This window comes from Bombina bombina, chromosome 6, assembly GCF_027579735.1.
Source record: "Bombina bombina isolate aBomBom1 chromosome 6, aBomBom1.pri, whole genome shotgun sequence".
NCBI lineage: Eukaryota > Metazoa > Chordata > Amphibia > Anura > Bombinatoridae > Bombina > Bombina bombina.
Genome location: NC_069504.1, coordinates 991,522,748 through 991,666,926, shown reverse-complemented (window position 1 = coordinate 991,666,926; position 144,179 = coordinate 991,522,748). Strand labels below are relative to the sequence as shown.

At 38.3% G+C, this 144,179-nt stretch overlaps 2 protein-coding genes across 3 annotated transcripts; one reads left to right on the top strand and one right to left on the bottom strand.

The window, feature by feature from the left end:
* Positions 1-32,642: 32,642 nt before the first annotated feature.
* Positions 32,643-133,867, bottom strand: LOC128662407 (platelet-derived growth factor receptor-like protein). 2 transcript variants are annotated; one of them, XM_053716196.1, is made up of 6 exons: positions 133,799-133,867; positions 80,496-80,805; positions 52,658-52,809; positions 50,375-50,668; positions 50,138-50,277; positions 32,643-33,273 (listed from the first exon to the last, which is right to left on the bottom strand). In XM_053716196.1, exons 2-6 carry the CDS (start codon positions 80,768-80,770, stop codon positions 33,058-33,060), a joined length of 1,077 nt encoding a protein of 358 aa, XP_053572171.1. In that variant the 5' UTR covers positions 80,771-80,805; positions 133,799-133,867; the 3' UTR covers positions 32,643-33,057. The 2 variants fall into 2 exon arrangements, with proteins under 2 accessions (XP_053572171.1, XP_053572170.1); XM_053716195.1 differs by lacking the exon at positions 133,799-133,867 and adding an exon at positions 93,025-93,163.
* LOC128664847 (zona pellucida sperm-binding protein 4-like) lies at positions 105,041-122,440 on the top strand. The gene is made up of 12 exons (XM_053719649.1): positions 105,041-105,167; positions 117,806-117,927; positions 118,777-118,870; positions 118,965-119,120; positions 119,646-119,836; positions 120,739-120,836; positions 120,915-121,042; positions 121,375-121,564; positions 121,661-121,811; positions 121,929-122,007; positions 122,122-122,229; positions 122,298-122,440. Exons 1-12 carry the CDS (start codon positions 105,041-105,043, stop codon positions 122,438-122,440), a joined length of 1,587 nt encoding a protein of 528 aa, XP_053575624.1.
* Positions 133,868-144,179: the final 10,312 nt, after the last annotated feature.

The following is a 144,179-nucleotide window of genomic DNA, read 5'->3' as shown; positions in this document are numbered from 1 at the left end:
ACACTAATTATCCTATATATATCACCAGAATGCTCTCAGTTTCCAAGAAGTGTGTGATTTAACCACTTTGGAAGATCTTTACAGTGCACATGATGAGGAACATGAATCTGTTACCAATTGCATCCCTAAATTTAAGCCTCAGTCCCATACAAAGTCGGGGGAAAACTTTGGAACTTTTCCACAGGAAAGTGATTCAGGAACTTAAACTTTTGGATGAGTCAAGGACGGCCACTAACCATAGCCTATCCTTGAAGGAAAAAGAAGTAATAAATTCCTTAAAAAACAATTCCTCCATAGTAGTAAGACAATCTGATAAGGGAGGGAGCGTGGTTGTCTTGGATAAAAATTATTTCATAGGAGAAGCCATCCACCAACTATCTGACACTAACACTTATATCACTTTGTCACGGAATCCAGCCAAAGATTTTGAAAAATCATTGCATCATATTTTAGATGATGGACTGCAACTTTGAAATATTTGAGCGTGGAAAATCACATCACGCCGATATTCCATCACCTACAAAAGGTACATAAGAGCTTACACAATGTGGTCGGACGTCCGATTGTGTAGGGAATTGTCTTCCTTTTGGAGCCACTTTCAGAGTGGCTGGATGCAGTCATTTAGCCTATGGTACTTACTCTTCCTAGTTACCTTAAAGACACCACTCATGTTTTACAACTGGTTGAGAATTTCCCTTGGACTGCCAGTTGTAGTTGGCTTACAATTGACGTTATGTCACTTTATTCTATGGCATCAAAGCTCTAAAATATTTCTTGAAGCAGCAGGATGTTCTCAATGCCCAAACTGTGGAATACATTATTAGGTCACTTGGTTTTTGTTACAGTACAATTATTTTTCCTTTGAGGGTGCTTACTATCTGCAGAGACAGGGGACCACCATGGGTGCTAAATTCTCCCCATCCTATGCTAACATTTTCATGGGATGGATGGAGCGGTCCTTTGTCTATGCAAATAGTAATCCCTTTTCACAATATATCCTCTTTTATCGTCGGTTCATAGACGACTTGTTGCTAATTTGGAATTCTGAAAGGAAAAATGCTCAGGATTTTGTTAGTTATTTAAATGATGGTGACAACGGAGTCAAATTCACTTATGAGTGGAACCAGATTGAAATACATTTTCTAGACATCACATTGATTGGCCAAACTAATTCTAAAAGTATCCAGACTAAATTATATCGGAAAAAAAATGACAGGTAATACATTGCTTCATAAAGAGTGCCCATCACATGTCTTCAAAGGCATCACCAAAGGACAGTTCCTTGGGGCCAAAGACTCTGCAGTTCGAAAACAGATTTTCTTAAAGAAAGCTCAGCCATTAAGGACGAGAGGTTATCCTCCACAAATGCTGGATAGAATAGCCAGAGAGGTTGTTGACCTATAAAGGAAGGATACACTACAGCCCAAAAACAAAGCTACCAGTGAAGATAATCGTATGCTGTTCATTACTCAATATTCTTCAGATTTCTATTTGCCATATTTTGAAGAAATACTTCCCATTGTTACATGGGGATCTGAAGAAAATTGTTGAACAAGGTTTCAAATGTGTCTACTCAAGAAATGTTACACTAGGGAATATCCTCTCTCCCAGCCAGCTACTACGCAAGGAACCCACCACTACGTTGTTAAGTGTTAATGGCACATATAAGTGTGGGGTTTCCAGATGTAAGGCTTGTGAGTATTTGAAAGAGATCAGAGAGTTTATGTCCCACGTCACCCAACAGTCGTTTCCAATCAAAGGTTGTATTAAATGCTCAACCTCATATGTCATCTATCTAATTGAATGCACTTTACATCATCACCATATGCCCATATCATATGTGGGCATGACTAACAAGGATGTCCAAAGCCGAATACGGGAACATTTAGGGTACATAAAGAATGAGAGACCATGTTCAGCCCTATCATGCCACTTTCTGGAGGCCCACAACAAGGATGTTAGTGCATTCAAATGCAGAGCTATAGAAGCCATCAGACAACCTCCTAGAGGGCCTTTTTGGCTAAGCAAGAAACTAAGCCTTTTTGGCTAAGCAAGTTTCCTAGTGGATACAATTCCGAATTTGACATTATTAATCATTGGTATTAATTAACCAATGAGTTTCTTATTTACCCATTATGTCATCCTTTTGCATTGGCACAGTATTGCAATATTTATATTATGTATTGGGTATTTTTGGGATTTCATTTATCAAAAGCATGGGTCTTTTACAATTGCAGGTTATGTCTAAACTACAAATAGCTGGTTATTTACCTTTAGTTAATGACATGACAGACTTAAAGAATTATCTTTTTTGCTCCTTTATCGACTTACCCATAGTGTCTCATTTACTCTGAAACAGAAGAGTGAGGAGCACTGATCCGGGTAGAGTTTAAAAGTTCAATACCTTTATTACCAAAAAATTAAAAACATATAGGTTACAACCTCCAATGTGGGATACAAAAAGATAAAGTGAACATGGGCTGACATGTTTCAGCTTGTAGCCGTACTCGTAGCTCGTACTCGTAGAGTATAATACCCACAAGGACCAAGGAATCTAACACAGGGGAAGGTGTATTTGATCTCCTTAAATATGAATGGACCGGCTTTTTGAGTGCAGCATGTTTATGTATTTATCTATCTCACTCTACTGTCTCATAACCCTGAGTGCAAACTATTTTGAATACAGTTATTGAACCGACAGGGTTGATAAAAAGTTTTTGATAAGTGGAGTGATTACGCCATTCATGCCTATGCACATTATAAAGGACTTGTGAACGAGAGAGGTGTGTGTTCTTATTCCCATAAGTTTTCTCATTTACTCTGCCCATATACTCATACTCTGTGACTGAGTTTGTAACCATATTGCACTGCACACTTGACCATTATTCCATTGTTTGCGATCCATCCACATAATATTATCATTATTTCTCCATCGTGGAGGTTTATTGAATGTCCTCAGTTTTATGATACCTTGATTACTATACCATATATTAAATTATTTGTATTTTTCACCTGCCATGTGAACCAAAAATAAGAGTTTTCATTGGATGCTAATTATTTTATAATTGTACCTCTATGTGTATATTCAGATAGCGTCATATTCAGTAAGGTATATCTTCAATCTGTATCCATTTTCGCATGTCATGGTTGTATAATTTGTACTAGTTATCTATTTTTCACTTATTCCCACTGTCTATGCCTTTAAAGTATGAAGGGTTAATGTGGGAGTGTTTTTATTTACATTTTCCGCCAATAGCTGTGAAGGGGTTCCATTTTAAATCAGCACTGCACTGTGTCTAATCAGATCTATGAATCCAGCATCTGCCGAAACGTGTAGGATCTTTTAGTCCTATGATTTATGTTTCCTGTATTGTCAATTTTTAGCCTATCGTGTTAAATAAAGTTTGGAGTATTTTTTTGACTTTCCGGTCCCAAGGCTTTTCTTTTTTTCAGTGTTATTATGAGTGTAACTGTACTTTTAAGGGTATTTTTTATATTTTTTGTCCAACTTTTCTGTTTCAAATTACAGTTAAGCAGAGCTCTAAAGTTGTGCTAACTCAACGTGCGTTCAATTTGATTGTGCTCAAGCAAACTCATTTACTTTAAATTTGTAATAACATAGTAACATAGCAACATAGTTGATGAGGTTGAAAAAAGACCGAAGGCCATCAAGTTCAACCTTTACAAATCTAAAATACTTACAAGCCCCAGTTAAGCTTACATAATCCCACTAAAAGGTGACCCATTTAATACTAGTAATCATAGCTATGAATTTTTTTTATAGACAGAAATGTATCCAACATTTTTTAAATGCCTCTAGGATATTGGCATTCACTACCTCCTTTCGTAATGAGTTCCATAATGTTTTTGCTCTTACAGTGAGAAAACGTTTCCATTGCAGGAGATTAAATCTCCTTTCCTCCAACCTTAAATTGTGACCTCTTGTCACAAACAATTTTCTTGGACTAAGAAGAGCTTCTGCCATCTCTGTTTATGGGCCTTGAATATATTTATATAAAGTAATCATGTCACCTCTCAAGCGCCTCTTTTCTAAAGAAAACAGACCAAGTTTGGCTAGCCTCTCCTCATAGCTTAAATTCTCCAATCCCCTTATTAGCTTTGTGGCCCTTTTCTGAACTTTTTCTAGTTCTACAATATCTTTTTTTGTGAATGGTCCCAAGAACTGCAATCCATACTCAAGGTGAAGTCTTACCAGGGCTTTATATAGTGACATAATTATGCTTTCCTCCCTTGAATCAATGCCTCTTTTAATACATGCTAGTATCTTATTAGCCTTTGAAGCCGCTGCCCTGCATTGTGCACCCATCTTTAGCTTGTTATCTATTACTACTTCCAAATCCCTTTCCTCCTCTGTTTGGCTAAGTCTTGTCCCATTTTAATAATACGCTGACTGCTTATTTTTACTTCCAAAATGTTGAACCTTGCATTTTCCCGTATTAAATCTAATTTTCCATTTACCTGCCCATACTTCTAATTTTTGCAGGTCCCTTTGCAACGAAAGTTCATCCTGCTCTGACCTTATGACCTTACTTAACTTTGTATCATCGGCAAAAATAGAGATGTCGCTATTTAATCCTTGCTCCAAGCAATTTATAAAAATATTAAAAAGAACAGGGCCCAGTACTCAGGGTCGGCTCCAAGGGGGGGCATTGGGGGGCAATGCCCACCCAAATGGAATGCTGTGCCCCCTCAAAAAATATTGATATGATCATACACTTTAAAAATAATAAATAAAATAATGAATTGTTATGTAAAGGCTGTGACACACTGCAAGCGAGGCGAAGCAGCTGCTTTGCACCACATCGCATCTCTTCTGAAGTTCAATTATTTCATCTCTGAGAGCTTAGCTACGCGACCTGACGCAACAGAGTGCTTAGAGATGAAAAGGAATTACACACTGAGTGTGCACAGCTGCATCCACACGCTGCGCACCGCTCCGCTTGCAGTGTGTCACAGCCTTAATGCTGCATGCTGGGGGAAGAGTTAGCTGCCGAACCGTGAGGTCGCATCATGCATCTGCAAGGAGCTCCGTGTCTTAACCTCTTATTTGGAAGTTAATTTAAGACTTTTTGGACTTGTCTTTAACCCTATTAATTTTACCTAACTATCGTCATTTTCTTAAACAATAGACCATGATAAGAATATGATTGTATCATTTAAATATAAGTCTATAAATGGATTTAGACTTCATTCTTTTACCTAGTGATTTAGCGCATATTCTCCAAATGTTATTAGTGGGGGATAAGCCAGCCAGAAGCTACACTTTCCTGCAGAATATGTAGGTCTGCTCTTATTTTGACTCTCATACATGCTTTGTAAATGCGTCCCCCCTCGTGAAAAAAAAATGCCCCCCCATTTCATTTGTTCTGGAGCCGACCCTGCCAGTACTGATCCCTGGGGGACCCCACTGATTACCTTTGTCCAATCTGAGTATGATCCATTTACTACTACTTGCTGCTCCCTATCTTTTATCCAGTTATTTATCCATGAGCTAACATTTTCAGCTATTCCCAGTCCCTTAATTTTGTGAATTAATCTCTCATGTGGCACAGTATCAAACGCCTTTGCAAAATCTAAGTATATCACATCAACTGCTTCCCCTTTATCTATATTTTTACTTCCTTCCTCATAGAATCTAATTAGTTTGACATGATCTATTTCTCATAAACCATGCTGATTAGAACTCATAGGCCTCTAGTTATGAAGCCATCTACTTACCTGCATTTGCCGGCCCAATACGCTCGCCTAAGCTCGCCTCATATCGTCACCGCGGACCTGAATACGCTCGCCAAAGTTATCAATAAATGTGTCAAAAAGCCGTGCACCAAGTACGGGGCGATGAGCAGTGGACTGTGATAGTTATCACTCATCAATCTCGCTGCTCTTCGGCTTTTTTACAGCTTTATTGATACCCTTGTCACTAAGCACTCACACTATACTATACTGTTCTACCCCCTATACCGGCGCCCCCGGAGCCCCTACAACTAAATAAAGTTATTAACCCCTAAACCGCTGCTCCTAGATCCCGCCACAACTCTAATAAATATATTAACCCCTAAACCGCCGCTCCCGGACCCCGCCGCCACCTACATTATACATATTAACCCCTAATCTGATGCTCCCTATACCGCCGCCACCTACATTAACTTTTTAACCCCTATACTGCCGATCCTGGACCCTGCCGCAACTAAATAAATTGTTTTAACCCCTAAACCGCCGCTCCCGGACCCCGCTGCCACCTACATAATACCTATTAACCCCTACCCTGCCCCCCCTATACCGCCGCCACCTATAATAAATTTATTAACCCCTATCCTGCCCCCACTACACCGCCGCCACTATAATAAAATTATTAACCCCTAAACCTAAGTCTAACACTAACCCTAACACCCCCCTAACTTAAATATTAATTAAATAAATCTAAATAATATTACTCTTATTAACTAAATTAATCCTATTTAAAACTAAATACTTACCTATAAAATAAACCCTAATATAGCTACGATATAACTAATAGTTACATTGTAGCTATTTTAGGATTTATATTTATTTTACAGGTAAATTTGTATTTATTTTAACTAGGTACAATAGCTATTAAATAGTTAATAACTATTTAATAGCTACCTAGTTAAAATAATTACCAAATTACCTGCAAAATAAATCCTAACCTAAGTTACAATTACACCTAACACTACACTATAATTAAATCAATTATTCCTATTTAAAACTAAATATTTACCTGTAAAATAAACCCTAAGATAGCTACAATGTAATTAATAATTACATTGTAGCTATTTTAGGATATATTTTTATTTTACAGGTAACTTTGCATTTATTTTAACTAGGTACAATAGTTATTAAATAGTTATTAACTATTTAATAACTACCTAGCTAAAAGAAATACAAAATTACCTGTAAAATAAATCCTAACCTAAGTTACAATTAAACCTAACACTACACTATCATTAAATTAATTATCAGGGGTGTGTGCATTGGCAACGGGGCTGTGTACTTTTTAACAATAGCATATGTTCACATTTTCAAAGTGAACATTTTATAAGCGAGGCATTAATTTTTAAGAATTATACAAGAATTACACTCAATACTCTCCACACTGCTGGTTACTAACTATCAAACTGCCTACTGACATCTGCTAAGGAATGCTGAGTTAACCTACTGTCTCTTCTGCTTTCAGGTACGTGAACTAAGGCCCTGCACTGAAATCTTGCTATTCCCTGCTTTTCTGTTATTTTACAACAAATCCCTCTTTTTGGTACGTGAACTAAGGCCCTGCACTGAAATCTTGCTATTCCCTGCTTTTCTGTCATTTTACAACAAATCCCTCTTTTTGGTACGTGAACTAAGGCCCTGCACTGAAATCTTGCTATTCCCTGCTTTTCTGTTATTGTACAACAAATCCCTCTTTTTGGTACGTAAACTAAGGCCCTGCACTGAAATCTTGCTATTCCCTGCTTTTCTGTCATTTTACAACAAATCCCTCTTTTTGGTACGTGAACTAAGGCCCTGCACTGAAATCTTGCTATTCCCTGCTTTTCTGTCATTTTACAACAAATCCCTCTTTTTGGTACGTGGACTAAGGCCCTGCACTGAAATCTTGCTATTCCCTGCTTTTCTGTCATTTTACAACAAATCCCTCTTTTTGGTACGTGAACTAAGGCCCTGCACTGAAATCTTGCTATTCCCTGCTTTTCTGTCATTTTACAACAAATCCCTCTTTTTGGTACGTGAACTAAGGCCCTGCACTGAAATCTTGCTATTCCCTGCTTTTCTGTCATTTTACAACAAATCCCTCTTTTTGGTACGTGAACTAAGGCCCTGCACTGAAATCTTGCTATTCCCTGCTTTTCTGTCATTTTACAACAAATCCCTCTTTTTGGTACGTGAACTAAGGCCCTGCACTGAAATCTTGCTATTCCCTGCTTTTCTGTCATTTTACAACAAATCCCTCTGTGTCTGTGTGTATATATATATATATATATATATATATATATATATATATATATATATATATATATATATATATATATATATATATATATATATATATATATTGAGCAATTGAATTTAGTCTGTTCAAATTAAGTCCTGCTTTTTTTGTAATGATTTTTCCCAATGTCTCAATTCTAATGTCTAGTTAATTGCCATGTGATGCTCACTCCTTATCAATACTTGCTATAACTCTAAAATTTATAGTTTTCTTATGTCACAGTTTTAACCCCCTCCAAATTTTATTGTCTGTTTACTTAACTCATCTCACCCTGACCAGATTCTAACATTCCAATTGGAATTCCAATCCTTACCAACTGTCTTTGATTAGCAATTAAGAAAATTTAGTGGACTCAGCGGACTGCCCTACCTGTATATATTTCAGACTAGCTTGGGGAAGTGCATTGCACAGGGGTGTGTGCATTGGTAACGGGGCTGTGTACTTTTTAACAATAGCATATGTTCACATTTTCCAAGTGAACATTTTATAAGTGAGGCATTAATTTTTAAGAATTATACAAGAATTCAACAAGGATTGGGCAAGGGGCAAGACACAAGGCAAGTACTCTTGTATTACTATGTTTTATGTATATCATTGTATCCTTTTGCAAGTGCTGCTGTTACACTGTGTCTTATGTGTTTACTTGGTTCCCACTTTCAGAATAATGCTCAATACCTTCATATTCCTTTTTTCTACCTCTTGTCTCTACAACAAACTACATTACTCAGTTACTCCTTCTCCCTCTCCACCTGCATTGTTCATTAGTCCATCTCTCTTATACTCACCTTACTTTTGTACTCATGAACTCTACTTATTCCTAAATACTCTCTCTCCCCCCTGCACTTCAGTTAAACAACAGTCTCATTACTGCAAATCTGCTTCTCATTTCATGTCACTCTCCCTCTTGCTCATACTAGCTGCTGGCGACATCTCCCCTAATCCTGGTACCTCACAACCTCCTAACCTTTCACATCCTTGTGTGCCTTTCAATAGACTTCATAAACTAAACTCTGGTAACCTTAATCACATTCCACTTACATCTAAAAACCCCTCCCCCTGCACTCTGGAACTCTCGCTCTGTTTGCAACAAGCTAACTTCTATCCATGATCTCTTTATCTCCCACTCTCTTAACCTTCTGGCTCTTACAGAAACCTGGCTCTCTACTTCAGACACAGCATCCACTGCTGCACTGTCACATGGGGGTCTCCATTTCAGCCACACTCCTAGGTCTGGCAATAGACAAGGAGGTGGTGTCGGTATTTTACTTTCCTCTCGTTGCACCTTCCAACAAATACAGCCCTTCTCTTCACTCACATTTTCTTCATTTGAAGCACACATGATTCGGCTATTCTCTCCCCTCTCTATACATGTTGCAGTCATATACCGCCCCCCTGGCTCCCCAACTCAATTTTTAGATCACTTTGCTGCCTGGCTTCCTTATTTCCTTTCCTCAGACACCCCTGCCCTCATTCTTGGCGACTTCAACATCCCCCTTAACAATCCCACTGCCTCATCTGCTAAACAACTTCTGCAACTCACTTTCTCTTTTGGTCTGTCACAATGGACTGATTCTCCCACTCACAAAGACAGTCACTCCCTTGACCTGATCTTTAGCTATCGATGCACTCTCTCAAACTTCTCAAACTCCCCTTTTCCTCTTTCTGACCACCATCTCCTTACCTGCAACATATCATCCCTTCCTACAACTCTCCCACCTTCTACTCCTCACACCAAACTTCACAGAAGCATTAGGTCTTTAGATCAGCAACAACTTGCTAATTCCCTTCAACCGCTCCTCTCATCCTTCTCCTCCTTTTCCTGCCCTGAACAATCTATCCGCCACTATAATTCCACCCTTATATCCGTCCTTGACTATCTCGCCCCTCTTACCACTGCTAGGAAATCACACACTCATCCCCAGCCCTGGCATACTCCTCTGACACGGTACCTATGCAGATGTTCCCGTACTGCTGAACGGCATTGGAGAAAATCACGGAGTTCAGCTGATTTTCTTCATTACAAATTCAAGTGAACTCCTACTACTCTGCCCTTAATCTCTACAAGCAACACTACTTCTCTACTCTTATCTCTAATCTTTCTTCAAACCCAAAACATCTGTTCTCCACTTTAAATACTCTCCTCCGCCCTCCTCTACTTCCTAATACAACTTCTCTGTCAGCTCAAGACTTTGCCAGTCACTTCATTAACAAAATTCATTCCATCAGACATGAAATCAGCTCTCAACACAATTCCATTCTCTCCCCCCTCAAATACTCTCACTCAACCACAACCCTCATAACCTGAAACTTAGTTCATTCTCCCCTGTTACTGAGGACGAAGTATCAGCACTGCGCTCTCACCTCACTACCTGTCCCCTTGACCCTATCCCCTCACAGCTGCTCCCCTCTCTCTCTGCTACCCTTACCCCTATACTAACACACATTTTCAACCTCTCCCTCAGCACTGGTACATTTCCCTCATCAATGAAACATGCACTGGTCACACCTATCCTCAAAAAACCTTCCCTTGATCCTACCTCCCCATCCAACTACCACCCAATTTCCCTCCTCCCTCTTGCTTCAAAGCTTCTTGAAAAACTAGTATATGCACGCCTATCCCATTTCCTTACGTTAAACTCCCTTCTTGACCCGCTGCAATCTGGATTTCGTCCCTATCACTCCACAGAGACAGCTATTGTTAAGGTCACCAATGACCTACTTACAGCTAAATCAAAAGGCCACTTCTCTCTGCTTATCCTCCTTGATCTGTCCGCAGCCTTTGACACTGTCGACCACCCTCTTTTGCTCCAAACCCTCCAATCCTTCGGCATCTGTGACAAAGCCCTTTCGTGGCTCTCTTCCTACCTGTCAAACCGTACCTTCAGTGTAGCCTTCTCTGGGGCCTCCTCTGCCCGTCACCACTTTCTGTCGGAGTACCGCAAGGCTCTGTCCTCGGTCCCCTTCTCTTCTCAATCTATACGTCATCACTAGGTTCCCTAATTAAGTCCCACAGTTTCCAATATCATTTGTATGCCGATGACACCCAAATCTACTTCTCTGCACCAGAACTATCTCCTTCCTTGCTAACCCGTGTCACTAACTGTCTTTCTCACATCTCTTCCTTTTCCTCTTTTACCAGCCCTTAAAAGGGCTTTTTGCTGGGCATTGCCCCAAAGTAATCAACTCTTTTACCTGTAAAAAAAAATACAACCCCCTCAACATTAAAACCCACCACCCACATACCCCTACTCTAACCCACCCAAACCCCCCTTAAATAAACCTAACACTAACCCCCTGAAGATCTCCCTACCTTGAGTCGTCTTCACCCAGCTGGGCCGAAGTCTTCATCCGATGGGGCAGAAGAGGACATCCAGACCGGCAGAAGTCTTCATCCTATCCGGGCAGAAGAGGACATCCGGACCGGCAGACATCTTTATCCAAGAGGCATTTTCTATCTTCATCCATTCGATGAGGAGTGGTTCCATCTTCAAGACCTCTGGCGCGGAGCATCCTTCCTGGTCGATTGACAAACGACGAATGACGGTTCCTTTAAATGACGTCATCCAAGATGGCGTCCCTCGAATTCCGATTGGCTGATAGGATTCTATCAGCCAATCGGAATTAAGGTAGGAAAAATCTGAAGTTCAATCTGATTGGCTGATCCACTTCAGCCCGGCTGGGTGAAGACGACTCAAGGTAGGGAAATATTCAAGGGTTAGTGTTAGGTTTATTTAAGGGGGTTTGTTTGGGTGGGTTAGAGTAGGGGTATGTGGGTTTTAATGTTGGGGGGGTTGTATTTTTTTTTACAGGTAAAAGAGCTGATTACTTTGGGGCAATGCCCCGCAAAAAGCCCTTTTAAGGGCTAGTAAAAGAGCTGATTACTTTGTAATGTAGAATAGGGTAGGGACTTTTATTATTTTTTTTAATTTTATTTTATTTTATTAGGGGGCTTAGATTAGGTGTAATTGGTTTAAAATTCTTGTAATACTTTTTTATTTTTTGTAATTTAGTTTAGTTTATTTAATTGTATTTAATTGTAGGTATTTGTAGCTAATTTATTTAATTAATTTAATGATAGTGTAGTGTTAGGTTTAATTGTAACTTAGGTTAGGATTTATTTTACAGGTAATTTTGTATTTCTTTTAGCTAGGTAGTTATTAAATAGTTAATAACTATTTAATAACTATTGTACCTAGTTAAAATAAATGCAAAGTTACCTGTAAAATAAAAATATATCCTAAAATAGCTACAATGTAATTATTAATTACATTGTAGCTATCTTAGTGTTTATTTTACAGGTAAGTATTTAGTTTAAAATAGGAATAATTTATTTAATTATAGTGTTAGTTGCGGCAGGGTAGGGGGGGCAGATTAGGGGTGTTTAGACTCGGGGTACATGTTAGTGTGTTAGGTGTAGACATTTCCCATAGGAATCAATAGGATATCGGGCAGCAGCGAACATGAGCTTTCGCTGCTGTCAGACTCCCATTGATTCCTATGGGATCCGCCACCTCCAGGGCGGCGGATTGAAATCCAGGTACGCTGGCCCGGAATAGTGGCGAGCGTACCTGGTAGTAGTTTAATAACTATCAAAGGTAGTCAGATTGTGCCGAACGTAAGCATCGATCTGTGCCGGACTGAGTCAGGCGGATCGAAGCTTACGTTACTAGATTCTACTTTTGACGGGCAGTAGGGCTTGATAACTAAGGCGAATCAGCCTTGCCACAGATACGCTGCGGTTGTCGGCTTGATAACTAGAGGCCATAATCTTGTTTACACTAATCTGCTCATCAATATAATCCCTTATAATCCCTTCAAATATCTTTCCCACTATTGATGTCAGACTAACTGGTCCATAGCTTCCTGGATCATCGCTGCTTCCCTTTTTGAAGAGTGGCACCACATCAGCTTTACACCAATCCTGGGGTACCATGCCTGAGGATAATGAGTCTTGAAAAATTAAGAGTAGAGGTTTGTCTATAACAGTGCTAAATTCCCTTAACACCCTTGGGTGTATTCCATCTGGGCCTGGAGTTGTATTTACCTTAATATTATCCAATGTTTTCCTGATATCCTCAATACATAACCCAGTTAATGGTATGGGCTGCCATGTTCTATTTTGTTCTGAAGTATCATCCAATGGTTCCTCTCTTGTGTATACTGAAGAAAAAAAATGGTTTAGTACCTCAGCCTTCTCCCTGTCACTGTTAATCATACTACCCTCGCATTTTAATGTACCTATATTGTCTTTCTTAGATTTTTGCTATTTATGTACTTAAAGAACCTTTTAGGAATAGACTTAGAATCCTTTGAAATTAATGTTTCATTTTTAATTTTGGCAAATTTGATTGCTTTTTTGCATGCTTTGTTACATTCCTTATAAATATGGAATGTTGAGTCTGTACTATTATCTTTGAATAATTTAAATGCCCTACATTTTTTCCTAATTTCTCTTAACACATTATTATTGAGCCACATTGGCTTGGATTTTTTTATTTTTATAACCATATGGTATTTGTTGATATGTATATTTATTTAACAAAGTTTTAAATGTTATCCATTTATCCTCTGTATTTTTATTAGAGAATACTTTGTCCAAATTTATGTTATTTAATGATTTCCTTAAATCGTTGAATTTTGCTTTCTTAAAATTAAAAGTCTTGCTAAAACCTTTAAGACACTGCTTATGAAAAGAGATTTCAAATGTGACCATGTTATGATCACTGTTACCCAAATGTTCTTTGACTTCTATGTTTGATATTATATCTGTATTATTTGATAGCACTAAATCCAATATAGTGTTACTCCTAGTTGGCTCCTCTATTAATTGTGACAAGAAGTTATCCCTGAGAACATTTAAAAATCTACCCCCCTTAGCTGAATTACTAGTTTTATTAGCCCAGTTTATATCAGGGTAGTTAAAATCTCCCATAATTACAGCACTATTATTAGCAGACTTACCTATTTGCATTAGGTAAACTATTTATTTCCACCCACAGGGTCTCTATATTGTCGCCTGTAATACATGCGCAAAGAGCTGTGATATACCCCTTTATGCTTGTGTGCTACACTTAGCCCTCCACTCGTAATTTAGAGCTTAGCAGGCTAATAAAAAGAAGCATATATATGCAGCAACTAATCAGCAACTTGCTCCCAGTGGTGCATTGCTGCTCCTAAGTCTAACTATGTATGCTTTTCATCACAGGATACCAAGAGAATGAATTAAATTATATACTAGAAATAACGTGTAAAGTTGTTTAAAACGGCATGTTCTATCCAAATCATTGAAGTTTAATTTTGAATTTACTTTCCCTTTTTATAAATGTTACAAGTGTATTAAACTTAAACATTTTGAATTGAAGACTATTATTCTGTATAATTATGCAAAAAAAAACTCTAAAAGTGGTTTGCGTATACAAAAAAAGGAAGGGGTTAATAATTATAATTTCCGGTCATGGAAAAGTTTCTTCCAAAATATTAGCAGTGCTTAAAAACAATGGAAAAGTCATGACTTTTGTCAAACAAAGAGAGGGCTAAATATTATCTTTATTAGGGCTAAGCAAACCATTAAAACTAGAGACAGTGCCAAGCCAAATAAACCTTCTTTGTTCTTAATAATATTCCAAGCCAATATACTTTTTAAGATACTATTCTTCTATATGAAGGACACAATTTACTTTTTTCTTATAATGCATTTAAGAGACTTTGTAAAATTAAAATGTTTAAATTCAATACTTAAAGGGACATGAAACCCAAAATTTGTCTTTCATGATTCAGATAAAGAATGTGATTTGAACCCCTTAAGGACCGGGCATTTCAGAGGAAAACTTCCCCAAAAGACCAGAGCATTTATAGCATTTTTGCCATCACTTCATTTAAACAAAATAGAGCCTTGTTTTTTATTTACCTATCAAAACTATATATATATATATATATATATATATATATATATATATATATATATTAGTAGACAATCCAAAGTATTGATCTAGGCCCATTTTGGTATAGTTCATGACACCATTTTACCGCCAAATGCGATCAAATAAAAAAAATTGTTAACTTTTTCACAAACTTTAGGTTTCTCACTGAATTTATTTACATACCGCTTGTGCAATCATGGCACAAATGGTTGTAAAAGCTGATGTCTATGATTAAGCGCCACTAGAGGGCGCAAAACGGATCAGGCATTCATTTGAAGATGCTATCCTTTTTATGCTTGTGTTATCTTTTTTACTGTGAAGAAATAAAGTAAGTTTTTTTTTAATTGTACACACCCTACAGTACTGTACTTTTCCATTTTTGCTTTGTTGTAAAAGCTTCTCTGAGATCCCCTTTGTTCATAAATAGCAGAAATATATGGCTTTGCCATTGCTTTGTGGTAATTATAATGCTGCTAATTGCAGCTGCGCACCACACTTCTATTATTCCTGGCAGTGAAGGGGTTAATCAGGTGTAGAGATTACCCTCCCAACTGACAATTCCTACCCCCTGATCCTTTGTTCTCTTGGTATACCTTGTTGAAAATGAATACCAACATATCCTGCACTAGTGGGAGCTAGTTGCTGATAGGTGCCTGCACACATTTGTCTCTTGTGATTGGCTAACTAGATATATTCTGCTAGCTGCCAGTGATGCAATGCTGCCCCTTCAGCAAAGGATAATAAGATAATGAAGTAAATAAGATAATAGACGTAAATTGGAAAGTTTTTTTAATTGTTTGTTCTATCTAAATCATGAAAGAAAACTTTGGGGTTTCCTGTCCCTTTAAGTATCTAAACAAACATGAAAAATCATATTTATGATATATTAATATTTAATAAAGTGTTATACTGTGTATTTACTGTAAATATTTTGCATTCAAATGTTCTGCACATAGCAGAATATATTCTATGTATTTATAAATAGATATTCCTGTTTATAGTTGTATATATCTATACCTATATATCATCATCTATATATATAGATATATATTTTAGAGAAATGCCATCAGATATATGTAGAAATATGTATTTATGAATAAATAGAACATGTTCTGCTATGTGAAGAACATTGGAATGTGAAATATTCATATTTTAATGTTGGGTTAGCGCACTTGAGAATATGTGATTGGGTTTTGCTCAATTTACTTCTATGGTGGAATTTGTTTATGCGCTTGTTACATTCTAACTTTGGCTTTTTGCGCGCATTGGGTTATCGAGTAAAACTTGTAATATGAATGCTACCAGACGAGCGCAAAAAACCTACTTCCATCGGAGTACGTGCGAGTGGGAGCGTTTAATACTGCTCCACTAGCAATCTGACCCAACGATGGGTATACTTTATTACAGTTTCAGATCAGGAATCTATTTGCTAAAACAGTAACATGCCTGCACTGGGGAAAAAAAACTATCAACTAGATTACGAGTTTTGCGTTAGAGGCTATGCGGTGCTAACGAGCAGTTTTCCCTCACCGCTCACTTACCTATAGCGTTGGTATTACGAGTTTTCATAAACCCTTCGTTAAAAGACAAGAAGTGAGTGTTAAGCAAAATTTTGCTCATTACTGCACTCCAATACCAGCGCTGCTTAAGTCAGCGGTGAGCTGGTGTAACGTACTCATGCACAATTTCCCCATAGGGATCAACGGGGAGAGCCGGCAGAAAAAAAGTCTAACACCTGTAAAAAAGCAGCGTAAAACTCAGTAACGCAGCCCCATTGATTCCTACGGGGAAATACATTTTATGTCTACACCTAACACCCTAACATGAACCCAGAATCTAAACACCCGTAATCTTACACTTATTAACCCCTAATCTGCCGCCCCCAACATCGCCGACACCTATATTATACTTATTAACCCCTAATCTGCCGCTCCGGACACCGCCGCCACCTACATTATACTTATGAACCCCTAATCTGCTGCCCCCAACATTGCCGCCACCTACATTATATTTATTAACCCCTAATCTGCCGCCTCAATGTCGCCACCACCTACCTACACTTATTAACCCCTAATCTGCCGCCCCCAACGTCGTAACCACTATAATAAACCTATTAACCACTAAACCGCCGCACTCCCGCCTCTCATACATTAGTTAAATATTATTAACCCCTAATCTGCCGGCCCTAACATCGCCGCCACCTACCTACATTTATTAACCCCTAATCTGACGCTCCCAACGTCGCCGCCACTATATTAAAGTTATTAACCCCTAATCCTAAGTCTAACCCTAAACCTAACACCCACTAACTTAAATATAATTTAAATAAATCTAAATAAATATTCCTATCATTAACTAAATAATTCCTATTTAAACCTAAATACTTACCTGTAAAATAAGCCCTAAGCTAGCTTCAAAATAACAAATAGTTACATTGTATCTAGTTTAGGATTTATTTTTATTTTACAGGCAAGTTTGTATTTATCTTAGCTAGGAAAAATAGTTATTAAATAGTTATTAACTATTTAATAACTACCTAGCTAAAATAAATACAAATTTACCTGTAAAATGAAACCTAACCTAAGTTACACTAACACCTAACACTACACTATAATTAAATAAATTAACTAAATTAAATACAATTACCTAAATTAAATTAAATTAGCTAAAGTACAAAAAACCCCAAAAACACTAAATTACAGGAAATAATAAACAAATTACAGAAATTTAAACTAATTACACCTAATCTAATAGCCCTATTAAAATAAAAAGCACCCCCCCCCCCCAAACCTAAGCTAAACTACCAATAGCCCTTAAAAGGGCCTTTTGCGGGGCATTGCCCCAAAGTAATCAGCTCTTTTACCTGTAAAAAAAACACAAACAACCCCCCCAGCAGTAAAACCCACCACCCACACAACCAACCCCCCAAATAAAATACTATCTAAAAAAACCTAAGCTCCCCATTGCCATGAAAAGGGCATTTGGATGGGCATTGCCCTTAAAAGGGCAGTTAGCTCTTTTGCCGCCCAAACCCTAATCTAAAAATTAAAACCCACCCAATACACCCTTAAAAAAACCTAACACTAACCCCCCTGAAGATCGACTTACCGGGAGATGTCTTCATCCAAGCCGGGCGAAGTGGTCCTCCAGACGGGCAAAAGTCTTCATCCAAGCCGGACAGAAGTGGTCCTCCAGACGGGCAGAAGTCATCATCCAGAGGGCATCTTCTATCTTCATCCATCCGACGCAGAGCGGGTCCATCTTCAAGACATCCGACGTGGAGCATCCTCTTCTGGCGACGACTAAAACAGAATGAAGGTACCTTTACGTGACGTCATCCAAGATGGCGTCCCTTAGATTCCGATTGGCTGATAGAATTCTATCAGCCAATCGGAATTAAGGTAGAAAAAAATCCTATTGGCTGATCCAATCAGCAATAGGATTGAGCTTGCATTCTATTGGCTGATTGGAAAAGCCAATAGAATGCAAGCTCAATCCTATTGGCTGATTGGATCCGCCAATAGGATTGAAAGTCAATCCTATTGGCTGATTGCATCAGCCAATAGGATTTTTTCTACCTTAATTCCGATTGGCTGATAGAATTCTATCAGCCAATTGGAATCTAAGGGACGCCATCTTGGATGACGTCACTTAAAGGTACCTTCATTCTGTTTTAGTCGTCGGAAGAAGAGGATGCTCCGCGTCGGATGTCTTGAAGATGGAGCCGCTCCGTGCCGGATGGATGAAGATAGAAGATGCTGTCTGGATGAAGACTTCTGCCTGTCTGGAGGACCACTTCTGCCCAGCTTGGAGGAAGACTTCTGCCCGTCTGGAGGACCACTTCACCCTGCTTGGATGAAGACGTCTTCCGGTAAGTCGATCTTCAGGGGTTTAGTGTTAGGTTTTTTTAAGGGTGTATTGGGTGGGTTTATTTTTTAGATTAGGGGTTTGGGCTTGCAAAAGAGCTAAATGCCCTTTTAAGGGCAGTGCCCATCCAAATGCCCTTTTCAAGGCAATGGGGTGCTTATTTTTTTTTAGATAGTATTTTATTTGGGGGGTTGTGTGGGTGGTGGGTTTTACTGTTGGGGTTTTTTTTTGTATTTTTTTACAGGTAAAAGAGCTGATTACTTTGGGGCAATGCCCCGCTAAAGGCCCTTTTAAGGGCTATTGGTAGTTTAGTTTACGCTAGGGTTTTTTTTTTATTTGGGGGGGCTTTTTTATTTTAATAGGGCTATTAGATTAGGTGTAATTAGTTTAAATATCTGTAATTTGTTTATTATTTTCTGTAATTTAGTGGGTTTTTTTGTACTTTAGCTAATTTAATTTAATTTAGGTAATTGTATTTAATTTAGTTAATTTATTTAATTATAGTGTAGTGTTAGGTATTAGTGTAACTTAGGTTAGGTTTTATTTTACAGGTACTTTTGTATTTATTTTAGCTAGGTAGTTATTAAATAGTTAAGAACTATTTAATAACTATTCTACCTAGTTAAAATTAATACAAACTTGCCTGTAAAATAAAAATAAACCCTAAGCTAGCTACAATGTAACTATTAGTTATATTGTAGCTAGCTTAGGGTTTATTTTACAGGTAAGTATTTAGTTTTAAATATGAATAATTTAGTTAATGATAGGAATATTTATTAAGATTTATTTAAATTATATTTAGGTTAGTGGGTGTTAGGTTTAGGGTTAGATTTAGGTTTAGGGGTTAATAACTTTAATATAGTGGCGGTGACGTTGGGGCCGGCAGATTAGGGGTTAATAATATTTAACTAATGCTTGCGATGCGGGAGTGCGGCGGTTTAGGGGTTAATATGTTTATTATAGTGGCGGCGACGTTGGGGGCGGCAAATTAGGGGTTAATTAGTGTAGGTAGGTGGCGGGGACATTGGGGGCGGCAGATTAGAGGTTAATAAATATAATGTAGGTGTCGGCGATGTTGGGGTCAGCAGATTAGGGGTTCATACATATAATGTAGGTGGCGGCGGTGTCCGGAGCGGCAGATTAGGGGTTAAAATTTTTATTTTAGTATTTGCGATGCGGGAGGGCCTCTGTTTAGGGGTTAATAGGTAGTTTATGGGTGTTAGTGTAATTTTTAGCACTTTAGTTATGAGTTTTATGCTACATCGTTATACCTTAAAACTCATAACTACTGACTTTTAAATGCGTTAGGACTCTTGACAGGGTAGGGTGTACTGCTCACTTTTTGGCCTCCCAGGATAGACTCGTAATATCAGCGCTATGGAAGTCCCATAGAAAAAAGACTTTACGAAGTTTGCGGTGACCCTAAACCTTCAAGACTCGTAATACCAGCGGGCATAAAAAAGCAGCGTTAGGACCTCTTAACGCTGCATTTTTACCCTAACGCACAACTCGTAATCTAGCTGCACAAGAGCAAATCCTATAACATTAAAGGGGCATATTCATGTATATCTGCAAATGTGGTATACATGATACATTGCACTGCATGTGAAGTGGGATGTTATATTAGAGAAACAAGCCAAAAACTGCACCTTCGGATGAACTTACACAGACACTCAATCAAAAACCACTGTGAAACAAAATACTGTACCCCTGTTGGTCACCATTTCTCCCCACCTGACCATTCCATCCAAAACCTCAAAATCAAGATTCTCAGAGGCAACTTCAAAAACACCATGGAAAGAAAAACCTTTGAAATGAAAATGATAATGCACTTCAACTTGCTAAATTCTGGACTAAATGTGGACTCTGGTTTCTTAACTCATTATCAATTTTTTTTGTAATGTACTTTCATATACTATAGTCAATTACATTGTATATTCCTCACTCTCTATGCATAGGTACGCAGGTAAGCCTATGTCCACACTTTTGCCATTATTATTATTCCCCTTTTTTTCTTTCTTTCCTTTCTCCTTTTTTGACTATTTTATATATTACCCTGTATACCTAATTTCCCATCTTTATTCATATGGATTCTTTGTTGATATATAACTTTATGTCAGTATATGCTTTGTGTATTACCATATATATTTCCCCTGTAATCTTTTACTGACACTATCTGCCTGTCTCCTAAACCCCCATCATAATTTTTACGACACCCATCCTCGCCCTGCATTCAGACCTCTGTAACACTTTGTCTTTTTAGCTTGTGTTTTAAGATATAATCTGTAAATTCCATCAAATTGGTCAGTATTGCTTCAGACTTGAAAAAGGAAGACACTCCTCCGAAAGCTTGTCATCTTATAAATGTATAGTTAGTCCAATAAAAAAGTATCATTGCTCAATGCAATACTCTTGTTATTTTGATATCTAAATCTCTGGACTAACACAGCTACTCCAATCAACGTATATATATATATATATATATATATAAAATATATATATATATATATATATATATATATATATATATATATATATATATATATATGGACCTACATATCATTAACACCACAGTATCAACCAGAATTTGTGCAAAGCCAGATATCTAGATTCTTCTTCTGCACACTGTTGACATTGGAGGCTCCTCCATATGATCACAACCGCACGTGAGCCTCCTGGGGAAAAAAAAGAAAAAAGAAAGAAAATAATTTTTTTGGCTGAATAAATATCATTTCTCCAAAAGCCCATTATTGGAAAAAATATATTTATTCTGCCAAAAAAGGTTCCAGTCTACTGTCCAGTTTAATAAAACAAAAAAACAAAAATCTTTTTATATACCTTTATACTTCTCTACCGCATGTGCGGTAGAGAGGTATAGCCTGCTATATCCTTTTGCACATTTTTTCTATGTGCCTGGTGCTCCGCCCATAACAGAGCCTATACCTTTGCTAAAAGCACAATTTTCAGTGTGCGGTTGGGCCATTTCTATGGGCGGGCAGCAGGGGGAGCTCCCAAGGCTAGGAACTAACTTCAAGTCCCACAATGCATAGCCATTACTTAGCCAATGAGAGAGCGATCTGGTGGTCAGGGGAGGAGGGGCTGAAGAGTTGCGTGCGTGTGGAACAAATACTGGCACTGCTAATCAAGGTATGTCTCTATCCTACTTCATCATCATATCTACTTAGGCAAAAACTCACTCCAGATCTTATTACAGCATAAAGATAGAGTGTAGACTGCAACAGCAGGAAGTAGAGCAGTTCAGTGTAGCCGATCAGGGAGAATTACAGCAGTGAAGATTTCTAAGATGGAAAACGTTTTTACTACATTTGTGTTATGTATATTCTTTACTGATAAAAAACAACTTTTTTTTATTTTACATCTGTAGTCTTGGACTACAGATGTAAAAAAAAATAGTTTTTTATCAGGAAAGAATATACATAACACATGTAGTAAAAACGTTTTCCATCTTAGAAATCTTCACTGCTGTAATTCTTAAATGTTATGCACCACTGCCACCTGCTGGCTGCAAGTAATATAGCAAGCACTATAATATGATTGTGTGTGAGTTTAATATATATTTTATATATATATATATATATATATATATATATATATATATATATATATATATATATATATATATATATATATATATATATATATATATATATATGTGTGTGTGTGTGTGTGTGTGTGTGTGTGTGTGACTTGTGAAAAAAACTAGGCTGATATTTTACCACATAGGTATTTAATAAATTTTTGGTGTGATACATTTTGTAATATATATATATATATAATTTTTTAATATACAGTGTGTGTAATATATATATATATATAATATGTAATATATATATATTATTTTTTAATATACAGTGTGTGTGTAATATATCTATATATCTATATATATATATATCTATATCTATATATATCTATATATATATATATATATCTATTTTACATAACTGGTCCGTGAACCCCCATTTGAATAACCCACGAGCTGCCACTGACTGTTGATACAGTAGTACTGAACTACGGTTGTTTATATTGATGATTCATTACCAAAGCTCAGTATTTTTAAAATCATTGTATTTTTCTTATAATATTGTGTAATTCATTAATTTGTCCTACATCTATTGGAAATTTACAAACAATCAGGGCCCTCACTGATATAGTCTGGATGGTTGGTCACTCATTTAAACTATGCAGCAGCTATTCCAAGAGGGGGCAGAGTGTATGATAGCTAGACCACATGAGGGGTGAGGTGATAACAACTACCAGAAACATTGCAACACATAATTATAGCAATCGAAGATGGCTATTTACAATAAAGAAGCTAAATAGGTAGTTTGGACTATTCGTTAAGATCTTTATAGAAACAGGTGGTACAGTAGTGTAGATCACACTAACGCTTGGGCAGGAGCTATATCTGTATACAGGGCTGATTGTATACTCTTGTTTAATGTGTGTCAGGAGGAGCCGGGTCAGTTAGTTAACCTAAAGGGACTCCGCACTGCGGACCCAAGTACAGGAGACATCAATAGAACAAAGAGTGGGTTAATCTTACTCAGCAAAATTAGATGCATCAATATATAATAGTTGATACCCAAGATTTTGTCTATAATCACGATAATCGGCGGATTATCAATCCTTCCTTAGCAGCTGCAGGTATGGTCTTCTTACACGGCCACTTCTCGAACACGCCTCCCAATTTTTTTATTCATGTGTCTTACCATGGGTGAGTGTCTTTGTCATTACTGGGTAAATAAAAAGTTTTGCTGTTTCTTTCATTTTTTTAAAAACACGAAATTAACAATATAGCATAGGCTTTGCCGTTATGAGCTTGCAGAGCAACACACAATTTAAAATATTTTTAATTTATTTTTGTGTTTAGCATATACTGCCCCTTTAACAGCACACATAATAAATGAATATAAATAAATATATACTTGCCTGTCTGAGAACTAACAATACTAGGCTTGTTATAACAACACATCCTGTCTAATTACCTTTATTATTTCTGTTGTTATCTAAAAAGTACAACAGGTTTGTGTAAATTGCACTTGCAATTTCAAATTAAGGAGACTTCCATCCAGAAGCATTTATATCAAACCTTTAGTAGTGTCCCAAAAAGATAGAAGGGACAACTGCTTACAAGGATAATAGTAGTAGGATAGATAGTACAAGGCGTGAACAAGACTTATCTGGTGCAGAACTGAAATCAGTAACCAATAGCTTTGTATGGAACATCTTGTAGTCACATTCGGAAATCATAAATAAATGACAGCATGGTTGTTGTTGGGTATTGTATACCCTTCTAGAATCGGGTCAAACTATTGTGCTGTCTGGGTCCAAGTATGAAATGATGTTTCCCCCAGCTCTCTTTCAACTACAGTCTAAACTCAACTATAATAATCATTCTGTAAGATTAAAGTTTAGCAGAATGAAATAACATGCTGATATCCAGCTGATAAATATCTTTTGTTTAAAAGAAAAAATTATTTTTTATTTGTTGGCGATGTGGGTGGTGACGTCACACTCCCATTGACTTCTATGGGAGAGACATCACCACTCACCGACATTGCTTGGACTCCCCCCTTTTCTTAGAATATCTTGACAGACCGTCGGACTGCGAGGCCACTGAAGCAGTTTCCCGACAGTCTGTTGATGCCCGAGTGTCATCTCTGCCAAATGCAGCCAGTGTTCTGTAATCCCACCAGTTATAGAGCAGGCCTTGGTTTTACAGTGGATACTGTTTTGGCTTTTTTGGTTCCTTATGTAACAACATTGTTAGAAACTCTCACCGCTTTACAGTTCCGGTGAGGTATCAAACCCTGTTTCTAATGTGGTATTATGTTGCTATTGTTATCAATATTTGTGCCCTGAGTTACTTTTATTCTTTTAATATTGTGGAATAAATTTATATTTGACCGCCAGTTTCTGTTTTGTCAAAGTGTTTTATAAAGAAAGGGCTATTCTTTGAGCTAGTGTAGCTCATGACCACGTGAGTGTTTTTTAACATGTTCCTCTATTTGAAACTGTGGTTGTCTTTTTCTCTATTGGAGGTTAATTACAAGCAAGTTGCACCTATTGGATATACTTATTGTTTTACTGAAGAATTTTTGGAAGTTTTTCTACTTACATCAGATGCATTTAAACGTTTCTTTTTCTTCATTTAGACAAGGGGGTCCATTTATCATTGTGCGGACGAACATGATCCGCTATAGCGAACCATGTCCGCCGCACATCGATAAATGCGAACAACATACGCTGTCGGCATTTATCATTGCACCAGCAGTTCTTGTGCCCCCTGCAGATTCAAGGCCAATCAGCCGATAGCAGGGTGTGTCAATCAACCCGACCGTATTCGATCAGGTTGATTTCTGTCCTCCTCTTTAGACCGCTGCTTCATAACTTGTGTTTTATGTTAAAGGCTCGCAAGAAACATTGGGCATCAAGCTCCATTCAGAGCTTGATAAATAGACCCCAAGGACTTTAGGTTCCCCGTTTATTTTCACATTGTTCTTTTCCTTTTAATTATATAGTTTCTGTGAATATGCATTGATTGTGTTTGACTTATATCTTTTATAATTTACTTGGTACTTTAGGTACCTAGCTGGCACAAGTAGGCGACACAACAATTATGCTGTAACACGATACACACTACATGAGCTCACCTCTTTATTTTCATCTATTTCTCTCCAGAGCATGTTTCTTCCAAATTGTGCAACATATTCCCTTTATTAGGCACCTAGTGACTTATTGCTTATTGTTCTGCACATCCCTGACTTCATACTGTACCTGATTTCTGATTGCCCTTTGACTTTTGTCAGTTGTCTCTATTGGCTAAGCATTACTCACTTTTTACTTCCTGACACCTGATAACCTCATATTGCCATGTACACATTTTTTTTTTACTAGAAAAGTGTATTAAATAAGGATTTGATCTGAGAGTTATGCAAATTTCTGCTTTGTTCTATTATTTGGGTTCTATCATCTGTAATCTAGAAAATATATACTGTAGCTTAATAACCTCCTCACTCTACAGCTTTAGCTTTTTTTGTCATTTTCATTTTCAAGGCAAAAATAACCCTAAATAAATGCTACATAAAATGATGCATTTAAAGAAAAGACTAGTCTGAAAATGACATGTAGATGTAATGTTTAGAGTTTCATTAGTTGTTTAAATAGTGACAAAATAAGTGTACACTTTTATAAAGCATGAGAGCTGCCATGTTGTAACTTAGGTTACTTTATTTGCTGTGGCCTATTAGGGACAATTATAAATAGGTCACTGGAGTGTGCAGCCAATGGCTGTGTGGAATATAAAAGTGTTCAGCACTTCCATTTCTAACAGGAACTGAAAAGCTCACAATTTTAGAATGAAATTACAGAAAAAGGAGACAAAATAAATAATGAAAGTATATTGCAGAGGTTTTTTTTATATATACAATTTATAATTTTATATTACCATCAAAAAGTGTTTAATATCCCTTTAAAGGAAAAGTAAGTCAATATTAATATTTCATGATTCAGGTAGACCATGCAATTTTAAACAATGTTCCCATTTAGTTCAAATTTGCTTTATACTCTTTGTATCCTTTCTTAAAGAGTTGGCTTCGGGGTAGCATTAAATCAGGTGAGATAATGACAGGAGGCATATATGTGCAGCTAGCTCCCAGCTGTGCATTGCTGCTCCTAAACCTAACTCAGTATGCTCTTTAAAAAAGGATATTAGGAGAACTACACAAATTAGATAAAATAAGTTTAAAATCACGTTTTATCTGAATCATTAAATAAAATATTTTTTTTGTTTTAAGTACTTTTAACTATACTGGACATATAGCAAAAAATACTCGCCTATATTTCGAGTCTTGCGTTAGCCTTAAAAAGCAGCGTTGAGAGGTCCCAACGCTGCTTTTTAATGCCCGCTGGTATTACGAGTCTGGCAGGTACAGGTGTACCACTCACTTTTTTTCCGTGACTCGAACATACCGCAAATCCACTCACGTCAATTGCGTATCCTATCTTTTCAATGGGATTTTCCTAACGCCGGTATTACGAGTCTTGGAAAAAGTGAGCGGTATACCCTCTCCTGTCAAGACTGTTACCGCATTTCCTACAGAGCACCACAATTATGGAACGACCTCCCGCACACTTTAAAACCTTCCCCAAGTCTAAAATCCTTTAAGAGATCCCTCTCTGCATATCTCAAAACAGAATGCACCTGTCATGGTTGATTTTATATTTCCTACCTGTTCTATGTTAAATTCTGCATATGTTATGTTTTAATATTGCTTTTGTATTATTGTACCCTATTATATCAATGCAATGTTTTGTGGACCCAGGACATACTTGAAAACGAGAGAAATCTCAATGTATCCTTCCTGGTAAAATGTTTTATAAATAAATAAAGTTAAAAGTCAGTAGTTAAGAGTTTTATGGGCTAACGCCGTAACATAAAACTCTTAACTAAAGCGCTTAAAAGTACACTAACACCCATAAACTACCTATTAACCCCTAAACCGAGCACCCCCCCCACATCACAAACACTTAAATACATTTTTTAACCCCTAATCTGCCGACCAGACATCGCCGCCACTTTAATAAATATATTAACCCCTAAACCGCCGTACTCCCGCCCCACAAACACTAGTTAAATTTTATTAACCCCTAATCTGCTGTCCCTAACATCGCCAACACCTACCTACATTTATTAACCCTAACCTGCCACCCCCAACGTCGCCGACACTATATTAAATGTATTAACCCCTAAACCTAAGTCTAACCCTAACACCCCCTAACTTAAATATAATTTAAATACATCTAAATAAAATTACTACAATTAACTAAATTATTCCTATTTAAAACTAAATACTTACCTATAAAATAAACCCTAAGATAGCTACAATACAACTAATAGTTACATTGGGGATCAAATAAACAACGTGTAAAGCGCCAATAGGAAAATACAAAGGATTTAATATAAAATAAAATATAAAAACATGTGGTCTATCTGACCAACTGGGGATATATCCAAACACAGTCACAGTAAATAACGCATTAAACAGTATATGCAAAAATAAAACAAACCAGATAAGATAAAACAATAAAATTAGGTGCACCTAAAGATGTATAGAGTACCGTCTATAGGTAAAGGCGGAGACGTGTCCTACTCCGTATAATCCATAAACAAAGTCAAAGAATTACAATGTCAATTGTGTCCAAGAAGTGAATAAAGTGATGAGTGGCTCCGATGTGTGTTCGTGAGTAATCCAGTGGGTGTACAAAAAGTAAAAAATAAAAATCAAAAATGTGAAAATACAAAAATATAAAAATATATAAAACAATGTTGAACCTTCAAAATATGTGAAAAAATGAAAAAAGTGTACAGAAAAAATGTAAAAAACCAAATGGAGAACAAAAAAGTGTGGTTAGTTGTTCCTTTGGTGTATAGGATCTTCTAATCTTCTTCAAATACCTGTGGAAAATAATATAACATAGTGCAATATTGCTAGTGATCCAATAAAACAAATTGAAAAAAGGCTTACCAATACTATCGACACGTTTCGGCCTTCTGTCATAGGCCTTTATCAAGACTAGTGTATGGTAATGCCTCTAAGCCTTATATAGTGTTTGTCCTAGTATGTTAATTGGTCCTTCCTGTGTTATTTTGGCGCCAAAGACTTTTGGCGCCAAAATAACACAGGAAGGACCAATTAACATACTAGGACAAACACTATATAAGGCTTAGAGGCATTACCATACACTAGTCTTGATAAAGGCCTATGACAGAAGGCCGAAACGCGTCGATAGTATTGGTAAGCCTTATTTCAATTTGTTTTATTGGATCACTAGCAATATTGCACTATGTTATATTATTTTCCACAGGTATTTGAAGAAGATTAGAAGATCCTATACACCAAAGGAACAACTAACCACACTTTTTTGTTCTCCATTTGGTTTTTTACATTTTTTCTGTACACTTTTTTCATTTTTTCACATATTTTGAAGGTTCAACATTGTTTTATATATTTTTATATTTTTGTATTTTCACATTTTTGATTTTTATTTTTTACTTTTTGTACACCCACTGGATTACTCACGAACACACATCGGAGCCACTCATCACTTTATTCACTTCTTGGACACAATTGACATTGTAATTCTTTGACTTTGTTTATGGATTATACAGAGTAGGACACGTCTCCGCCTTTACCTATAGACGGTACTCTATACATCTTTAGGTGCACCTAATTTTATTGTTTTATCTTATCTGGTTTGTTTTATTTTTGCATATACTGTTTAATGCGTTATTTACTGTGACTGTGTTTGGATATATCCCCAGTTGGTCAGATAGACCACATGTTTTTATATTTTATTTTATATTAAATCCTTTGTATTTTCCTATTGGCGCTTTACACGTTGTTTATTTGATCCACATTACGACTTATAGGTGAGCTAGAACACCTCTGTGTAGAGCGACTTTAGGTATACCCCAAGCACTTGGTTTGATCGTCCCACAGCATAATAGTTACATTGTATCTATCTTAGGGTTTATTTTTATTTTACAGGCAAGTTTGTATTTATTTTAACTAGGTACAATAGTTATTAAATAGTTATTAACTATTTAATAGCTACCTAGTTAAAATAAGTACAAATTTACCTGTAAAATAAAACCTAACCTAATTTACAATTACACCTAACCCTACACTATAATTAAATTAATTTCCTAAATTAACTACAATTAATTACAATAAAATAAAATAATCTAAAGTACAAAAAACCCCACTAAATTACAGAAAATAATAAAATAATTACAAGTTTTTTTAAACTAATTACACCTAATCTAATCCCCCTAATAAAATAAAAAAGTCCCCCAAAATAAAAATCCCTACCCTATACTAAATTACAAAAAGGACTTTTTGAGGGGCATTGCCCCAAAGTAATCAGCTTTTATCTGAAAAAAAAAAAATACAATACCCCCCAACATTAAAACCCACCACCTACACAACCAACCCTATTCTAAAACCCACCAAATCCCCCCTTAATAAAACCTAACACTAACCCCTTGAAGATCACCCTACCTTGAGACGTCTTCACCCAGCCGGACCGAAGTCCTCCACGAAGCCGGTCAGAAGAGGTCCTCCAGATGGGCAGAAGTCTTCATCCAGGCAGCATCTTCTATCTTCATCCATCCGGAGCGGGTCCATCTTCAAGACATCTGACGCGTAGAATCCTCTTCCAACGAAGTCCAACTGAAGAATGAAGGTTCCTTTAAATGACGTCATCCAAGATGGCATACATTGAATTCCGATTGGCTGATAGAATTCTATCAGCCAATCGGAATTCAAGGGACGCCATCTTGTTCCTTGGTAGAATTAAGGTAGAAAAAAATCATATTGGCTGATGCAATCAGCCAATAGGACTGAGCTCACATTCTATTGGCTGATCCAATCAGCCAATAGACTGCAAGCTCAATCCTATTGGCTGATTGGATAAGCCAATAGGATTGAACTTCAATCCTATTGGCTGATTGCATCAGCCAATAGGATTTTTTCTACCTTAATTCTGATTGGCTGATAGAATTCTATCAGCCAATCGGAATTCAAGGGACTCCATCTTGGATGACGTCATTTAAAGGAACCTTCATTCTTCAGTTGGACTTCATTGGAAGAGGATGCTCCGCGTCGGAAGTCTTGAAGATGGACCCGCTCTGCTCCGGATGGATGAAGATAGAAAATGCCGCCTGGAGGACCTCTTCTGGCCAGCTTCGATGAAGACTTCTGCCCATCTGGAGGACCACTTCTGCCCGGCTTCATGGAGGACTTCGGCCCGGCTGGGTGAAGACGTCTCAAGGTAGGGTGATCTTCAAGGGGTTAGTGTTAGGTTTTATTAAAGGGGGATTGGGTGGGTTTTAGAGTAGGGTTGGTTGTGTGGGTGGTGGGTTTTAATGTTGGGGGGGTATTGTATATTTTTTTTACAGGTAAAAGAGCTGATTACTTTGGGGCAATGCCCCGCAAAAAGTCCTTTTAAGGGCTAATTTTAATTTAGTATAGGGTAGGGATTTTTATTATTTTGGGGGGCTTTTTTATTTTATTAGGGGGATTAGATTAGGTGTAATTAGTCTAAAAAACTTGTAATTATTTTATTATTTTCTGTAATTTAGTGTTTGTTTGTTTTTTACTTTAGTTTATTTAATTTAATTGTAATTAATTTAATTTAGATAATTAATTTATTTATAGTGTAGTGTTAGGTGTAATTGTAATTTAGCTAAGGTTTTATTTTACAGGTACTTTTGTATTTATTTTAGCTAGGTAGTTATTAAATAGTTAATAACTATTTAATAACTATTTTACCTAGTTAAAATAAATACAAACTTGCCTGTAAAATAAAAATAAAACCTAAGATAGATACAATGTAACTATTAGTTAAATTGTAGCTATCTTAGGGTTTATTTTATAGGTAAGTATTTAGTTTTAAATAGGATTAATTTAGTTAATTCTAGTAATTTTATTTAGATGTATTTAAATTATATTTAAGTTAGGGGGGTGTTAGAGTTAGACTTAGGTTTAGGGGTTAATACATTTAATATAGTGGCGGCGAGGTTGTGGGCGGCAGATTAGGGGTTAATAAATGTAGTTAGGTTGCGGCCATATTGGGGGAAGCAGATTAGGGGTTAATAAATATAATGTAGGTGTCGGCGATGTTGGGGGCATCAGATTAGGGGTTCGTAAGGATTATGTAGGTGGTGCCGGTGTCCGGAGCGGCAGATTAGGGGTTAATAATACAATGCAGGTGTCGGTGATGTCAGGGGCGGCAGATTAGGGGTTAATAATTGTAAGATTAGGGGTGTTTAGACTCGGGGTTCATGTTAGGGTGTTAGGTGTAGACATAAAAAGTATTTTCCCATAGGAATCAATGGGACTGCTTTAGGAGCTGAATGCTGCTTTTTTGCAGGTGTTAGGCTTTTTTTCAGCCAGCCCAGCCCCATTGAACCCTATGGGGAAATCATGCACGAGCACGTTTAGCTAGCTCACTGCTACCGTAAGCAGCGCTGGTATTGAGGTGAGATGTGGAGCTAAATTTGATCTCCGCTCACTTTTTTGCGGCTAACGCCGGGTTTGTAAAAACCCGTAATACCAGCGTTGTCTTAAGTGAGCGGTGAGAATAAAATGCTCGTTAGCACCGCAAGCCTTACCGACAAAAACTCGTAATCTAGCCGACTGTTTTTATATAGCACCATTGCTAAAGCTGGCTGGTTTAATTCAAATATAAATGCCTGAGCTGGGCAGGTAATGCAAAACATTAGAAAATATATCCTATGTCCTACTGCCTAAACAAAACCATTTTTTTTCTAACCAGTTATAAGTAAAAAAATTAATAAAAAAATATTTATTAAATGTAATGTAACTCAGAGACCTTTCTTGACTATAGTAATCTTTTTGCTTTGAATATTTAAAGTGATGGTAAACTTTACATGTTTTAAAATCAGGTCCGGAATCTAAGCGATAATTTACAGGAATTTTAATTGATCAATTCTAATGAAGATTCGCTGTAACTTACTTTTTAATCTAGCTGTTCCATTCTAATACCACACGCTCCGGCTGCCCACTTCAAAACTTATATTTTTTGTAACGGTTTGAACTGTTCTCCAGTCGGCACTCTGACTACAAATAAGTGCTGCACCGCTAGATTGCTGATTGGAGAACAGTTCAAACCATTAGCTCTCAAAAAATATGAATTTTGAAGTGCGCGGACGGAGCGCAGGGTATTAGAATGGCACAGTTAGATTAAAAAGTAAGTTACAGTGCACCTTTATTAGAATTGATAAATTAAAGTCCCTCTAAAATATCACTTAGATTCCGGACCTGATTTAAAAAAAATCTCAAGTTTACAATTACTGTAATCCAGGATGATACTTAATTAGCTCTAAATTAATTATGGGATATACATTTTAAAACATTGGCCTAGTTCCCATTGCTGTTGTAAACAGTGTAAACTAGCGATAAGATAAAACATCTGGATATACTTCTTGCTATTCCCAGTTTACAACAGTAAAGGAAACTAGGCCATGAAATATTGTTCTATTCTGAAACATTGCACATAGGATAATAAAATGACCTCCCTTCAAAAAAGGAGCAGAGGTGAAAAATACTGCCTAATAGGTAAATATGATGTCATCTTATAAGTCTCTTCATGGTTTGTCCAGAGATTACATTTGTGAATTCTGACCAATCACATTTAGTTCCTTCCACTGCTTGAAGAGGCTGTTGGGAGCACGGTGACCTTGGTGTTTACAGATGTACTACCCTGTAGGTTTTGTGCTGTGCACGTATATGTCCCATCATCAATAGCACGAGCCCCATCTACAGACAAGACACTACGTGACTCCTGCATCAGCTGCCCACCTCGCCTTATCTGCTCAGTGCTCTCACGTACGTAAGGAGGTCTTCCAAGCTGTAATATAGGACAACAATAAGAAGAAATTAGTAATAATATTCATTCCAATGGATAAAACAGATTTACTTATAAGCCTACAAATTCTGTAATATTAAGTACAATATTTATTGCAAAAATACTGATGTGAAAATGTACAAAGAAACCCCTGACACGAGCTTTATGTACATCTCATGTTTACAGGTTTCATTGCAAGCCCCTATGCTACAAATGCTTAGAGCGTTTAGATGACTGACAACATATGGCTGAATAAATTCCTGAAAGCACATGATACTACAAAACTACACATGATACTACAAAACTACACATGATACTACAAAACTACACATGATACTACAAAACTACACATGATACTACAAAACTACACATGATACTTCAAAACCTGAAGGAAGTATGTTTAGAATACCTGTACCATAACACATATGATGCACACTCATACTAATCTATCCTAAACCACAGAAACCTGCTCAGTTCAGCTAATGTAAAAGATAGTATTTAGCCTGTTTCAACAACACTGTCAAGTAATAGGAAATGAGAGTCAAAATTCAACTTTTATGGTTCATATAGAGCAGCCATTTCAAGAGACTTTTCAGTTTACTTCAGGGGTGTAACCAGTCCTCTCTGGGCCTATGGGCAAAGACTGAGCCCCCCTCACTAGGGTTTGTGTCACCCGGTGCGGTAACTCATGGTGTCACCCCCTCTGAGTATGACACTCGGGTGCGGTCCATAGCCCCCGCAGCAGTGACCCCACTGTATACACACACACACACACATATATATACACACACACACTATACATTTTATGTTTTTTAGTATTAATTTAGATTATTACAACTTTTAGTGACTACCTCACAAAAACTCACAGACTGAACTGAAAAGGTTAAGGATCAATGTTTATGACTGGAAAACCTAATCCTTGCATGTGAGCTAAATTGTGAGCCTTGTGAGTTAGTACAGTAAGGTTAGGCACATTAGACTTTTTAAAAGTAATAGTAATTGACTTACACTACGGTACGGTACAATATTAGTTGTTACCCTATAATTTAGCAGTGTAAGGGTCTCTATCTATTAAACATCAGTATGAGATTAAATAATTATCTATCTTAATATAATCTTATTCATTAGTAGTTTAACTAACAGGGACTATCTCTTTAAATACGTATATAAGGCTTGTAGCAAAGAGAAGTATCACTGTGGGCACAATGTTACTAAGTAGTAACAGGGAGATATCACCATGGGTACAATGTTTTTCAGTAATAGCAAAATTAAGCCGCTTGCAATTAGAAGCAGTATTGCTAATTAACTGCAACGTATAACGGGTAATAGACACTTATTGTGTTTTCTATTTTTACTTATACCTTGATACACTCATTGGTTGTACAGTTAAATTATTCTTTAGCACAGTGTGGTCTCTTGAGTATTTTTATATACGGATAAGTGGGTTGCTTATTTATTGCTTTCTCAGTGCAATATGATGGACATTTTTTGTCCCGTTAAGCCGATTGTTATTGCTTACGAGTAAGGCTTGGTTTGATTGGGTTTTAAAATGCATTATGTACCAGTTTCAATGATTTGGTAATGCTTGTACAAGTTTTTGAGATTGTTTTTCCCCCACAATTATATAGTTTATAGTAATACAGTATGGTGTCAAGTACTTAGATTTCTAAAATATTCAAGTATATTAGTCAATCAATGCCATATAGTTAGATCCGCAAAGTATAGTGTAACTGTATGGCTTGTATTTTTCGTTCCTGAATATATTTTTACAAGTGGTTAAATATCTTAATAGTGTTTACTCAAAAAACATGGTTAAAATTTTGCTTCGATTGTATTTTGTATTCACTATAAATAGCTAAAATCAGCTTAAAGGAACACGCCACCCACATTTTTTCTTTTATGATTTAGAAAGAGAATGCAATTTTAAACATCTTTCTAATTTACTTATATTATCTAATTTGTTTTATTCTCTTGAAATTCTTTGATTAAAAGCATATCTAGATATGCTCACTAGCTGCTGATTGGTTGCTGCACATAGAAGCCTTGTGTGATTGGCTCACCATGTGCATTGCTTTTTCTTCAACTAAGGATATTTAAAAAATGAAGCAAAATAAATAATGGAAGTAAATTGTAATGTTGTTTAAATTTCTATTCTCTATCTGAATCATGAAAGAAAGATTTTGGGTTTAGTGGCCCTTTAAGATAGTGTAACTGGATCATAGTATGACTTGTATTTGCCGTTCCTGAATATTTACAAGTGGTTAGATATCTTAATAGTGTTTACGCAAAACACATGGTTAAACTTTTGCTTTGATTATATTTTGTAATCACTCTAAATAACTCAAATCGGCTTGAATCAGCATTATCTTAAAGTGTTATTGCTCTATATATAACTATAATAGTTGTCACAATATTTTAACTCAGCTATTTGGTTAGTAACTGATTTGTATGTCTCATAGGACCCCCATTGATATTATTCAAGTCTCCTACAGCTCTACTGTAGGCAGGGTGGCTGTTAAAACACAGGAGTTCCCATTGACTCCTCACCAAGTCCCTAACATGTTTTGCCGTCTAGCGCAGCTTTTTCAAAGGGTATCGTGAGTGTCACGTTCTTGGACTCTATTTATGACGCTCAGTTTGTTTGTTCCGCCCACTTTTAGATTAGATAGAATTGGTATGTACCATTATTCTTGGCACGAAGGGTTTATGGAGCAATCTAAGGCTCTAGTTTGAAATGATTATGTATATGGCATTGACTACATCTATAAATATTGTGACACACAGGCCTAGATTTGGAGTTTGGCGGTAGCCGTGAAAACCAGCGTTAGAGGCTCCTAACACTGGTTTTAGGCTAACTCCGGTATTTGGAGTCACTCAAAATAGGGTGTAGCGCTCACTTTTCAGCCGCGACTTTTCCATACCGCAGATCCCCTTACGTAAATTGCGTATCCTATCTTTTCAATGGGATCTTTCTAACTCCGGAATTTAGAGTCGTGTCTGAAGTGAGCGTTAGAAATCTAACGACAAAACTCCAGCCGCAGGAAAAAAGTCAGTAGTTAAGAGCTTTCTGGGCTAACGCCGGTTTATAAAGCTCTTAACTACTGTGCTCTAAAGTACACTAACACCCATAAACTACCTATGTACCCCTAAACCGAGGTCCCCCCACATCGCCGCCACTCGATTAAATTTTTTTAACCCCTAATCTGCCGACCGCCACCTACGTTATACTTATGTACCCCTAATCTGCTGCCCCTAACACCGCCGACCCCTGTATTATATTTATTAACCCCTAACCTGCCCCCCACAACGTCGCCTCCACCTACCTACACTTATTAACCCCTAATCTGCCGACCGCAAAGCGCCGCCACCTACGTTATCCTTATGTACCCCTAATCTGCTGCCCCTAACACCGCCGACCCCTATATTATATTTATTAACCCCTAATCTGCCCCCCACAACGTCGCAGCCAGCTACCTACAATAATTAACCCCTAATCTGCCGACCGCAAAGCGCCGCCACCTACGTTATCCTTATGTACCCCTAATCTGCTGCCCCTAACACCGCTGACCCCTATATTATATTTATTAACCCCTAATCTGCCCCCAACGTCGCCTCCACCTACCTACACTTATTAACCCCTAATCTGCCGACCGCAAAGCGCCGCCACCTACGTTATCCTTATGTACCCCTAATCTGCTGCCCCTAACACTGCCGACCCCTATATTATATTTATTAACCCCTAATCTGCCCCCCACAACGTCGCAGCCAGCTACCTACAATAATTAACCCCTAATCTGCCGACCGCAAAGCGCCGCCACCTACGTTATCCTTATGTACCCCTAATCTGCTGCCCCTAACACCGCCGACCCCTATATTATATTTATTAACCCCTAATCTGCCCCCCACAACGTCGCCTCCACCTGCCTACACTTATTAACCCCTAATCTGCCGACCGGAGCTCACCGCTATTCTAATAAATGTATTAACCCCTAAAGCTAAGTCTAACCCTAACACTAACACCCCCCTAAGTTAAATATAATTTAAATCTAACGAAATTAATTAACTCTTATTAAATAAATTATTCCTATTTAAATCTAAATACTTACCTGTAAAATAAATCCTAATATAGCTACAATATAAATTATAATTATATTATAGCTATTTTAGGATTTATAGTTATTTTACAGGTAACTTTGTACTTATTTTAACCAGGTACAATAGCTATTAAATAGTTAAGAACTATTTAATAGCTAAAATAGTTAAAATAATTACAAAATTACCTGTAAAATTACAATTAAACCTAACACTACACTATCAATAAATTAATTAAATACAATTCCTACAAATAAATACAATTAAATAAACTAGCTAAAGTACAAAAAATAAAAAAGAACTAAGTTACAAAAAAATATTTACAAACATAAGAAAAATATTACAACAATTTTAAACTAATTACACCTACTCTAAGCCCCCTAATAAAATAACAAAGCCCTCCAAAATAAAAAAATGCCCTACCCTATTCTAAATTACTAAAGTTCAAAGCTCTTTTACCTTACCAGCCCTGAACAGGGCCCTTTGCGGGGCATGCCCCAAAGAATTCAGCTCTTTTGCCTGTAAAAAAAAACCATACAATATCCCCCCAACATTACAACCCACCACCCACATACCCCTAATCTAACCCAAACCCCCCTTAAATAAACCTAACACTAAGCCCCTGAAGATCTTCCTACCTTATCTTCACCATACCAGGTTCACCGATCCGTCCTGAAGAGCTCCTCCGATGTCCTGATCCAAGCCCAAGCGGGGGGCTGAAGAGGTCCATAATCCGGCTGAAGTCTTCATCCAAGCGGGAGCTGAAGAGGTCCATGATCCGGATGAAGTCTTCATCCAAGCGGGAGCTGAAGAGGTCCATGATCCGGATGAAGTCTTCTATCAACGGCATCTTCAATCTTCTTTCTTCGGGAGCCATCATCTTCCATCCGACGCGGAACATCCTCTTCTCCCGACGCCTACTAGCCGAATGACGGTTCCTTTAAGGGACGTCATCCAAGATGGCGTCCCTCGAATTCCGATTGGCTGATAGGATTCTATCAGCCAATCGGAATTAAGGTAGGAATATTCTGATTGGCTGATGGAATCAGCCAATCAGAACCAAGTTCAATCCGATTGGCTGATCCAATCAGCCAATCAGATTGAGCTCGCATTCTATTGGCTGATCGGAACAGCCAATAGAATGCGAGCTCAATCTGATTGGCTGATTGGATCAGCCAATCGGATTGAACTTGATTCTGATTGGCTGATTCCATCAGCTAATCAGAATATTCCTACCTTAATTCCGATTGGCTGATAGAATCCTATCAGCCAATCGGAATTCGAGGGACGCCATCTTGGATGACGTCCCTTAAAGGAACCTTGATTCTTCAGTTGGACGTCGCCGGATGAAGATGGGTCCGCGTCGGAGGTCTTCAGGATGGAGCTGGTCCTCATCGGATGAAGATAGAAGATGCCGCTTGGAAGATGATGGTTGCCGGTCCGGATCTACTCTTCTTCCCGGATAGGATGAAGACTTTGGAGCCTCTTCTGGACCTCTTCAGCCACCGGATGATGGATCGCCAACCCCGCTTGGGTTGGATGAAGATTTTGGAGCCAGGACGGATCGGTGATACCTGGTGAGGTGAAGATAAGGTAGGATGATCTTCAGGGGCTTAGTGTTAGGTTTATTTAAGGGGGGTTTGGGTTAGATTAGGGGTATGTGGGTGGTGGGTTGTAATGTTGGGGGGGGGGTATTGTATGTTTTTTTTACAGGCAAAAGAGCTGAACTTCTTGGGGCATGCCCCGCAAAGGGCCCTGTTCAGGGCTGGTAAGGTAAAAGAGCTTTGAACTTTAGTAATTTAGAATAGGGTAGGGCATTTTTTATTTTGGGGGTCTTTGTTATTTTATTAGGGGGCTTAGAGTAGGTGTAATTAGTTTAAAATTGTTGTAATATTTTTCTTATGTTTGTAAATATTTTTTTATTTTTTGTAACTTAGTTCTTTTTTATTTTTTGTACTTTAGTTAGTTTATTTCACTGTAGTTATTTGTAGGAATTGTATTTAATTTATTTATTGATAGTGTAGTGTTAGGTTTAATTGTAGGTAATTGTAGGTATTTTATTTAATTAATTTAATGATAGTATAGTGTTAGGTTTAATTGTAACTTAGGTTAGGATTTATTTTACAGGTAATTTTGTAATTATTTTAACTAGGTAACTATTAAATAGTTCTTAACTATTTAATAGCTATTGTACCTGGTTAAAATAATTACAAAGTTGCCTGTAAAATAAATATTAATCCTAAAATAGCTATAATATAATTATAATTTATATTGTAGCTATATTAGGATTTATTTTACAGGTAAGTATTTAGCTTTAAATAGGAATAATTTATTTAATAAGAGATAATTAATTTCGTTAGATGTAAATTATATTTAACTTAGGGGGGTGTTAGTGTTAGGGTTAGACTTAGCTTTAGGGGTTAATACATTTATTAGAATAGCGGTGAGCTCCAGTCGGCAGATTAGGGGTTAATAATTGAAGTTAGGTGTCGGCGATGTTAGGGAGGGCAGATTAGGGGTTAATACTATTTATTATAGGGTTAGTGAGGCGGATTAGGGGTTAATAACTTTATTATAGTAGCGGTGCGGTCCGCTCGGCAGATTATGGGTCAATAAGTGTAGGCAGGTGGAGGCGACGTTGAGGGGGGCAGATTAGGGGTTAATAAATATAATATAGGGGTCAGCGGTGTTAGGGGCAGCAGATTAGGGGTACATAAGGATAACGTAGGTGGCGGCGCTTTGCGGTCGGCAGATTAGGGGTTAATAAGTGTAGGTAGCTGGCGGCGACGTTGTGGGGGGCAGATTAGGGGTTAATAAATATAATATAGGGGTCAGCGGTGTTAGGGGCAGCAGATTAGGGGTACATAAGGATAATGTAAGTAGCGGCGGTTTACGGAGCGGCAGATTAGGGGTTAAAAATAAAATGCAGGTGTCATCGATAGCGGGGGCGGCAGATTAGGGGTTAATAAGTGTAAAGTTAGGGGTGTTTAGACTTGGGGTACATGTTAGGGTGTTAGGTGCAGACTTAGGAGGTGTTTCCGCATAGCAAACAATGGGGCTGTGTTAAGAGCGGAAAGCTGCTTTTTTGCAGGTGTTAGGTTTTTTTTCAGCTCAAACAGCCCCATTGTTTTCTATGGGGGAATCGTGCACGAGCACGTTTTTGAGGCTGGCCGCTTGCGTAAGCAACTCTGGTATCGAGAGTTGAAGCTGCGTTAAAAATGCTCTACGCTCCTTTTTTGGAGCCTAACGCAGCCTTTATGTGGACTCTCAATACCAGAGTTATTTTTATGGTGCGGCCAGAAAAAAGCCGGCGTTAGATTTTCGGGTCGTTACCGACAAAACTCCAAATCTAACCGTAAGATTGTAAAATATGAAATAACAAATCTAATAGAATTTTGTAGGTAGTGAAATTAAATACTTATATGAAGCTGTATCTATGAAGGATTATGACAATATGGTTGTAGAGTACAAAACAAACAGTATAATAATATATGAGAAGAATGGTCTGTAACAGAGTGAATTATACTCGTGCAGTTTAATGTGAAATTGATTATATTATCCAAATTGTCTTTTAGTATGTAATTGGATTATTTAAAGAAGTGTTGGAATAGTTTGCAGTGATTCTTGTGACACAATCTCATCTGTCATCTTGGGTGATTGTGGAGGAAGAATGTTATTATTATTATTGAAGTGTAGAAGCATAATTTAAATAAATCAATAATATGAAGTGTGTGAAACATATAGTGTGAGGATAGTGATTGTAAGATGGGGAAATGGAAATGTTAGGAAGGAAATAAATACAGTGCTAAAAGGAACTTGAATATAGTTTGTGTTAAATAAAAAATTACGATACGACATGTTTCTGAAAAACATGATTGGGAAAGAGTGCTGTGAAGTTAAATAAAGAGATATATTGAGTATTTTACATGAATGCGAAACCATCAGTTTGGTAAATCTAATTTTAATAAACACAAATGTTTTATTACTATTACAATATGAAGAATAATTATCTGATATATCGAATATATAGCCTCTTTGTTACATCCTATAAATATGAAATCAATTTTCATGTTGATGATATTGTAGATTTATGAGTCAAAAAGGAGAATGACATTCCTCATGTTGTGTAGATATATGCATAATGTTTGCTCATATAGCTTATTGTGCCTCTTCTTTAAAATAATGGGCCATCTTACTAATATTACAATTTCATCAATGTAACTAAATGAATGTTTAGTTATGATTTTGTTGTATGTTAGTAAATCATATTTTGTATAATGAATTGCATAAGTTGTGCTCTTCATTATCATTTATGTTGTCTTAAAGGAATGAGCCATAATTGTTTACCATGATATTAACACACAGTGATGCATAAGGATCATGAGGTTCTATATACTGATTGTAATCACTATATAATGAGGCTGAGGGGGCCTGACACTGATTATGAGCATGCTGCTCTGTAAAATGAGCTATTCTAAAGATTTGTACACTGATAGTGTGCATGTTGCATTGCATAATAATTAAGCAGGTACTCTACCCTGTATTAAGATGCACACTGTAGGACAACTGTATTAATATACTGTATTAATTGTGTGTATATATATATATATATATATATATATATATATATATATATATATATATATATATATATATTTTATATATATATATATATAGGAATAAACAATAAGAATATCAATTACATAATTATATTTGAATGACTCACTGGACTGAAGGGAAGGCAAGTATCTCTCTAGCAGCCAAGCAGAGAGTTAATGTAGCTTCCTTAGGACAGAGGTCTGGGTGAAGGAATGTTGCATAGCCTTGTGACCACCGGCACCATTTATATAGCACGCAGGGGGAACAAACTTGTTACTAACTACAGGGAGAGTGATACTGCCCAGCTGGACACACCGGTCAAAGAAGGGGGAGGGAAATCAGAAAAAGCAGGAGTTTTGTGGCCTGTCAGCTGCACGGAACTCTGCTTGCATTATTGTTGTTCAAAGTACTGTATGCTCGATTTATCAATGTTTTGTATCTAAGGTAAGAAACCTGCAAACTTCTTTGCAGTACAAATTTGCCACCCATAAAGAAATGGAGCCCCGGAGGAATGCCTATGAGAGGAGGGGCCAATGACCTCACTCTGCATAGGGGCGTGGTCACGTGAGCCGTTGCTCACTTGCTGTTTGGCTGAGCAGGAGAGAAGACCTGTGAAGAGAAGTGCTACTTACCATGGCGGATTTTCAGAAGATTCTTTCGATGTTCCAGGAGTTGCTATCTTGAAGGGTGAAGAATGGATCCGGAAGCGTCTGGTGGTGGAAGAAGATACCGGAACCGGAGGAGTTGTCACGGCGGGCGGTAAAGCATCCAGGCCTGCACAAAGATCCAGTCCGCTAGAGTGGTTGAGTCCATCTACCGGGAAGAGACAGGAATCCGGGAGTCGTAGGAGGAAGCCGGTGAGGTCGTCAGCAGGAGGAGCTGGTCAGCGGATGGCGTCGGTGAAGAAAGGCGGAGCTGCAGGAAGTCGGACAGGAGCAGGGATCATCAGCAGGACAGATGAGACGCGGTTTCTTCAAGGAGAAGCTGAAGCAGGTAATTCTTCTTCTTTTTCAGGAGCCGTTTTCGTGCGTAGTGAGGAAGTGGAGTCAGACGAAGCGGAGATGGCGGCAGGCGAAGAAGATTCGAGTGAGGCCCGTCACGTAAGTAATTTGGCGCCAAGACAGGAGATTACGGCAGCACCAGGCCAAATTATTTCATTGCCTCAGGAAATGTGCACGGCCGCTAGGCCTTTAGGGTTAAAGGCCTTACCAGGCCCAAGTACTGCAAGGCACTTTATTTATGGCCTCTAGGCCTTTAGGAGCAGCAAGCAGGGGTATGGAGTACCTTCAGGGGGCCAAAAATATAATGGCATACTCGGGTAGGGATGAAAATTTTGAGCTCAGGGGACAGGATTTGTTTACGGCCAGGGAGCCAAGCATGGCGCATGCCGAATTTCACGGGGGTCATTTTAGAACTACAAACCAGGATAAGTTTGTAATGGCCAATGAGCCTATGAAATTGAAGGAAATTTTTGTAAGTCATGCTAAAGCAGGGAACATTACGGCTAATAAGCCGATAGCTGATAAAGCTTCTGCTCTAACAGGAAAGAAAGCAGTTGCAAAAAGGAAGCACTGCTATGCAGGTTCAGGAGGTAAAAACGTTGAGAGGGATGCTAGGCCAGAGAGTTTAGAAAATTGGGAAAGTTTCAGTGTAGGTGAGAGTAGCAGAGAAGGGTTTTTGAGGGAAAATACATGTAGTGATAGAACAAATGATATGGTTGTTAGGGAGGCTGCCTCTAGGCAGGTTAACGTTTCTTTTTCCTCAGATTCTGTGCATTCTAGATTTATGCCAGCCGGCCGGAGCAGTGATACGCTTCCTTCTAGGATTCAGGAGGATGCAGATTCATTATGGATTGACAAACAGTATAGTGACTTCGGGGAAGAGGAGGAGCAAGCGGCGTTGTCTGGACCAGCAGTGACGGAACAGGTAAAAAGTTTAGAGTTTTTATCACAATTAATCAGGGCACTAGTTCCGGAGAGTGGTAATACTAAAGGTAACAGGTCAAGTAGCATTTCAGGGGATAATCCTATGGTTAGAAATGATTGTGAAAGGGTTTCATAGCAGGGGCTCTGGTGATAGTGGTGTTAGTCATTATGTTAGAGAGTTAGCTAAAAGGGAATACGCATCCTCTCAGCCTCAGGTAGTCCAAGGTGAAAGAAAAAGACAGGAAGAAAGTTCCAGGAGTCCAGTGTCACGGCGGCGGGAGAGATCCCGTTCGCCTATTACGTTCAGAAAAAATAAAGAACCAGGTGATGCTTCTTTATGGGGATCCCGGGATAAGCGGTCAAGGGAGAGAGGGAGACCCAGAAGGTCTAGGACTCCGGTTAAAAGGAGACAAAATGAAAGAGAGAAACAGAGAAAAGGCAGTGAATCAGCACGTCAGGAAACAAGGAGGGATACGGTCATTGCAAGGGAGAATCCTGTAATGTCCAATAATGCAGGTGAGAGTACAAGTACAGATGTGGTTCCTGATGTGAGTGCCTCTGATGCAAGGTGTGAGTTGATGTTAAAAGGCTTGAAAGAGTTAGTTTCCCAGTTGGAAAATAGTGGATCGGCGAGTGTTGTTGGCACTTCGGGCCCTGCAGGTGTTTGGGTTCCCCAAATTGTGCCCTCTGGGGGTGGTCCTCTGGAGCAGGCTGGTTCTGTAATTTTAAGTAGTGCAAGCATGGTTGGGCAATCTAAAGTATCTGATCAGGCTTTTAGATGCCCTTGTTTATGTTCTGTTGGGCCTCTGGGTATTCACTTAACTTTAGAGGTAAAAGAAAAGATTTGGAGGAGAGAGTTTATTGAAATCTTTTCCCTGCTCCCGGTGGATCAGGTGTTTGATATTAAAGATGATTCTAGAAGCGAGTCAGTTAAAAAAGAGGAGGAGGAATGCAAAAGAAAATTTAGGAAACTGCCAAAAACATTATCTAATTGGTCAACTGCTTTTTGTATTTTGGCAAGTGTAATTGGGAAAAAAGCCCTGAGCTTTGTTCTTCCCTTTTTTGTTATCTCAACAAAATTGCTAGTGCTTGTCGTACATATGGTGGTCTTGCATGGTGGAAGTATGATGAGCAGTGCCGTCAACGTTTGGCGGTTCGGCCATAGATGAGATGGGATGATAGGGATATGGGCATATGGTTGGAGCTTATGACACCATTAAGGTCCCAGTCCTTTCGTGGTTCGGGAGGAGGAAGCAATGCTTCCTCTTCAACATCATCAGCAGTGGCCCTCAGAAAAGGGCTTTGCTTCCAATTTAACGAAGGGGCCTGTAAATTCGGGACAGCTTGTAAATACAAGCATGAATGTTCCTTTTGTGGAGGAATCCACTCAAGTGCAAAGTGCTTCAAGAAAGGTAAATCTTTCACAAAAGGAGACAGTGCTATTCAAAGCCAGGACGCCAGTGAAAGTCGAAAAGATGGCGCGGTGGTTAGAATTGTATGGTAGGAAAAAATCTAAGCAATTGGATGCGAGCACTTTATTGAAGGGTTTTTCTGTAGGTTTTTATATCCCCTTTTCAGAGGGGATTGAGTCTGTTTTTGCTGGGAATTTGAAGTCTGCATTGGATTTTCCTGAAGTGGTGATGGCAAAGATTCAGAAAGAAATTTTGTTGGGTAGGATGGTGGGCCCTTTTGAGGCCCCTCCATTTAAGAACTTACGAGTTTCCCCTTTGGGAGTTATTCCCAAGAAGATTCCAAATCAATTTAGATTGATTCATCATTTGTCCTTCCCGAAAGGTTTTTCGGTCAATGATGGTATTGATCCAGAGTTATCTGCAGTCAGATACGCGTCTTTTGATAAGGCTTTAGATTTGGTTCGGGATGCTGGTCCTAACGCCTTGTTGGCGAAGGTGGACATCGAATCGGCATTCAGGCTTTTACCTGTTCACCCCTCGTGTCATCATTTATTAGGATGTTTTGTTGACGGGTTTTATTTTGTGGACTTATGCTTACCAATGGGCTGTTCCATTTCCTGTTCTTATTTTGAAAAATTTAGTTGTTTCTTAGAATGGGTGGTAAAGCAGATTTCTGGTTTGTCATCAGTTACTCATTATTTGGATGATTTTCTGTTTGTGGGCCCTGAAGGGCTTGAGTCATGCCAAATTCTGATGGATACTTTTATGCTGATAGCTCGGGATTTTGGGATCCCTGTTGCTAGTGAAAAAACCGAAGGCCCTTCTCCTGTGATTAATTTTTTGGGCATCTGTATTGATGCAGTTTCCATGGAATGTAGACTTCCTTTTGAAAAAGTTAGTGATCTTGTATCCTCAATTGACTTGGCTCTTTCAAGAAAGAAGCTTTCTTTAAAGGAAATTCAGTCGCTAGTGGGTAAACTTAATTTTGCATGTAAACTCATTCCGGTTGGAAGATTTTTTTGCAGAAGGTTATCCTTATCCACAGTGGGAGTTAAAATGCCCCACTTTTGGATTCGTTTATCGGCTCAGGTAAAGGAAGATTTGAAAGTCTGGAAAGCTTTCTTAAAGGAGTTTAATGGTAAATCCTTAATTCAAGCTCCGGAGATGTTATGTAGTGAACTTCATTTATTCACTGATGCTTCGGGGGCTCATGGTTTTGGGGCCCTATTTGGGAACAAATGGTGCGCTGGTGCGTGGCCTGAGTATTGGGCGGATGCGGGTTTAACAAAAAACCTTGTATTTCTGGAATTATTTCCGCTAGTGGTAGCTTTAAAAATTTGGGGTTCCGAATTTGAGAACAGAAAGGTGGTTTTTCATTCTGATAATATGGGGGTTGTTTTTGCGATCAACCGCCTATTATCCAGTTCAAAGCCAGTGATTGGGTTGCTCAGGATGTTCGTTTTTGAAGGTATGAAGCACAATGTTTATTTTAGAGCTATTCATGTTCCTGGAAAAGAGAATGTGGGGGCTGACGCTCTTTCTCGTTTTCAGTGGCGGAGATTCTGGGAGGCAGTGCCAGATGCGGAAGGAATCGGTTCTCCTTGCCCGGAGGAGATGTGGTATCTGAACTTCCTAGATTGTTGAGATCAGTGAGGGGAGCCTTAGCTCCTAGTACTTGGAAAGCGTACCTACCTGTGTGGGTTCAATGGTTAAATAAATTATCTGTTTTTGAAGGTGACAAGGAGGAATTTCTCTTATTAGATTGGATTGAAGAATGGAGAAAAAGGGATATGTCTAAATCTATGGTACAGAAGAACATGGCGGCATTATTCTTTTTGTTTAACCTCTTGGGTTGGGTCGATATGTCCAAAAAATGTTCTGTGAGGATGGGGGTTAGGAGTCTAATTAGGGGTAAAGTCTGGGTAGATAATAGAAGACCCTTGGTTTTTTCAGTGGTGGTCAGGATGGTTAATGTGCTGCCCGTTATTTGTTTTTCACAATTTGAAGTTTTGTTATTCAGAGTTGTATTTTTGTTAGCCTTTTTTGGGGCGTTTAGGATTTCAGAATTAGTATCTGCTAACCGGTGGAATTGCGGGGGTTTGTGTTATAAAGATGTAGTATTGAACCCGCATGAGGTGTTAATTTGGTTAAGAAAATCAAAGACTGATCAAATGGGAAAAGGCTGCTGGATTTGCTTGAGAGAAATTGGGGGTTTGTGCTGCCCGGTTACGGCAGTTAGGGAATTTTTAGCTGTCAGAAAATATATTGATGGTATTCCGTTATTGGTTCGTGAAGATGGGACCTTTTTATCTCGTTTTCAATTCGAATCAGTTTTAGAAGCAATTGGTTTGAATAGTAGTGAATTCAGTTGTCATTCTTTTAGAATCGGGGCAGCGACTGAAGCTAGTATTTCTGGATTGAATGTTGGTACAGTGAAAAAGATTGGGAGATGGAGATCTGAGTGTTTTAGGTTATATTTGAGACCTGAGCTTGTTAATAAGTTATAAGTTATAGTTTTTATTTTGACAGGTCCCAATCATTGTTGGATCGTGGGACACTCATACATATACTGGGCAAGGAAAGAGGCAGCAATAAGAGAATCAGGGTTGCAGCTTAGCTGTTCTTCTGAAGAAATATTAATCAAATGGTTCGGTATTAGGGGTATGAAGTGGGACCAGCTACTAGTTAAAGTTATTAGTTGGGCTAGACTTTTTCATCCACCTGACATTTTAATCATTCATGCAGGTGGTAATGATTTGGGGATTATGGCGCAAAAAGACTTTATAGATATGATAAAAAGGGATATTGTTAGGCTAAAGGAATTATTGTCTGACATAATGATTATATGGTCCGACATTGAGCGCAGATTAGCTTGGAGGTCTGCTTGGGACGTTAAAAGATTGGACTAATCGCGTAAAAAGATTAATCGGACTATTACAAGCTTTGTGGCAAAATTGGGTGGTTTTGGTATCAGGCATGTGGAGTTTGAAGGAGAATCTGGAAGCTGTTTCTTTTTGAAAGATGGTGTACATCTTAACAAAATCGGTTGCATCTTTTTAATTTCAGCATGAGCGAAGGGGTAAAAAAGGCCTTATCCCTGTGGGTTGGTGCTCGAAAGGCTTTCGAGCAGTGGCGGGGTGCTAGCCGCTAAGTTATATATAATTAATATGGGTACCTCCTCAGGTATGGGGAGAGGTTAAGGATGTGGGCGTGGCTGGCCGAGCACCAGTGGAAGGCACGTGATTTTAATTTGGCAAGCACCTTTTAATGTTAATGTTGTTTAATAAAGTTTTATCGCAATTAATTTAAATAATAAATGCGGGCTGTGGCCTTTTCCCCCCATTTGTTGTGTCAGTGTCTTTATTTATCTTAATATTGCCTAGATGTGTGGTCAATGGAGCCCCGGAGGAATGCCTATGAGAGGAGGGGCCAATGACCTCACTCTAGGCATAAGGGCGTGGTCACGTGAGCCGTTGCTCACTTGCTGTTTGGCTGAGCAGGAGAGAAGACCTGTGAAGAGAAGCACCCTCCCTCCCTCTCTTATTTGCTAAGTGGTTGTCGCAGCTATGGCGGGGTGCTAGCCGCTAAGTTATATATAATTATTATGAGTACCTCCTCAGGTATGGGGAGAGGTTAAGGATGTGGGCGTGCCTGGCCGAGTGCCAGTGGAAGGCACGTGATTTTAATTTGGCAAGCACCTTTTAATGTTAATATTGTTTAATAAAGTTTTATCACAATTAATTTAAATAATAAATGCGGGCTGCGGCCTTTTTCCCCCCTTTGTTGTGTCGGTGTCTTTATTTATCTTAATATTGCCTAGATGTGTGGTCAGTGGGATGTGGCACACGCCCCTTAGCAGCTTGCGGTAACTGTGACAGCCTGGATATTGTTGGTTACTTAACCTCATCTGTCACTGTTAGCAGCACTTAAAGTATGAGGTTTATGTAGGCATAGTTAAATGTGCCAGTTTTTTCTCTCTATCAGTTTGACTCCACAACAAGCCTGACAGCTCTCCCCTGCTTTATTGATCCCAACCTCTATGCACTCCATTTTACTGACTAGGGGCTGGTGTCACCCCTCCCCATGGTGTCACCCAATGCGGTCTGCACCCCCGCACCCCCTAGTGACGCCATTGCACAGAGCTTTTTCTGGCTGTTAGCAATCAGTAAAAGCTTAGCAGAAATCACATAAGAGATGCTTCTCTGTGACTGTGAGTCTTCCTCAGTTTGCCTGCACCTGAGTATATGCACTTCCTGTACAAATACAGTGGCAGTTTTTTTTCTGTACACACACAACACTGTGGTAGCCATCTTGGAAGTTCTGCCATATTTTTAAAGGCAAATCCAAGCACTTTCTTTACACTGTGAATCTGTTATTCAGGGGGCACACAAATGGGTCAAACATGAACAGGTAGAGCCTGAGCCCACTTTAGCAACACCATCACTGATTTCAGGACCAAATGGACCTCCTAGAGGTACAGTCCTGGTCTCAAATGAGACCTCTGATTTACTTATAAGATTACATTTGACTTTGTTCTCTTGATAACCTTTATTGAAAAGCATATTTGGGTAGGCTCAGGAGCAGCAATCCACTACTGGGATCTTACCAGATGTGTTCAGCAAGCTCTGGAGCTGACTTTAACTATGTGTTTAAGAGGGGTTAAGCATATAGTTATATGCAAACAATAGTGTAACAATAAAAACACAGAGCATTTTCTTTAGCGCTTTTATGTCAATTTAAAGTCTTCTGTACCACAGCAAACTCTAAAATGCAATTTGTGGCTGACATTTACATGTACAGAACTGCAGGAGGGCAACACTATAAAGCAAGTGTACCTACCTTCTGCCCAGGGTATTCCCAGGTAAACTCTACACTGATTTCCAGCTCCCCCAACACTGTACATATAACGACAAAACTGTCCCCAGCTCTAACTGAGCTCACAGAAGCTTCTATGGAGGGTTTAGGCGGAGCTGATGGATCTGTAACAAAAAAATCATGTTAAGTGAGAACAAAGCCAAATCACATTAAATGTATCACTATAGAGCATAAGTAACTGCGTAGACATAGAACTCTTACAGTGAACATATATCAGCATATACTTAGTAGACATTTGGCGAATGTTCCCCAGCTCTGCAATGCAGAACAGGGATCCTGCAAGAGATGGCTGAGGTTGGTAAATAATGAACCCCTTCTTCACATCAAAGGCAATCTTAACTCCATCCACAGCTATCTGCTCTGGTGGGAACTCGCGATGTAATGTCACTTTGGCTTGAGGGTTTGTGACCTGGCATGGCAGCAGCGCAGGCTGCCTCGTACGCAGCTGGACCATCACATAATAATCTTCTGTTGGCACAAAAAGTTCCTGAGGATCTGTGTATAAAGAAAAAACAGGAATACTACTTAAATGTGTTTTAAATGTGTTGCCTTGAAAAGAGGGCTTTTCAAAATGTATTCTTATACTGATAAAAGAAAATGTTTATTGGATTTGAGGCGTTTAGTTGGAGCTAAACTTTTTGTTAAAATCAAACTAAACTGCAAGACCTATAACTTTATATGCACAATATACATTTTTACTAAAAACTAACCAGAGAGTTCCACCTAGTGGTCTAAATATGTGGTGAAAAATACTATTATTGAAAATTAACTTTCATAATGAAAATAGATAATAATGTAAGTAAAAAATGCATTTAAAATACTAGGGAAAAGAGCTGCTAAAACAGCACTAATTCTCAGTTATCATAACTCTTCTATATGAAGAATGAAACAAATCAAATAAAAATATTTATATATTTTGGGACTACAATATTACCAGTTGGAAGAAGATCTGCAGGTCAAACAAACATGCATAAAATGATAGAATCTATATCCATAAAAGCATAGAGTCTGCAGCAAATAATCTGACCATATACAATAACTAGTCTATATTAATAAACAGAATCCCAGAATGAATCATCACAACAAATAAAATGAACAAGTGGAAAGTTAAAAACACTTGCCTGGCCAAATAGGAACTGTTCCTGTCTGGTCAGGTAAGTGTTTGTTGTTCTATTTACTTGTACATTCTATTTGTTGTCATTATTCTGTTTATGTATATAGACTAGTCATTGTATATGGTCAGATTATTTTCCGGAGATTCTATGCTGTTATGCATGTAGGTTCTGTTGTTTTATGCATGTTTGTTTGACCTGCAGGTTAAACAAAGATCTTCTTCCAACTGTTAATATTGTTGTCCCAATTTATATATTTTTGATTTGTTTCATTCTTCATATAGAAGAGTTCTCAAAACTGAGAATTAGTGCTGTTTTTTTTCTTGTTCTACAATATACATTTTTAGTTGGAAGCATCACATAATCCCATTGAAAATGACTGACCTACCTTAGCATATGTGTGTAGCAAGGAAATATCTGTGTGCTAAATTTCTATAATCCTATCCTCTCGATTTACTAAGTTAGATGCTCGGGGGCCAAATTATCAAGCTCCAAATGGAGCTTGATAACCCTGTTGCCGCATGAGCCTTCAGCCTCGCTGGAAACCGCAGTTATGAAGCAGCGGTCTAAAGACCGCTGCTCCATAACTAGTCCGCTGCCTCTGAGGCTGTGGTCTGCAATCCGCCCGATCCTATGCAATCGGCAGATTGACACCCCTGCAAGCGGCCGATTGGCTGAGAATCTGCAGGGGCGGCATTGCACAAGCAGTGTTGTGCAGTGTTAAATGCTGACAGCCTATGCTGTCGGCATTCAGCGATGTCTGTCGGACATGATACACTAAAGCGTATCATGTAGGACAGACATTGATAAATCAGCCCCTAAATCAATAAAATTGCAATAAGTACTCCTGAACTGTAGGGAAGTTATAATATTTAAAGGGACGATAAAGTCAAAACTAAACTTAAATGAATTGTATAGAGCATGACATTTTAAACAATTTCCAAATGCACTTCTATTTTCAATTTAGCTTAGTTCTCTTGGTATCCTTTGTTAAATAATAATCCTAGGTGAGCTCAGGACTGTGCACGTGTCTTCACACATCTGGCAGCAGTTTTTGTAACAGTATTTATAGCAGTGTTATGCATAGTTACAAAAACTGCTGCTAAAGAATGCTAAAGACACGTGCATGCTCCTAATCTTGACAAATCTGTCCATTCGTGTCTGGTTTGGCAAAATCTCAAATAATAGTTAAAGGGATATGAAACACAATTTTTTTTCTTTCATGATTTACTCCTATTATTTTAAGCAACTTTCTAATTTACTCCTATTATCAATTTTTCTTCTTTCTCTTATTTTTGGTTCAGCCCCTGGGTAGTGCTTGCAGAATGGTAGCATCATCATCATCACATTTGAACACCCTCCAGGGACTCACCTGTGACAAAAACAAACGTCTTTCCAGTTTTCTCGCCACCAGCGTGACACCCTTCTCCCTCGCACTGGTATCCGCCACAGCTAAATTCTCCAGTATCTGCACCAGTAGTATTCACCAACAGGAGCTGGCTATATCTGGCAAAGTGTTTGAGTCTGGAATAATAAAAATATACTGAAGAGGTCAATATACATTGTAAAAATATGCTGAGATTTATGAGAAATGCTTCATGATGAGGAATATTTATAATGGAACCCTTAAAGGAGACAAATTGCAAGTAAATTCCAGGAAACAAATTAAGGAAAAAAAAAAAAAAAGGTTGTCCAAAACTGAAATACCAGGTAATTCTCAAAAGAAATACAGCTAACTAAGGGCTAGATTACTATTGGTGCTGTGCATGAGCGAAAAGGCATTTACCATGGCGCGTGACGTAAGTAGCACGATATTACGAGTTGAAAGTAAACACGTTCGGTTGATCGCAATTTAATTTAATGAGTGTCAGGATAGCACAACTTCAGAGCTCTGGTTAACAGTTATGTGAGTCAAAAAGTTGAACAAAACACATCAAAAATACATTTAAAAGTACAAGTACACTCATAATACCACTGTCTGGTAATAATTATTAACACTAATTTGCAATAAAAAGTTATTAGGGCTCAAAGAGATCTCTTAAAAACAAAAAGGGCTGCAAAGGGCTTTAATAAAGACATACATACATACAAATGTCTACAAATGTATATATTTGTGTGTATATATATATGTGTGTATTTACATATGTATTTATCTATGTATTTACAGACATATATACACATATAAACACATAAATACATATGTACACACATATAGACATATACAATTTATAATGTAATGGAGCCCTTTGCAGTCATGTAGCTGAAAACATGAAAAATCCTTTTTATGCAATATTCATATTTAATAAAGTGTTTAACTATGTATTTACTGTAAATATTTTACATTCTATTGTTCTTCACATAGGGGAATATGTTCTATTTTTAAATAGATATTCCTATATATATCTGTATATCTATACCTATCTATACCTATATATAATCATATCTATAGATAAGTATAGATATATGTTTTACTAAAAACAACAACATATATATACAGGGAGTGCAGAATTATTAGGCAAGTTGTATTTTTGAGGATTAATTTTATTATTGAACAACCACCATGTTCTCAATGAACCCAAAAAACTCATTAATATCAAAGCTGAATATTTTTGGAAGTAGTTTTTAGTTTGTTTTTAGTTATAGCTATTTTAGGGGGATATCTGTGTGTGCAGGTGACTATTACTGTGCATAATTATTAGGCAACTTAACAAAAAACAAATATATACCCATTTCAATTATTTATTTTTACCAGTGAAACCAATATAACATCTCAACATTCACAAATATACATTTCTGACATTCAAAAACAAAACAAAAACAAATCAGTGACCAATATAGCCACCTTTCTTTGCAAGGACACTCAAACGCCTGCCATCCATGGATTTTGTCAGTGTTTTGATCTGTTCACCATCAACATTGCGTGCAGCAGCAACCACAGCCTCCCAGACACTGTTCAGAGAGATGTAGTGTTTTCCCTCCTTGTAAATCTCACATTTGATGGACCACAGGTTCTCAATGGGGTTCAGATCAGGTGAACAAGGAGGCCATGTCATTAGATTTTCTTCTTTTATACCCTTTCTTGCCAGCCACGCTGTGGAGTACTTGGACGCGTGTGATGGAGCATTGTCCTGCATGAAAATCATGTTTTTCTTGAAGGATGCAGACTTCTTCCTGTACCACTGCTTGAAGAAGGTGTCTTCCAGAAACTGGCAGTAGGACTGGGAGTTGAGCTTGACTCCATCCTCAACCCGAAAAGGCCCCACAAGCTCATCTTTGATGATACCAGCCCAAACCAGTACTCCACCTCCACCTTGCTGGCGTCTGAGTCGGACTGGAGCTCTCTGCCCTTTACCAATCCAGCCACGGGCCCATCCATCTGGCCCATCAAGACTCACTCTCATTTCATCAGTCCATAAAACCGTAGAAAAATCAGTCTTGAGATATTTCTTGGCCCAGTCTTGACGTTTCAGCTTGTGTGTCTTGTTCAGTGGTGGTCGTCTTTCAGCCTTTCTTACCTTGGCCATGTCTCTGAGTATTGCACACCTTGTGCTTTTGGGCACTCCAGTGATGTTGCAGATCTGAAATATGGCCAAACTGGTGGCAAGTGGCATCTTGGCAGCTGCACTCTTGACTTTTCTCAGTTCATGGGCAGTTATTTTGTGCCTTGGTTTTTCCACACGCTTCTTGCGACCCTGTTTACTATTTTGAATGAAACGCTTGATTGTTCGATGATCACGCTTCAGAAGCTTTGCAATTTTAAGAGTGTTGCATCCCTCTGCAAGATATCTCACTATTTTTGACTTTTCTGAGCCTGTCAAGTCCTTCTTTTGACCCATTTTGCCAAAGGAAAGGAAGTTGCCTAATAATAATGCACACCTGATATAGGGTGTTGATGTCATTAGACCACACCCCTTCTCATTACAGAGATGCACATCACCTAATATGCTTAATTGGAAGTAGGCTTTCAAGCCTATACAGCTTGGAGTAAGACAACATGCATAAAGAGGATGATGTGGTCAAAATACTCATTTGCCTAATAATTCTGCACTCCCTGTACTGTATATATCTTTAAGAATAAAAAGAACATATTTATCTATGTAATGAACATTAGAATGTGAAATATTAATAATTCATGTCAGGTTAGCACACTTGAGAAAATAAAATCTAGTTTTAGAGACTTGTTGGGTGTTTTTCGTTTTTTTGTAGTTTACATCCTCCATTAAGGTCTATAGGGGAAAACTTTATCGCAGTCACGATATTCAAAGTAAGGCTTTTTGCGCGAGTGAAAACGTTTTACTTTCAACTTGTAATACGCACGCTACCTGAAGTGCGCAAAAAGCCATAGTCTAGCGAGATTAATGTGCGAGTGGGAGTGAATAAAGCTAAATAGCTTGTTCTGTGGGATGATAACCAGTCTTAAAGAGCCTCTTGTTCAGCACAGCACAGCAGTATATCAGACTGATCCCACCCAAAAGGGAATTGTTTCCCCAAAATATCAGGCAATTCTCCTCTGAACAATAGTTGTGTCCCTTTGTATGCCTTACCCTTATTGCAGTTTTATGTATTTAATTGCATATAACATACTCCAGAAAAAGGGTCTTGTGGGCAGTGGCCCTCTGGTTTTGGGGGTGGAACTGCAACAGAAAAGGCAAAGCCGCTGGGTGTGCTGTGGGAGAGACAGGTGTGGGAATGGTAGGTCAGCGTCAGTATGTGTTATGGGCGGAGCCAGGGCAGTCCCTAGAAATTGAGACAATTGCCCTGACTGTGGAAGCTGCAGGAGAAACAGCGGACGGACCTCTCAACGTCCTATGACAATCTAGCGAGATCCAAGATTGTTGGGAGTTCTGTTATAATACTTGCTGCCTGCTAATTATTTACCTGGCAATCTGCCATCATTATTATATTATGAATACATCAAGTTATGTTTGCTCTAATATAATTAGCAAACACAATATAAGCAAATAGCTGAGTGTAGGGAAAGAACTTCAGTAGTATATGTCTGGTAAAACATAAATGTATAAAATGTTTAAAGGGACATGAAGTCCAAATTTCTTTCTTTCATGATTCAGACAGGAAATAAAATTTTAAACAACTTTCTAATTTGCGTCTATTATCTAATTTACTTCATTCTCTTAGTATCCTTTGTTGAAGACGAAACAATGCACTCCTGGGAGTTAGTTAACATTTTGGGTGAGCCAATAACATTAAGCATATAATCCTTTCAACAAAGGATACTATGAGAAAAAAAAATTAGATAATTGAAGTAAATTGGAAAGCTGTTTAAAAATCACATGGTCTATCTGAATCATGAAAGGAAAAAAATCGGGCTTCATGTCCCTTTAATTATGTTAAAATGACATCAAACATTATTTGTGTAAACTTGTGCTTGTTCAATGCTCCCTAGTGAGGTCAAAAAGCAAATTCTCTAACCTGTAAATATTCCAAATTAAGTAGCTGGTTTAGCCAATTTGCATTATTTTGAAAACCTAGGTTACTGATTTTGCTTTTTTGGCCTCCCTAGGATGTCCTTTTAAATATAGACAAAACAGATTATACATTTTTGTACTATCTTGTGCAACTAATATTTTTCTTTATTACTTTACTAGGTGATAAGTCTGCCGAGAGCGCAGTCTATTTAAAAAAAACAAACTACAACCCCCAAAGCTAAAATTATAAAAAATAAAAAATGTAAAATTACAGAAAAAAATAAACATAGCTATCCAAAATAAAATTCTTAAATCTAAACTAATACCCCTATAAAAAAATCCCTCCCAAAATAAAAACACCCCCTCATCTAAATACTAAACTATCAATAGCCCTTAAAAGGGCTTTTGTATGGCATTGCCCTAAGTTAAACAGTTCTTTTACCTAAACAAATTACCAATTACCCCTAACAGTAAAAAAACCCCACCCACCAAACCCCCCAAAATAAAAAAAAACTAACACTAAAATGGCATTTGTATGGGCATTGCCCTTAAAAGGGCATTCAGCTCTTTTACTGCCCTTAAAATGGCAATCAGCTCTTTCCCAGCCCATTAAATGCCTATTCTTAAAAAAAAAACCCTCCCCAATAAAAAAAAAACCTGACACTAAGCCCCAAATAGGTACTCACCTTTCCTGAAGTCCTGCGGAGAAGGTCTTCTTCCAGGCGGCTCCATCATCTTCTATCTTCATCCGGAGCAAAGTTGGAGCAGAGTGAATGTGCGGAGCTGTGGATCCTCACGGCGGTCCTCACCGGCCGCACTGAGCGGAAGTGCGGAGCTGTCATCCCCGATGCGTTGATCCTCAGCGGCAGTCCTCAAAGGCAGCGGTCCTCTGCGGTCCTCGGCCGCATGGAGGTTCCTCTTCATCCGATGTCCGTCGTACACTAAAGATTAAATGCAAGGTACCGCAATCAATTTGGGGTACCTTGCATTCCTATTGGCTGACATTTTGAAATCAATTGGATTAGAGAAACTGAAATTCTATTGGCTGTTCAAATCAGCCAATAAGATTTCAGTAGCTCTTATCCTATTGGCTGATTTCAAAATTTCAGCCAATAGGAATGCAAGGTACCTGTCAGGGTGCCAGGAATCAGACTGAGATGAGAAGTGCAAAAATAATCACACCTTTATTAATAACAAAAAATAATAAAAAGTCAAACAACATGCCAGGAGTCAAAGCCAGAGCTGGTAGTCAGACGAGCTGAGTCAGGAGCCACAAAATAGTCAGACGAGCCGAGTAAGGAGCCAAAGCGAGTAGTCAGACGAGCCGGAATCAGGAACAAGGAGAACAGCAGAGCCAGGAACAAACCAGGGATCAGGAACCAGGAGGGACGTCAGACAGCCAGGTAATACACAGGAACTGGAACTCACAAACAGGTCTGAAACAACGCAAGGGCAAAGCATACTGAACAGAGGCCCTTTAAATAATAAGTGATGACATTACAATTCTGAGACTGCAACCTGTCTCACACGGATGATGTACACCAGTCTGGCCATAAGAGGGCATGCAGGAAATGAGCAGCATCACACACTCTGCACCAGACTTAGCAAGAGAGGTGAGTAAAATGGCTGCCAGCAGCACATGGCAAACAAAGCAGGGAAAAAACCCTGACAGTACCCCAATAAATATGGGGTACCTTGCATTCAATTTTCAGTGTGCGACGGACAATCGCATGAAGAGAAGCCTCCACACTGCTGAGGACCTCCGCCGAGGACCACAGCTGAGGATCCAGACATCGGGAAGACAGCTCCGCACCTCCGCTCTGATGATGATGAAGCCGCCTGGAAGAAGACCTTCTCCGCCGAACTTCAGGAACAGTGAGTACCTATTTGGGGCTTAGGTTTAGGCTTTTTTTTTTTTTTTTTTTTTAGATTAGGGTTTTTTAGGGCTTAAAAAAGAGCTGATTGCCCTTTTAAGGGCTATACCCATACAAATGCCCCTTGAGGGTCAAAGGATAGTTTAGTTTTTTTTAGTGTTAGTTTTTTTTATTTTGGGGGGTTTGGTGGGTGGGGTTGTTTTACTGTTAGCAGGGGAATTAGTATTTTTTAGAGGTAAAAGAGCTGTTTATCTTAGGGCAATGCCCTACAAAAGGCCCTTTTAAGGGCTATTGGTAGTTTAGATTAGGGGGTGTTTTTATTTTGGGGAGGCTTTATTATTTTCATAGGGATTATGTATACTTTTTAAAATTTTTGATAATTTTGTTTATTTTTTTTCTGTAATGTTAGACTTTTATTTTTTGTAATTTAATGTTAGTCTTTTTTTATTTTTTGTAATTTAGTAGTAATTGGGGGTAATTTAGGGGGTGTTAGGTTAGGGGACTTAGTAATTAAATTAGTTATTTGCGTTGTGAGGGGTTTGGCGGTTTAGAGGTTAATAGGTTAATTTGGTTGATTGCGATGTGGGTGTTTGGTATTTTAGGGGTTAATGCGTTAATTAGGTTAATTGTGATGTGGGGGGTTGGCAGTTTAAGAGTTAATAGGTTAATTTGGTTGATTGTTATGTGGGTGTTTGGTGGTTTAGGGGTTAATGGGTTAATAAAGTTTATTGAGATGTGGGGGGTTGGCGGTTTAAGAGTTAATAAGTTAAATAGATTTTTCCGATGTGGGGGGTTTGCGGTTTAGGGGTTAATAGGTTAATTAGGTTTATTGGGGTGTGGGTGGTTGACGGTTAAGGGGTTAATATTTTAATTATGTTATATGTGGATTAGGGGTTAATTACTTTATTGTTTTGTGATGTGGGGGTTGACGGTTTTGGTGTTTGTTAATACTTTGTGCGGGAGGTTATTTTTCTTGATTCAGATAGAGAATACAATTTTAAATAACATTCCAATTTACTTATATTAATTAATTTGATTCATTTTTCAGATATTCTTTGTTGAAGAAATAGCAATGCACATGGGTGAGCCAATTACACAAGGCATCTATGTGCAGCCACCATTCAGCAGCTACTGAGCCTATTTAGATATGCTTTTCAACAAATAATATAAAGAGAATGAAGTAGATTAGATAATTGAAGTAAATTGGAAAGGTGTTTCAAATTACACGTTCTTTCTAAATCATGAAATAAAAAAACAGAATTTATGTAAAAACTTACCTGATAAATTAATTTCTTTCATATTGGCAAGAGTCCATGAGCTAGTGACGCATGGGATATACAATCCTACCAGGAGGGGCAAAGTTTCCCAAACCTCAAAATGCCTATAAATACAAACCCGCACCACACCCACAATTCAGTTTTAACGAATAGCCAAGTAGTGGGGTGATAAAGAAAGGAGTAAAACAACAAAGGAATTTGGAAATAATTGTGTTTTATACAAAAAAATCATAACCACCATAAAAAGGGTGGGCCTCATGTACTCTTGCCAATATGAAAGAAATGAATTTATCAGGTAAGTTCTTACATAAATTATGTTTTCATTCATGTAATTGGCAAGAGTCCATGATAGCAATACCCAAGATGAGGAACTCCACACAGGAGTCACTAGAGAGGGAGGGATAAAAATAAAAACAGCCATTTTTCGCTGAAGAAAATTAATCCGCAACCCAAAATATAAGTTTATTCTCATAAATGAACGGAAAAAACTTAAAACATAAGCAGGAGTTAATCTTTCAGTAAGGGGAGACTTCCGGTGAGGGAGGTGCGGTGCAGACTACCTGCGCACAGGTGTTGTGAGAGAACGCCGTTCTATCGCTCCCCGCTCCTAGCCACCTATCCTGGAGTGCTTACCAGGTGTTTTCTGTGGCGCTCTGCGAGGCTTCGGCCCGCCCGAGTTAAGGAGTCTCTGATTAGCTGGAGCAGCAAGCGACCTGGTTCGCGAAGAAATCTTTTTTATTTCAAGGGACCCTCCCTGTAAGCGGCCCCCGGAGGGTAAAAGGCTACCTTGGTACATTGAAGCTGTTACCGGTAAAGCGGATCTGAACGGCTGAGCAGGGTAAATAGTGGCGGCGGTGTAGATCCTGGTCATCTACTGCAGCAAGCTCCCCGCTGACACCCCGAGGAGGAACAAGGGGGAATAGAGAAGGCGGTACCAGCTCCCGTCTACCCATTACAGCAGACCCGCTATAGACAGACGCTCGAAGCACACGGACACAGACAGTGATCAGCAGGGCACTAGCTTACCTGTGTGGCTGCACCAAGGAGAGGAGGTGTGCAGCTGAGAATAAACTGCAGGTGCTCCTCAGTGCCCTATGAAGATCGGAGAAGCGAGAACTGGGGTAAGACAGACTTGCACTGAGAGCGTAAATTGAGTGTGGAAATACATGCCATGACAAGACGCAGTGTTAAAAGCATAAGATAATTGATTACCCATATCGCAGAACTCAGCTTTCCTCTGTTCCCTTGCTGTACTTGACTTACCTAGATTGTATTCTCGCTTTGCCGGTGATCCCCTGGCCTACCCAGAAAAGGCTGGGAAAGAAAGTAACAATCCTACAGCTTGTAAGGATAAGTTGGATAAAGTAGAGCTCTAAGTTTATTACGGGACCTGCTGCTACAATTATCCCTCTAAATATCCCTTTAAGTCATGCTGAAAAGACCTGCCACTGAAATACGCTAATACTGGATATAAATGCTCCTATTTACGGCTGGCCCCTACATACCATGACTGCAACTAACTGCTACTAACCATCATCTATAACAGTGTAACTGATGTTCTTTAAGACATTTATTACTGGGCTTTAAAATTGACTGCCTGATACTCCACATCCTTTGGATTAATATATGGGACACTATTTAAAATATTATTCAGTGCTGTTATAGGCTTTTTTTTGTCTTGAAAAAGAGGAAAAAGGGGCTTAAGCCCTAAAATATAGGCATGCTTTGCTAGCATATGCTACTGATCTGGAAATATAATCGCTAGTTACAGCTGGTTACCTTTGCAATAATCTTTTCTGTTACAGGAATTTATGAAATTTTGTATTCTTGCTAGCATAAAATCTTTTTGATTAAGGCTGTGCTGCTATAGGTATTTACGTGTTTGCTGGTCTAAATTATCTATTTAAGATGTTGCTTATGTAAAGTATTGTAAACCACATAATTAAGTTAAAACTATCTCTTAGTATTGCTATATAACTTAATTATATGGTATCTTGAACTAACTAGTGTGTATCATTCAGATAAGACTCTGATACTTGTAGCAATTAATACCCGCCCGCGGAGGTGAAATTTAATTAAGGGATAAGGCTAAAGAAGAGTAAAGGGGTAAGGATTAGGAAGGTATAGGAAAGGGGAATTAGCATCGCTATAAGTGAGACTTAGCATTGATGATAATTGAATGCAGGCTTGATAAAACACTCAAAAACACACATACACGAGCACTATAGTCTAATCCCCTACAGGGATAGTAGTTCTTCACTATTCCCCACATTAAGGGGGAACACAACCCATTTTTTCTTTTTTCTCTCGCCCATCTACTGGTGGCTCCTGATCACTTCCTTTTTCCACCATCCTGTATAGCACATCCACACATTGTTTATCTTTTTTTTTCTTTTATGCACATAATTAAATGGAAAAATTTGTCACTCAGGTAAAATATCACTCTCCCACTATGCCTGCTAAAACTAAAGAAAAAAAAGCTAAGGTCACTGACACTAGTGTTGATTGCATTGAAACACCTCTACCCCCGTTTGATATGCAAACCCTAGTAATGCAGTTAAGTAACCTCTTCTCCCCACAATTTGACATGATCAAAAAAGAGTTATCGGGTATATCTTCTGAATTAATTGCATTAAATACTGAGGTAAAACAGTTTGCTACTAGGATAACGGAAGTGGAGAATAGAGTCTCCGACTTAGAGGACCTAGTGGGGTCACATGAATCAGCCCTAACTGTACAAGCAACTAAGATTCAAAATATGCAAGCCCGTCTGGAGGATCTGGAGGATCGCTCCAGACGCAATAATATAAGAATAATTGGTTTACCTGAAACCCAAGAATATACGGATTTAATGGAATTTACTAGTAAGACCCTGCCCCAAGCACTAGGATTTCCTGCGCATTGTCTCCCCCTTCCCATTGAAAGAGCACACAGAACAGGTATGAGTAGACACACAGAAAATAACCTAAGACCTAGAATGTGCATTTTTAAACTATTAAGATACCAAGACAAATTAGAACTCTTAAGACTGTTCAGGAAAATGGATACACTTATAATAGGGGGGAAAAAGATCTTGCTATTCCAGGACTTTTCTGTAGAGACATCTCAGAAAAGAAAGAATATGGCCCCTATTTGCTCGTTAATGATTGAAAAAGGCTTAAAAGCCCGAATGATATACCCAGCCAAAATCATAGTGGAAGAGAATGGTAGTAGACACACATTTAGTGACACTAATGAGGCTAAAGAATTTTTAAGATCTAGATAACTGCCTATTAAGATACAGAGTACTTACAAAAGGGTATAAATGTAGCAGAACTTGATGTTTAATAAGCTCTATTTTATTTACATATTTCTTGGCAATGTTATTATAAAAAACATATTCTTTTTGTTTTTTCTCCCCCGGGGGGAGGGGGGGTTCCAACTCTGTTCATTTTCTGTGGTGGTTTCTTTTTCTTGTCTGTTTTTTTTTTTTTTTTTTTTTTTTCTCTTTTCCCCCTGTCTCCCAGTTAAAAAAGAGAAAATAGGAGATGATGTTTGATGGCTTGAATGTGCTTTCATGGAACGTAGGGGGCATCACCTCACCAATCAAACGTAAACTTATAATTAAAGAACTAGGCAAACATAATCCAAGCATTGTCCTTTTACAGGAAACGCATTTAAAGGAGACTGAAATCTCTAAATTAAAAACCAAATGGGTTGGTGAGGTGTTGGCCACTCCTTGTGTTAACAGAAAGCTAGGTGTTGCTATATTGTTAAATAAAAACTTAACCTATGAAATCAGTAGGATTGAACTAGATAAAGAGGCAAGATATATGATTATACAGATTCAGGTTGATACAGTTAAACTGGTACTTTGCAATATTTATGCTCCAAACAAATTCTCAGAAGAATTCTGGGAAAAAATTAAGGTTAAATTATTCCCATTCACATCCGCCAATCTAATTGTTGGCGGTGATTTTAACATGTCCTTATTTCCAGAAGCAGAAAGATTCACTAAAAAAAATATGAAAATTCACAATAAACATGCCAAATACTTTAAGAGCCTTTGTTCCAAACTCAAGCTCCTCGATATATGGCGTATTAAAAATCCTAACTTACATACTTTCACATGTGAATCCAAATCATATAAATCTTTCTCGAGAATCGATTTTTTATTGGTCTCTGAATCTCTTTCATTAATGAGGATTGAACCCCTGATAAATGATATCCTGATATCGGACCATGCAATCATCTCATTGTCTCTCCAGTTAGGAAATAGGCTTAAAACTGATATTCAAAGTATTCCTTTTCCACGTCATCTATATAATAACACGAGATTTGCCTACTGGTTAAAACAGAAATGGAGAGATTATTGTACACATAACATTTCATACCTCAATAAAGTTCAAATTTTTTGGGAAGCATCTAAAGCCGTGTTAAGGGGAGAAATTAAGGCTTACGTGAATACCAGGAAAAAGAAAGCACTAGCCCGGGAAAGGCAGCTTTCTAATCAGGTTAAAAATGCGTATAAGAAATTATATAATAATCCATCAGATATAAATTGGGGGAATTATAATAAGGCGAGACAGGAAAGGGATATCGTCCTAAGACAAAAATCCCAGGAAGAAGAACAAAAGATTAGCACCAAGTTTAAAGGATTTCATGGATGCTCGGCTAAGTATCTAGCTAGCATAATTAAAAATAGAAAGAAGAAAAATATTATTCCAGTTATTAAAGATGCTGATCAGAGGCACACAGACTCTAGAGATATTAGCCAGGTATTTTTTAATTACTATCAGAAGTTATATACAAATACTAACGGGAATGAGATTAACCAAGAAAATTTCTGGTCACAAGTCACAATACCCAGAATTAACGAGGAACAGCTTACAGCCTTAAACTTACCGATCACTGTACAAGAGATAACTAAGGCAATCAATGAAGCTAATTTAAATAAAGCGGCAGGCCCAGATTGCCTGCCAGTTGAATATTTGAAAATTTTGGTAGAAGAGGTTAGCCCAATATTAGAAAAACTTTTTAATAGCTACTTTATTTATAACAACCCAATATCAGCCTATTTTTCAGCGGCAAACATTACATTAATATTAAAAAAAGGTAAAAACAGCGAAGATCTATCATCATATAGGCCGATATCGGTCTTAAATGCAGACTATAAAATTTTAACATCAATTGTGGCTGCTAGATTAATGAATTGTCTCGATGGAATCATTCATTCGGATCAAACGGGCTTCATGGCATCTAGAAAATCTTCAAAAAATATCCGTAAAGTAATAACCTTTATAGATTATATATGGAACATTAAAAACTCTAAAGGGAAACATTCAAAATATGATACAGCCTTGTTAACTCTCGATGCCGAGAAGGCCTTTGACTCGATTGAGTGGGACTATCTTTTTAAAGCATTGGAAAAATTTGGATTCAAAAATCATTTTGTTCATTTTATACATAACTTATATAGGAATCCAATATCCTTTCTACTGATTAATGGGATATTAACTAAGGCAATTTCATTAAAAAAAGGTACAAGGCAGGGCTGCCCACTTTCCCCCCTACTATTTAACATTGCCCTCGAACCCCTGGCCATCCGGTTAAGGCAGGTATGCATAGGGACCCCTCTAGTTACACCAACACTAAAAATTCTCCTGTATGCCGATGACATTATAATTTTTCTTTATAACACCTCTCAGGCAATACCCATAATCCTAACATGCTTAAACCTCTTCAGCTCGTTTTCAGGGTATAAAATAAACTATACTAAAAGTGAACTGATGTGGCTCCAGAAAACTAAATTTAGTACACGGGAACTTCCATTTAAAGTTGTCGACACGCTTACATATCTAGGTTTACATCTGCATAAAAATCCCCAAAACTGGTATAACTTAAATTACCAAAAGCTTATTCAAAAAATCAAGGTAAATCTAGAAATATGGACAGCGTTTCCCTTATCTATAACAGCTAGAGTCAGTTTACTAAAAACAATTATCTTTCCACAATTATTATACCCTCTCCAGAATCTGCCGTTACTTCTAAAGAAATCAGATATTAATGAAATAAATGCCATGTTTAACAAGTTCATATGGCATGGTAAGAAAGCGCGTTTGTCTCTTAACAAATTGACTCAAAAACGTGGCACAGCGGGCCTTGCACTACCAAATATTAGTCTTTATAATCTGGCCACTTTAGTCAAAATCGCATTCGATTGGCTAGCAGAAACCAATTGGTTTTCTGCAACTGATCTTGAGAGCTATATGATCTATCCTTATTCACTTAAAGCTATTTTACATAATTCTCCGGATGAAATCCCTCTGAGTATACGTTACCTAATATCTTTTAATAATATATTGATAGCTTGGCGTAAATTCTGTCATATAATTGGAGCAAACTATTTGTTCTCTGAATATCTCCCAATAAGAGGTAATGCGGGATTTTTACCTGGAAATTCCCAGGTAATATTTAAAACCTGGGAAGAAAAAGGTTTGAAATATGTCTACCAATTATTACTAGACTCTGGGCAGGTAACCTCATTTGAATCTCTGGTAACGCAATTTGGTCTTCCTAGAAACAGTTTCTTTGCCTATCTGCAAGCAAGGCACTTTATTGGTAGTAAAGATTGGATTCTAGATAGAAATGGTGCATGGTCCGATATTAGAATACATATACAAAAATCCTCAGGTGGAACATCGACAATATCATTAATATATAATATAATGCTGGCTAAGCAAAGTCAAATTCTTTTAGATAAAATATCCGATACGTGGATACCCTATTTCCCGGATATAAACCATGAAAAAATAAAGTTAAGTTTTCTAGCCCTGAGTAAATGTAAGATTTCAATGAATTGGAAAGAATCACACATGAAATTGCTAAATAACTATTATTATACTCCATCTAGATTAAGTAGAATGTTTACATCACGAACATTCCTCTGCCCACGTTGTAGATATATAGAAGCAGATATCCTACATATGTTTGGGCTTTGCCCTAAGATTAATCACTTTTGGAAAAAGATTATTTTTTGGCTTAACAAAACTTTTAGAGTTGAGATCACTATCGGGTTAGAAGAGATTATATTTCTTAAAAATCATACAAATAACCAAGCTCTTCATGAAAATGTACTTAATACAATAATACTACTAGCCAGACATTTAATACTGAAAACATGGAAAGGAAAAATAGCCCCTAGCTTCCCACTCTTTATTAAAGAAATACAAAATCAAATCATATTCGAATCTTTTCATACGCAATTAGCAGGTGAAAAAAAAATTAAAACATTTCTCATAAGATGGCTGCCCATAATTAAAACATATCCCTCCCAAGTTCAAAGGGGTATACTGAATCCCTTTTTGAGTTCGGATAGCTTTGCAGAACTAGTATTACATGGTGAATTTCCAGCATCTTGGATCTCGCTTTACAGAGAAGTTTATTAAGGGTCATCTAAGATCTGGAAGATCATTGTTCTTGATACAGGTCGTATGGACCTAGGATTCGGTCTATGGGAGACAGGGGGGAACCTGTGAGTTTATTCTTTTTTTTTTTTTTTTTTTTTTTTTTTATTATCCCTCTTTCCATTTTCTCTTTTATTCTTTCTTCAATTATTTTAGGTACAAAAAAGGTTGGCAATCCAAAAGATCATATTTAAAGACATATTTTGAATCTCTGAGGTTAAAGAGTTCATAGACAAAATATACAGATGTGTCTACTGTGTATCCTTTATTGTTTTTTTTCTCTCCTGTTATTTTGTCGTTATTATGTCTTACGTTGTACCTGTATATTGGATTGCAACTAATAAAAAAAAAGAATTAAAAAAAAAAAAAAACATAAGCAGAAGAATCAAACTGAAACAGCTGCCTGAAGAACTTTTCTACCAAAAACTGCATCCAAAGAAGCAAATACATCAAAACGGTAGAATTTAGAAAATGTATGCAAAGAGGACCAAGTTGCTGCTTTGCAAATCTGATCAACTTAAGCTTCATTCCTAAAAGCCCACGAAGTAGAGACTGATCTAGTAGAATGAGCTGTAATTCTCTGAGGCGGGGCTTGACCCGACTCCAAATAAGCTTGATGAATCAAAAGCTTTAACCACGATACCAAGGAAACGGCAGAAGCCTTCTGACCTTTCCTAGAACCAGAAAAGATAACAAATAGACTAGAAGTCTTCAACATAATATTTCAGAGCTCTCACCACATCCAAAGAATGTAAAGATCTTTCCAAAGAATTCTTAGTATTAGGACACAAAAAGGGACAACAATTTCTCTATTAATGTTGTTAGAATTCACAACCTTAGGTAAGTATTTAAATGAGGTCCGCAAAACTGCATTATCCTGATGAAAAATCAGAAAAGGAGATTCACAAGAGAGAGCATTTAAAAGTATTTTAATGTCCAAAGAATGCATAGGCTCAAATGGAGAAGCCTGTAAAGCCTTCAAAACCAAATTAAGACTCCAAGGAGGAGAAATTGATTTAATGACAGGCTTGATACGAACCAAAGCCTGAACAAAATAGTGAATATCAGGAAGCTTAGCAATGTTTCTGTGAAATAAAACAGGAAGAGCAGAGATTTGTCCCTTCAAGGAACTTGCAGACAAACCCTTATCCAAACCATCCTGAAGAAACTGTAAAATTCTAGGAATTCTAAAAGAATTCCAAGAGAGTTTATGAGAGGAACACCATGAAATGTAAGTCTTCCAAACTCGATAATAAATCTTTCTAGAAACAGATTTATGAGCCTGTAACATAGTATTAATCACAGAGTCAGAGAAACCTCTATGACTAAGCACTAAGCGTTCAATTTCCATACCTTCAAATTTAATGATTTGAGATCCTGATGGAAAAAATGGACCTTGAGACAGAAGGTCCAGCCTTAATGGAAGTGGCCAAGGTTGGCAACTGGACATTTGAACAAGATCTGCATACCAAAACCTGTGAGGCCATGCTGGAGCCACCAGCAGCACAAACAATTGCTCCATGATGATTTTGGAGATCACTCTTGGAAGAAGAACTAAAGGCGGGAAAATAAAAGCAGGTTGATAACACCAAGGTCAACGCATCCACTGCTTCCGCCTGAGGATCCCTGGACCTGGACAGGTACCTGGGAAGTTTCTTGTTTAGATGAGAAGCCATCAGATCTATTTCTGGAAGACCCCACATCTGAACAACCTGAGAAAACACATCTGGATGGAGAGACCACTCCCCCGGATGTAAAGTCTGATGGCTGAGATAATCCGCTTCCCAATTGTCTATACCTGGGATATGAACGGCAGAAATTAGACAGGAGATGGATTCCGCCCAAACAAGTATCCGGGATACTTCTTTCATAGCTTGGGGAATGTGAGTCCCACCCTGATGATTGACATATGCCACAGTTGTGATATTGTCTGTCTTAAAACAAATGAACGGTTCTCTCTTCAACAGAGGCCAAATCTGAAGATCCCTGAAGATCGCCCAGAGTTCCAAAATATTGATTGGTAATCTCTCCTCCTGAGATTTCCAAACCCCTTGTGCTGTCAGAGATCCCCAAACAGCTCCCCAACCTGAAAGACTTACCATCTGTTGTGATCACAGTTCAGGTTGGGCAAACAAAAGAGGCCCCTAGAACTATACGATGGTGATCTAACCATCAAGTCAGAGATAGTCGAACATTGGGATTTAAGGATATTAATTGTGATATCCTTGTATAATCCCTGCACCATTGATTCAGCATACAAAGCTGGAGAGGTCTCATATGAAAACAAGCAAAGGGGATCGCGTCCGATGCTGCAGTCATGAGACCTAAAACTTCCATGCACATAGCTACTGAAGGAAATTACTGAGACTGAAGGTTCTGACAGGCTGCAACCAATTTTAAATTGTTTGTATGCCTGATGAAAAGACCGGTGTAGGTCTAGAAACGCGTAGCAGTTTGTATGGAATAAAATTCATTTATTTTATATACGGAAGTTGTCCTCTGTTCTCTTTCGAGCCTTCCTGGTTAAGGTGTCAAAGTGTTCGATCTACTGCAGTGCTTCCTCTCTGACAAAGGTTTGAAATTGTCTGATCCACCACAGTGTCTGACACGCTAGCTGCATAGACGCACACCAATCAAGTGAACGCTGAGTACCAGCTGTGTACAACCTGCCGGAGGCCACCCAGTGTGCTAACCACTGAAAGTGTTAGCCTGCCTGTCAGCACCGGTTACAATACGGTGCATCGTTCTCCGGTAAGCGACGATAATAATTACCCATTTGGACTTTGAACCAACAATATCACGCTATGTGGCGCCCTCTTTTTTATTTCTAACCAATTTTAAATGTCTCTTGTCTGTTAGAGAGAGAGTCATGGACACTGAATCTATCTGGAAACCTAAAAAGTTGACCCTTGTCTGAGGAATCAAAGAACTTTTTGGTAAATTGATCCTCCAACCATGTTTTCAAAGAAACAACACTAGTTGATTTGTGTGAGATTCTGCAGAATGTAAAGACTGAGCTAGTACCAAGATATCATACAAATAAGGAAACACTGCAATACCCTGATCTCTAATTACAGAGAGTAGGGCACAGAGAACCTTTGAAAAGATTCTTGGAGCTGTCGCTAGGCCAAAAGGAAGAGCGACAAATTAGTAATGCTTGTCTAGAAAAGAGAATCTCAGAAACTGAAAATGATCTGGATGAATCGGAATATGACGATATGCATCCTGTAAGTCTACTGTATTGTGGACATATAATGCCCTTGCTGAACAAAAGGTAGAATAGTCCTTATAGTCACCATTTTGAAAGTTAGTACTCTTAAATAATGATTCAGAATTTTCAGATCCAGAACTGGTCTGAATGAATTTTCTTTCTTTGGGACAATGAATAGATTTGAATTAAACCCCAGACCCTGTTCCTGAAACGGAACTGGCATGATTACCCCTGAAAACTCCAGGTCTGAAACACACTTCAGGAAAGCCTGAGCCTTTACTGGATTTGCTGGGATGTGTGAGAGAAAATATCTTCTCACAGGAGGTCTTACTCTGAATCCTATTCGGTACCCCTGAGAGACAATACTCAGAATCCATTGATTTTGGACAGAATTTGTCCAAACATCCTTGAGAAATCTTAATCTGCCCCCTACCAGCTGAGCTGGAATGAGGGCCGCACCTTCATGCAGACTTGGGGGCTGGCTTTGGTTTCTTAAATGGAAAGAAATAGATAGCAATCTGGACTTAGAAGTCATGTCAGCATTCCAAGATTTAAGCCACAAAACTCTTCTAGCTAACATAGCTAAAGACATAGATTTAACATCAATTTTGAAGATATCAAAAATGGCATCACAAATAAAATGATTAGCATGCTGAAGGAAGCGAACAATGCTAGACAAATCAGAATCCAATTCTTGTTGCGCTAAATTTTCCAACCAAAAAGTTGATGCGCTGCAACATCAGCCAAAGAAATTGCAGGCCTGAGAAGATGACCCGAATATAAATAGGCTTTCCTTAGATAAGATTCAAGTTTCTTATCTAAAGGATCTTTAAAAGAAGTACTATTTTCCATAGGAATAGTAGTATATTTAGCAAGAATAGAGATAGCCCTATCAACTTTGGGGATCTTTTCCCAAAACTCCAATGTAACTGCTGGCAAAGGATACAATTTTTTAAACCTTGAAGAAGGAATAAAAGAAGTACCAGGCCTATTCCATTCCTTAGAAATCATATCAGAAATAGCATCGGGAACTGGAAAAACCTCTGGAGTAACCACAGGAGGTTTATAAACAGAATTTAAATGTTTACTAGTTTTAATATCAAGAGGACTATTTTCCTCAATATCCAATGTAATCAACACTTTTTTTTAACAAAGAATGAATATACTCCATTTTAAATAAATAAGTAGATTTGTCAGTGTCAATATCTGAGGAAGGATCTTCTGAATCAGATAGAGCCTCATCAGAGGAGGATAATCCAGTATGTTGTCGGTTATTTATTTGAAATTTCATCAACTTTATGAGAAGTTTTAAAAGACCTTTTACATTTATTAGAAGGCGGCATGGCAGACAAAGCCTTCTGAATAGAAACAGCAATAAATTCTTTTAGATTCACAGGTATATCTTGTACATTAGATGTTGAAGGAACAGCAACAGGGAATGTACTATTACTGATGGACACATTCTCTGCATGTAAAAGTTTATCATGACAACAATTACAAAACACAGCTGGAGATATAATCTCCACAAATTTACAACAAATGCACTTAGCTTTGGTAGAACTGTTATCATGCAGCAGGGATCCAACAGTGATTTCTGAGACAGGATCAGATTGAGACATCTTGCAAATGAAAGAGAAAAAAACAACATATAAAGCAAAATTATCAATTTCCTTATATGGCAGTTTCAGGAATGGGAAAAAATGCAAACAGCATAGCCCTCTGATAGAGATGAAAGGCAGGAGGCATATAGGAATGGGGTTTTAAATAATGAAAATATTTGGCGCCAAGTATGACGCACAACACAAACAGAATTTTTTTTTGGTGCTAACAACATCCGGAAATGAAACACTCGCGTCAATGAAGACGCAACCTTGTGAAAGGACTCAGCATCGACTAAAACGCCGGAAATGACGTAATTGAACGTAACCTTGAGCCAAAAAAATCTTGTGCCAAAAAATGACGCAATATACTTTGGCATTTTGCGAGCCTAATTCTGCCCGCAAAATTAAAATGACAGTCAACTGAAAAAAGACTAAACCCCAGGTAAGAAATACATTTTCCTAAAAAATGCATTTCCCAGATATGAAACTGACAGTCTGCAAAAGGAAATATACTGAAACCTGAATCATGGCAAATATAAGTACAATACATATATTTAGAACTTTATATCCTATTATATAAAAGGCCAAGTGTGTTTGTCCGAAGCTGTCATGCACAGTAGAGACAGCACGAGGACAAACACACCTGGTCTTTGAGTCCTACTCCCTAGCTGATCTGCAGCAGAAGTGGGCGTGGCCGGGCATGAAGGGGACATGACTGGCGTGAAGGGGGCGTGGCCAGACGTGAATGGCGGTGAAGGGGGCGTGGTCGGGTGTGAAGGGGTTGTGGCCGGGCGCGGTCGCGAGATAGAGAGATAGAGGGGGGAGAGATAGAGAGAGAGAGGAGTTGAGAGAGAGGAGGTGAGAGAGAGGAGGAGGGGAGAGAGAGGAGGAGGGGAGAGAGAGGAGGAGGGGAGAGAGAAGAGGAGAGAGGAGAGGAGAGGGGGAGAGAGGAGAAGGGGGGGGAGAGAGAGGAGAGGGTAGAGAGAGAGGGGGAGAGAGAGAGAGGAGGGGAGAGAGAGAGAGAGAGAGAGAGAGGAGGGGAGAGAGAGAGGAGAGGGGGGGAGAGGGGAGGAGAGGGGGGGAGAGAGGAGGGGGGGAGAGAGCTCAAAAGAGAAGGGGAGAGAGAGCGTAAAAGAGATGGGGGAGAGAGAGACCGCAAAAGAGATGGGGGAGAGAGAGAGCAAAAGAGAGGGGGGGAGATAGCGTGAAGAGAGGGGGGAGAGAGCGCAAAAGAGAGGGGGAGAGAGAGAGCGCAAAAGAGAGGGGGAGAGAGCGCAAAAGAGAGGGGCAGAGAAAGAGCACAAAAGAGAGGGGGGGAGAGAGAGAGCAAAAAAGGGGGGGGAGAGAGAGAGAGAGAGCACAAAAGAGAGGGGGGAGAGAGAGAGAGCACAAAAGAGAGGGGGGAGAGAGCGCAAAAGAGATGGGGGAGAGAGAGAGAGCAAAAGAGAGGGGGAGAGAGAGCGCAAAATAGATGGGGGAGAGAGAGAGCAAAAGAGAGGGGGAGAGAGAGCGCAAAAGATATGGGGGGAGAGAGAGAGCAAAAGAGAGGGGGAGAGAGAGCGCAAAAGAGAGGGGGGGGAGAGAGCGCAAAAGAGAGGGGGAGAGGGAGAGCGCAAAAGAGGGTGGAGAGAAGACAAAAGAGAGGGGGAGAGAGAGAGCGCAAAAGAGAGGGGGGGAGAGCACGCAAAAGAGAGGGGGAGAGAGAGAGCAAAAGAGAGGGGGGAGAGAGAGAGCGAAAGAGAGGGGGGAGAGAGAGAGAGCAAAAGAGGGGGGAGAGAGAGAGAGCGCAAAAGAGAGGGGGGAGAGAGAGAGCGCAAAAGAGAGAAGGGAGAGAGAGAGCGCAAAAGAGAGGGGAGAGAGAGAGCGCAAAAGAGATGGGGGAGAGAGAGCGCAAAAGAGATGGGGGAGAGAAATAGAGCAAAAGAGAGGGGGAGAGAGCGCGAAGAGAGGGGGGAGAGAGTGCAAAAGAGAGGGGGAGAGAGAGAGAGAGTGCAGAAGAGAGGGGGAGAGAGAGAGCGCAAAAGAGAGGGGGAGAGAGAGAGCAAAAGAGAGTGGGGGAGAGAGCGCAAAAGAGATGGGGGAGAGAGAGAGAGCAAAAGAGAGGGGGAGAGAGAGCGCAAAAGAGATGGGGGAGAGAGAGCGCAAAAGAGATAAGGGAAAGAGAGAGAGAAAAAGAGAGGGGGAGAGAGAGAGCACAAAAGAGAGGGGGGAGAGAGAACACAAAAGAGAGGGGGAGAGAGCGCAAAAGAAAGGGGGGAGAGAGAGCGCAAAAGAGGGGGGAGAGAGAGAGCGCAAAAGAGGGGGGAGAGAGCGCAAAAGAGAGGGGGGAGAGAGAGGGGGGAGAGATGGGGGAGTGAGAGAGCGCAAAAGAGATGGGGGAGAGAGAGAGCGCAAAAGAGATGAGGGAGAGAGAGAGCGCAAAAGAGATGGGGGAGAGAGAGTGCAAAAGAGAGGGGGAGAGAGAGCGCAAAAGAGGGGGAGAGAGAGAGCTCAAAAGAAAGGGGGGAGAGAGAGAGCGCAAAAGAGAGGGGGGAGAGAGAGAGCGCAAAAAAGAGGGGGAGAGAGAGAGCTCAAAAGAGAGGGGGGAGAGAGAGCTCAAAAGAGAGGGGGAGAGAGAGAGCAAAAGAGAGGGGGGGAGAGCGCAAGGGGTGGGACCGCTGTACTGCAAAAAATGGCCCGTGTGAACGGGCTTTAGGACTAGTAAATACATAAAGTGCCAAACCATAGCTGAGAGTGTCTTAAGTAATGAAAACAGACTTACCAAAAGACACCCATTGACATATAGCAGATAGCCAAACCAGTACTGAAACGTTTATCAGTAGAGGTAATGGAATATGAGAGTATATCGTTGATCTGAAAAGGGAGGTAGGAGATGAATCTCTACGACCGATAACAGAGAACCTATGAAATAGATCACCCGTGAGGAAAACCATTGCATTCAATAGGTGATACTAAGTTTGTGAAACTGAATTGTAGGTGTGGTGAGGGGTGTATTTATAGGCATTTTGAGGTTTGGGAAACTTTGCCCCTCCTGGTAGGATTGTATATCCCATACGTCACTAGCTCATGGACTCTTGCCAATTACGTGAAAGAAATTTGCTTAAAAGAAACAATCAAACAACCATACATCACTTTAAAGGGACATTGAACCCAATTTTTTTCTTTCGTGATTCAGATAGAGCATGCAATTTTAAGCAACTTTCTAATTTACTCCTATTATCAAATTGTCTTCATTGTCTTGGTATCTTTATTTGAAATGCAAGAATGCAAGTTTAGATGCCGGGCCCATTTTTAGTGAACAACCTGGGTTGTTCTTGCTGATTGGTGGATACGTTCACCCACCAATAAACAAGTGCTGTCCATGGTTCTCAACCAAAAAAATTGCTTAGCTGCCTTCTTTTTCAAATAAAGCTAGCAAGAGAACAAAGAAAATTTGATAATAGAAGTAAATTAGAAAGTTGCTTAAAATTGCATGCTCTATCTGAATCATGAAAAATTTTTTGGGTTCAGTGTCCCTTTAACCCTTTTATGTCACCTACAGCCATTTGTTGCCCCATGCTGCATCAGACTTTTGCACAATTTGTATTTATGCATCAGTGTTACCAACACAAATCCTATGTTGTTTTTACCGATCGTGCAGTTTTAGAAAATACCATTATTACTATAAAATGGCAAAAAAAACTCATCAGTCAATCAATTTGCATTGTAAACAATAGTGACTCACCATTTCTTAATATAATTATTTAGCATTGTATACCTATGTTTTACAATAAAAAATAATTTCCAGTAAAAATGTATTTTTTTTAATTTTGCACCAGATTTTCATTTAATGGGGAAACCAGTTGGGGATCAAGTATCAAACAACTAATACCAGATGTAAGTTAAAAGTGCACTATATTTTGATTTTAGAGAAGGGTGACAAATAAAAAAAATCTATACATAATTTATACTCTGACTACCATGTTAATAATCCAAAAGCAAAATAAAACAGGACCTCACTTCTTTCAAAACAGGGGTGTCTTGTCTTGTTTTATTGTTAGATGAGTGTGCTAGTCTTGGTGACACCTCTTGTAGGTGTGCTGAGATCTATTTATAATCAAATGATCATTTACAACGAGTCCTAGCTGTATAGTTTCTGAGCTAATCTATATAATTATTTATGCCAATATATGCTTAATATGCGATGATTTATTGCTATAGACATTTAGAGGGGTGTACATACCTCCCAACATTAGCTAGGTATTAGGGACTCATGAGATTAAAGAGAGTCATTCTCATTTGTGAGCGAGACCATACTGGGAAGAGGTGGGTTCATTTGTGGCTAGTGAGTCGGATCATGGGTGTGTCTGGAGATCAGTGGGCATATCTAGGGTTTGTGGGTGTGTCCTGTTGATCTATTGGTGGGAGTAAGGGATATTCTACAAATCAGGACATATGGCTGTCTCAGAGAGACAGGGCTCAGATTTAGGGACTGACCCTCTCAAATAGTGTCAATTGGGAGGTCTGGGTATATGATAGAGGATAGGTATGAATGTATCTGTATGTCTCTTATGTTGTGTATAGAGAATAAGTAGCTAAATAGCATTTTTATGGTAATCATTTGATGTGAAGGGCAAACGGTTGCCACTACTATAATGCATTTCATACTCAAGCATCTGTATTAACAAATAGGCTTTGCGTTAAAAGTATTTTCTAACATTATAAATTGTTCTTATTAAAATCTTATTAAAAAAGGTAAATTTGGTAGTTAGTTTCAGTAAGGATACTGGTATAACTACTCAATTAAAGGGACATGAAACACAATTTTTTTTCTTTCATGATTCAGATAGAGAATACAATTTTAAACAACTTTCTTATTAACCTCTATTATTTAATTTGCTTCCTTCTCTTGTTATTCTTTGCTGAAAGGTTTATCTAGGCAAGCTCAGGAGCAGCAGAGAACATAGGTTCTAGCTGCTGATTGGTGGCTGCATATATATATTAATTGTGATTGGCTCACCCACATGTTCAGTTAGAAACCATTAGTGCATTGCTGCTCATTCAACAAATGATACCAAGAGAATGAAACAGGTTAGATAATAGAAGTAAATGAATAATAGAAGAAAATTAGAAAGTTGTTTAAAATTGTATTCACGGGTCCCGGCAGGATCCCTCTAGCCTGCCGGACTATGTGAACTGTACCGCATAGAAACCTGCAAGGACTGAGTTCTTATGGTTGCAGGGTCTGGGGTAGTGGGATCTATGTGACTTCTTTTATTTACTGCTGTGATAGTCACGATTAGTTGCTCAAGCCCAGTATGTCCTCTGGATACTGCTAGCAATCTGCAATGCTAACTTTTGAACTTTATACTGATTTATGTTTTTCATGTACATTGCATTATTTCAGTTGTTTATTCATGTTGTACTGTACTGCAATCTCAGAAGTATATTCCCTTGGATATAATAGCACCTTGACTTTACTTTAACCCTCCTCTCAGTATACTGTTTGAATGTGGCTGAACTTGCTTTATATGTGCCTCCATTGGTGGGGGTTGGTAGGGGGTTTAGACTTCACTATAGGTAATCTGCCACAAGATTTAATTAAGTAATCTAGATGGGTCCCTTTGCCTAAGTATAAATTTTGGTAGCCTTAACGTGCTGTCTGCGGCCGAGACGGTATGTGTGGCACATAATTTTCCCTAGGGCCCTGGTAATATATTGAGATACATAGAGATCTTAGGTGAATTTTGTTTGTGCATATGGCCTAGATATATCCTAAGCTCATTAACTAGTTTGGGTGCAGGGGGATCTCACATAGTGTGGCAGGACCCATATCCTTCATCCTCTGGGATAGTGTAAATCTCTACCCTAGAAGTCACAGTGTTCTGAGTGGCTTTTTTTTTCTGAGTCCAGGGGAAGTTTACTCTGTTTGCTCTGGCATATAATTGAATATTAGCTTAGTGGCTGAACTTTGACCATAAGTAGTCTCCTTTGCTTATTAATAAGTTTAAATCTCTGGGGATTAAATGTTTAATTATTAAGTGCATTAGCCTTAGCATTGGGTCCATGAGTGGCCCTGTTAACATTCTCCCACTCTTCACCCCTTACCTATATCTAACATCCGGGGTCCAAAAGTGACCGCAAACTCTTAGTCGGGGTATACTTTATCTCTAATTTATATGGGGGACTTGTTGATATAATGTTTTAAAGTGTTATATGTTCTGATGTGAATGTTATGGACACATACAGGCCTACTTCTTGTTACCTAGAATCTTTGTACGAAAGTCAGGCCGTAGGACTACCACGTGTTACTTTATTTTCTGTTGTCCAAATGAAAATGTATATATCTAAAAAAGAGGTGCGGCTCATGGCCATATATATCATATATATTTCCTACTGTCAAGGATGTAATACTGTTTATGGACTATAAGACATGCCTTCTGTATTGGATATTTGAGAAGTGATGTATGTTGTTAGGCGTGTTGCCATGACAATTATATGAGTATGTTATGTATGTCATTGCTATCTCAATAAAAACTATTTAAAAAAAATAAAAAATTGTATTCTCTATCTGAATTATGAAACAAAATTGTTGGGTTTCATGTCCCTTTAAGATCTGTAGATATAGCTGTAGATATAAAATTATTATTTTTAATTTGGATTTTATTTTTTAGCTTAAATCTAAAGAAAAACCTTTGTCATCCACTGGCATAGTATTTACTAGAAGCAGTGACTACAGTAGCGTTAAACTAAGTTCCCACTGTAAATTTTGTGGACCTAATGGTTTACCCATATCTTGTCGATTGACCAGAGAACATCTGTTTTGCTCTTCCTGCTGGCACCTGGATACAGCTCATAGGCTGAATTTCCTTACATGGTCACTGCTCACCCTTGTACAGTCTACTATTACTTCTATCATTATTATACTTAAAGGGACATTATACACTCATTTTTTCTTTGCATAAATGTTTTGTAGATAATCTATTTATATAGCCCATAAAGTTTTTTTTTTAAATTATTGTATAGTTTTGCTTATTTTTAAATAACATTGCTCTGATTTTCAGACTCCTAACCAAGCCCCAAAGTTTTATGTGAATACGCTCGACTACCTACTCCAGCTTGCTCCTGTTTGTGTAAAGGGTCTTTTCATATGCAAAAGAAGGGGGGAGGGAGGGGAGTGTCTTATTTGCCACTTGCAGTGGGCTTTCCAGCTACCTTTTCAACAGAGCCAAACTGACAGCTTCTAAGTAAGTTTTTAAACAGTTTTATACTGGATTTTTATTTCAGTATCTGTGCATATTATTATTTATAGTAGTGTCTATTGCATGCAGTTATATGAAAATGAGTGTATACTGTCCCTTTAAATGTCAGCTATATGCTTTGTCCCTTGTGTGATCTGTCTGTTGTTCCCTTGCCCATTTCAATGATCAAGCCCAAGCCTCCTTTATTTCATACACACTCCAGTATGATACATCTGGGAACCTGTAGGGTTACATTCGATGCACCAGAATGACTCAAGAGAAACATGAAAAGAATGACCAAATAAGGGCTAGATTAGAAGTGGAGAGCAAAATTGTGCTTTCGCGAGCGTGATATTTATGCTCCACTTGGTAACACGCAAATGTGTGCTGATAGTACAAGTTAAGCGCAATGCAAATGATTGTCTGGAAGCATTGCGCTCACAAGAGCACGCTCATGATTTTTTTATATACAAGGAACTGTACACTTTATTATAGGGGCAATTAGGGGACATTTTTTTAATTAACCAGAGGTCTGACCTCTGGTTAATTGCACTTAGTGCAAAGTGCTACTGTGAGCTTGCAGGACTTGTAATGGCTGGTTACTTAATGTGTGCCCGTAAATGGGCAAATTAAAATAGTGCTTCACTTGTAATCTAGCCCTGAGTAAGAGATGAGCTCTAAGCAATGCATCCTTAAAGGGACACTGTACCCAAAAAATTCCTTTCGTGATTTAGATTGAGCATGAAATTTTAAGCAACTTTCTAATTTACTCCTATTATCAAATTTTCTTCATTCTCTTGGTATCTTTATTTGAAATGCAAGAATGTAAGTTTAGATGCCGGACCATTTTTGATGAACAACCTGGGTTGTCCTTGCTGATTGGTGGATAAATTCATCCATCAATAAAAAAGTGCTGTCCAGAGTACTGAAACCAAAAAAAAACTTAGATGCCTTCTTTTTCAAATAATGATAGCAAGAGAACGAAGAAAAATTGATAATAGGAGTAAATGAGAAAGTTGCTTAAAATTGCATGCTCTTTCTGAATTACAAAAGAAAAAAATTGGGTTCAGTATCCCTTTAATGCCCAGTACACTTAGCTCACAACTAAAGGCAATGTCTTACATAAACTACAGTTTTACATTTTAAACCAAATTACCTGAGTCTTCCCTCATCATCTTCTTGCAGATACTGGGGGTAACCCCACCTTACAGATGTCCCTTTACAACGCAGGTCTAAGGTTTGTCCAGCCTTTACAATTACTGTATCTCCCACTTGCTGAAATTTTCCTCTTTGCACAACTTGTGAAAGGATCGATCCATTAGGCTTAGGAGGAGTAGGAGGTCGTACTTTCTGTTGACGCTTTACAAGTTCCTGTTTGGGCTTTTTAGTTGTAGATTTGGTGGAGGCCCCATCAGCAGGCTGTTTTGACATTTTCTTGCTTGTCTTTTGTTTATCATCACATTTAACTAAAATAAAAATCATACATTATAATTTATAAATTTGCTATTATACCTTTGGGAATCTTAACATTCTGTCTTAAAGTTTGACCCTGTGGATCTTTCTTATGATAAATTAAAAATGTTACTACATTATGTATATTTTCACTTCCTAAATTAATTAATTAATTAATTTATTAATTAATTTATTAATTTCAAGTATGTCACCAAAACTACTGAAAAACTCACTCCTGAGTTGCCTTTTTCATTAAATTATATTTAAGACACAATTTATTATTTTAAAAGTTTCTTTTTATTTCTTCCAGTATTGAAATCCAACTCAATGGCTTGTAATCAAAAGAATGCTCCCCACCACTGTATATATCAAACGGTACTATATTAGAAACCACCCAGTCATCCTAAACACACCTGTCAGGAATGGTTGCTTAAAGTCAAAATTAAACTTAATGTACTGGGTAAAGCATGACATTTTAATCAACTTTCCAATATACTTCTTTATATCAGTTTTGCTTAATTCTCTTGGTTTATTTTGTTGAAGAGTAATCCAAGACGAGCTTTGGAGAGTGCACGTGTCTTTAGCCATCTGGCAGTAGTGTTTGCAACAGTGTTTATAGTCGTGTTATACATACTTGCAAACACTGCTGCCATAGGCCTAGATTTGGAGTTTGGAGGTAGCCGTGAAAACCAGCGTTAGAGGCTCCTAACGCTGGTTTTAGGCTACCTCCGGTATTTGGAGTCACTCAAAATAGGGTCTAACGCTCACTTTTCAGCCGCGACTTTTCCATACCGCAGATCCCCTTACGTCAATTGTGTATCCTATCTTTTCAATGGGATCTTTCTAACTCCGGTATTTAGAGTCGTGTCTGAAGTGAGCGTTAGAAATCTAACGACAAAACTCAAGCCGCAGAAAAAAGTCAGTAGTTAAGAGCTTTCTGGGCTAACACCGGTTCATAAAGCTCTTAACTACTGTGCTCTAAAGTACACTAACACCCATAAACTACCTATGTACCCCTAAACCGAGGTCCCCCCACATCGCCGCCACTCGATTAAATTTTTTTAACCCCTAATCTGCCGACCGCCACCTACGTTATCCTTATGTACCCCTAATCTGCTGCCCCTAACACCGCCGACCCCTATATTATATTTATTACCCCCTAACCTGCCCCCCACAACGTCGCCGCCAGCTACCTACACTTATTAACCCCTAATCTGCCGTCCGCACGCCGCCGCCAGCTACATTATCCCTATGTACCCCTAATCTGCTGCCCTAACATCGCCGACCCCTATATTATATTTATTAACCCCTAATCTGCCCCCCACAACGTCGCCTCCACCTGCCTACACTTATTAACCCCTAATCTGCCGAGCGGACCGCACCGCTATCATAATAAAGTTATTAACCCCTAATCCGCCTCACTAACCCTATAATAAATAGTATTAACCCCTAATCTGCCCTCCCTAACATCGCCGACACCTAACTTCAAACATTAACCCCTAATCTGCCGACTGGAGCTCACCGCTATTCTAATAAATGTATTAACCCCTAAAGCTAAGTCTAACCCTAACACTAACACCCCCCTAACTTAAATATAATTTACATCTAACGAAATTAATTAACTCTTATTAAAAAAATTATTCCTATTTAACCCCTTAACGACCGAGGACGTGCAGGGTACGTCCTCAAAAAAAAGGCAGTTAATGCCTGAGAACGTACCCTGCACGTCCTCGGTTTGGAAAGCAGCTGGAAGCGATCCTGCTCGCTTCCAGCTGCTTTCCGGTAATTGCAGTGATGCCTCGATATGGAGGCATCCTGCAATAACCTTTGGTAGCCATCCGGTGCAGAGAGAGCCACTCTGTGGCCCTCTCTGCACCGGAGATCGGTGGCTACCTGCGTTGGTGGGTGGGAGCCGGACCGGGAGGCGGGTGGCGGCCATCGATGGCCCTGGTTATGTGCAGGGGGGGCGGGATCGTGGGCGGGGACGAGCAGGGGCGCGCACGGACGCGCGCGCGTGCACGGGAGGGCGGGGGGGGGGCGCGTGCACGGGGAGGGAGCGGGTGGGAACCGCTACACTACAGAAAATGATTTAATAAAAAATGTATAAATATCGAAATCTGGAAAAAAAAAAAAAGATCAGCAAGGTGGTGGGGGATTGTCTGTGTGGGGGGGGGAAGCTACACTACAGAAAAAAGCCCCAAAAAAATAAAAAAAGCACTTTTTTTTGCAAACTGGGTACTGGCAGACAGCTGCCAGTACCCAAGATGGCCCCCAATGAGGCAGAGGGGAGGGTTAGAGAGCGGTTTTGGGGGGGATCAGGGAGGTTGGGGGCTAAGGGGGGGATCCTACACCCTAGCATATGTAAATATGCTAAAAAATTTTTTTATTTTTTTTAAAAAACCCTTTTATTTTAGTACTGGCAGACTTTCTGCCAGTACTTAAGATGGCGGGGACAATTGTGGGGTGGGGGAGGGAAGGGAGCTGTTTGGGAGGGATCAGGGGGTGGGATGTGTCAGGTGGGAGGCTGATCTCTACACTAAAGCTAAAATTAACCCTGCAAGCTCCCTACAAACTCCCTAATTAACCCCTTCACTGCTAGCCATAATACACGTGTGAGGCGCAGCAGGATTTAGCGGCCTTCTAATTACCAGAAAGCAACGCCAAAGTCATATATGTCTGCTATTTCTGAACAAAGGGGATCCCAGACAAGTATTTACAACCATTTGTGCCATAATTGCACAAGCTGTTTGTAAATTATTTCAGTGAGAAACCTAAAATTGTGAAAAATTTAACTTTTTTTTCAATTTGATCGCATTTGGCGGTGAAATGGTGGCATGAAATATACCAAAATGTGCCTAGATCAATACTTGGGGTTGTCTACTATACTACACTAAAGCTAAAATTAACCCTACAAGCTCCCTAAAAGCTCCCTAATTAACCCCTTAACTGCTGGGCATAATACACTTGTGGTGCGCAGTGGCATTTAGCGGCCTTCTAATTACCAAAAAGCAACGCCAAAGCCATATATGTCTGCTATTTCTGAACAAAGGGGATCCCAGAGAAGAATTTACAACCATGTATGCCATAATTGCACAAGTTGTTTGTAAATAATTTCAGTGAGAAACCAAAAGTTTGTGAAAAAATTTGTGAAAAAGTGAACGATTTTTTGTATTTGATCGCATTTGGCGGTGAAATGGTGGTATGAAATATACCAAAATTGTCCTAGATCAATACTTTGGGATGTCTACTAAAAAAAAATATATACATGTCAAGGGATATTCAGGGATTCCTGAAAGATATTAGTGTTCTAATGTAACTAGCGCTAATTTTGGAAAAAAGTGGTTTGGAAATAGCAAAGTGCTACTTGTATTTATGGCCCTATAACTTGCACAAAAAGCAAAGAACATGTAAACATTGGGTATTTCTAAACTCAGGACAAAATTTTGAAACTATTTAGCATGGGTGTTTTTTGGTGGTTGTAGATATGTAACAGATTTTGGGGGTCAAAGTTAGAAAAAGTGTGTTTTTTTCAATTTTTCCTCATATTTTATATTTTTTTTTATAGTAAATTATAAGATATGATGAAAATAATGGTATCTTTAGAAAGTCCATTTAGTGGCGAGAAAAACGGTATATAATATGTGTGGGTACAGTAAATGAGTAAGAAGAAAATTACAGCTAAACACAAACACCGCAAAAATGTAAAAATAGCCTTGGTCCCAAACGGACAGAAAATGGAAAAGTGCTGTGGTCATTAAGGGGTTAAAGCTAAATACTTACCTGTAAAATAAACCCTAATATAGCTACAATATAAATTATAATTATATTATAGCTATTTTAGGATTAATATTTATTTTACAGGTAACTTTGTATTTATTTTAACCAGGTACAATAGCTATTAAATAGTTAAGAACTATTTAATAGCTAAAATAGTTAAAATAATTACAAATTTACCTGTAAAATAAATCCTAACCTAAGTTACAATTAAACCTAACACTACACGATCAATAAATTAATTAAATAAAATACCTACAATTACCTACAATTAAACCTAACACTACACTATCAATAAATAAATTAAATACAATACCTACAAATAACTACAATGAAATAAACTAACTAAAGTACAGAAAATAAAAAAGAACTAAGTTACAAAAAATAAAAAATATTTACAAACATAAGAAAAATATTACAACAATTTTAAACTAATTACACCTACTCTAGGCCCCCTAATAAAATAACAAAGCCCCCCAAAATAAAAAAATACCCTACCCTATTCTAAATTACTAAAGTTCAAAGCTCTTTTACCTTACCAGCCCTGAACAGGGCCCTTTGCGGGGCATGCCCCAAGAAGTTCAGCTCTTTTGCCTGTAAAAAAAAACATACAATACCCCACCCCCCAACATTACAACCCACCACCCACATACCCCTAATCTAACCCAAACCCCCCTTAAATAAACCTAACACTAAGCCCCTGAAGATCATCCTACCTTGTCTTCACCATACCAGGTTCACCGATCCGTCCTGGCTCCGATATCTTCATCCAACCCAAGAGGGGGCTAGACATCCATCATCCGATGGCTGAAGAAGTCCAGAAGAGGGTCCAAAGTCTTCATCCTATCCGGGAAGAAGAGTAGATCCGGACCGGCAACCATCTTCTTCCAAGCGGCATCTTCTATCTTCATCCGATGAGGACCGGCTCCATCCTGAAGACCTCCCCCGCGGACCCATCTTCATCCGGCGACGTCCAACTGAAGAATGACGGTTCCTTTAAGGGACGTCATCCAAGATGGCGTCCCTCGAATTGGATCAGCCAATCGGATTGAACTTGATTCTGATTGGCTGATTCCATCAGCCAATCAGAATATTCCTACCTTAATTCCGATTGGCTGATAGAATCCTATCAGCCAATCAGAATTCAAGGGACGCCATCTTGGATGATGTCATTTAAAGGAACCGTCATTCTTCGTTCAGTCGTCGGCCAGGATGGATGTTCCGCGTTGGAGGTCTTCAGGATCCTGCCGCTCCGGATGGATGACCATAGAAGATCCCACTTGGATGAAGACTTCAATCGGATGGAAGACCTCTTCTGCCCCGCTTGGATGAAGACTTCTACCGGATGGAGGACCTCTTCTTGCTCCGCTTGGATCAAGACTTCGGACCCTCTTCTGGACCGATCGCTGAACCCGGTGAGGTGAAGACAAGGTAGGGAGATCTTCAGGGGCTTAGTGTTAGGTTTATTTAAGGGGGGTTTGGGTTAGATTAGGGGTATGTGGGTGGTGGGTTGTAATGTTGGGGGGGGGTATTGTATGTTTTTTTTTACAGGCAAAAGAGCTGAACTTCTTGGGGCATGCCCCGCAAAGGGCCCTGTTCAGGGCTGGTAAGGTAAAAGAGCTTTGAACTTTAGTAATCTAGAATAGGGTAGGGCATTTTATTTATTTTGGGGGGCTTTGTTATTTTATTAGGGGGCTTAGAGTAGGTGTAATTAGTTTAAAATTGTTGTAATATTTTTCTTATGTTTGTAAATATTTTTTTATTTTTTGTAACTTAGTTCTTTTTTATTTTTTGTACTTTAGTTAGTTTATTTCATTGTAGTTATTTGTAGGTATTGTATTTAATTAATTTATTGATAGTGTAGTGTTAGGTTTAATTGTAGGTAATTGTAGGTATTTTATTTAATTAATTTATTGATAGTGTAGTGTTAAGTTTAATTGTAACTTAGGTAAATTTGTAATTATTTTAACTATTTTAGCTATTAAATAGTTCTTAACTATTTAATAGCTATTGTACCTGGTTAAAATAAATACAAAGTTACCTGTAAAATAAATATAAATCCTAAAATAGCTATAATATAATTATAATTTATGTTGTAGCTATATTAGGATTTATTTTACAGGTAAGTATTTATCTTTAAATAGGAATAATTTATTTAATAAGAGTTGATTCATTTTGTTAGATTAAAATTATATTTAACTTAGGGGGGTGTTAGTGTTAGGGTTAGACTTAGCTTTAGGGGTTAATACATTTATTAGAATAGCGGTGAGCTCCAGTCGGCAAATTAGGGGTTAATGTTTGAAGTTAGGTGTCGGCGATGTTAGGGAGGGCAGATTAGGGGTTAATACTATTTATTATAGGGTTAGTGAGGCGGATTAGGGGTTAATAACTTTATAATAATAGCGGTGCGGTCCGGTCGGCAGATTAGGGGTTAATAAGTGTAGGCAGGTGGAGGCGACGTTGTGGGGGGCAGATTAGGGGTTAATAAATATAATATAGGGGTCGGCGATGTTAGGGCAGCAGATTAGGGGTACATAGGGATAATGTAAGTAGCGGCGGTTTACGGAGCGGCAGATTAGGGGTTAATAATAATATGCAGGGGTCAGCGATAGCGGGGGCGGCAGATTAGGGGTTAATAAGTGTAAGGTTAGGGGTGTTTAGACTCGGGTACATGTTAAAGTGTTAGGTGCAGACGTAGGAAGTGTTTCCCCATAGCAAACAATGGTGCTGCGTTAGGAGCTGAACGCGGCTTTTTTGCAGGTGTTAGGTTTTTTTTCAGCTCAAACAGCCCCATTGTTTCCTATGGGGGAATCGTGCACAAGCACGTTTTTGAGGCTGGCCGCTTGCGTAAGCAACTCTGGTATCGAGAGTTGAAGCTGCGTTAAATATGCTCTACGCTCCTTTTTTGGAGCCTAACGCAGCCTTTATGTGGACTCTCAATACCAGAGTTATTTTTATGGTGCGGCCAGCGTTAGCTTTTTGGGTCCTTACCGACAAAACTCTAAATCTAGCCGATAGACTGCTAAAGACATGTGCATGATCCTAAGTTTATATTAGCATTTCCTGCTTAACACTTCAACAAAGGATACCAAGATGAGAAAACAAATTAGCATGTTCTCTTAGCATTACTAATTCATGGCTGAGTTCTTTTTTGTCTTTACTGCACATGGTTTCTTTGACAAACATGTTTATTTGCCCATGTTAGAAACATTTGCACCTCCTGAAGATGTATTTATAATATACCTGAACCTGAGATCACTGGATACCTGAACAGAGCCCTTGATTCTGAATGAAACACCCTGGACAGACTTATGCTCAGAATTATGCCCAGAAAGAAAAGACTTAATAGAACCAGTAAAGTTTTGGAAATGCTGACCGGCAAACCAAAGATCTGAACAGCCCCACCAATTGCTGTAAGAAAGGCTGCTATTTCTGTAAAGCTTCCATACGAGTGTTTTCCAAACATGGGGTTATGTAGATCAATTATGACAAGATTTCAGCTAGAGGTGCAGCAAGGAGCTTTGTAGAGATTCTTGAATTAGTGAATTATTGAATAGATCAAAAGGAAGAGCCACAAACTGTAAATTAACATTTTCCACTACAATAAATAAAAACATTACATTATCGGAATCCTCACACTGGCTTCCTCTTGCCTCCAGAATAGCACACACAATTCTGACCCTATCATGCAAGGCATCCAATAATACTGCTCCTTGTCTCAAGATACTCTCTCTTCTGTCCCCTTCACGCTTCTCATGACCTTCTTCTCTCCTCCTCTCTTATGACCTCCTCACATTTCTGTCCATGGGACTTCTCCAGACTGGCCCCTATCTTGTGGAACTCCCCTAGTTATCAAAGTTTCAAGCACTCCTTAAAGAGACATTCCAGTTAAAATTTAAATGCACATAGATTTATTACATCTTTGAATAGAAACATATTTGCAATATAAATGTATTGACAAAAATGCTTCTAGAAAAAGTTATCACTGTTTTAGCGTTAGTATTTTTCTCTGCATGTTCATGTGAAGCATAGCTAGATATTGTCACTGCACCCACATTTTAAATAATGCAGCTGCTCATATCATCAGTGGGGCTTGTATCATGTTAACAATTAACAAATTGAGTCATTACCAAATGGAACAAGCACCTTAGGCTCTCTGAACAAGTGTTGTGTTTAAAATGCTGGTGCACGGGGCATACTTAAATACACTTTTGAAACAGCTATAGCTTTTATTAGAAGCATTTTTGCTAATGCATGTATATTACAAAATTGCTTCTGTTCAATACCCAAATGCACCCATGGGGTTTCCAATTTTGACTGGAATATCCCTTTAAATACCCTACTTTTCAGGGATGCATATACTATACACTAACTTTTTCTTACCTCAGTTCCTTACCTATTTTACCATCCCCTTGAACCACATAGCATTTAAGCCTGTGTACCCAGCTGTCCTGTAAATCACCTTCATGTAAAGTGATCTACAACAGTATAACTCTTGGCAGGGCCCAATAATCTAAACTAATATGGTTTTTAACCCCGCCCCCATCAGGGTCTGCCCTGGTAGAATTATCTTAGAAAAAGGGTCAGTTCCTGCTAGTAATGAGAGGTCTCCTATAGAAATGAATGATGCTTGATGAAAAGGGACACTTTGTTGGGTAGAGCGAAGTTAGATGTTAGCACTTTAAAAATGTCATCCCGCATCAAAAACAAATCACATTGCACTGCTTTCTGCATAAGGCATCTTACTAATGCCTCTATTTTCATATGCATGTGTTTTTCTATTAGGGTATTAAGTGTTTTTCTATTTTTTCACAACCTCGCCACCTTTTAGTTTGCAAGAAAAACCAGTGAGATCTGTGGGGTGGAAATAATTAGATAATTACTATGGGATTTGAGAGAACATTTCATACACAGCCATAGAACGCCCATGTTCAGCCCATTTTACGATAAAATAACAATTAAGCTTTTATTTATTATGCGCATATTTTATACAATTTACTCCTGTGTAATTTACATTTGTATTTTACATTTTTGATAAAATATGATTTTGTTAAAATTTTTGTTGCGTTTTTACAATACAATTTATTCCTGCGTATTTATGTTTGATTGGTTTAATTATTCATTTTGTATGATTTTCATTTACGATTTTTATTGTGCACTTTGTAATGTATGCGTCTGCTTTCCAATAAAAATGCAGTATATGCCCCTTAAAGAGACACTCAAGTCAAAATGTAACTTTTATAATTAAGAAAGAGCACACAATTTTAAGATTTTTTCAAATTTACTTCCATTATCAATCTTTTTATATGCACACTTTTTGAGGCACCAGCTCCTATTGAGAATGTCCACAAGCTCACAGGGTTTACCTAGACTAGTCTGTGATTGGCTGATGTCTGTCACATGGTACAGGGTATGGGCAAATGGGAAGAAAAATAAATTTGTACTGCTTTTGGGAAATTCAGATTAAGTGTTATTGCATTGTCTTTTTACACTTGTTAATTATGCATTTCTACTGTATGTAGTGGTCCTTTAACCACAATTTCATCATGGAAATAGAAATAATCTTGCCAGCCCAGAGACCTTCAGATAATCAGGCCCTAAGTCAAGACTAAAGGGACTTAAAGAGACATGAAACCATAAATTTTCCTTTGATAATTCAGATAGTGTACAATAAAAAAATTAAAAAAAAAAACATGTTCTGCAATTATTAAAATTAATTTGTTCTCTTGGTATCCTTTCTTGAAAACAGATCATATGCTCAGGGGTGTGCAGGAGTCTGGAGCACTGTATTGCAGCAGTTTTGCAAGAATGCATTCAACAATGTTATACATTGTGCAAACAATACTGCCATCTAGTGCTCAAAAGTATTTTTGCAAATTGGCTACTATATAGTTTTCCAGACTTGCGCAAGCTACCTACCTAGGTGTGCTTTTCAACAAAGAATACCATGAAAACAAAGTAAATAGGATAATATAAGCAAATTGGAAACTTTCTTTTACCTGTTTCTGTCTTGCCATTAAAAAATGCTGGGCTGAACAGTTAATTATTAGAATTTTAAAATTAAACAAAAGGTGGCAAACCTATAGCGCAACTGACCAAAAAATGTACTTAAACTTGCTCTCTAGACTATTACCATACTGCTTGGTTTTAATGGCTGGAACTGTAGTGCTTAAAGGGACAGTATACACTCATTTTCATATAACTGCATGTAATAGACACTACTATAAAGAATAAGATGCACAGATACTGATATAAAAATCCAGTATAAAACTGTTTAAAAACTTACTTAGAAGCTGTCACTTTGGCTCTGTTGAAAAGGTAGCTGGAAAGCCCACTGCAAGTGGTAAATAAGACACCCCCCCCCCCTTCTTTTGCATATGAAAAGACCCTTTACACAAACAGGAGCAAGCTGGAGTAGGTAGTCGAGCGTATTCACATAAAACTTTGGGGCTTGGTTAGGAGTTTGAAAATCAGAGCAATGTTATTTAAAAATAAGCAAAACTATACATTAATTAAAAAAAAAAAACTTTATGGGCTATATAAATAGATTATCTACAAAACATTTATGCAAAGAAAAAATGAGTGTATAATGTCCCTTTAATAAATTTTGTTTCTTATGAATCCACGCTACAGATTATCGATAAAGCATTAATTGTTTATATATTTTATATATATTTTATATATTGTGTATTATTACTGTTTTTGAATTTTATTGTACCCTATTGTATCAATGCAATGTTTTGTGGACCCAGGACATACTTGAAAACGAGAGAAATCTCAATGTATCCTTCCTGGTAAAATATTTTATAAATAAATAAATAAATACATATTTTATGCATTTAATAGAAAAATACTTTTAATAAAACTTAAATGTCCCTGTAAATGTTAAAAGTATGTACAATTGGAAAATATTCTAGAAGATTATAACAAATTTGTGCAATTACTTTTAATAAATATTTTCTATGTAATTAATTAATTATTTAATTAATTCATTATAAATTGTGGTGGATCATGAAACATTCAAGCATTGTTTGTAAACTCAAGACCAAACCGGGCTCACAACTCTAACTCTTAAGGGCTAGATTTATCAAAGCCATTCTCCTCTAATATCGTCCAAAATAAAGCATACAACTGGATCCTCATATTTATCCAAGCACTCTGCGCCTATAATTGCGCAAATCTGAAAGAAACTTCTTCGCACTTCACTTGCATTCGCCTAGGCGCACAGGCGCGCTCCCGAGTGCACCAATATACATTAGTAATAGGCGTAATTTAACAGCCCGACCTACAAATACGCCCAGTTGCTTATTCATCATTGCTTTGCGCCAATAATTCCGGCTGTAATTGCGTGTTGTATATTTCGCCATACAGACTGAGTCGAACACCATTATAATACATGCTTGTGATGCAGTACTTTACTCTTTTAACTAATTTTTCAAAAGTTCAGCGCAAAGAAGATACTGTTATTCCCAGTAATTTGCGCTTCCACAGGCGCATATGGTACTAAAAGTTTTATATGTATATATCGATATATTGATATATATATTTTGGGTCAACATATGGCACAAACAGCACAGAAACATTGTGTAATATAAATATTCGCTGATTAGTTACCTAAAAAACATTTTTTTTAATAATCAAAAAATGGCGGCGCAAATATTTATAGGGAGTAAATGCTGTTCCCGACAGGCGCAATTTATCATTACTATGCCCCAGCTCGTCTGCGCAAAGTTACGTCTATTTTTTTGATAAATTTAGGCGCACACGTGCGCCTCTCCGGAGGCGAGCTGGGGCGCAGTTACAGGCGAAGAACATACAGAGTTCGCCTAGCCTTTGATAAATCTAGCCCTTAGGTTTAAACATTTTTCTTTGTTAGTCAAATAGTGATCTGGAAACAGTGAAACAAAATGAGATTCATTCTCCTGAGTTTGATTACTTTATTGTATGAAGCCCATTTTATCAAATACTAGCAAAATATTATAAATTCTTACTGGGAAAAAATCATAGTGACCAATGTAATAATATACCAGGGTATGTGCATTATTAATCCCAAAAAGGGAAACAATTTTATGATTTTTTAACATAACTATACAATTGCTGTAAGTTAATTCTTTTCATGTAACTATCCAATAAATGTTTAGGTTTTTTATATATACTTTTCAGACTGTATGGACTTTAATGTTGCAAATTGACCCATTTTTTATGTACGTACTTTGAATGAGTTGCATATATAAAAACAGCAAAATTCAAAATGCAGTCAAGGTTTTAATACGTTGCCAAATTACAAGAAGAAGAAAAATACTGAAGCTAGAAGACCTTGTGGAAATATTATCCTTTACACAAATACCCTCTTGTCTACAGATTGAGGAATGTGCCTGCTGTGTGAGCCTGGAATTAGTAGGAAGTAGGGAGAAATTATATGGGGGTAAAGGTAAAAGCTGTAGAAAGATAATTCTTACCTAAGAGTAATGAGGCAGACAGCAGAAGCAGGAGTATTTTGTAATCCATGTCTGGGTAATAAAGGATCCAGGATATTCAGTTTGAGATTGGTAAACTGATTACAGTAGAGATGGTCAGTAATTTCCACACTAACTTGCTGTCAGGGAGGAGGGGACATGGCAGGGAGGTGCAGGACTGGATGAAGGGGGGGATTGCAAGAGTGGAACAGTTCAGGTTAGCCTAGATATCTCACTCCCACTCTGCATAAATAAGTCCTCAGTAAAGGCACTCTACAGAGAATGAGTGCAATGCAGCAGTCCATTTGGAAATCAAGGGAATTAAATATGAAAGTGGTCCCTGGTTCAGACCCAAATAAAATAATAATAACAATGATAATAATAATAACAATACCAATGCTGCTAAAACTAATAATATTATTAATAAACAAAATAAGAACCATAATTATGCTAAACTCCACATCCCTTAGAAAAAAAGAAAAGCAATAGCAAATATGTATAAGCATTATACAGTGTATAGTAGATACTGAAAGGTACAAATTATTATTTGTATCCTATTATCTAATGTAAAACTTGTTGTGAATATTATCCTTATTATTATTATTAATAATAATAATATTATTATTTCAGTAGTGTACCCACAAAGTGTATTATGTGTTTAGACACAATAAATATTATGGAACTTCTATATCTATCTGATAATGTAACTCAATATATATATATATTAGCAGTTACAAACTTTGCATGTTGAATAACATTCTGAATTATATCTTTTGCGAAGGATAATACATAGAAAACCCGAATCCTTTTAGTTCTGATTTGCCTATTAATTAAACTGAGACCAGATCAATAAACAAACATACTGCTAGATTACGAGTTTTGCGGTATGAGTGAAAAAGCAGCGATATGGCTCTTTTTCACTACCGCTGGTATTACGAGTCTTGCAGGTTTTAATGCAACGCACACTTTTTTAGCCGTAACACAACGTAACTACCGCAGCTTTCCAAAAGTCCTTTTTCAATGGGACTTCCTTTGCGCCGGTATTACAAATTTGCCTGGGAGGCCAAAAAGTGAGCGGTACAGCCAATACCGTCAAGATCCATACCGTAAACTGAAAGTCAGCAGTTATGGGTTTTATGCTACAACGCCGTAACATAAAACTTATAATTAAAGTGATAAAAAGTACACTAACACCCATAAACTACCTATTAACCCCTAAACCGAGGCCCTCCCGCATTGCAAACACTAAAATAAAATTATTAACCCCTAATCTGCCGCTCCGGACAACGCCACCACTATAATAAACATATTAACCCCTAAACCGCCGCACTCCGGCATAGAAAACACTAGTTAAATATTATTAACCCCTAATCTGCTGTCCCTAACATCACCACAACCTACATTACTGTTATTAACCCCTAATCTGCTGTCCCTAACATCGCCGCCACTATACTAAAGTTATTAACCCCTAAATCTAACCCTAAGTCTAACCCTAACACCCCTACCTTTAATATAAATAAAATAAATCTAAATACAAATTACAATTAATACCTAAATAATTCCTATTTAAAACTAAATACTTACCTATAAAATAAACCCTAAGATAGCTACATTATAACTAATAGTTATATTGTATCTATTTTAGGTTTTAATTTTATTTTACAGCTAAGTTTGTATTTATTTTAACTAGGTAGACTAGTTAGTAAATAGTTATTAACGTTGGGAATGGCAGATCAGGGGTTAATAAGTGTAGGTAGGTGGCGGCGACATTGGGCGTGGCAGATTAGGGGTTAGTAAGTGTAATGTAAGTGGCGGCGGTGTCGGGGGCGACAGATTAGGGGTTAATAAGTATAATGTAGGTGACGGCGATGTCGGGGCGGCAGATTAGGGGTGTTTAGACTCGGGTGTTTATGTTAGGGTGTTAGGTGTAAACATAACTTTTGTTTCCCCATAGCAATCAATGGGGCTGTGTTACGGAGCTTTACGCTCCTTTATTGCAGGTGTTAGGCTTTTTTTTATCCAGCTCTCCCCATTGATGTCTTTGGGGAAATCGTGCACGAGCATGTAAAACCAGCTCAAAGCAGGGCTGGTATTGGAGTGCAGTATGGAGCTCAATTTTGCTCTATGCTCACATATTGCCTGCTAACGCCGGGTTTATGAAAACCTGTAATAGCAGCACTATAGGGAGGTGAGCGGTGGAAATAACTTGCAAGTTAGTACCGAGCCTCTCATACCGCAAAACTCGTAATTTAGCGGATAGTTTATTAAAATAATTATTAGAAATAATAAACAATATTTAAATAAAGCAAATCAATAAACATATATCATTACAATAAATTAATGATTATCAGATTAGAACTAATAAAAACAGTTACTAAATTATTTTATTTGCAGTAGCTTGCGTGTATAAAAGAGAAACAGAAACGTTTGTTATTTAAATTCTCAGCATAGCTGGCAAGAATCTGGTAAGCTAATAATCATTGCAAACCATAAGAACATGATATTATTACCAGATTCCTGATTGACCCAGTGTTATTGTCGACAGATAATACCAGGTTAACAGATATTACCTAACAAAAACACTTGTGATTAATATAAATTCTCAAAATTATGAATTTTCCCAGACTATTGTCCAAACAAATTTATTATTTGTAATCCTTTGTCGAATCTAAAATTGACATTTAAATTGTAACATGAACAGAGGTGAATGAAAAGTTATATTTTGCTAGTTAACAGAATACTTGTATGTTTTTTTAACATATATATTATTTTCAATTACATCAGGTTTAATTTCCTTATTACTGTAACAAATACATTGTACAAAACATGTGTTTGCGTAATCCAAAATAAAAATGTTTAATTTACTGCTGGTGTGTTTTCCTAGCATTACCCAGGCAAAGCCAAATGTATGATTTTATTAGCTTTATCCAGAAGTGTTTGGGTAATCCTAGGATTACCTGGGAAAATCCCAAAGAATGATCTTATTTTGGGCTTTACCTACAGCCACTGGGTAATCCTAGGATTACACAATTTTTGACTTTACCCGTAACATATATAAGAATATACATATATATTTATATTTGCTGCCATCTCTGCGCTACTTACCCTTTTTCGCTACACGAGGTAGGTGGCTATGGAAGCACACTCATGAGCGCAATGCTTCCAAGCAATGCGAACGCGAGCTCGCGTTCCTATTACTGTCAACTTATAATACCAGCATATATTAGCATGCTCTGTGTCGTGCCGCTCCGGTTCCAGCCACAACTTCCCTCACTTGTAATGGCTGTTGCCATGGACGTGGCGGCTGCTTCTGGTGCTGGGCGATGACGTCATCGCCGCTCGCCAGCTCTCTCTGATGCTGGTCCTGATTGCAGCTTAGTGCTTCCTCTGGCGCGAATATACGCCTATGTAAGAACCTCTGTCGTCTGTATTCATTGCCCAAGTATAGGTTGTCTTTTGTTTCTGGGTGCTTCTTTTTATTACTATATTCCCTGAACTGCTGGATTGCCTTATTGTTGCTGAACCCTGCCTATCTCTGACCACTCTACTGGTTAACCCCTGAACTGCTGGATTGCCTTATTGTTGCTGAACCCTGCCTGTCTCTGACCACTCTACTGATTAACCACTGAACTGCTGATACCTGGTTAGCCTACTAGTTGCTGGACTCTGCTTGTCTCTGACTATTCTCTGCCTTACCCTTATTGCCATTAAGGACTTCCCTGTTTACCGTGAGTACTGCCTCATTTCTTAACTCTCACTTTGTTCTGAGATATTTTCTTTTCCTCCCACTTGACACTGGAATTAAAAGACTACTGGCCAAGTTTGGTCTGATAGGGAAATATCCCACAAGCATTACATTATACTTGGGCTATGGACCCAAATGAGGTAGCTAGAGCAATCTCACTTCAAGGACAAATGCTGGGAACCCACGCCTCACACCTGCAAAGTTTGGATTCCAAATTGGAGACTATTGCTACTATGCTCTCCTCACTTGTTGCAGAGAAAAACACTGCTCCTGTTGCCACACAGCCTACCCCTGCTGCTTGTACTGCAAGCTCTTCCCCTGCTTCTGGTAACATACCCCAGATACCATTGCCAGACAAGTATGATGGCACTACTGACTGTAGGGGTTTTCTCAATCAGTGCAGACTGCATTTCCACAATGACCCTCATACCTTCCAGTCCCATCAGTCAAAGGTCACCTTTATTATTTCTTTATTGAAGGATAAGGCCCTAGCCTTGGTCTCTCCCCTATTGCAACAAATTGCTCAACTCCTGGACAATGCTGATGCCTTTGTTTCTGCACTTTCTGTGTTTGGGACCTCTGGTCGCACTTCTTCTGCAGAATACTCACTCTTGGATCTCCGCCAGAGCAATAGATCTGTGGCACAATATGCCTTTGAATTTTGCACCTTGGCACATGAGACCAGTTGGGATTGCAGTGCTCTCAAGGCGGCATTCCGGATGAGGTCTGCATGAACACACCAAGGATGAGCTCACTTATCGTGATGTTCCATCTTCCCTGGATGAATTCATAGCACTTTGCATCAGTCTGGATTCTCCCTTACAGGAGCAACAAGCCGAGAGAGAAAGAACTCACAGAATCCTTCCCTCTTGTCCTCCTACATATTTAGCCACTAGACTGTCCTCTACCCCTCCTGCACCTCATGTTGCCTTTGAGGAGGAACCCATGGAACTTTCTTCCCTCAAGTCCTCTGAATCAGAAAGACAGAGAAGAAGAAGGTTAATATTATGTTTCTATTGTGGCTCTAATTCACACCAACTTAAGAATTGTGATATACTGCCGGGAAAAGTAAATGCTTAGGGGATAAAGAAGGGGTACCTACTTTACCTACTAGAATGGCCACTACTAATTCCCCTCATTCTTCTCGGATTCTGGTTCCTATTACCCTTACCTTTATCCAGAACTATGTTCACACACAGGACTTTGTTTATTCAGGGGAAGCTGGTTATTTCCTAGATCACCGCTTCATGATTCATGCAGGTTTGCCTCTTCTTTAGAAAAAACAATATTTGAAAATAACCACTCTGGATGGCACACCCCTTGGATCAGGCTTAATCCATTTTGAATCAGCACCTCTAAACATGACTGTGGGACTCTTACATCCTGAAAAGCTGCAATTCGACGTCATTCATTCTCCTTCACAACCAATTATCCTTGGTCTTCCTTGGCTAAGCAAACACAATCCTCAATTCGATTGGACAGAAAGAAAGTTGGCTTCCTGGGGTAAATCCTGTTTTCACTTCTGCCTGGCAAAAGTTACTCCATTACTCCATACCCCTATAGCCAGCCTTCTGATCCCTTCTAATCTTCTCTCAGTATATTTAGAATTTATGGATGTGTTTGAGAAGAAAGCAGCTGATATGCTACCACCTCAATGCCCTTACAACTGTAAATTTGACCTGTTTCCTGGAGCCCCGCTCCCTAAAGGAAGGACTTATCCGCTGTCCAAGGCTGAGACCAAGGCCATGGAGGAATATATCCAAGAGAACCTAGCTAAAGGCTTTATTCACCCTGCCTCCTCCTGCTGGAGCTCGTTTTCTTTTTGTCAGTAAGAAGGACGGTGGTTTGAGACCCTGCATTGACTACAGAACCCTAAACAACATCACTATTAAGAACCATTATCCTATTCCCTTGATCAATGAATTATATGATTCACTCCAAAATACTTGTTACTTTACAAAACTAGATCTTCGTGGGGCATACAATCTCATTCATATCTTCCCGGGACATTAATGGAAAACTGCCTTCAACACGAGATCAGGGCTTTATGAATATCTAGTAATGCTTTTTGGGCTGTGCAATGCCCCTGCTGTTTTTCAAGCCTTCGTCAATTACGTCTTCCATGACCTCCTTAATCGTACTTTCATCGTCTATTTGGATGACTCATATTCTACACCACCCTGGAGGAGCATCATGAGCATGTGAAACAGGTACTTCTTTGTCTCAGAAACAATTCTCTGTTAGCCAAGTTGGAGAAATGCGAATTCGATCAAGTCCAGATTCAATTCCTTGGATATGTTATCTCAAATGAAGGTTTTGCCATGGATCCTACAAAGCTAACCGCAGTTCTGGAATGGCCTCAACCTACCACATTGAAAGAACTACAGAGATTCGTGGGGTTTTCCAACTATTATCGTAAGTTTATAAAGAACTTCTCCAGAATCGTTGATCCACTTACTGAGCTGACTAAGCAAAACAGAGACTGCAAAAACTGGCCTCCAGTAGCTGTGGATGCTTTTTCTCATCTGAAAAAGGACTTTTGTACTGTTTCTGTGCTACGCCATCCTGACCCTGACCTGCAGTTCACCTTAGACATAGATGCCACTGAAATAGGAGCTGGTGCTGTCTTAACTCAAAAGGGACCCTTCTACCTCCAAATCACATCCTGTAGCCTTTTTCTCTAAATGTTTTACCCCTGTAGAGAGGAACTATGACGTAGGGAATCGTGAGCTTCTAGCCATTAAAATGGCTCTTACTGAGTGGTGACATTGGTTAGAGGGCAGTGCCAGCCCCATTCAGATTCTTACATACTTGGAAACAGCTCATTGACTCAATCCTTGACAGGCCAGATGGGCCTTAATCTTTCCTCGCTTTAATTTTATAGTCTCTTATCTTCCTGGGACCAGAATAAAAAGTCTGACGCTCTTTCCCGTCAGTTTCCCCACTCTAACAACTCTTCTGAAGCCCCTATCGAACACATCATTCCTTCCTCCTGTGTGATTGCTCAACTTAATAGCTCTCTACTGAAGAGATTACAACGTGCTCAGTCAAGAAAACCTCCTGAAGCCCCTCCAACTCCTGACATCCTTTTTGTACCTCCGAACCTACGCACTCCTGTGCTATCCTGGGCTCATGATAGCAAAATGTCTGGTTATCCTGGTTTAACAAGAACTTTTAAACTCCTTTCTCTGCATGTTTGGTGGCCTTCCAACTCCGACTCTCAAGACTATGTCAAGGCTTGTCAAACTTGTGCTGTTAATAAAACTCCCCGATCCTTACCTTATGGCTTAGTTCAACCTTTGACTATACTAAAACCACCTTGGACACACATAACCATGGATTTTATTGTGGACCTCCCTCCTTCTGACCACCATACGGTTATATGGGTTGTGGTGGATCAGTTTTCCAGGCTTGCTCATTTTGTGCCCTTGGCCAAACTACCTGCTGCCCAAGAGTTGTCAAGTATCTTTCTTCTTCATGTGGTACGTCTTCATGGTATACCCGTAAATATTGTCTCCGACAGAGAACCTCAGTTCGTTTCCACCTTCTGGAGAGCTTTCTGCAAAATGATTGGGATCACTGTTTAACATAGTAACATAGTAGATGAAGTTAAAAAAAGACCGAAGTCCATCGAGTATAACCTATACAAATATACAGTAAAATACTTACAAAAAGCTCTAGTTAAGCTTAAATAATCCCACTAAAAGTTGACCCATTTAATACAAGCAATCATATTCATGAATTCTGTTTTGTAGACAAAAATGTATCCAAACAATTTTTAAATGTATCTATGGTATTAGCATTCACTACCTCATTTGGTAATGTGTTCCACAATTTTATTGCTCTTACAGTGAAAAAACGTTTCCGTTGCAGGAGATTAAATTTCCGTTCCTCCAACCTTAAATTGTGACCACTTGTCACAAACAATTTTCTTAGAATAAACAGAGCTTCTGACATCTCTGTATATGGGCCTTGAATATATTTATATAAAGTAATCATGTCACCTCTCAAGCGCCTTTTTTCTAAAGAAAGCAGACCCAGTTTGGCTAGCCTCTCCTCATAGCTTAAATTCTCCATTCCCCTTATTAGCTTTTGGCCCTTCTCTGAACTTTTTCTAGTTCTGCAGTATCTTTTTTTGCAATCAGTCCCCAGAACTGCACTCCATACTCAAGGTGAGGTCTTACCAGGGATTTATATAGTGAAAGTATTATACTTTCCTCCCTTGAATCCATGCCTCTTTTAATACATGCTAGTATATTATTAGCATTTGAAGCTGCTGCCCTGCATTGTGCACCCATCTTTAGCTTGTTATCAATTACTACTCCCAAATCCCTTTCCTCCTCTGTTTGGCTAAGTCTTGTCCCATTTAAATAATAAATTGCCTGCTTATTTTTACTTCCAAAAATTTTCCTGTATTAAATCTCATTTTCCATTTACCTGCCGATACTTCTAATTTTTGCAGATCCCTTTGTAACAAAAGTTCATCCTGTCTGACCTAATGACCTTACTTAACTTAGTATCATCTGCAAAAATAGAGATGTCGCTATGTAATCCTTGCTCCAAGTCATTTATAAAAATAATCAAAAGAACAGGACCCAGTACTGATCCCTGGGGGACTCCACTGATAACCTTTGTCCAATCTGAGTATGATCCATTCACTACTACTCGTTGCTCTTTATCTTTTATCCAGTTATTTATCCATGAGCTAACATTTTCAGCTATTCCCAGTCCCTTAATTTTGTGCATTAATCTCTCCTGTGGCACTGTATCAAACGCCTTTGCAAAAAGTATATCACATCATCTGAATCCCCTTTATCTATATTTTTACTTACTTCCTCATATAATCTAATTAGATTAGTTTGACATGATCTATTTCTTATAAAACCATGCTGATTTGAACTCATAATCTTGTTTACACGAATACGCTCATCAATATAATCCCTTATAATCCCTTCAAATACCTTCCCCACTATTGATGTCAGACTAACTGGTCTATAGCTTCCTTTATCATCCCTGCTTCCCTTTTTAAAGAGTGGCACCACATCTGCTTTTCGCCAGTCCTGGGGGACCATGCCTGAGGATAATGAGTCTTGAAAAATTAAGAGTAGAGGTTTGTCTATAACAGTGCTAAATTCCCTTAACACCCTTGGGTGAATTCCATCTGGGCCTGGAGTTTTATTTACTTTAATATTATCCAGTTTTTTCCTGATATCCTCTATACATAACCCAGTTAATGGTATGTGCTGGCTTGTTCTAGTTTGTTCCAAAGTATCCTCCATTGGTTCCTCTCTTGTGTATACTGAAGAAAAGAACTGGTTTAGGATTGGTTGTAAAATCAGTTAAGTACTTAGAGGTACTAGTCTGTACCACTAAAGTGTATGATAAGTTGTGTCGCCTTAGATGCTATGTACTGGAAACAATTTATAGGAAAGCAGTACAAGACTGCAACAAAATGTACACCTGCAAATCACTCAAATTCCCTCAGTAAATAACTAGATCTCGAGAGTAACAAGTGGCGGATTCACACAAGGAAAAAATTTAAAAAATAACTTTTGTTAAGGCAAACGTTAAAATAATGGATACAAATATATTAAAAGCACAGGAATGTAATCTAGGCCTAAAAAGTATATTGATATGTTATTGTGGTGGAAATAAAGGATCAGAACAGTCAGATACACACTATACTGGTTCCTATTTAAAGGTCAATCAATGTTTATTATATAAATGACGTAGGATGTGGATGTTAATCCATAGTCATAAATTTTATAATTCACTAGATAGTTCTACTATACATATGTTAGGTACCAGAAAATGCATAGATTGAAGTGTCAGCTGATAAGCTTGGATGTTGTTAATTTTAACGGTACACGTAATAAATGATGAATATACCTATAAACTAGAAAAGTTTCTAGGTGCTAGAGAGTCTAAATTATAGTAATGTTGACATGGTTATGATCACCATAACATGGAGTGTATAATTTTCACAGTATAACAAAGAGTTAAATGTAGTTATTTTTACCCCGTTTCCCAGAGATCACTGTATATAATGTGTTTCCACTAAAATTAATATGCTATATTAGATAGCTAAATTCAAGAAGTGGAAACTGTATATAATAAGTTATTCATTGACTAAGGATTTGGGGAATTAGTATAGAGGTAGACTGTATTGTCAGTATACATAACTTAAATCTTTGCCAGGACTTTAATTGTATACAATCTTTTGGCTGACATGTCCTATATATAATATATCAAAACCATATTGATCATAGTACTGTGTTTAGATAAATTGTGTCTGAGTTTTTATAGTATACACTTGCTACCAGTACAAGGAGTTATCAGTGAATATATTCAGCTACAGTTTCAGAACGTAGAGCCAATCCCGTAGTGGGATGTAATATGTTCTGTGTTTATCAGATAATTTTAGGTTTTTTGTTTACTTAAATTTATTCCTCATGTGGGTCTCGTGTACAACTATATATTGAACTCAATTTACTAGAATGTGATGCTATAAATTATGCTGCTTATAATCCCTCATAAACTCTGGTAGGTCTGTATTCTTATTGTGTTTGGTATATAATAAACACAGTTTATTAGTATAACACAGTATAACTTATATTGTTTTGTTGCACAACTGTTACTAATTAGGTAATGGGTGTAGCATTAATACCTTGTGCATTTATGTTAAGATACAACCTGTGTTAGCATTAAATAAGTACCAGTAATGTTGCACAACGGCCTAACAACATGTACTTACAAGAAGCAGAAAGACAATTAAAAGATGTCACTTGTTACAAAAAAATCTGGTCCTGTCCTCTTCAAGACTTCCTTGATCAATATCAAACCCTGATCACCAATGCCAGACTCAATGGTATCATTTTGGCTAAAGAGAAGACATTTTTAACAGTAACTAAACCAAAAATTGCAACGTTCTGATACCTAAAACCCATAAGAACAGCGAACACCCTCCAGGGTGACCTATAGTATCAGGCAATGACAACCTAACCAAGTAAGTGAGTCAATACAAGGATTTGAGACTACGAGAATTCCTCACACAACTTCCATCTTACATCAAAGACACTATGGAGACCCTACAACAGCTATAAGATATATGGCTAAATAAGGAAACATGGCTAGTCACTGCCGATGTAGAGGCATTATATACAAGCATCAGCCACAAACTAGGCCTAAAAGCTGTTAAACATTTCTTAGATATTGCTCCTGAGGAAGATGAAAACAACAATGAATTTGTATTACAATTGCTGGAATTTGTATTAAAGAAAAATTTCTTTATTTTCAACAACAGATATTATCTTCAAACCAGGGGCACTGCAATGGGCACAGCCTGTGCACCAACCTATGCAAATCTATTTCTAGGTTGGTGGGAACAAACTATAGTTTTTTTCTGACACTCATGATGAATATTCTCAGCACATACCCATATGGCTGAGATATATAGACAATTTTCTATTCATATGGGAGGGTCCCAAGAACAAGTTGGAAGAGTTCTTAAAGATACTCAATAATAATGAGTGCAATATCAAACTTACTTACCATACTAGTCAGACAGAGGTACCATTTCTATATCTGAGAATCTTCAAAAAGCAGAATGGCCAACTTGGGACTGATCTATTCAGAAAAACAACAGCCACTAACACCCTGTTATACAGCACGCCCATGCACCAAGTACCATCAAGTCCCTACCAATAGGGGAATTTCTGAGAACAAAACATAATTGTTCTGAAGATAATCTGTTCAATACCAGAGCACAAGAATTACAGGAGAGATTACTAAAATGGGGATACAGTAAAACCTCTATCAAGAAAGCTAAAACAAGAGATCGGCTAACCCCAAGAAAGGAGCTACTCAAACCCAAGTGCCGTAAATCAGATGGTAAAACCAGATTAATTCTGACTTATAATTCATATAGTCATAAAGTAATAAATGTAATCAATAAGCACTGGAAAATCCTACAATCCAACATAACATTAAAAAGGATATTGGGTAACAAAGTAGAGGTGAGCTACAGAAGATGCAGAAATTTGAAAGATATTGTAAGCCCCAGCCATTTCTGTGATAAGAAGAAAAAATCTAATACAAGGGCTGCTCAAGGCTTATACCCTTGCAGTACATGCTGTAGCTGTAGACACATGCGGGAAAACTAGACAAGTTTTTGATAGATTCGGCAAAGCAAATAATATTAAATCCTATATAAGCTGCAATACATCAGGCGTGATTTATATGATTCAGTGCAATTGCCCAAAGATCTAAATAGGCATGACTACACGTAAACTGCGCACACGCCTACAGGAGCATCTGCGTAACATTAAAAATCCTGCAAGTGATTTCCAAAAACACAAAAATATCACCTCTGTAGCCCATCATTTCCTCAAATACCATCAAAGTAAAGTTGGGAATTTGACATCAAAAGATTAATATTGGCATAAGTGGTGGAGATATAACTAAAACCCTACTACAATGTGAAAGCAGATGGATTTTCCTCCAACCCAATGAACATAATAATTACTTTTCATATTTATAATGAACAGCATACAAATCTGATCATATTCTCTCATGAGATCTGAGTAGAAAATTATATTATTATGCTGATATACAACAAAACCACATAATCTGCTAACATCCTGATTATGCAGAAAAAGTATATGAAATATTATAATGTAAACATTGCTCATTAGAGAGGTATAAAGTCAGTTTGGGACTATGATTAAGATATATCCCTCCTCTTAATATTATAAATTGGAATGAAATCTAACAATGAGTATAAATGTTACTAACAGAGTCAATAGAACCCAAACAAAATGAAAGTCTTTCTTAGATATAGATCACTAATATTATGGGTCCTTTGGTCCTGATAAACATATGTGCTCCATAGAATCTTCAGATAACTCATAAATTATAAATCTATTATTCAACATCTTATATTTAGAACTAAGCAATATATAATCACACAATATGCAGATTGACCGTAGTCACTAATGTTAAGGATACTGTAACCTCTTAGGGATATATACAATTTAAATGTCCTTTTTTCCTACACCCCCTTTTTTCACTAATTTATTTGCCTATAAAATCTTTTTATGTTTCACCTCACATGAGTTTATTTCCACCTAGAATATTGACAGTACTAGATTTATCTAAAACGGTAATTATTTTAGCTAACATGGATCACCACGTTGAACTATTACCTACAACTCTAAGGGACTGCCATGGGTTCCAATGTCGCCCCCACATACGCAAATATCTATATGAATATCTTTGAGGAATATTATAATCATCCATTGTTTTTACTATATGGTGCCACATGGTGGCGCTATATAGATGATGTTTTTGGTGTGTGGTTGGGCGACATTGGAACCCTTGAGAAATTTATTAATGATTTAAATTCTGCTACAACTAGAATTAAATTCAAACTGGTGTGGAGTGAGGAGAGTGTGGTCTTTCTGGATACTCGAGTATCAAAAACTCTACAGGGCTTATCTGTGGATTTATATAAAAAAGAAACAGACTGTAACACCCTCCTCCACTATACCAGTGCCCACCCTCCATCTCTTCTCAAATCTTTACCTAGAAGCCAATTCCTTCGGGTCAGAAGGATTGTGTCTGATGAAAATTTGGCCAAATTAAGATTGAGAGAGATGGGGGATCGGTTTTTAGCAAGGGGTTACCCTAAGGAATGAATTGAATCAGAACTTGAGTATGCTCTTGCCACAACTAGACAATCCCTGTTAACTAAAAAGAATAATGAGAAAAGAGAGACAAAGGGGACAGAAAAATCTGATAGATTGGTTTTTGTTAGCCAATATTCCCCTTTAAGTTTAAAGGTTCAGAAAATTTTATTAAAGCATTGGCATGTGTTACAGACCTGTGAATCTGATGTTTTGGAGTTTTCTAAACCCTTTATGCCGGCCTACAAAAGAGGTAGAAATTTTAAAGATTCACTTGTCAGAGCAGATATTGGCCCCCTTAAAAAGAGGGGGGTGCAGAGCTATATAGGCAAGAAAAATTGGGGGAATTTCCCATGCCTTGGTTGCTCTAACTGCAACAACATAATTAAAGGCCCCACCTTTAGTCATCCTAGGACTGGATATATGTTTTCTATTAAGGATTATTTTCCATGCAAAACAGAATATGTGGTTTACTTGATTAAATGTCCCTGTGGATTGGGGTACGTCGGAGAGACCACCCGTAGTGTCCGTGAACGTATGGTTCAACATAAAAGCAGTATTAGGACAAAAAAACTTGATGCCCCTGTAGCGTGCCATTTTTTGTCTGCTGGACATAACCTTAATCAGTTAAGATTTCAAGTGATAGAGCATGTGCCAGTTCCTAGAAGGGGTGGGGATAGAGCCAAAATCCTTAAGAGTAGAGAAATGTTCTGGATTAATAAGTTGGGGACATTACACCCTAATGGGATGAATAGGGATTTTGACCTATCTGTATGCCTTTAAATATTATTGGATACAATGTTTCTTAATTTCTTTCTTTTCTCTTTTGTTACAGATGATTATGGATTCTGTTCTGCTAATTTACTTGATATATGTATGTATATTTAACTATACTTTAATATATATAAGGTTGGTGTGTTTCACCTGAAAATTACTGAAATGTTTTTTGCTGATAATTACCTGTGTACCTTGAGTGGTATGTAAGGGGTTAATTTTGAATGTACAAACTTCACAGGTGTGTGGGTGGGGCTAGGAGGGTATTTAAAGATGATTATGTGTATAGTTTAGCCATACATGACTAAGGACTGTGTCCGAAACGTTGTTGTTTAACTTTATTGGGTCTGGCTACTCCTCAAGCTGAATAAAACACCTTGAAGAAACGCTGTTTGGTGGTGCTGCTTCATTTTTTCTACATTTGTATCTGTGGGTTCTGGCAGGAACCTGGACGCTGGCATACCTTAAAACATTCCCTGTGCTGGATATATATGACTATTGCAGAAAAAGTATATGAAATATTATAATGTAAACATTGCTCATTAGAGAGGTATAAAGTCAGTTTGGGACTATGATTAAGATATATCCCTCCTCTTAATATTATAAATTGGAATGAAATCTAACAATGAGTATAAATGTTACTAACAGAGTCAATAGAACCCAAACAAAATGAAAGTCTTTCTTAGATATAGATCACTAATATTATGGGTCCTTTGGTCCTGATAAACATATGTGCTCCATAGAATCTTCAGATAACTCATAAATTATAAATCTATTATTCAACATCTTATATTTAGAACTAAGCAATATATAATCACACAATATGCAGATTGACCGTAGTCACTAATGTTAAGGATACTGTAACCTCTTAGGGATATATACAATTTAAATGTCCTTTTTTCCTACACCCCCTTTTTTCACTAATTTATTTGCCTATAAAATCTTTTTATGTTTCACCTCACATGAGTTTATTTCCACCTAGAATATTGACAGTACTAGATTTATCTAAAACGGTAATTATTTTAGCTAACATGGATCACCACGTTGAACTATTGCCTTTAGATTAATAGTGGGCAATTATTATCACACTGGTATTAATATACCAACACTTATATCAGGTATATTTTACTCGTCACTCACGCCTCATATGCAATCACAATCCTTACACAAGGGTAAAAATGAATAAAAATCCAAGAGTAATTTGCTCACTTTATTTGTACTATTAAGTAAATTTATAATTTATGTCACGTTTTTCACACATACTATATCTCTTTGTTCTATCACAAGGAAACTCAATACCCCCCATAATATCTTTCAAAATATTAGTAGGCACATTTACCTCAATTTGGATTATACAGATACCTATGCTGTATATATATATATATATATATATATATATATATATATATATATATATATATATATATATAAATGGATAAATATACTTTCAAATTCAACATATCGTATTGTGTCCATACTGTTAGAACCATAGATGCAGTAGATTAAAGAGGTGAATCAGTTTTTAAGAACAATTTTAAGGTATCTTATCGGGTCAATCTACTATTGTAATATATATAATAATTTATTATTGTTTATTAAAATCTAATAGTATTATTTGTGTTAATCCTTGAGCAAACATCCGTTATAAACACATATATCTCTTAACACTGATCAGACATATGTCTTGTCACAAATATACATATATATATATATATATATATATATATATATATATATATATATATATATATATATATATATATATATATATATATATTATTTCTGAAATGGCATCCCAAATTTAATACTTTAAATTCATGATCTACCTTTATCTGATACATGAGCATAACCTTTATCATTTTACGCAAATCTAGTTATGTGATCTCCACAATATTTGAACCATTTAACTTTTAACCTACAGTTGAAGTGTAATATACTTACTTATAAATTATTGTAGGGAATTCCTCATATCCATAGTAGCTATCACGGACATATAAACAACATTATCATGAATCTAATTGGAGTCAAGTTGTTGTCGTCATGATAATGGGCGGAGCCCCAATGTGATGAATACCCGCCACTACGGCATTGCCGAAACCCTTTGAAAAAGCTGAGTTAGTCGGCGAAACATGTCAGGGAGGTTGGGGAGTTAATGGGCTCTCACTCCACTTTTTAAATGTTTGCAGGAATCTAGCTTAAAACAACTTCATTTAATCGCCTACTTATTCTAAATTTGGGACATTTATCTTTCAGCCGAAACCAACCAAATAGAAAGATAGATAAATGGCGATCCCTTTATCCTCTTTATGTTATATGGTGGACTTATAGCAGAATTAATCTTGATACCATTTGATTAATCTTTATTTGTTAAAACAATATGGTGATAAACTAAAATACCTATAGTTTTACATTTAACACACCTATATTAATAGATAAACCTTACCATAAGAGGTACCGTTACCAGTGGCATATTTGAATCTGAATGCACAGGTTATAGGACCCTATAGCTATCATTTAATCTACACTATATCTGTTTCAATTGAAACTTTTAAAAGTAACAAGATAATAAGATATCCCTGTGCACATGCATATATAGAATTTAAATACCGCTTGACAATAAGAGTAAAGTGATTCTCAAATCCGCTGTGCAACATTACTGGTACTTATTTAATGCTAACACGGGTTGTATCTTAACATAAATGCACAAGGTATTAACGCTACACCCATTACCTAATTAGTAACAGTTGTGCAGCAAAACGATACTGTGTCTATTATATACCAAACACAATAAGAATACAGAGCTACCAGAGTTTATGAGGGATTACAAGCAACATAATTTATACCATCACATTCTGGTAAATTGAGTTCAATATATAGTTGTACACGAGACCCACATGAGGAATAAGTTTAAGTAAACAAAAATCCTAAAATTATCTGATAGATAAACACAGAACATATTAAATTCCACTATGGGATTGGCTCCTATTATATGTGGCTGACTACGTTCTGAAACTCTAGCTGAATATATTCACTGATAACTCCTTGTACTGGTAGCAAGTGTATACTATAAAAACAAAGACACAATCGCCTAGATTACGAGTCTTGGGTTAGGGTTAAAAAGCAGCGTTGAGAGGTCCCAACGCTGCTTTTTAACGTCCGCTGGTATTACAAGTCTTGCAGGTACAGGTGTACCACTCACTTTTTTTTCGCGACTCGAAAATACTGCAAATCCACTTACGTCAATTGCGTATCCTATATTTTCAATGGGATTTTCCTAACGCCGGTATTACGAGTCTTCCTAAAAGTGAGCGGTACACCCTCTACCTCCAAGATCCCTAACGCATTTGAAAGTCAGTAGTTAAGAGTTTTGTTGGCTAATGCCGTAGCATAAAACTCTTAACTAAAGTGCTAAAAAGTACACTAACACCCATAAACTACCTATTAACCCCTAAACCGAGCCCCCCCCCCCACACCGCAAACACTATAATAACATTTTTAACCCCTAATCTGCCGAACCGGACATCGCCACCACTTTAATTTATATATTAACCCCTAAACCGCCTCACAAAAACTAGTTAAATATTATTAACCCCTAATCTGCCGGCCCTAACATCGCCGCCACCTACCTACAATTATTAACCCCTAATCTGCCACCCCCATGTCGCCGCCACTATATTAAATGTATTAACCCCTAAACCTAAGTCTAACCCTAACACCCCCCTAACTTAAATATAATTTAAATAAATCGAAATAAAATAACTACAATTAACTAAATTATTGCTATTTAAAACTAAATACTTACCTATAAAATAAACCCTAAAATAGCTACAATATAACTAATAGTTACATTGTATCTCTTAGGATTTATTTTTATTTTACAGGCAACTTTGTATTTATTTTAACTAGGTACAATAGTTATTAAATAGTTATTAACTATTTAATAACTACCTAGCTATAATAAAAACAAATTTACCTGTAAAATAAAACCTAACCTAAGTTACAATTACACTTAACACTACACTATAATTAAATTAATTCCCTAAATTAACTACAATTAATTAAAATTAAATAAACTTTTCTAAAGTACAAACCCCCCCCCACTAAATTACAGGAGTGCGGCGGTTTAGGGGTTAATACATTTATTATAGTGGCAGTAATGTGCAGTCGGCAGATTAGGGGTTAATAATTGTAGTTAGGTGGCGGCAACGTTGGGGGCAGCAGATTAGGGGTTAATAAATATAATGTAGGTGTCGGCGAAGTTAGGGGCAGCAGATTAGGGGTTCATAGGTATAATGTAGGTGGCGCCGATGTCCGGTCGGCAGATTAGGGGTTAAATAATTTGATTATAGTGTTTGCAATGTGGTGGGGCCTCGGTTTAGGGGTTAATAGGTAGTTTATGGGTGTTAGTGTACTTTTTAGCACTTTAGTTAAGAGCTTTATGTTCCGGCGTTAGCCCATTAAACTCTTAACTACTGACTTTTATATGCGGTAGGAGTCTTGGAGGTAGAGGCTGTACCGCTCACTTCTTCCAAGACTTGTAATACCAGCGTTAGGAAAATCCAATTAAAAAGATAAGATACGCAATTGACGTAAGGGGATTTGCGGTATGGAAAAGTCAAAAAGGTGGAAAAGTGAGCGGTACACCTGTACCTGCCAAACTTGTAATACCAGCGGCGTTAAAAAGCAGCGTTAGGACCCCTTAACGCTGCTTTTTAAGGCTAACGCCAAACTCGTAATCTAGCCAATAATATACAGTGATCTCTGGGAAACGGGGTAAAAATAACTACATTTAACTCTTTGTTATACTGTAAAAATTATATACTCCATGTTATGGTGATCCTAACCATGTCAACATTACTATAATTTAGACTCTCTAGCACCTAGAAACTTTTCTAGTTTATAGGTATATTCATCATTTGTTACGTGTACCGTTAAAATTAACAACATCCAAGCTTATCAGCTGACAATCTATGCATTTTCTGGTACCTAACATATGTATAGTAGAACTATCTAGTGAATTATAAAATTTATGACTATGGATTAACATCCACAACCTAGGTCATTTATATAATAAACATTGATTAACCTTTAAATAGGAACCAGTATAGTGTGTATCTGACTGATTCTGATCCTTTATTTCCACCACAATACCATATTGATATACTTTTTAGGCCTAGATGACATTCCTGTGCTTTTAATATATTTTTGTCCATTATTTTAACATTTGCCTTAATAAAAGTTATTTTTTAAATTTTCTCATTGTGTGAATCCGCCACTTGTTACTTGCAAGATCTAGTTATTCACTGAGGGAATTTGAGTGATTTGCAGGTGTACATTTTGTTGCAGTCTTGTACTGCTTTCCTATAAATTGTTACCAGTACATAGCACCTAAGGCGACACAACTTATCATACACTTTAATTGTACAGACTAGTACCTCTAAGTAGTTAACTGATTTTACAGCCAATTCCCTCTCATACGTACAGTAGTGCCATTGGGCTGTTTTTGCAGGCATCTTCAATACCTTGTGCACTGGAAAGGTTACTCTGTGGCGGAGCGTTCCTGGGTTCCTGCCCGTGATGTGCACGCTCCATCCTTGGTCTCCAAGTTCCATGCTACTCACCACTTGAAACTGACTCTGGTTCCCGGAGGGAACCCTTGAGTGGGAGGCTATGTCATGCCGCTCCGGTTCCGGCCACCACTTCCCTCACTTGTCATGGCCATTGCCATTGACGCAGAGGTTGTTGCCATGGATGCGCGGCTGCTTCTGGTGCTCAGCGATGACCTCTTTGCCGCTCGCCAGCTCTCTCTGATGATGATCCTAATTGCAGCTGAGTGCTTCCTCTGGCATGAATCCACTTGACACTGGGATAAGAAGACTACTGGCCAAGTTTGGTCTGATAGGGAAATATCGCACGAGCATTACACTCTGGTGTTACTCAGTAGAGCGCAAATATCGCTTTCACAAAAGCGATATTTAGTGCTCCACTTGTAATCTAGCCCTTAGTGAGCAGGTATATGCACAAGATATACTGTATATACTTATTAAACAGGAACATGGATGGGCCGTACTGACTATTTTTGGTGTTTACCTTACAAGCTATTCATGAAAATGTGATAATGTTTAGTAAAAATGCTTCTATTTAAACACTGAAATGCATTCATGTCCATTTTATTTTGAGTTTTATATCCCTTTAATGGTACATTAACTAAAATTAATAAGTCGCTTCAATTATTAAGTAGCAGTGGCGCTAATAGAGCTTTAGTGAAAACAACCAAGGCATGAGTGAATAAAAAAAAAGCTTAATATTCACATAAAGGGCTCGATTTATCAAGGGCTTCACCTCGCTACGACTGCAGGTTCTCACAGGAGAACCTGCAGTCAGTATTTATCAAGCAGCGGTCATCAGAGCCCACTGTGTGATATAAAAGACAAAGCCATATTGCTTTGTTTTGTTTTTTTATATATCAGGGTTTCAACCATTAATGATTTGCTTGTTTTATAAAACATTTAGGGCTAGGTTACAAGTGGAGTGCTAAATTATCGCACACCCGCAAATAGGCAAATTTGATGGCATCAGAACGAGGCTCCTATTGGAGTCGATGGAAGTGCGCTGGTATTACAAGATGGAGCGCAAATATTGCTTCAGCTAAAGTTATATATTGCACTCCATTTATAATCTGGCCCTTATTATGGTGTCTTTCATTGTCCCACTGAGTACCGTGAATATATTAGCCTTTAAGGGGATACTTATTAACAAAAATATATATACTTAAAGGGACATGAAACCCATTTTTTTTATTTCATGATTCGAATAGAGCATGGAGTTTTAAACAACTTTCTAAAATTCATCTATTATCAATTTTTTTTTCTGTTCACTTGTTGAAAACAGGGACGTAAGTTTTAGAGTATACACATGTATGGAGCATTTTATGGCAGCAGCTTTTCAAGAATGTTATCCACTTGCAAGAGCAGCAGATTGCAGCACTATATCTTGACATGTCGTACTCCAGACACCTACCTAGGTATCTCTTCATCAATGAATACCATGGGAATGAAGCAAATTTGATAAAAGAAGTAAATTGGATTTTTGTTTTATCCTTTGTCTAAATAAAAAAAAAAAATTGTTTTAGTTTCATATCCCTTTAACCTTTTAACGCAGTTATGCCGTTCTATTCCGTCATAATTACACTGGGCTTTAGAGCAGTTATGGCGGAATAGAAAGTCATAGCCAACGGCTGTCCTGAAGCCTTCTGTGCTTCCTGTAATTGATTGCGGTCTGGAGGGCGTTGCTAGCGTTATAGTGATGCCCCCAGACCCGATCCAATAATTGAAATCTCGCAATCATGTGCATGATCGCGTGATTTCAATTTGTCTACATCGGAACAGTTGTTCCGATGTAGACACTTTAGCCCTGGCAGGAAAGGGTTAATATAGGGCTGATGAACAGCAAAAGGTTAGTGTGAGTTTGCAGTTGGAATTTTTCAGTATTTACTTAAAGGGACAGTAAAGTCATAATAAGACATTAATGATTTAGACAGAGCTAGGGTTGCCACCTCAGCCATGTTTTCCTGGACACTTATGAGTTACACATGCTGCAGGGTGTGCAGGGAGGAACATGTATTGTGTTTCTGGAAAGCACTATTCATATTCCTCCCTGCAGCATGTGTAACTTATAAGTGTTCTGTATTTTAAGGGACAGGTGGCAACTCTAGAGATCATACAATTTAAAAAAAACTTTACAATTTACTTATATTATTTAATTTGCTTCCTTCTCTTGTTATCCTTTGCTGAAAGGTTTATTTAGGTATGCTCAGGAGCAGCAAAGAACCTAGGTTCTAGCTGCTGATTGGTGGCTGCATATATATACTGATTGTCATTGGCTCACCCATGTTTTCAGTTATAAACCAGTAGTGCATTGCTGTTTCTTCTACAAATGATACCAAGAGAATGAAGCCAATTTGATAATAGAAGTAAACTGGTAAGTTGTTTAAAATGGTATGTTCTACCTTAATCATAAAAGAACATTTTTGGGTTTCATGTCCCTTTAACGGGATAACAAAAGGTCAGACATTAAACACTTCTTGCTTTTTAAAAAAAAAACTTGTCCTTTGTCCCACATTTCCTAAAGAAGCAAAAATGCAAATCTGTGACCTATCTGCTGCAAATGGTGTACTGGCTACCTGTATTTAATTTGCTGCATTTGAAGGTTGCAAAATTTGCTCTCTAGGGGATGTGGGACAAGCACAATGTTTAAACAAAAGCAAGAGGTGTATTTAAAAGAAAAAAAACCCTGTATATATACCGTATGTTTCTCCATTCAGAAAATAAAGGGCAGTAATATTATATCAAGGGAGATGCTGTGTATTTTGTTAAATCAATAGTTCAGACTACAAATGGTTAAAAATAGGCTGCACCTAATCACTAGAATAACTGATAATGACAACAGGTGCATGGGCTTCTAACCCAGCTGAGCACCCAAAATGCCTGTTTTACACCTGTGATTACAAGCCCCTCCCATTTATAATGCTCCACATGGTATAAAGACCTGCCCTAGACTGAGGGGTGTATTGGATTTTGTTGCCAAAATGGGTTTCATTTCTTGGCTTCCAGTGGTGCTGCTTAATGTTGGGATATGGTGTTTGGCTTCTGGAGAGGATGATTTTTCAAACTTACATTGTGGGTTGAGCAGCTTACATGTTCTCATCCCCTCTTTAGATGAATATGCTTATTTTACTCTGACAATATTAGGTAAGTTAATTGAATCAAGTTATAGCTACACTGAATGTAATACTAATTCAGCCTGTTGTTCTAAAGGTACTCGATGCATAGATCAAATATCTCTTTTTTTTTTTATTTTTTTAAAGGGTGATGGAATTCAAAAAACCTTTCATGATTCAAATACAACTATTTACTTAGTTTCAAATTTGTTCAGTGCTGAACTACTGGGCCTATCTAAACACATTGGCAAGAGGTATCTATGTGCTGTTGACAATTGGCTAGCTCCCAGTCATGCCTTGCTGCTCCTGAGTCACCATAAATGCTTTATTTGTCAAATGATACCAAGAGTACTTCCTTGGTGGTTTTTGTTTGTTTGTTTTTGTGCTCAAACAATACTAGTCAGATGCACAAAACCTGCAGTACTTGGGTAGGGCAGACTTCCCAACTGTCTCTGATTCTGGGCTCTGAGGCAGTCATATGGGTGTGGGTAAAAGCCGGATCTTGCTGGATCCATGCCTAATTTAGATAAATACACACAAATTTGAGTGTTTTCCATACAAAGACATCCAGGCACTTCTGTATCCAAAAACAGAACCAGCACTTTTTTTTTTTTTTTTTTTTTTTTTTAATATATATTTAATACAGAAAAACAGCTGGATCCTACTACCTGCCTGAGGAAACAGCGTGGTTAGCGCCAAGAAACGCGTAACGTGTTTTACGGATATATCATTTTGTATTTTATCTGTGAACTGTTTAACTTTTTGGATTATAAAACAATTTTTATATACTGGAGTCTCCTGTCCTTCACTCACGGTCCACCAGCTTTTGGAACAAGATCACAGCCTTGGTGTTTATGTGCGCTGGGCCACCATAATATACCCAGCTTGCTACATTTGCACTTTAGTGTGCTTCATGTTATGTGAGTATCCATTGAATTGGTAGCTACTAGTGGGTGCTCATTTTACTGACTGATCTGCACTAGGAGTTGCACTCTTCCCTTTCATTGACTCTTCAGTAGCACTGGCTTGATATCCAGAAGCTCTTGTGCATCCTTGTTAAAGGGACAGTCAACAGAATTTTTATTTTTGAAAAAGAAAATCCCTTTATTACCAATTCCCTAGCTTTGCATAACCAACACTGTTATAGAAAAAAATATATATATATATATATATCTCTATATCCTTGGATTATCCAAGCCTCTGCAAAATGCCCCCTTATTTCAGTTATTTTGACAGACTTGCGTTTTAGGGTAACTTCATGTGCATGAGCTCAATGTTATCTATGAAAAAAATGTACTAATGGTCTCTGGGGTCAAAATGCATTCAGATTAGAGGCAGTCTTCAAGGTCTAAAATTAAGAGTATCAAGAGTCCTGACTTGGCGACAAAGTTGTGTAGCTTTCTGCTATTCAATTTAGATGCTTATTGTAGCCTTCCCAGCATGTCAAACATGGTCTAGATGTCATTACTGACAGTATGCCAATGCTCAGATTAACCATTTAAGGACCAGTGTATTTTTTTAAACTTGGCAGCTAAATTCTCTAAGTGTTGAATGAGCTGCAATGCACTACTGGGAGCTAGCTGAACACATTGGGGGCGTCGATGACAAGTCATATGTGCAGCCACCAATCTAGCAGCTGTTTCCCAGTAGAACAAAGCAAGCTGTTAAGTTTTGTAAATACATGCTGAGTAATTTAAAAACAAAAAACTAGGGTATTATGTCTCTTTAATTAAGTTCTGTGAGTGAATATGCTAGTATAATTTCTGCAAACTAGCCCTGGATAAATGCCGGTTTGGAGGCGTTGTGGCCTTTTGATGCTTCCTTGAATCTAACTTAGTTTTTTTTTTTTTTTTAAATCTCCAGATAAAAATGGAACATCTCATGATTTCAGCAATAGTTCAGCTTGTGGTACCTGGGTAGAGGAAAAATCTGATGGATCTCTGGTATTTAGTGCTTCATATGATGGCTGCTATGTGAGCAAGGAGGTAACTATTATAATAATGAATTTCTGAAGGGTACCAATAAGCAATTCAACTGATACTGCTGTATTTAAATGACTTATTCCCCCATATGAAAGCAAAATCAGACCTCCTTAGGCACTGCTCCATAACGTGTGTGTTCAGTAACTATGCAATACAGCTTACACCCCCCCCCCCCCATGTAACTTGGCTCTAAATATGTTTTTTCTAATCTGCAGAACTGGAAATGAACCAGAGACTTCTCAGGGTTATCCCTGCTACATCCCTTTCCTTAATTGTTCAGTCATCTGCTAAAGCCAACCCAGTTTAATCTTCCAGTGTCTAGTCTTGTGTACAGATTCCTTGTATAGATTTCCACTGTCATGGATGGAGCTTGGCTATGCAAAAAATGCAGCAGACAAGATTTTTCTTTATTTTAAAAGATCTTGGCTTGCTATAGAACATAACATATCCAATACATGTTTTCAAACACAAGATGTTCACATGCTTGTTGCAGTGACACTTATCTTAAAGGGGCATTAAATACTAAATCATGCACCTGTCTGAAAAATAGGTCCCAAAAACAGTGGCACCCATAAGTAGCTATCTGAATGAGTTGCTGCACATGTGTAATGCATGCCAGAACTGACATGTAGTGAGATTTTAATTTTGCTGCACCCATGACTAGAGGGAGGTTGGGAATAACCTCCATTTTAGGATTATTAAATATATTTGGTGTTTCATGCGCTTGGAGGGACAGCATGTCTGCATACAATGATTAAGTTTCATATAATGAAAGAATGATCTAAATGTGTTTGGTTTTAGTGGGATTGGGAGATATAGATATTCTATATCCAAACTATTTTCTAATTGTAGGATGGAGAATATCTAATGACTGTTATTGAAGAGACCTTACAGAATGGAAATGCTCAGCAGAATAAAAGGGAACTTAGATGCCCAATCATAGCCGGTAAGATTATTACTGGAGGTCCCAACTGACAAATTTAAGACAAGCACTTGCATGGATTAGGTATTTGGGTGTAATGTTGTTCCACTTGTCATAGTGATGGATGCCCCCAGTCCAGATGTATGCTCTGCCATCCAGCTAGGAGACAGGGTGTCCTGTGCCACTGCCCCTGTATCCAGAGAGCTCTGTGAAGGTCTTGGTTGCTGCTTCACTCCCCTTGATGCTACTATGCCTTGTTACTTTGGGAGCAAAGGTTAGTAATCTGGGCAGTTAAAGGGACACTGTACCCAAAATCTTTCTTTCGTGATTCAGAGAGCATGAAATTTTAAGCAACTTTCTAATTTACTACTATCAAATTTTCTTTATTTGAAATGCAAGAATATAAGTTTAGATGCCAGCCCATTTTTGGTGAAGAACCTGGGTTGTCCTTGCGGATTGGTGGATAAATTCATCCACCAATAAAAAATGTGCTGTCCAGAGTACTGAAACCAAAAAAGCTTCTCTTTTTTTTTAAACAATGATAGCAAGAGAATGAAGAAAATTTGATAATAGGAGTAAATTAGAAAGTTGCTTAAAATTGCATGCTCTTTCTGAATTACAAAAAAAATTAATTGGGTTCAGTGTCCCTTTAACTGCCATAACAATACTGTTACACAAAGTACAACCTGACATATGGGGGGGGGGGGGGGGGTTACTTCCCATAGTCAAACTGACTAGTTCTTTTACACTTATGTTTGTTTATATTTGCTGTAACTGTACAACTTTCACTTTCCTCTAGTGACTGCACAGTGCACAGCTGAGAACCAGCTTGTGGTTGCAATATCTAAGGATGTAACAGTTCCTTCATTAATCTTGAATTCTGTTAATGTGCTTTCCGTGGACCCAGCTACTTGCAGTGGGATGAGAATTTCAAGGAACAACCTCTTCGTTGTCTTCCAATTTCCTTTATCTTGTGGAAGTTCTCATATGGTAAAAACTAGTTGGGTACTATGGCTACAAACTTAGAAGGGATAGTAAAATGAGAAATGGTGTTTTAAAAGGATAGATAATTCCTTTATTTACCATACCCCATATATATATATATATATATATATATAATCTATCTCTATCCTAATTACCTTGCATTTAAAAGACACTAAAAGCAAAAATTCTTTCATGCTTCAGAGAGTACAATTTTTAACATTCCAATTTACTTCTACTATCTAATTTGCTTCATTCTTTAGATATCCTTTGTGGAAGAAACCACAATGTGCATGGGTGAGACAATCACATGAGGCATCTATGTGCATCAACCAATCGGCAGCTGCTGAGCCTATCTAGATATGCTTTTCAGCAAAGACTATCAAGAGAATGAATAAAATATTAGAAAGTTGTTTAAAATTGCCTAGTCTTTCTAAATCATGACACAAGAGATTGTTTCATGTCCCTTTTAAGCCTCTGTCAAAAGATCTGAGATATGGAGGCAGTATGCAGACTTGCATTTCAGGCAATTAGTACTGACTCTTAGTTCATGTTAATAAATATCACATGCATGAGCACAAAGTTATCTAAGGCCCTCTAGCTGTGAACAATTGTCAAATGCATTCATATAAGAGGTGGCTTTTAATGGCTTAGAAATTTAGCATATGACCCTACCTAGGTTTAGCTTTCAAATAAGAATTTAAAGAGAACAAAGGAAATTTGTTACTAAAAGTAAATTAGGACGTTGTTTAAAATTACATCACCCCCCCATCTGAATCTTGAGATTAATTTGGACTTTATCACTTTTAGTGGATGCATTTCTAGCTGCAAAAGGTGTCCAATTTATAAATTGGCAAAAAAGTTGACAAAGGGTGGGTTTTTTTTTTTTTTTTTTTTCTTCCCACAAATAGGTAGACGATCGTAATATGATTTATGAAAACACGTTTGAAGCAACAAGAGATGTAAGAAACTGGCAAGGTGCATCCATCACTAGAGACAGTACAATGAAGTAAGTTGTATTGCATAAATGATGTGCTAAGTCTGTTTAGGGGAAAGTGTTTGCTACTAACATACTTTATTTTAATAGGTTGACTGTTCGTTGTAGCTATTCCAGAACCAGTGTTATCCCACTACAAGTTGAGGTTGTTACTCTGCCGCCACCACCTCCTGTCTCCACCACTGGACCTTTGTCCCTGGAGATGAGAATAGCTCAAGGTGACCACTGTAAACAGTGATTTGTTTACACTAAGTTAGATGAATACTTTTTAGTAAAATAACATTCTGTTTAATGTCTTGTGAATTTTATTTTAAGCTTATGACTGTTGCATGCAAACTAATCCATTAATACTCTTAATGTTAAAGTATTCTAATGTATCCTTGTCTTTTTGGGAAATAATTCAAATACAATTAAACAGGTTTGTTAATCTGGAAAGGATAAAACACAGCCTGATCCAAGATGGCAGAACCTACTGACAAACCTGTTTAATTGGTAATGGAGGGTTAGTAAAGCAGACAATGAGATGCTTGTTCATATTTCTCTTGTCTAGATGAGTCCTTTTCCAGATATTATGTTGATGGAGACTATCCTGTGGTGAAGGTTCTGAGAGAGCCAGTCTACCTGGAGGTCAGGATTCTGAGGAAAGCAGACCCTAACCTGGTGCTGCTACTAAACGAATGCTGGGCTACCCCATCTACTAATGCCAATGAGCAGCCACAGTGGCCTGTCTTGGAGAGAAGGTAGCTCAAAAAATGGCCAGCTTGTCTGTATAAACTCGTATTTCTAACTGTTTAAGTTCCCTATTTTTATATATAAATTTAAATTTTTCCCTGCAGTTGTCCATTTACTGGAGATAATTACCGTACACAGCTGATACCAGTTGGTGCTGAATCACAAACTATACCTTACCCAACACATTACCAACGCTTTTCCATCAGCACTTTTACGTTTGTGGATGAAATAACCCAGCTTCCTCTTGGGGGATTGGTAAACACTATCTTTCATTTAATCTAAAACTAGATTGCTAAGTGGCAAAGGAGTGCAATATAAATGCAAACACTTAAAATTGAATATTATATATAATTTTTATTAAATCCCTTGAAGGTCTACTTCCACTGCAGTGCCTCTGTGTGTGTTCCATCCACATCTGATTCCTGCAGAAGAACTTGTTCACTGAGAAAAAGCAAGTATAATTCTCTAAACTGCAAGCACTCAGATGTACTGCTTTAACTTGGGTTTTCTTCTAAAATGTGTGCAGCTGTATATCCTTGTAACTTTCCTCCCCCCCCCCCCCCAGAGAGAGCCCCTGAAAAGTTGTCTATGGATAAAACTTTGACCACCATAGTGACATCTGAAGGACCTGTGGATTTCATCTCTGCAACCATGGCAAAAGCAATAACAAAAGGTGAGTTTGTGTTTTATATATGTTTTGGTGAAAATCCATATTGTGTCTAATGTGACTTTCTTCTGCAGGAGCCTTGGATTCTGGTTATACTGCCTTAGTCTGGGCCAGAGGATCAGCTGTTGCAGGAGTAATTATAGCCGTTATAATTGCTGTCAAAATCTGGAAGTGTCGTGGAAAGCACAGTATTAAGATTTTTACTTTAAAAGCATGAATAAAATAGTGGTCACAATATTGACTGTCTCCCTGATGCATTATTTTAAATACTAACGGCTACTGGTACAAAACTGTTAGGTTACAAACTCAGTAAAATGTAGAAATGGCTGATCATGCTATTTTTAACATAAAATTGTCAAAACAAGGATCTAATTAAAAATTCATATAAATCTTTCTCCCCAACTCAATTGAGCTGTCATTTCACCCCTTGACCACCAGTGACACTAAGTATTTTACCTTTGTCTAACGGTAACGCACAAACAGCAGTGATTTAACCCTCACTTTATGCACAGGAAACCTTTTGCATTTAGTTAACACTCACTTTAAAATGGACATCTAAGTGTCCAGTATTTTAATGAAAATCCTGCTAATATACTGGGCACCTTGCAACCATATCCCTGGGCACCTTTCAATCCTAACCCTATGACTGTGGCTTCAAGCTACATATTTGAAATGTGTCCTTAAAGGGACAGTTTAGTCAAAATGTCTCCCCTTTAATTTGTTCCCAATGATCCACTTTACCTGCTAACACAGGCAGTAGAAGAAATTACACTCCCAGTGGGTTAAAGATATAAAGTTTTGTTTTCTCCAAGTATTAGTGATTGGCTTATGGACATATATAAGATAGAGGCAGGTTTATGTACACAATGTGATAAAGTAATGAGATCGGATTACACCTACAAGCTGAACCCATTTTATTAGGTTGCGGCTTCAAAACACAAAATCGGCTAATTCATATACACAAATAAGCCTTAAAGGACATCTCATGCATTTTATAATCTGCATCTGATAAAGTTATTGGAAATGCATTAAGGGAAAAACAATTTTATAGTATACTGTCCCTTTAAGGCTCTGGAAGCAGAGCAGTGGTAGCACTTCAATTGTTTTACAGTGTGAGCTGAATGGGAACTCAACACCTGCTTTAGCACCTAGGTAAAGCCTGGTCTCCGCTAAATCTGATTTCAAATGGAGTCTTATCAAGACCACCTGGTTCTTAGTGGGTCTATTTAGAAACCTAATGGTGGCGTGATTTTTGGGTTAAAGCAAGTTAAGTATCTACATGGGAGGGCAACTTCCATTAATTATCTGGTTTCTACAGAAGGATGGTTGTATTTCAGTATAACTATACTAAAATCTACAATGTTACTGGTTCTCAAATTCAATTGATTCGGAATGTTAATTTCCACATCAGTGGCACTAAAACTGAAGAGGGTCCAATTTGCATACGACATTCATTGCAAATACCATGAAGAGCACATTAACAATTTGCATACACAAATACATATTGACATGTATGCTCTCTGTATAGTATACTATACAGAAAGCACAATGTTTAAATTATTAAAAGCTGCCCGGTCGACATTCTCATTTAAACCATATGGGGACAATGTATGCAATTTTCAAATCCAATATGTTTCTTTGTCTAAGCCTTGTGTATCTATTCACACCCCAAGACCTAGGGATACATTTAATGGGTGTGATTTTGAGGGTCTGTCTCAGAGGCATGATAGCATACCACCTGTCTGGGAACACTATGTTTAAGGAAGGCTTTTTTTTAACATTTCTAATCTGTTCTCCCCATATTTTTTATGGGTCTAGTGGTTCTACCTGTATACTGCAGCCCACAATTACATTCTAGAATATAAACCACAAAAGATGAGTTAGACGTGATATCAAAGCTCTCTAGTCACATTAGATTTGAAACTCAGTACCAGGTGTTATATGCTTGCAAAGACCACACAATTTATTTCCACGTTGGAAGGTGCCCTTATTTAAAAACAGGTTTCACAAGAATTCCCAAAAGATTTTTTTTTTTCTTACTATTTTACTAGGTACTAGCTTATTTTTGAGCGTTGGAGCTCTTCTGAATGTGCATAATGGTGTGTCCCTTAGATTTTCTTTGAATGTTGGATCCTTTAGTAGAATTAACCAATATTTGTCAAGGGCTTCCTTGACAGATCTATGGTTGCTAGTATACTGTGTTTATAAATTTTAAAGCTAAATCTTTAATAGTTTGTTTTTAGATTTATTACTCTTAGTACTCAACAGGTCCTCTCTATTCCTTAATTTGACCTGTAGAAAACACCTGTTGAGGTCTAGAGGATATCCTTTATCTATAAATCTATCTCATCAATCTTGATTGAACTTCAAAGGTTATTCTCGGCCCCGCCTTATGTGGGTCCTAAGAAGAATGTGGCTAGTTATAAATTCTTACTGGATCCTAAATGTGAAATCAATCTGTCACCTTTAAAAATGTATATAAAAATACAGGGAATTCACAAACCAAGGTTTTTTTTAAAATAGCATTTCAATGCAAACTAGAACTACTTGTATTTGTCAGCCATCACAAGCAACAGATGCTATTGCTTCAGTGTTTCTGGTATTGAGGGGGTTAATATATCCAAACACAGCCTGTACCTGCTCAGTGTGGCTGTTACTAACAAGTTGCCTATGCAAGGGAAGAGCTCATAGCCTCACACAGAACTGCCAGTAGCTCAGCTAAAGCTATACCTGACAGAGGGAACATTTAGAGAAAGTCCAGCTCGGCTAAGATTAAAAGCAAAAATGGAAGGGTTAGTTACCGCATCTGGCCAAATGGGACAAGCCCAGGTACCTCGTCTAGGTCCCTTCCAAAACTTGGGTCCCTAAAACAGCCACACAATCCAAGCTCTCAATCCAACAAACTGGGAACATGTGAAGGGTGCACAGGCTTATGTAATCACCCTAGACATATACAAAACACGGAAGGGGACTGCACTCTGACTGGATATGCATCCCATGACCCTGCAACATGCTCAGCCCTGGGTGCTTACTGGCACTCACAGGAAGCTGTGCTGTCCCCAGTGTCACGGGCAGCTAACCCCAGCAGTGAACATTTTATCATACTGTCCTCTAGTGCTCTTTTGCTGCATGGGAGAGAAGTATGGCAAAATGTGCTGAGCTTTACTACCAAGCATGCTGCTAAAAGATTAGTTGGAGACAGAGTCCATATTGCTCCACTGCTGTCAGCAGTTCCTACAAAACACACACAGCTGGACTGAGGTCAAACCAGACTCTGCATTCATTGAACAAATGACTTATTGCGGCAGGAGTCCCTACATTCTGCTCATGTCTGAGATATTAGACTATAATGGCTGTGCTTGGAAGAAGTCAGTTGGCTGTGCTACTATGCCACTAACTACTGTGAGAAATAGTTTTTTTCTATGCCCCTGTGAGGGGCCCATCCATCGTTGAGGCCTTAGATGACCGCCTAATGGTAGAGCTGCCTCTGCACAATACTCATCCAAACATAAAAACATATATTTCAGATTGTGCACGTCAAATAGTGGAGAAATATGAGAAACCATAGAAACATTGTAAACCAACTTCCCAATGATGATACTATAGTTATGTCCTGCAGATAGGGGCGGAGCTATACTTATTTTAGAATACACATACTATAGGGAGGTATTACTGAGCCAGTTAGAGGATTGCATCACTTACAAAATATTGGCAAAAAAATCTACAAGTCAGACAAGAGGGCCTTGGATAATCTATTGGTGAAGGCCCTACAGATGGGTTATTTTGATGTCAGTTTTAAAATTCTTAAAGGGACATTAAACCCAAAAAATGTCATTCATTATTCAGATAGAAATAAATTGGAAACTTTTCAAAAATTGTATTCTCTATTATCAAATTTGCTTTGTTCTCATGTTATTCTTTGTTGAAGGGATACCTATGTATGTAAATTGATAACTGGAGAATATTGGAAAGTTGTTTAAAATTATATCTTCTATCTGAATCGTGAAAGAAAAAAATTTGTGCTTTATGTCCCTTTAAGTGTTGAAAATTCTAGGTACCCTATAATTTACACAGTCCCCAAGATCCACAAGGATCTTAAAAAAACACCATAAAAACCCCGCTTGGACGTCCAGTAAGTTACTCTACTTTTCAGCAGTTTAACCCTATCACCACATTGTCTATAGGGATGGGCGAATGTTTCGCAACATTCGAAAAACGGCAGGAATTTTAACACATTCGTTTGAATCGAATTTCGAATGTTTACATAACTTTCTAACATTCGATTTTCGAATGTTCGGTTTCGAATTTTACGATTACATTCGAAAATATTCGAATTCGAAAAATTTGAATTTAGATTGTAATAGTATTTCTAATGCTTTTTCTTTAAATGTAATATTCGAATTATGCAATATTCGAAAAATTCGAATTTAGATTGTAATAGTATTTCTAATGCTTTTTCTTTAAATGTAATATTCGAATTATGCAATATTCGAATTCGAAAAATTCGAATTTAGATTGTAATAGTATTTCTAATGCTTTTTCTTTAAATATAATATTCGAATTATGCAATATTCGAATTCGAAAAATTCGAATTTAGATTGTAATAGTATTTCTAATGCTTTTTCTTTAAATATAATATTCGAATTATGCAATATTCGAATTCGAAAAATTCGAATTTAGATTGTAATAGTATTTCTAATGCTTTTTCTTTAAATGTAATATTCAAATTATGCAATACGTGTATTCGAATTCAAAAAATTCGAATTTAGATTGTAATAGTATTTCTAATGCTTTTTCTTTAAATGTAATATTCGAATTATGCAATATTCGAATTCGAAAAATTCGAATTTAGATTGTAATAGTATTTCTAATGCTTTTTCTTTAAATGTAATATTCGAATTATGCAATACGTGTATTCGAATTCGAAAAATTTGAATTTAGATTGTAATAGTATTTCTAATGCTTTTTCTTTAAATGTAATATTCGAATTATGCAATACGTGTATTCGAAAAATTCGAATTTAGATTGTAATAGTATTTCTAATGCTTTTAAATGTAATATTCAAATTATGTAATATTCGAATTCGAAAAATTCGAATTTATATTCATATTCGAAAAATTCGAATTTATATTCGAATTCGAAAGTGACATTCGAAAACTGTAAATAACATTCGATTTTCAAATTTTTAAGAATATTCGTTCTTATCGACATTCAAATTTAGAATTCGAATTTCGGTAATAACATTCGTTCTACATTCGAAATTCGAAAATTTGCACATTCGCCCATCCCTAATTGTCTAGGCTTCTAAATGTGTTCAATAATCAGATAATAAACTGTTGAAACATAGAGAAACTTACTGGATCTTTAAGTTGAAGTCTCTATAACCCAGGGGCATGAATATGGAGATTGATTGGAATCGTTATTACTAATGTTTCTGTGTATAGCTGTTTCTCTGATATGTTGCTGAACTGAATATGTATGTTTTGGTAGGTTAAGATTGGTTTGTACACTAGGGATTGATTTACATATGTGAATAAATATTGTGTACCATGAAAGGGTTAATACCTGTAAGGAGTATTGTTTGCCCCTCCCATAACATGTTTAAAAGGAGACGTGCACAATGTTGTATTATACAACAAAATTAAGGTTGTATAGACCAAAACGTTGTTTTTTTTCCCGCTTTTATGCTGATTAAATAAACGAATGAATGGATGCAGTGCTGCTGCTACTGTTGTTTTATTGAAGACTAGTGTTAAAGCCCGTGCACATGGGCCAAAATGTTTAAGGAAAGAAATATACCTATACCTTTCCCTTTATCTCTAACCCCCTCTATCCATCTATCCCTTTATCTCCCTATCCCTCTATCCATCTCCATCTCTATCCCTCTATCGCTTTATTTTTTTTTGCAGTGTAGGATCCCCCTAACCCTTCAATCTCTAACTATTGCTGCTGTCTGCCAGTACCTATAAACCCCCTTTTTTTTAATTTATTTTAATTTTATTTTTTTCTGTAGTGTAGTGGTCCCACCACCTCCCCCCCACCTCCCACAATCACCATTTACCGCACACCAAACTCCTTTTCTGTAGTGTAGCTGCCCCATCCCTCCCTGATCCTTTAAAAAATAATTTATGTAGCGTAGGGCCCTCCAACTCCCTTCCTTCCCCCCTCCACTGCTGAGCCGCCAACCTGCCTACACCTCCAACCGGCACCAGCAGAAAATTGATACAGACTGTGTCACCGCCTGTAACGATCAGGCATTTGCCCTCATATGGAGGCGGAGCACTGATTCTGCACTGGCTCCATATGTGGCAGATTCCTGAAGCTCCAGCTCTTGGCTGTAACTTAAGAGCTGAGAGTGCTCAAGCTTCCTGAAGCTATCTCGTGCCTGTGGTTAAGACCAGGTAAGTTTGACCTTGCGCAGTCTCTACTGTGCATGACTGCACTGGACAAACATACTTGACCTTTTATATTATAGGATAAGGAGTATAAGCATAGCCCTGCAGCTTGCACTCTGTAAGGGATATTTTGATGCTGAAAACCTATCTACTTAAAGATTGAGAGGCAATTTTGGCTACTAAAGGCAATAGTGGGCTGTTTTAGATGTGGCAATTATGTGATATGTAACGCACTGCTAACCAGACCCATGTTTCATCATACCCACAAATCTCAAACATATAAGATCCGCCATAGACTCACATGTACATCACATTATGTTAGACAAGCACTATGTTCAAAGAGAGGTTGGTGAATCATAAAAAGCTCCATATGGACGGCCCTAAGGGAAGAGCATTTAGATCAACCAGAGGTGAGAAGTTTCATCAAAAATCATCACACAGTGGCAATGATAAATTCCATGCTAACTGATAGGGTCACCCCAATGAGGAGATAAATATATTGAATTATTAAGACATAGTTCATCGGCTTGATATTCTAATACCGAAAGGGTTAAATACACATCAGGATTATTCGGTATTCTATTAAATGGGGTGGTATGTTGACATAACAGATACCTTGATACATATCCTGGTGTTAACAGACAGGCACATTGCTGCCCTTTTTGGGGGGTATTCTGGAGTATTTGTCATGGGGCCAGACATACCACCTCTTGTAAATGTGAGTAGTTTTGGTCTAAGTATACTGGGAAGTCAGTGATGAGGCCTAGTAAAACACTGTGTTGAATTAAATACACACATTGTCCATACGGTAACCTAACAAAGTGGAGACTTCATTTGGTTTGTGTCCCAATTACTCTCTATCTAAAGATATTCAATCCAATGGATACAACCCTCTTTCTCAGTATGAAGAGATATAGACACTGATATGGAAACTTTCCTGTATCCATTAGGGCCAGTATTGGATTATAGTTATTAACTTGGCAGAAGTGTAAATAATGTAAACTTAATTTAATTACGTAACGTAATATTAGCCTAGAGGATAATGGCTGTAACATTTAATGATTACATGTATGTTCAACAGCTTCAGAATTTCAGTGGAGAAAATCAGTTTCCTATCACTACTAGTCTTTACACTGACTCTCCAGGTACTCTAGATTCTAGAATATGGTTCAAAATATTGACCCTAACCTACAAACCTCACATCCAACTATATTTGTTCCCTTATCTCCAAATACAACCTGAACCAGTTTCTTCATTTTCTGACATATGTTTGTCTACTTGTATCATTATTACATGACTCTTTCAGACTGTTTCTATTATTGTATAGTTTCAGGTGCTCTTTGAAAACTCACCCATTGAGATCCCTACCACCTTTCCCTTGATACTTCCTCTTCTTCCTAACCAACAAAATAAATCCTTATCTCACTGTGGCATCTACAATCCTTGTGATAGGCTACTCTAAACTTTGGGCTAGATTACAAGTAGAGCACTAATTTATCTTGTGCCTGTAAAGGGCAATTCGTCCATTTACGGGTGTGCAATAAATAACCAGCCATTACAAGTGGCATTTATTGCTACTAAGAGCTTGTGGTAGCAAATAACACTTTGAAAATTAACCAGAGATCATATCTCTGGTTAATTTTATAAATGTGCCCCAATTGCCCCCAAAAGGAAGTGTAGTTTTGGTTTTATTAAATAAACAATAGTAGCATTTTTATTTTTTATCAAAATAACTGCATTAAGCAGTTATGAGGGGTTAAAGTTGGTGGTGTGGGGTGTTCGAAAAAAAGCACTGAAAAGTGCCATTACATTGCGGTCTATGGGGAACTGTCTGTTCCCTGTAAAAATATAAGTATATACATATATATTTGTGTCAATATGTGTATATACACATATAAACACATAAATATATATGTATCTATTCATATATATTTAAGATCTTACCCCCTTTGCTGCGCTAGGTTCTCATGCTGTGTCTGATTTAAGATTGCACAAGAACTCTCTTGTGCAATCTACCCTTTGCTCTTTTGCAACCAACTGAAAGAGAGCACAACCTGTCAATTACCCTGAATGAGCGAGTTTTGGGCATTTACTTCCAACACCTCTGAGAATAAAAAGATGGAACTGCTTCTTAAACGTGTGGTTGAAGGGGTGAGCCTGAACTACAAGGTCTCATACAGTAAGCTGTGATTGCATCTACAATTTTGGCGAAAATGTATTAAGCTGCAATGTTCTGTTTAGTTTATAAAATCCAGAGAATCAGGAAATTCTTACAGTGCTGACATTATTGTCCAGACTCCAGAGCAACCAGTGAAACATATCAGAAAAGTGTTTGGACATTATTCTTTCATCTCATTCCTTGGAAAAAGATGAAAAAATTAAATAAATATATTATAGTTGTAGGGCATCTATAGTTTTAGTTTGATGAATGTTTTTTTTTTCTTTCATGTAATTGGCAAGAGTCCATGAGCTAGTGACGTATGGGATATACAATCCTACCAGGAGGGGCAAACTTTCCCAAACCTCGAAATGCCTATAAGTACACCCCTCACCACACCCACAATTCAGTTTTACAAACTTTGCCTCCTATGGAGGTGGTGAAGTAAGTTTGTGCTTGATTTTCTTCTGTGATATGTGCTTCTCAGCATTTTGAAGCCCGATTCCTCTCAGAGTACAGTGTTTGTCAGAGGGATGTGAAGGGAGTATCACCTATTGATTCAATGGTTTTTCTCATGGGAAATCTTTTCATAGGTTCTCTGTTATCGGTCGTAGAGATTCATCTCCTACCTCCCTTTTCAGATCGACTATATACTTTCATATTCCATTACCTCTACTGATAACTGTTTCAGTACTGATTTGGCTATCTGCTATATGTGGATGGGTGTCTTTCGGTAAGTAAGTTTTCTTTACTTAACCCCTTAATGACCGAGGACGTGCAGGGTACGTCCTCAAAAAAAAAGGCAGTTAACGCCTGAGGACGTACCCTGCACGTCCTCGGTGTGGAAAGCAGCTGGAAGCGATCCTGCTCGCTTCCAGCTGCTTTCCGGTTATTGCAGTGATGCCTCGATATCGAGGCATCCTGCAATAACCATTTTTAGCCATCCGGTGCAGAGAGAGCCACTCTGTGGCCCTCTCTGCACCGGACATTAACGGCTATGTTCGTTGGTGGGTGGGAGCCGGTGTGGGAGGTGGGTGGCGGCCATCGATGGCCTTTGTGATGCGGAGGGGGGCGGGATCGGGGGCGGGGACGACCGGGGGGACGCGCACGGACGCGCGCACGTGCACGGGGAGGCCGGGCGGGCGCGTGCACGGGGAGGGAGCGGGTGGGAACCACTACGCTACAGAAAGTTTTTTCTTAGAAGTGGGGATCAAAGGGGTTTATATATTTATTTGTTGATCGGTTTGGCTTGTGGGGTATTGGACTGTGGGGGGGAAGCTACACTACAGAAACAAATAAAAAAAAATAATAAAAAAAACATTTTTATTTGCAAACTGGGTACTGGCAGACAGCTGCCAGTACCCAAGATGGCCCCAATAAGGCAGAGGGGGAGGGTTAGGGAGCTATTTTGGGGGGATCAGGGAGGTTGGGGGCTAAGGGGGGACCCTACATAGCAGCATATGTAAATATGCTAAAAAAAATATATATTTTTTTTAATACCTTTTATTTTAGTACTGGCAGACTTTCTGCCAGTACTTAAGATGGCGGGGACAATTGTGGGGTGGGGGAGGGAAGAGAGCTGTTTGGGAGGGATCAGGGGGTGGGATGTGTCAGGTGGGAGTCTGATCTCTACACTAAAGCTAAAATTAACCCTGCAAGCTCCCTACAAACTACCTAATTAACCCCTTCACTGCTGGCCATAATACACATGTGATGCGCAGCAGCATTTAGCGGCCTTATAATTACCAAAAAGCAACGCCAAAGCCATATATGTCTGCTATTTCTGAACAAAGGGGATCCCAGAGAAGCATTTAAAACCATTTGTGCCATAATTGCACAAGCTGTTTGTAAATAATTTTAGTGAGAAACCTAAAGTTTGAAAAAGTGAACAATTTTTTTTATTTGATTGCTTTTGGCGGTGAAATGGTGGCATGAAATATACCAAAATGGGCCTAGATCAATACTTGGGGTTGTCTACTACACTACACTAGAGCTAAAATTAACCCTAGAAGCTCCCTACATGCTCACTAATTAACCCATTCACTGCTGGGCATAATACACGTGTGGTGCGCAGTGGCATTTAGCAGCCTTCTAATTACCAAAAAGCAAAGCCAAAGCCATATATGTCTGCTATTTATGAACAAAGGGGATCCCAGAGAAGCATTTACAACCATTTATTCCATAATTTCATGAGTTGTTTGTAAATAATTTCAGTGAGAAACCTAAAGTTTGTGAAAAAATTTGTGAAAAAGTAAAAAATTTTTTTTTATTTAATCGCATTCGGCGGTGAAATGGTGGCATGAAATATACCAAAATGGGCCTAGATCAATACTTTGGGATGTCTTCTAAAAAAAAATATATACATGTCAATGGATATTCAGGGATTCCTGAAAGATATTAGTGTCCCAATGTAACTAGTGCTAATTTTGAAACAAAGTGGTTTGGAAATGGCAAAGTGCTACTTGTATTTATGGCCCTATAACTTGCAAAAAAAGCAAAGAACATGTAAACATTGGGTATTTCTAAACTCAGGACAAAATTTAGAAACTATTTAGCATGGGTGTTTTTTGGTGGTTGTAGATGTGTAACAGATTTTGGGGGTCAAAGTTAGAAAAAGTGTGTTTTTTTCCATTTTTTCCTCATATTTTATAATATTTTTTATAGTAAATTATAAGATATGATGAAAATAATGGTATATTTTGAAAGTCCATTTAATGGCGAGAAAAACGGTATATAATATGTGTGGGTACAGTAAATGAGTAAGAGGAAAATTACAGCTAAACACAAACACCGCAAAAATGTAAAAATAGCCTTGGTCCCAAACGGACAGAAAATGGAAAAGTGCTGTGGTCATTAAGGGGTTAAGACACTCTCAGCTATGGCTTGGCACTTTATGCATTAATATAAAGTTTTAAATATATGTATTGTACTTATATTTGCCATGAGTCAGGTTTATGTATATTTCCTTTTGCAGACTCTGTTTCAAAATTGGGAAAATATTTAGGAAGTTATTTTTTCTTACCTGGGGTATAGTCTTTTCTTCAAATTGACTGCTTTTTCATTAATTTTCGCAGGGAAAATTAGGCTTGTGAGGTCGCAAAATGCTGATTTATTGCATCATTCTTGTTAGGGTTTTTTCCTGACTTGTTTGCCATGTGCTGCTGGCAGCCATTTTCCTCACCTCTCTTCCTAACTTGGTGCATTGTGGGGGATGCTGCTCACTTCCTGCACTTCCTTTTATGGCCAGACTGGTTTACATCATCCATGTGAGAAAGGATGCAGACTCAGAATTGTGAGGTCATCACTTATTATTTAAAGGGACACTCAGGTTAAATTAAATTTTCATGATACAGATACAGCATGCAATTTTAAACAACTTTCCAATTTATTTCCATTAAAAAAAATGTGCACAGTCTTTTAAATTTACAATTTTTGAGTCACCAGATTCTACTGAGCATGTGCAAGAATTCACAGACTATACGTATATGCATTTGTGATTGGCTGATTGCTATCACATGGTACAAGGGGAGTGGAAATATACATAACTTTGAAATTAGTTATAAAAAAATCTACTACTCATTTGAAGTTCAGACTTAGTGCTATTGCATTGTCTTGTTATCTTGCATTTGTTGATTATGCAAATCTAATGTGTTGACTGGTCCTTTAAAGGGCCTCTGTTCAGTATGCTTTGTCCTTGCGTTGTCTCAGACCTGTTTGTGAGAGCTCCTGTGTATTACCTGGCTGTCTGACGTCCTTCCTGGTTCCTGATCCCTGGCTTGTTCCGGACACTGCTGTTCTCCTTGTTCCTGATTCCGGCTCGTCTGACTACTTGCTTTGGCTCCTGACTCGGCTTGTCTGACTACCAGCTCTGGTTTTGATTCCTGGCTTGTTATTTGACTTATGGACTTTTTATTATTTTTTGCTATTAATAAAAGTGTGATTATTTTTGCACTTCTCGTCTCAGTCTGATTCCTGGCACCCTGACATTATGCAAGGACCATGAATCCTGATGGTGCTAATAATCCACTTTTACCTGCCATAATTTCCAGGATGGATGAACAGGATCACCACTTGGATCAATTTGCACTAAACCTGCAAACCCTGTTGACTCGCACTGCACATTTGGACCAAAGTGTCCCGCAAGTTATGGCTGCTCCTGTTTCCGCTGCTGCACCTATGCCTACCAGGAGCATGTCCGGTTCCTCACCTCTACCTCAGCGATATGGAGGCGATCCTAATCAGTGCAGAGGGTTTTTGAACCAGGTGGGCACTTTGAGATGTTACCTCAGGCATTTCTCTCTGACAGAGCTAAGGTGGGATTTCTCATCTCGTTACTCTCTGACACAGCTCTTGCCTGGGCTAATCCCTTGTGGGAGACTAATAAACCTATTATTTCAAATTACCCTGAATTTGTGGCCTCCTTTCGAAGGGTATTTGATGTTCCAGCTCGCTCTTCCTCTGCTGCTAAACTACTCATGTCCATTCAGCAAGGTACAAGATTGGTTGCTCAGTATGCCATTGAGTTCCGTACGCTTGCAGCAGAGGTAGGCTGGAACAATGAAGCCCTTGTTGCCGCCTTCTTTCATGGGCTCTCTGATGCGATTAAAGACAAAGTTGCTGCCAGAGATTTACCAGAGGATCTCGAGGCGTTGGTGTCTTTTTTGATCCTAACTGACATCAGACTAAGTGAGAGGCCTTCTTTCAAGGAGCGCTTGCGGAAGCCTCCTGTACCGTTGTCTCCTACGTGTTTGTTCCCATCCATGCCTCCTTCTCCTCTCATGCCTCCTGGTCCCGAGTCACCAGGTACTGCTGAGCCGATGCAGTTGGGATTCACACATCTCTCCGCGGCAGAGAAGGCCTTTTGTGGGTTACAGGGCCACCTTTTGAAGTCTTGTCCTACACGGCCGGGAAACGCTCACACCTAAGGTCCTGTCGGGGGCAGACCTTAGGTGGTTTATCCTTGTCCCCGGTACCGCTAAAGGAGAAACCTTTGGTCACGGTTGTCCTTTCCTGGGTGGACTCCTCCATAGTCACCCAGGCTCTTGTTGACTCCGGTGCTGCGGGCTATTTAATTGACAGTGCTTTTGTATCGAAGCACTCCATTCCTGTTTTGCCTCGGTCCGTTCCACTTGCTATTGAGGCCATTGATGGCAGGCCCCTTCAGCCCGCACTTGTTACTCACGAAACCACTCCATTGTCCATGGCTGTTGGGGCTCTCCATTTTGAAACCTTCCAGTTCCAGGTGATAAACTCTCCGCATTTCCCGGTTGTTCTGGGTTATCCCTGGCTCCAAAAGCACAATCCCAGTCTGGACTGGCGCAGGTCCGAAATTTTGTCGTGGTCTTCGCAATGTATTTCCACTTGTCTTCAGAAACCAGTTAAAGTCTTGTGCACTTCTTCAGTATCTCAATTGCCAGAGGAGTACCAAGAGTTCCTAGACGTTTTTGACAAGGTGCGTGCCGGTACGTTGCCTCCTCACTGGTCTTACGATTGTGCCATAGACCTGCAACCCAGAGCCATTCCTCCTCGGGGCCGGGTTTACCCTCTGTCTGTTGCAGAGAATTGTGCTATGGAGGAGTATGTTTCCGATGCTCTGTCGCGGGGGATCATCCGCAAATCCTGCTCTTCTGCAGGGGCTGGCTTCTTCTTTGTTAAGAAAAAGGGTGGCGAGTTAAGACCATATAGGGGTCTTAATCATCTCGTCTTACCATTAAGAATGCTTACCCTATTCTGCTCATTACAGAACTCTTTGACCGCCTCAAGGGAGCTACGGTCTTTACTAAGCTTGATTTGAGAGGAGTGTACAATCTCGTTAGGATCAAGGAGGGCCACGAATGGAAAACAGCATTTAACACCAGGAGTGGGCATTATGAGTATCTTGTAATGCCCTTTGGCCTATGTAATGCTCCTGCTGTTTTCCAGGAATTTATTAATGATGTCCTACGAGATATGTTGCAACAGTGTGTTGTGGTGTACTTAGACGACATCCTCATACACTCACCCACACTTGAAGCTCATCGTTCTGATGTTACACGGGTTCTTCAGAGACTACGTGAGAACGGCCTGTTTTGTAAACTTGAGAAATGTGAGTTCCATCAGACTCAAGTAACCTTCCTAGGTTATGTTATCTCCGTTGCAGGGTTCTCCATGGATCCTGACAAGTTATCTGCAGATCTGCAGTGGCCTCGCCCAGTTGGTCTTCGGTCTATTCAACGTTTTTTGGGGTTTGCCAATTACTATAGAAAATTTATTAAAAACTTTTCTTCCTTGGTCAAACCTATCACAGACATGACCCGTAAAGAGAATGATCCACTCCATTGGTCACCTACTGCCATTGAGGCCTTTGATAGTCTTAAGACTGCCTTTGCTGCTGCTCCAGTTCTGGCTCATCCTAACCCTGTCCTGCCTTTCGTTCTTGAGGTCGATGCGTCTGAGACTGGAGTAGGTGCCCTCTTGTCTCAACGTCCTAAGCCTGACGGTTCCTTGCATCCGTGTGGTTTCTTCTCTAAGAAATTGTCTCCAGCGGAGTGCAATTATGAAATTGGTGACAGGTAATTACTGGCCATAATTTTGGCCCTCAAGGAATGGAGGCATCTTCTCTAGGGTACTAGTGTGCCAGTGCTCATTCTTACTGACCACAAGAATTTAACTTATCTATCTGAAGCAAAACGTTTGTCGCCCCGACAGGCCAGATGGGCGCTATTTTTGTCTTGATTTAATTATGTGGTCTCCTACCTGCCTGGTAGTAAGAATGTTAGGGCTGATGCCCTTTCTCGACAATTTTCACCTCTGTCCAAGGAGGAGTCTGTACCTACTCCAGTTATACCTCCTGACCCATATTTTGGCTACCATACGTACTAATTTGACTTCTCCCTTGGGGGAGGAGATCCTGGCTGCACAAACCAATGCACCTCCTGAGAAACCTAGTGGTAAGTGTTTTGTTCCTGAAAATCTTCGAACTAAACTTTTGCACACTTACCACTATCCTAAAGCCGCAGGTCACCCAGGCAAGAACCAAATGATTTGGTCTGTCACTCGACAATTCTGGTGGCCAGGTCTTCGTTCTGATGTTGCTGCGTATGTTGCCTCCTGCTCAGTTTGTGCACAGAATAAGACTCCTCGACGTCTTCCTGTGGGTCTTCTTCAACCTATTGCTAATGGTGAGCGTCCTTGGACACATCTTTCCATGGACTTCATTGTCGAGCTCCCTATTTCCAATGGCAATACTGTTATCCTTATGGTGGTTGACCGTTTTTCTAAAATGTCACATTGCATTCCCTTGAAGAAGTTGCCTACCGCTCAGGAGATTGCTTCAATTTTTGCCTTTGAGGTCTTCCGTTTACATGGGTTACCCAAGTAGATAGTGTCGGACCGGGGTAGCCAGTTTGTCTCCAGATTTTGGCGTTCCTTTTGTGCTCAAATGGGGATCCAGCTCTCCTTCTCCTCAGCATATCATCCTCAATCCGATGGGGCTGCGGAACGGTCTAATTAAGCTCTGGAACAATTCCTCCATTGCTATGTCTCAGATCACCACAATAATTGGTCTGAACTGTTACCTTGGGCAGAGTTTGCTCGTAATAGTGCTATTAATGCTTCCTCCAAATTATCCCCGTTCATGGCAAATTATGTGTTTCAACCATCCTTGTTGCCCGATTCATTCATGTCTCACGGTATTCCGGCTTTGATGGAGCATCTCCGCAACTCTGTTCCACGTGGGTGCAGATTCAGGATTGCCTTCATCGTTCTATGCAGCTCCAAATGTTCCAGGCGGATCGTAGGCGTCTGCCTGCACCTTCCTACCAGGTTGGTGAGAGAGTTTGGCTGTCCTCCCGCAACTTGAACCTTCATGTGCCTTCCAATAAACTGTCTCCCCGTTATGTTGGTCCTTTTCGAATACTCCGACGGGTCAATCCTGTGGCCTACGCTCTTGACCTTCCTCCTGCAATGCTCCAATGTTTTTCATGTCTCCCTCTTGAAACCATTGGTTTGTAATCGGTTTACCACTGTGTTGCCTCGTCCCCGTCCTATCTTTGTTGACAACCGTGAGGAGTATGAGGTCAGCAGCATTACTGACTCTCGTATGTCCAGGGGCCGCGTACAGTATTTGGTTTATTGGAGGGGCTACGGTCCAGAGGAGCGTTCATGGGTTCCCTCCTCTGATGTTCATGCTCCAGCCCTTCTCCGTGCCTTCCATGCCCGTTTCCCCAATAAGCCTTTTGTCCTCCCGCGGGGGAGGGGTCGTTGAGGGGAGAGTACTGTCAGGGTTTTTTCCTGACTTGTTTGCCATGTGCTGCTGGCAGCCATTTTACTCACCTCTCTTCCTGACTTGGTGCATTGTGGGGGATGCTGCTCACTTCCTGCACTTCCTTTTATGGCCAGACTGGTTTACATCATCCATGTGAGACAGGATGCAGTCTCAGAATTGTGATGTCATCACTTATTATTTAAAGGGCCTCTGTTCAGTATGCTTTGTCCTTGCATTGTCTCAGACCTGTTTGTGAGAGCTCCTGTGTATTACCTGGCTGTCTGACGTCCTTCCTGGTTCCTGATCCCTGGCTTGTTCCTGACTCTGCTGTTCTCCTTGTTCCTGATTCTGGCTCGTCTGACTACTCACTTTGGCTCCTGACTCGGCTTGTCTGACTACCAGCTCTGGTTTTGATTCCTGGCTTGTTATTTGACTTGTGGCCTTTTTATTATTTTTTGCTATTAATAAAGGTGTGATTATTTTTGCACTTCTCATCTCAGTCTGATTCCTGGCACCCTGACAATTCTTGGTGTGAGAATTTTTTGGCGCAAAGGTATGTTCGGTGATGCAAATTCATCATTTCCGGCGTCTTAGTTGACGCCAGGTTTCCTTGCACAAGTTTGCGTCATTTCCGGATGTTGTTAGTGCCAAAAAAATTCATTTTACGTTGTGCGTCATACTTGGCACCAAATAAATTATTTATTTAAACCCCACTTCCTATATGCTCCTTGCCTTTTTCTATGCTCAGAGGGCTATGCTGTTTGCATTTTTTCTCATTCCTGAAACTGTCATATAAGGAAATTGATAATTTTGCTTTATATGTTGTTTTTTTCTCTTACATTTGCAAGATGTCTAAATCTGATCTTGTCTCAGAAATAACTGTTGGAATCCTGCTGCCTGATAACAGTTCTACCAAAGCTAAGTGTATCTGTTGTAAGTTAGTAGAGATTATATCTCCAGCTGTAGTATGTAACAGTTGTAATGATAAACTTTTACATGCAGAGAATGTATCCATCAGTACTAGTGCAATGCATGTTGTTTCTTCAACATCTTATGTACATATTATCCCTGTGAATATAAAGGATTTTATTGCTGATGCAATTCAGAAGGCTTTGTTTGCTATTCCGCCTTCTAATCAATGTAAAAGGTCTTTTAAAGCTTCTCATAAAGTTGATGAAATTTCAAATGACCGACAACATACTGAATTATCCTCCTCTGATGAGGATCTATCTGATTCAGAAGATCCTACCTAAGATATTGACACTGACAAATCTACTTACTGTATCTCTTTAAGATCGAATATATACGTTCCTTGTTAAAAGAGGTGTTAATTACTTTGGATATTGAGGAATCTAGTCCTCTTGATACTAAACTAGTAAATGTTTAAATTCGGTTTATAAACCTCTTGTGGTTACTCCAGAGGTTTTTCCAGTTCTTGATGCTATTTCTGATATGATTTCAAAGGAATGGGATAGGCCTGGTAATTCTTTCATTCCTTCTTCTAGGTTTAAAAAGTTATATCCTTTGCCAGCAGCTAGATTGGAGTTTTGGGAAAAAATCCCCAAAGTTGATGGGGCTATTTCTACTTTTGCCAAATGTAGTACTACTACTATTCCTATGGAAGATAGTACTTCTTTTAAGTATCCTTTAGATAGGAAACTTGAATCTTATCTAAGGAAAGCTTATTTATTTTCTGGCTATATTCTTAGGCCTGCTATATCTATGGCTGATGTTGCAGCTGCATCAACTTTTTGGTTGGAAAGCTTAGTGCAACAGGAAACAGATTCTGATTTGTCTAGGATTGTTCGCTTGCTTCAACATGCTAATCATTTAATCTGTGATGCTATTTTTGATATCATCAAAATTGATCTTAAATCTATGTCTTTAGCTATTTTAGTTAGAAGAGCTTTGTGGCTCAAATATTGGAATGCTGACATGGTATCTAAGTTTAGATTACTATCTCTTTCTTTCCAAGGTAACAATTTATTTGGTTCTCAGTTGGATTCTATTTTCTCAACTGTCACTGGGGGGAAGGGAGATTTTTTGCCTCAGGATAAAATATCTAAGGGTAAATCTAAAGCTTCTAATCATTTCCATTCTTTTCGACAGAATAAGGAACAGAAAACCAATCCTTCCCCCCAAAGAATCTGGTTCCAAATAGAAACATTCTTCAAGTTGTAATAAATCCAAGCCTTTTAAGAAACCAAAGCCATCCCCCAAATCTGCATGAAGGTGCGGCCCTCATTCCAGTACAGCTTATGGGGGGCAGATTAAATTTTTTGCAAAACATTTGGGCAGATTCTGCAAATCCGTTGAACGCTCAGGCTTTTCTGAAGTGTGTTTCAGATCTAGAGCTTTCAGGGGTAATCATACCAGTTCCGTTTCAGGAACAGGGTCTGGGGTTTTATTCAAATCTATTAACTGTCCCAAAGAAAGAAAATAAATTCAGGCCAGTTGTGGATCTGAAAACTTTGAATCGTTTTGTAAGAGTGCCAACTTTCAAAATGGTGACTATAAGGACTATTCTGCCTTTTGTTCAGCAATGTCATTAAATGTCCATGCTAGACTTACAGGATGCATATCTTCATATTCCGATTCATCCAGACCACTATCGATTTCAGAGATTCTCTTTTAAAGACAAGCATTACCAATTTGTCGCTCTTTCATTTGGCCTAGTGACAGCTCCAAGAATTTTTTTGAAGGTTCTTGGTGCCCTACTCTCTGTAATCAGAGAACAGGGTATTGCAGTGTTTCCTTATTTGGACAATATCTTGGTACTAGCTCCGTCTTTACATTCTGTGGAATCTCACATGAATCAACTAGTGTTGTTTCTTCAAAGACATGGTTGGAGGATCAATTTACCAAAACGTTCTTTGATTCCTCAGACAAGGGTCACATTTTTAGGTTTACAGATAGATTCAATGTCCATGACTCTGTCTCTAACAGACAAGAGACAAATACAATTGGTTTCAGCTTGTCGAAACCTTCAGTCTCAATCATTCCCTTCAGTGGCTATGTGCATGAAAGTTTTAGGTCTCATGACTGCAGCATCAGACGCGATCCCCTTTGCTCGTTTTCATATGAGACCTCTTCAGCTTTGTATGCTGAATCAATGGTGCAGGGATTATACAACGATATCACAATTAATGTCCTTAAATCCCAATGTTCGACTCTCTCTAACTTGATAGTTAGATCACCATTGTATAGCTCTCTTTTGTTCGTCCAACCTGGAATGTAATCACAACAGATGCAAGTCTTTCAGGTTGGGGAGCTGTCTGGGATCTCTAAACAGCACAAGGGGTTTGGAAATCTCAAGAGGCGAGGTTACCAATCAATATTTTAGAACACTGTGCTATTTTCAGGGCTCTTCAGGTTTGTCCTCTGTTGAAGAGAGAACCATTCATTTGTTTTCAGATAGACAATATCACAAGTGTGGCATATGTCAATAATCAGGGTTGGACTCACAGTCCCCTAGCTATGAAATAAGTATCTCAGATACTTTTTTGGGCGGACTCCAGCTCTTGTCTAATTTCTGCGGTACATATCTCAGGTGTAGACAGCTGGGAAGTGGCTTATCTCAGCCATCAGACTTTTCATCCGGGGGAGTGGTCTCTCCATCCAGATGTCTTTTTTTCAGATTGTTCAGATGTGGGGTCTTCCAGAAATAGATCTGATGGCTTCCCATCTAAACAAGAAACTTCCCAGGTAGTTGTGCAGGTCCAGGGATCCTCAGGCGGAGTCGGTGGATGCGTTATAAGCAGGTTGGTAAAACCAAGGAACTGCTATTTTTCCGCCTCTAGTTCTTCTTTCAAGAGTGATATCCAAAATCATCATGGAACAATCGTTTGTGTTTCTGGTAGCACCAGCATGGCCTCACAGGATTTGGTATGTGGATCTTGTCCGGATGTCCAGTTGCCAACCTTGGCTACTTCCGTTAAGACCAGACCTTCTGTCTCAAGGAACGTTTTTCCATCAGGATCTCAAATTGTTATATTTGAAGGTATGGAAATTGAACTCTAAGTGCTTAGTCATAGAGGTTTCTCTGACTCAGTGATTGATACTATGTTACAGGCTCGTAAATCTGTTTCTAGGAAGATTTATTATTGAGTTTGGAAGACTTATATTTCATGGTGTTCTTCTCATAAATTCTCCTGGCATTCTTTTAGAATTCCTAGAATTTTACAGTTTCTTCAGGATGATTTGGATAAAGGTTTGTCTGCAAGTTCCTTGAAGGGACAAATCTCACCTATTTCTGTTTTATTTCACAGAAAGATTGCTAAACTTCCTGATATTCACTGTTTTGTGCAGACTTTGGTCCGTATCAAGCCTGTCATTAAATCAATCTCTCCTCCTTGGAGTCTTAATTTGGGTTTGAAGGCTTTACAGGCTCCTCCTTTTGAGTCTATGCATTCTTTGGATATTAAACTACTTTCTTGGAAAGTGTTGTTCCTTTTGGCTATCTCTTCTGCTAGAAGAGTTTCCGAGTTATCTGCTCTTTCTTGTGGGTCTCCTTTTCTGATTTTCCATCAGGATAAGGCAGTTTTGCGGACTTCATTTAAGTTTTTACCTAAAGTTGTGAATTCTAACAACATTAATAGGGAAATTGTTTTTCCCTCTTTGTGTCCTAATCCTAAGAATTCTTTGGAGAGATCCTTACATTCTCTGGATGTTGTAAGAGCTTTGAAATATTATGTTGAAACTACAGGAAGACTTTTAGTCTGTTTGTTGTCTTTTCTGGTCCTAGGAAAGGTCAGAAAGCTTCTGCCACTTCCTTGGCATCATGGTTAAAGCTTTTGATTCATCAGGCTTTTTTGGGGTTGGTTCAGTCCCCGCCTCAGAGAATCACAGCCCATTCTACTAGATCAGTTTCCACTTCGTGGGCTTTTAAGAATGAAGCTTCAGTTAATCAGGTTTGCAAAGCAGCAACTTGGTCTTCTTTGCATACATTTACTACCGCTTTGATGTGTTTGCCTCTTCGGAAGCAGTTTTTGGTAGAAAGTTCTTCAGGCAGCTGTTTTAGTTTGATTCCTCTGCTTATGAGAAAAACTTATTTTTTTGGATGTGGATTTAATTTTTTCAGTGGAAAATGGCTATTTTTATCCCTCCCTCTCTAGTGACTCTTCTGTGGAATACCACATCTTTGGTATTTATATCCCAT

Coding starts and splice junctions, on each gene's coding strand:
- LOC128664847 (XM_053719649.1), top strand. CDS start 105,041: ATGACTACACGTAAACTGCGCACACGCCTACAGGAGCATCTGCGTAAC. Junction 119,121..119,645: donor TTGTTACTTTGGGAGCAAAG/GTTAGTAATCTG, acceptor ACTTTCCTCTAG/TGACTGCACAGTGCACAGCT. Junction 121,043..121,374: donor GGAGATGAGAATAGCTCAAG/GTGACCACTGTA, acceptor TCTCTTGTCTAG/ATGAGTCCTTTTCCAGATAT.
- LOC128662407 (XM_053716195.1), bottom strand. CDS start 93,073: ATGGATTACAAAATACTCCTGCTTCTGCTGTCTGCCTCATTACTCTTA. Junction 50,669..52,657: donor GACGTTTGTTTTTGTCACAG/GTGAGTCCCTGG, acceptor CTTTATACACAG/ATCCTCAGGAACTTTTTGTG. Junction 50,278..50,374: donor TATGCTGATATATGTTCACT/GTAAGAGTTCTA, acceptor TTTTTGTTACAG/ATCCATCAGCTCCGCCTAAA.